Source organism: Bos indicus x Bos taurus, chromosome 5 (assembly GCF_003369695.1).
Source record: "Bos indicus x Bos taurus breed Angus x Brahman F1 hybrid chromosome 5, Bos_hybrid_MaternalHap_v2.0, whole genome shotgun sequence".
Classification (NCBI taxonomy): Eukaryota; Metazoa; Chordata; class Mammalia; order Artiodactyla; family Bovidae; genus Bos; species Bos indicus x Bos taurus.
In genome coordinates, this window is record NC_040080.1 from 10,255,971 (window position 1) to 10,396,362 (window position 140,392).

General features: G+C 51.9%; 5 protein-coding genes and 1 long non-coding RNA gene across 9 annotated transcripts in view; 2 read left to right on the forward strand and 4 right to left on the reverse strand.

The window, feature by feature from the left end:
• Positions 1-14,835: 14,835 nt before the first annotated feature.
• Positions 14,836-36,014, reverse strand: LOC113892242. Its single transcript, XR_003510999.1, has 3 exons — positions 35,784-36,014; positions 17,533-17,695; positions 14,836-16,766 (listed from the first exon to the last, which is right to left on the reverse strand). It is a non-coding gene; the product is annotated as an uncharacterized LOC113892242 (long non-coding RNA).
• Positions 36,015-37,444: 1,430 nt separating this feature from the next.
• SOX10 (SRY-box 10) lies at positions 37,445-48,335 on the forward strand. Its single transcript, XM_027540826.1, has 4 exons — positions 37,445-37,670; positions 38,184-38,704; positions 43,573-43,841; positions 46,382-48,335. The coding sequence occupies exons 2-4, from the start codon at positions 38,268-38,270 to the stop codon at positions 47,083-47,085; spliced, it is 1,410 nt and encodes a 469-aa protein (XP_027396627.1). The 5' UTR covers positions 37,445-37,670; positions 38,184-38,267; the 3' UTR covers positions 47,086-48,335.
• Positions 48,336-51,877: 3,542 nt separating this feature from the next.
• POLR2F (RNA polymerase II subunit F) lies at positions 51,878-60,141 on the reverse strand. Its single transcript, XM_027540828.1, has 5 exons — positions 60,023-60,141; positions 59,482-59,551; positions 56,593-56,723; positions 52,560-52,631; positions 51,878-52,069 (listed from the first exon to the last, which is right to left on the reverse strand). Exons 1-5 carry the CDS (start codon positions 60,040-60,042, stop codon positions 51,979-51,981), a joined length of 384 nt encoding a protein of 127 aa, XP_027396629.1. The 5' UTR covers positions 60,043-60,141; the 3' UTR covers positions 51,878-51,978.
• A 59-nt stretch (positions 60,142-60,200) lies between these two features.
• On the forward strand, positions 60,201-68,063 carry C5H22orf23 (chromosome 5 C22orf23 homolog). 2 transcript variants are annotated; one of them, XM_027540827.1, is made up of 7 exons: positions 60,201-60,397; positions 60,690-60,801; positions 61,907-61,969; positions 65,414-65,596; positions 66,767-66,898; positions 67,124-67,224; positions 67,373-68,063. In XM_027540827.1, the coding sequence occupies exons 2-7, from the start codon at positions 60,699-60,701 to the stop codon at positions 67,442-67,444; spliced, it is 654 nt and encodes a 217-aa protein (XP_027396628.1). In that variant the 5' UTR covers positions 60,201-60,397; positions 60,690-60,698; the 3' UTR covers positions 67,445-68,063. The 2 variants fall into 2 exon arrangements, 1 of the variants encoding a protein (XP_027396628.1); XR_003510998.1 differs by having other exon boundaries at positions 60,217-60,397; positions 67,063-67,224.
• An 890-nt stretch (positions 68,064-68,953) lies between these two features.
• On the reverse strand, positions 68,954-96,689 carry MICALL1 (MICAL like 1). 2 transcript variants are annotated; one of them, XM_027540825.1, is made up of 16 exons: positions 96,316-96,689; positions 92,093-92,141; positions 91,481-91,622; positions 87,171-87,259; positions 85,967-86,109; positions 84,073-84,518; positions 81,895-81,952; positions 80,845-81,206; positions 79,036-79,451; positions 75,753-75,887; positions 75,075-75,201; positions 74,842-74,932; positions 74,615-74,688; positions 72,067-72,181; positions 71,849-71,895; positions 68,954-70,766 (listed from the first exon to the last, which is right to left on the reverse strand). In XM_027540825.1, exons 1-16 carry the CDS (start codon positions 96,459-96,461, stop codon positions 70,645-70,647), a joined length of 2,562 nt encoding a protein of 853 aa, XP_027396626.1. In that variant the 5' UTR covers positions 96,462-96,689; the 3' UTR covers positions 68,954-70,644. The 2 variants fall into 2 exon arrangements, with proteins under 2 accessions (XP_027396626.1, XP_027396625.1); XM_027540824.1 differs by having other exon boundaries at positions 87,171-87,262.
• A 25,513-nt stretch (positions 96,690-122,202) lies between these two features.
• Positions 122,203-140,392, reverse strand: part of EIF3L (eukaryotic translation initiation factor 3 subunit L) — a 20,730-nt gene continuing 2,540 nt past the window's right edge. The window contains exons 2-13 of one of the 2 annotated variants that reach the window (XM_027540830.1): positions 140,339-140,387; positions 139,449-139,659; positions 138,151-138,230; positions 135,970-136,031; positions 134,772-134,841; positions 134,501-134,574; positions 131,739-131,910; positions 130,075-130,229; positions 129,178-129,348; positions 127,621-128,118; positions 123,264-123,344; positions 122,203-122,418 (exon numbers count right to left, since the gene is read on the reverse strand). In XM_027540830.1, the coding sequence (XP_027396631.1) occupies positions 122,380-122,418; positions 123,264-123,344; positions 127,621-128,118; positions 129,178-129,348; positions 130,075-130,229; positions 131,739-131,910; positions 134,501-134,574; positions 134,772-134,841; positions 135,970-136,031; positions 138,151-138,230; positions 139,449-139,659; positions 140,339-140,387 (1,662 nt within the window). In that variant the 3' untranslated portion in view covers positions 122,203-122,379. Of the gene's footprint in view, positions 122,419-123,263; positions 123,345-127,620; positions 128,119-129,177; positions 129,349-130,074; positions 130,230-131,738; positions 131,911-134,500; positions 134,575-134,771; positions 134,842-135,969; positions 136,032-138,150; positions 138,231-139,448; positions 139,660-140,338; positions 140,388-140,392 lie in introns of those variants that run through there. The other variant, XM_027540831.1, reaches the window with a different exon arrangement.

Here is a 140,392-nt window from a genome sequence, read left to right on the forward strand (position 1 = left end):
CGGGGCAGGGCCAGAGGGGCCTCGGTGGCGGTGGCGGCAGTGGGGGCAGGGGACTGGGGGAGGCTGGGAAAGTCCAGGCTCTCTCCTGGGGGGTGGTGGGCGGCGTGGCGAGGCGCTCGAAGGGATGAGGGAGGAGGGTCTCGGCCCGGTACAGCTGCGGTCCCCTCCCTAGCAGCCTGCACGGGTGCAGAAAGGCCTCTTTGTTCTCCGCCTTTAAAGGGTAAGAGAAACACTTATGCATGGCAAATTAGCCCAAAAATGTATTTCTCTAAAACACCCAATTGTCTCACCAGGCCTGCAGCTGCAGGGAAGTTCCAGGGAGCCGGGGAGGGGGTGTCTTTGGGGTGACCCTGAGGGACAGGGAGAGGTGGTGGGGAGAGGGGCCATCGCTCCTTCCCGCCTCTGCTCTCAGAATCTCACAGTCGCAGAAGGACACAGCTGGGGAGGGCCTGAGGGTCAGGGAACCCTCCCCCCTTCAGTGGTACAGAGACGGACACTGAGGCCCAGGGAGGTGGCTGGTGGCAGAGAAAGGGCTGATCCAGGACCCTGGACTCTCACATCTGTACCCACTGCTTGTCTGTGCTGGAAGAGAAGGGGCTTCAGGAATGGGACCCCAGGTCCCCAAGATCAACCAAGCCAGCTGCCCTAGGAATGAAAGAGAGAGAAAGAAACTGGTGGCTCTGCTAGTAAGCTGCCCACTTGGGGCTTCAGTGCCCAAGAGGATGGCCAAGGGCACCCACCGAGCCCACCTGTTCCCCATCCTGGTGCATCTGAAGGCAGCATGTGTGGGGCGACGGGAGATTCAGACAGTGGCACCAGTCGGGAGTCCTCCAGCAAAGCCTTCCCAGGAGCAGGCAGGAGACCTCGCTTCATTTGAACCAAATGCGCATTCAGAGAAGGTTTGGGATCCCGCATTGATATCCCACTCAAGGCACATTCTCCAGGAGTCGGCTCTGTGTGGACCCTGGGAGCATCTGGGCTCCCAAAGGTGAATCAGAGACAGCTCTGTCCCCAAGAAGCTCCTGGCCCCCCGGGGGAGACAGATGAGTAAACAACTAGCATGAAAGAGTCCCGTGGGGAGTGAGGTGCAAACAGAACCCTGTGAACACAGAGGACTGGGATCTTCAGGGCAGTCTCTTTTAAAAAATGGCCCAAGGGCTGGGCCCTGAGAGGCGAGTTTGAGCGTGAGATGGGTGAACATTCCAGGCAGCAGAGACAGCCCAAGGGCACAACAGAACTCCCAACACCACCGCTTGACCTCGGAGTCATTGATTTAAGAGAATTTATTGAGGACTTCCCTGGTGCTCTAGTGGCTAAGAATCCACCTGCCAGTGCAGGGGACATGGGTTCGATCCCTGGTCCAGGAAGATCCCACATGAGCCCACGCATCTTGGAGCCCGTGCTCCTCAACAAGAGAAGCCGCCGTAATGAGAAACTGCACACCACAGAGTAGCCCCAGCCTGCCGCAACTGGAGGAAGCCCAGCAGCAACGAAGGTCCTGCACAGCCAATAAAAAATTTTAAAAAAAGAGAGAGAGAATTTATTGAGCATCTCCAGAGTTCTAGCCCACGTAAGCGGCATAGAGGAGAGAACATGATTCTGACCCTGGGTTTGGGGATCTTACCAACTAGACAAAGTGAGTTTATGACAGAAGAAAAACCCTGAGCTGGCCATGAAAAGCGCATGAGGGTGCAGAGTTAGGGCTCAGCAGCTCCCGTGAGACTGCCAGCTCCCCAGCTGTTTGTGCATCTGTGGGATGCAGGGATGGTAACCACCCAGGACGACCGCCATGAGGACGTGGGGGAAGAGCTGAACCCAGTGACTGACACCCCAGAGTTTCTCAGAAAACGTTAGATCTGCTGCCCCACTCCACGCCACCCCCGAGGAGTCTGGAAATGAGAAAGATGGGAGCAAGTTGGGGAGGGGAGATTGTGTGTGTGAGAGTGTCGTGCTCACATGCGTGCTCATGTATGAATGAGTGCGTTGGTGTGCAAGTGTGCGAGTGTGTGTGTGACTGTGCACGTGTGCATGTAGGAGTGAGGGTGTTGTGAGTGTGCATGCACGTGAGAGGGTGAGCTGTGCGTGTGGGGGGGTGCTGTGGTTGTATGCAAGTGCACACATGAGTGAGAGCAGGAACAGGAGCGTGTGTGTGTGTGTGTGTGTGTGTGTGTGTGTGTGTGTGTACAGACACAGGATCATATCTAGGATGCTTCTTGGGGAAGGGGATGGAGCTAAGACTGAAAGGTCAGACGCCGGAAGTGGCCAAGCAGCTGGAAAACATTCTCTCATTGCGGCTTGAGGAACCAGAAAGGAGACCAGGCCCCTTGGATGAGCAAGAGGCCATGAGGCACCAAGAAGGGAGAGAGCAGCTCTGGGCTGAGGCCTCTTCTCCACCAGGCCTCCCTGGTTCAAGAAGGCACCAGCAATCCTGGGTGGAGCCGTCTTACCTAGACCCCCCACCATGCTTATGCAAGACTCTCCCTGGCTTCCTCTTCCCTCCAGTAGAAACCCAGGCTCTTCGGAGAGTCGACCACACCCTCCATGGTCTGGTCCCCACCCTGCTCTTCCCACTTTTCAGCCAGGTCAATTCACCTTTCCTGTGCCTCCAGCCACCCTCCCGCCACACTCTGAGCTCTGCCCTCCCCTGGCGATCTGACTGGAGAATCCTAGTCACTCAGCAGCCAAGAGCTGGTCCTCCCCTGAGTCATCCTTCTCCCTGCCTTCCTGCATCCCTATAACTCTGTCCTGTGCTCCCACATACATCTGAGACCATCCTCATGGCATGCCGTAGTTTACAAAACTGTGGTCCCTGGACTCAGAACCATGGAAAACTCATCCAAGAGTCCTCTCTGTAAAAGGCACCGGGAATTGAAAACAGGGATTCAAATAGGTATATGTACCCCTGTGTCCATAGCAGCATTTTTCACTATAGTCAAAAGATGGGAACAACCGAAGTGTCCATTGACAGATGAATGGATAAACAAATGTGGTCTATACATACAGTGGAGTATCATTCAGTCTTAAAAACGAAGGAAATTCTCAAATACTACAACATGGTGAACCTTGAGGATGGGGGGCTAAGTGAAAATGGAAAGCAGTGTTAGAGTCCACTCATATAAGATACATAGAGTAGTTAAACTCATAGAGATAGAAAATGGAACAGCTGTTATCAGGGGCTGAGGGGTGAGTGGAGAATGGGAAGTTATTTTCTAATGGGCAGAGTTTCTGTCTGGAAGATGAAAAAGTTCTGGAGGTGGGTGGTGGTGGTAACTGTACGACAATATAAACATATACAAACAATAGAAACGTCCTTCATGTACTTAAAGTGTACTTAAATATACTTAAAAATGATTAGTATGGTAAATTTTATGCCGTGTATAGTTTACCACGGAGGGGGAAAAGCACCAGGCAAAGAGTTTTTCAAGGAAGTTCTTTTTAGATTTTAAGTAATAGTTTTCTTAAAGGGAACACCCCTACGCTGTTGGTGGAAATGTAAATCGCTGCAGCCACTATGAAGAAGAGTATGGAGGTTTCTTTAAAAAGCAGAAAAAAAAATGTAAAAATAGAATACTGCAATCTGACTCCCGGGTTTATATCTGGAGAAAACCATAAGTTAAAAAGATACATGCACCCCGATGTTCATTGCAGCACTATTTACAGTAGCCAAGACATGGAATCAACCTAGATGTCCCTCGACAGATGAATGGGTAAAGAAGATGTGGTGTGTGTAGACAATGGAACATTACTCAGCCATAAAAAAGAAGGAAATATTGCCATTTGCAGCAACATGAATGGACCCAGAGATTATCATCATTACTAAGATTTCATCATTACTAGATGAAATAAGTCAGACAGAGAAAGACAAATATCATATGATACCACTCATATGTGGACTCTAAAAAAAAGATACAAATAAACTTGTTTACAGAATAGGAATAGGCTCACAGACATAGAAAACAAACTTACGGTTACCAAAGGGAAAGGTGGGAAGGAGGGGTAAAAGAGGAATTAGGGAGCAACAGATACACACTCCTATATGCCAAATAGGTAAATAACAAGGACCTACTGTGCAGTACAGGGAGCTATACACAATATTTTGTAATAACATATATGGGAAAAGAATCTGAAAAATAATACGTATATATGCATATATGTATCTGAATCACTTTGCTGACCTAAAACTAATACAACATTGTAAATCAACTATACTTCAATAAAAAAATAAATATATTTTTTTTAAATAGAAGGAAACAGTTTTCTTTTTGTAATCTGATAGGAATAATAGAAAAAGATGAACGGACATCACCCACTCCCTCCAGGCAGACGTGTCTCCTTGGCGTCTCCGGCCCAGCACAGGGCATAGGTGGCTCCGAGGCACAGCGAAGCGTGTTGGTGACCAATGGCTTCTCTGGCTACGTTCCCTCGACCCTCTGGGGGGACCACTCTGGATGCATCCTTCCCTCCCCACACCCCTCATTTCAGCCCAGGAATCTTCCGAGAGGGGTAGGGCACCCCTGGGAAACACAAAATAACCCAGTGGTGTGCAGAAAGGTTAGCATTTCTTTCCATTTATATGTTTACTCTTATTCTTTGGAAACTCCTGCTTTGTGTATATTTCTATAGTAGTTGTTGTATAGTCGCTAAGTTCTCTCCGACTCTTTGGAACCCCGTGGACTATAACCTGTCAGATTCCTCCGCCCGCGGGATCTTCCAGGCAAAAATACTGGAGTGGGTTGCCATTTTCTTCTTCAGGGGACCTTCCTGACCCAGGGATTGAACCCAGGTCTCCCGCATTGGCAGGCGGATTCTTTACCACTGAGCCACCACGGAAGCCTTTCTATAGTAGTACACGTGTGTAATTTGTAAATAAACAAACAAATGCCTTTAGATCTGACTCAGGAACTGAACACATTCTGAGAAATTCTTTGTGATGTCTTTCACACCCCAAACTCAGGAACCAATATATTTCAATGTATTTCAAATATATATTTGATATATTTGAATATATTCAAGTATATTTGAACCAATATATTTCAGACCAGTGTATTTCTACAATGTCCTCAGTAATCAAACTTGGCCTCTGATTTTTACCATTCAACTCAGGAGCCAAACAGATTCTGATAGTGAGGAATATTTGTACAAATTTGGGACATTGTGCCCCCACATTCTTACTGAAAAGGATACACAATCAAAAGCATCAGGAACATCCCTGGAGGCCCAGTGGCTAAGACTCCACACCCTCAAAGCAGGGGGCTCAGATTTCCACCCCTGGTCAGGGAACTAGATCCTACGTGCTACAACTGGGGGTTCAAATGCCGTAACTAAAAAAGATCCCACGGGCCACGGCTAAGACCTGGAGCAGCCAAACAAATAAATAATATTTTTAAAATATTTATTTATTTATTTTTAAATCAGAGAGAGAGCTGGTTATTTAAAAAAAATCAGAGAGAGCTGCTTGGACCATTGGAGGGGTGAAGTCTTATGGCCCCATTTAAAGGATGGAAGAGGTGAGACTATAATTTTCCCAGGAGACATCGAGCCCAGGAGACAGATGCCATGATGCCCTTTTATAGATAATCAGACTGAGGCTCAGAAAGGCACATTCTTCAAGATTACAAGGCTAGAAAACGTCAGAGTCGAGACTTAACCCACCTGGATCTAGTCCTCAGACTATACTATTCCGGTTGCAGAGTCACAACTGAGCAACTGAACAACATACTGTTCCAGAGCGCCTCCCAGAGAACCAGAAGAGGAGCTTGGCAAATGCAGCCCCGAAGCCAAGTTCCCTCTTTATCAGCAAGTTCTGGGCCACTCCCCCGCAACACACACCCACTGCCTGGCCCATGCCTCCTTATCCGCACACCTGAACAGGTTCAAGGCTGCCTTTCCCCAGGTGGGTCCTCCCCTAGCCTGGCCTTCCCGTTGCTGGCTGTAGTCCCCCGAGGTGGCAGTGGGCTGCCTGAGGACCCTCCACTGTGCCCTGGATGCTTGGCCGGGGGCCTGGCATGTCTGGTACATGATGGGGCTCAGTGAATAGTTGAGTGAAGGGGCAGGAGTGACGCACGCAGGCAGCCTTCTTACTCAGCCACACGTGCGGGTGTGGGACTTGGGTCCCTTCGGACAATGACACTCTGCAGTGACCCTGACCCAGAGGAAGGTCAATGTGCAGCTGACCTTCGGACCAGAAAGAAACCCCAGAGGAATGGGGGGAAGTAGAGGGAAAGAGCAGCTAAGAAAAGGAGAAAACGAGAATACGAGGGGGTAGAGACGTCCAGGGGCCACCTTCCGCTTGTTCTGCCCATGGACGTTGACAGCGAAACAGAACCAAGAAAACAGGAGGGCAGGGGGAGGGGCAAGCAGAAAACCTTCAAAACCACCCAACCTTCTCAAAAGGCACTGAAGGGACTTCCCTGATGGTCCAGTGGCTGAGACTCTGCACTCCCAATGAAGGGGGCCTGGGTTTGATCCCTGGTCAGCTAACTAGATCCCACACGCCACAACCTGACACAGTCAAATAAATAAATAATTTAAAAGAAAAGACCCTGACGGTAGTGGGCCACATCCATATAACACAGGAAGGCCATCCTGGTTCCTGACAATGGCCTGAGCTCAGCAGGTGCTCCCACTCTGTGCCCACCCCTGTCCTCTCATAGCAGCCCCTCTGCCTGCCTTGGACTGGTCTATTTCACTCAGCAGGTTCCTGTAAATGGAGCCAGTTTTAGGCTATTCCTGGGTGACCTGGGAGCTCTGTGGTCCACAGGGTGATAACCATGACCTAAGAGTCTCACTCCTCCACCATCTCCTGAGGATGTTCTTGGCAAGGTCATGACTGTGTCTGAGAGGGCTGCGCCCAGAGTATCTCCTGCTACCAGGCGGTGGTGGGTCACGGGCTCTCAGCTGATGGGTTGTCAAGGGCTCAGATGCCAGTCATGAGGGATGGCCAGGGCCCTCGGGGCATGCAGAAGTTGGGAGCTGAAAAAAGGGCACCAGCAACTTGGGGACAGGGAGGGTGGAGAGGATGGAGGACAGTGTCAACCTACTCTTCATGGACGCCACCCACAGCCATATGTGTGTGCTAAGGACTGATGCTGAAGCTGAAACTCCAATACTTTGGCCACCTGATGCGAAGAACTGACTCATTGGAAAAGACCCTGATCCTGGGGAAGATTGAAGGTGAGAGGAGAAGGGGACAACAGAGGATGAGATGGTTGGATGGCATCACCGACTCAATGGACATGAGTTTGAGTAAACTCTGGAAGTTGGTGAAGGACAGGGAGGCCTGGCATGCTGCAGTCTATGGGGTCGCAAAGAGTCGGACACAACTGAGTGACTGAACTGAACTGAAGTCACTTCAGTCATGTCTAGCTTTTTGCGACCCCATGGACTGTAGCCCATCAGGCTCCTCTGTCCATGAGGATGCTCCAGGCCAGAATATAATATTGGAGTGGGTTGCTATGCCTGCCTCCAAGGGATCTTCCTGACCCAGGGATTGAACCTGAGTCTCTTACATCTCCTGCATTGGCAGACAGGTTCTTTACCACTAGCACCACTTGGGAAGCCCCCACAGCCATACTTGTGCACCCAAACACACGTGCGTTGTCACCATCCCACTTTCAGACACAGGTACATCCACACACTCAGGCCTACAGGCTCAAGTGTTTCCTCATCAAAGCCTTCCCAGCCCACACACAGACACACAAGCCTACGCACACATTCACAATTCATCAAGCAAGCAAGAAGGGCCGGATGCCCCTGAAATCATTCTTTCTCTCCTGTTCCACCCTCTTTCATTTCCACCCTACCCTGGCCATTCTTCTCCACGTCAGCCAGGTGTCCCAACCACTATATCACCCCCAAGAATCTGTTGGAAATCCTGAGGGTTGTAGCCTGGTTCTCACACCCCTGGTGAGTCAGGACTTCACCTGCCCAGGCCATCTTGACCCTGACCCTGTATCTGACCCCCAGCCTCCTCTGCTCACATGCACCACACCCTGGGCTGCATGGAGAGATGTGTCTCCCTGCTGGGCTCTCGTGGCACACCCTGGTGCCTCCAGCTCTGGTGATGGCTCCTGGAGATTGGAATTTGCCATGAAAACCTTGGTGAGCCTAGCCATTAGGGAGTAAGATGCAAAAAATGTGTGTACAGGTGACTTCCCTGGTGGACTCGTGGTTAAGACTTCACCCTTCTACTGCAGGGAGTGTGGTTAGATCCCTGGTCAGAGAACTAAGATCCCATAAACTGTGCTGTGCAGCCCCCAAAAAATTAAATTAAAAAAAATGCATATTCCGGAGTTCAGACCCGAAGAATGTCACCCAGTAGTCAAAACACAGCCTCCAACCAAGTCCTGACCCATATCACAGCTGAGCCTTGACCGCAAACCAGCCACAGATGGAGCCTTGACTCCAGTTAGAGACTGTCCATCAAACCTGGCTGATACCCTGAACCTTGACCCTGGTCGTCTGTGCCTATGGCCTGACCCTGACCCTGACGACAACCTCAGGCCAGACCCTAAACCAAAAATGAATGCTAAAAAGCCTTGATCTTGGCCACAGTCTGGATCCTGATCCTGACACCCAACACGAACACTTTCCTAGTTCACAGCCTGAGCCCTGATGGCAGACTGAGCCATGACTCTAACTCTAAAATCAACTATTTCACTGTCTATAAACTGAGCACTGTTCCAAAGCACAATGACCCTGATCTTGACCCCAGTGAACCCTTATCTTGGCCCAAGGTTGAGTCCTGATCTTGACCCCAGACAGAGCCCTTAACCTCTCCCAAAATGAACTCTTACCCCAGTGACAGCCTGAGCCTTGACCCTGGCCCCAGACTGAGTGCTAACCCTGACTGTAGCCTAGCCCTGATCCTGACTGAAGCCTGAGGCCTCGTCCTGAGCCAGTCCTCTCAGAAAACTCTGCCTCTGTTCACAGAAGGACTGGCCCCACCTTCCTTTCCCAAGTTCAGGAAACTTTAGCTGAAGCCTAGGAAGACTTGCAGAACTTTCCACAAGAGCCACAGGACAGCCTTTGCCACGTGGCAGGAGGTGGGGTCTATCCTCATTTCACAGGTGAGGAAACCGATTCGCACGGAGGCTTAACTTGTTCTGCATGGTTCCAATGAATAGAACAGGAAGTGAAAGGCAGACACTATAGGGAGACATTTCAGAAAGCATTTCCCAAACTTCTGGGCTGGGCAAGGACAGAATGAGCCGCATGCAGAGGCCTGAGTGCCATGTCACTGGAGGCGTGCCAACAGAGGCGGGGGACTTGTCAGCTGGCGAGAGGCCTACAGGAAGTGGAGGGCCCCCCAGCCCCGAGACGTCAAGGAAGCTTCACGCCTCACTCAACAGCTTCCTCCCAACCCTGATGGCCACACCTGGAAGACCTCTAGGCCACCATCTCAGGAGGGAGAGACCCAGCCCCACCAGGTGGGACCAGAGCTCCACCCTTCCCTGCTCAACTCCTCTGACCAGCCCTTTAAGCTGTCTGGACCAGGCATAGACGGGAGACAAGGCCCACCTCGCCAAGCTGGCCATCGGGCAGTGTCACTCCGTCCCAGACAGGCTCTCTGTCCCAGTGTGAGTCCCCGCTCTGCCCCAGGCTCAGAAATACACATCCAGGACTGGCAGGACATTTGCCACCGTTTTCAAAATGCCCGAGCGGCCTCGCCCTCCCCTCATCCTCGTTTTGTTGACTCGGGACACAAAGACCAGAGAGGCTGAGCGGCCTGCCTAGGGTGGCACAGCCAGGCAGGGGCACGTCAGGATGCGGACCCCAGACCCTGGCACCTGCCCCACTCACACGGCCCCACAGCTGCCCCAGTGGGGTTGGAGGATGGTGGGGGGACCTGGTGCCAGGCGGCAGAGGCTGGGATGGGGGGCTGGATGGTCCCTTGTGCCGCCACCCCCCCAGGCATCCCGGCCTGGCTCCATCCACCGGCCGCCCAGCTGCCCGCACATCCGCCCAAGCCCAGACATCAATCCACACCAGGGCCCTCGCTCCCTCTTTCTTTTCTGCCCTCCTCTTCCCTCCCCAACTCACGTCTTTTTTTTTTTTTCCCCTCCTCTCTCTCTTCCAACATGTCATTACAGTAGAAACAAAAAGTGTCGGGACAATGCGGGCATTGACGAAGGCCCCCTCGCAGCCCCCTCCCCCCACGGTGCGTGCCAGCACTCTTTCCACCCGCCCAGGGCTGGAACCACTGCCAAAGGAGCCCTGCTAATAAACAAGAGGAACCAGATAAACCAGGAACACAATAGAGGGATTTGTTGCACTTAGAATGGTGGGAACAATGTCAACGTCGCGCGCAGCTGCTTCTAAGCCCCCACCCCACCAAGTCCTGCCAAGCAGCCCCCTTGTCCCCCATCCCCTCTGATTTATGAAAGGTCAGAGGGCATCATGGCTAAAGGGCCCCTTCCTCGCATCCCTCATTAACCCTTCGGACACAATGATCCCTTCTCTGGGAGGTGGTGAGTGGGGGGCGTGTGTCATGCACAACACTTCCTGGAGCTGCCTGGCCATGGTGCAGGGGGAGGAGGAGCAGGCTCCAAGATGCCTTCAGGCCACAGGCTTCATCTGGAGTCACAGCCTCACTGATGGAGGCCTTCTTCTTAGTGACCCCCAGAGGTGTGACCAGAGCCACAACTGGATCTGATGGCGACGCAGGCTGCTTCCTGAGCCGTGCTTTCAGGGCAAAAGATTTGTTCTCCAACGTCCTAGTGGGTGCTGAGTCCCTCCCTAGATGTTGGGGTGTGAGAATAAGCCAGACATAGTTCCTAATTTGGGAAAGCACAGGTTGATGGGTGTGGGGGAGCCCAGGGAAGTGGGGGAGCCCAGGGAAGGAAAATCTGGGGAGAGTTCTGGCAGGAGGTAATGTTTGAGCTGAGGAGGCAGCACCAGCAAGACAGTCCCCAAAAGTTGTCAGGAATTACATATCCTGCTCCACCACTTGACCACAACGTCTTCATCAGCAACTTGGAGACAAGAAAAATATCCACCTCAAAGGATACTTGGAAAGATGAACTGCTACAAATAAGATGCTTAGAAAAGAGCCTGGCATGTAGTTAAATTTCAATAGGTGTGACCATTATTATTACAGTTGATGGTGGTGATGGTATGGTGCTCACAGCCACCCTGAGCTTCATAACATGGTCGTATAGATGGGCAGATGAGGCTGGAACTCCCCTTGGATCATAGCTAGTGCTTACAGACCCAGGATTCCAACCCAAGTTTCCATACTCCAAACCCAGGAATCCTGCTTACTCAACTGGTTTGGGATGGACACTCAAATTAGGAATCTGGGGTTATGGGACAAAAAAGTGCTTAATGACCTTTTTGGGAGTTAATCTCAAAATGAACTTCAGCCTGTCTTCCCTCAAAAAAAAAAAAAAAAGTCGCATGGAATCCTCTTAGTCCCTTCACATTTAAGCCCAAACTGGAAGAAGGAAAATGCATAAGAAAGTCTCCTATTCACCCACCTCTCACCTCTGCTAAGCAGGGGTCTCTTGATAACACTCTGATCATTCCTGCCCCCCACAAACCATCCCCACCATCCCCGCTGGGGCCCCAGGCTCCTTATGTGGGCATTGACTATTCCTCCAGCAGAAGAAAGCCATGTTAATAATAATCACTAAACACCAATCCTTTAGGAAATAAGATTAGCTCTACCTTCAAAACATATTCAGAATGCCCAGTCTCACTTCTATTCTACATTGTACTGGAAGAGCTAGCCAGTGCAATAGAGCAAGAAAATGAAATAAAAAGCATATAGGTTGGAAGAAGCAACACTATCTTTATTCATAGGCAACAGAATCATCTCTATAGAAAATCCTAAATAATCTACAGAAAAAGCCTACTATAAAAAGTTAGTGAGTTTAGCAAGGTTGCAAAATACATCAATATACAAAACAAACCAACTATATTTTTATATACTCGTAAAACAGTAGAAGTTTTAAGATTTTCCATGTCATTTAAAATAAAAGTATAAAATGTGAAATAGGGATAAATTCATATATAAATTCATGATATAATAACGCTTAAGAAGTAGAGAAGACCTGACCTAGGGAACTTCATACAATGGTGTTTTTACTAGACACTGTAAAGCAAGAGACAAAAGCAACTGTTTACAAATACTATATATTAGTTGGTGAATTTATTTTTTACAAGGCATGGGTTAGCAATTCTAAGACTGTTTTATATGTTCACTGTTTGAACAAATAGGTAAATATGCTATAGATAATAAGAGCTCTATTTCTGTGTGTTAGAGAAACAAATTACAAATAAGTAATAGGAAAAGCCTAGAATAAGCCCTGTTGTGCTCGAAAGTGAAAGTGAAAGTCGCTCAGTCGTGTCCGATTCTTTGCAACCCCATAGACTATACAGTCCCTGGAATTCTCCAGGCCAGAATACTGGAGTGGGTAGCCTTTCCCTTCTCCAGAGGAAGAAGGGATCTCCAACCCAGGGATCGACCCCAGGTCTCCTGTCCAGGTTGTGCTGGAAGTAGAGCTTAATTTCCATCTCCTCAGCTGTCAGCCAGACTTGGTGACTCACTTCTAACAGATAGAGTAAGAAAATGGAAAACAGTATCCCTATAATGGAAGAGCCTGGCAAACACAACCTTAACCAAGGAGTCAAAGTTGACATTACCATTAACAAGCCATATCAATATCATGTTATTCCTAATGCAAGGGGCTTTCCAGATGGCGCTAGTGGGAAAGAAACTACCTGCCAGTGCAAGAGATATGAGACAAGGCTTTGATCACTGGCTCAGGAAGATCTTCTGGAGAAGGACATGGAAACCCACTCCAGTGTTCTTGCCTGGAGAATTCCATGGACAGAGGAGTCTGGGGGGCTACAGTCCGTAGGGTCACAAAGAGTCAGACACAACAGAAATGACTTAGCATGCACATACGCCTAATATGATGTGATGAGAAGGGGACCTCCCCATGTAGTGTTTTTCTCCAAAATTCATACTTTCAGATTAATAACGAGAAAATATCAGAAATAGCCAAATTGAGGGACATTCTACAGAACGTCTGACCAGTATTCTTCAAAAATGTTGAGGTCATGAAAGATTCCTGAGAAACTGTCACAGATGGGACAAGACTAAGGAGACACGACAATTAAATGCAATGTGGGATCCTGACTTGGATCTTGGAAAAAAAAACAGGCATTAGAGGAAACTGGATGAAGGATATACAGGGGCTCTTTGTACTGTCTTTACAACTGTTCTGTAAGTTTAAAATTATTTCAAACTAAAAAGTTTTTTAATCATATCATTTAATATAGCATAAAATACAAAATGCTTAGGGATAAATTGGACAAAATGTGAAATCTATAAAACATTGTTGAGAGACATTAGAGAAGACATAAATGGAGAAATATAACACATTAATGGATTAAAAGTCTCAATATTATTATAACATCAGTTCCCCCCCAAAATTGCTCTATAGATTTATTTAAATCCTAACAAAAATCCCAACAAGCTATTTTGGAGAAATTAACAAGATGATTCTAAAATTTATATGGAAATTCAAAAAGAACAAAGTCAGAAGAATTTTACAGCCTAATCTCAAGACTTATTATAAGGCTACAGTAGTCAAGACAGTGTGGTATTAGCATAAAGAAAAACATGAACGGGAAAAATAGAAAGCTCAAGAACAGACCCAAACATATGGTCAACTGGTTTTCAACAAAGTGCAAAAGACGAGTCATCAGGGAAGGGAGAGTCTTTTCCACAAATGGTACTCAAACAATTGAATAGCCGTTTGCAGAAGAAAAACAAAAGCCTCAATACCTCCGAACAGATCACTGTAAAACTTCTAGAAGAAAATATAGGAGAAAATCTTGAGGACCCTAGTCAGGCAAAGATTTCCTAGATACAGCGTTAAATATACAACCCATAAGAAAAAAATGGTAAATTGGATTTCTTCAAAATTTAAAAATGTTGCCCTTCTAAAGATACCTTTACAGGCCAAAAACTTGGAGAAAAATATTTGCAAGTTGTATAACTAACAAAGAACTGTAATTAGAATAAATGAAGAGCACTCCAAACTCAATAAAAAGAAAATAAACCCCATTTTTTAAATGGGCAAAAGATTTGAAGAGACACTTCACCAAAGAAGATATACAGATGGCAAATAAGTACATGAAAAGAAGTTCATGATTCATCACTAGGGAAATGCAAATTAAAGTCACTACACATTTATTAGATGGCTAAAATTATCGTTTGAAAAACTGACCAGGGGGACTTCCCTCCTTGGTGGTCTAGTAGCTAAGACTCCCATGCTCCCAGTGCAGGGAGCCCAGGTTCAATTCTTGGTCAAGGAACTAGATCTGAAATGCCTCAACTAAGACCTGGCGTGGCCAATAAATAATTTTTTCAAAAAACTGACCAGGGACTTCCCTGGTGGTCCAGTGGTTAAGAATCTGCCTTCCAAGGCAGGGGACACAGGTTTGATCTAATGCAGAGGACGCAAGTCAGGAAACTAAGATCCCACGTGCCTCAGGGCAACTAAGCTTCATGCCACTGCTATGGAGCCCAGGCACGCTAGAGCCTGTGGTCTGCAACTAGAGAAACCCCACGTGCATTGCAATGAAGACCCAGAGCAGCCAACTTTAAAAATTTTTTTAATTAAAAAAAAAAGACTGACCATACCAAGTCTGCGGAGGAAGTCGAACTCTCATACTCTGCCAGGGAGAATGTAAAACGGTACAACCACCTTGGAAAATGGTTTGATGGTTTCTTAAAAAGTTAAATATACACCTTGCACACAACCCAGACATTCCACTCCTAGTATTTACCTACTAGAAATGGAAACACATGTACACAAGGACTTTACATGAATGTTCACAGTAGCTTTATTTGTAATAGACAAAATCTGGAAACAGCTCAAACGTCCATCAACAGGTGAACGGATAAACAAACTGTGGTCTATCTATACAATGGAATATTCTTCAGTAATAAAAAGGATAAGCTGTCGATACACACAGTGACATGGATAAACTCAAAACAATTAAGTTGAGTGAATGAAGCCAAGCCAAAAAAAAAAAAAGAGAGTATATGACTCCATTTACATACAACTCTAAAAATACAAATTAATCTGCAGGGACAGAAGCAGATCATGGTTGCCTGGAGATAGGGTGGAAATGGAGGAAAGGATGACCAAGGGACAGAAAGAAAGTTTTGTGGGTGATGAATATATTATTTTCTTTCTTTAAAGGACCAGGACAAAATTTTATTTTGCTACATCAGGTCTTCACGGCACGAGGGCTCATCCCTGCAGCACTCGGCTTAGTTACCGGGCAGAAGGAGTAGGGCACAGGCCCTAAGGTGGGGAGAGCGCCTGAGCACTGGAGGGACAGGAGCAGCGAGTGAGGAGGTCTGAGACCGGCCTGAGGGGCCAGGCAGAAGCAGGGGGCCGGTGAGGAAGCCGCTGAGGGAAGCCAGAGGACAGGAGGTGGACCCAGTGAGGCTGACCAGGGACAGGACCTAGGCCCGCTGTGTTGGAAGGCGAGTCCCCAGGTATGCTATTTTCTTGACCGTGGTGATGGTTTCACACGTGTATACGGATGTGTCAAAACTCACCAACGTGCACATTTTAAACACGTGCAGTTTATTGTATGTTAGTGTTAGTCGCTCAGTCGTGTCCGACTCTTTGCAATCCCATAGACTGCAGCCCACCAGGCTCCTCTGACCATGAGATTCTCCAGGCAAGAATACCAGAGTGGGTTGCCATGCCCTCCTCCAGGGGATCTTCCCAACCCAGGGATCAAACCCAGGTCTTTCGCATTACAGGTGGATTCTTTACCCTCTGAGCCTGGGAAGCCCATTGTATGTTAGCTACACCTCAATAAAGATGTTAAAACACAGTGATTTTTAAAAAGGGAAAACAAACACAGCCAGGAATCTGCCTGTCCTCTGATTTACCTGTGCCCTGACTGCTCCTTCTGTCTGGAATGTTCTTTCCGGAGACCCCTATGTTCAACTACCCCGGAAACCTCAGGCCTTCACTCAGTGAGGCCCGCCTTAATGGCCCTGCTTAAAGCTATGGGCCACCCTTCCCCCTACTTGTGACACCCCTTTCGCCTTATCAAACTATATAGAAGTCACTTATTTGGGGCTTTGTTTGTTTCCCTCAATTGGAGTTTGTGCTTTTGGTATAGTTCCCTGATTTAATCTGAGGATCCCAAGTAGGTGTTCCATAGATGTTTGTTAAAGGAATGTTTATTACATTCCAGGAGTTCTAAGTGCTTTTCATAGATCATAGTGACCTCCAGAAGTGGTGCTATAATTCTCCCCACTTTACAGATGGGGAAACTGAGGCACAGGGAGGTGAAGCATGCCCAGAGTTACTCCAGAGCTTTGCTATTAAGCCAGTGCTCTGTCATCTCCTCCCCAGTGGCCGGCTCACCAGGTCACAGCTTCTGGTCACACCTGACAGCTACAACCTGATTCCTCCCAACCACGCCAGCGGCCCCGCCCCCACCCCAATTCCAGAGGTTGAACCAGATCTTACAACAACAACAACAACAATCAGAACCCTTCCTGGTTTCCTCTTGGTGTTCTCTCTGCCTTGGTCCAAGAGGAACGTGAGGGAGAGTAGAAGGGTCCAGAAAAATAAATGGCTTGGGACTTCCCTGGTGGTCTAGGAGGTAAGACTGTGCTTCTACTGCAGTGGGCGGGAGTTCGATCCCTGGTCGGGGAACGAAGATCCTGTATGCCTCGTGGTATGGCAAATAAATGAGCAAATAAATAACTGCAAGCTCTTCATAAGATTAAAAAAAACAAAACAAAACAAATGTCTTCATTAGAAAGGGGGCAGGGCCCTGCAGGTAAGTGGAGTGCACACAGACCACCCTCTGAGTGGGGCTCAATCCTGCCCACAGGTCACGGGGAGCCGACAGGGCTGTAATTCTCAAAGTCCTCAGGACAGAAATTGGCCTCGGCTAGAACTAGTCTCCCTCTGCCCCTCATTCAGGCAGTTGTGAGTTCACTATTCAGCAAGTATTTACAGGCCCTGTGTGCACGGTCTCTGGAAGGCGCAGAGGGCCTTGGGCCCACCTTCTTGGGAACCAGAGGACCCATGGCAGCAGCTCTGCCCTTTGCCCCCAACCAGGACCCCCGGGAGGCATCGCCCCCACCCTCCTCTTGCGGTTGTGGAAGCAGGGTTGGGAGGCACCGGGGCTGCCCCACAGTTTGAGCTGGGTCTGACCCCGCCCCCCCACTCTGACCACCGGGTTCTCCGGCTTCCTCCTTCTCTGCTACCCTGGCTCCTGCACCTCTCCCACCTCGTCTGAGCCCCGGGCCTTCCTCTTTTCCGCTCATCTTCACGAGTCAGTACTCCAGTCCCTGCAGCTGGGTGCCCCTCCTGCCCGGCAGCCACCCTGCCCGCTCTTCAGGGCCTGACCTGTCCCGCGCCTGCTCCCCTCCACCTGCCACCCCCTCAGGAGGTGCCCCCCACCCAGGTGCAGTCCAGCACAGGTGTTGTCAGGGGACCCTGTGAGGAAGGGGTCGGGGGGGGGGGCACCTACCGAAGACACAGTCCCTGCTGTGATATTGCTCCAGGTCCCGGGGTGCCTGGTGCTGGGTGCTGGACCTCAAGTCAGGATTCAGGTTCAAGGACCCAAGCTGCTGCTTCCCACTGGTGACCTCAGACGTATCCTTGGCCCTCTCCGAACCGCTCTGTTTAATTCACTGAAAAATGGAGCACTTGTGACTGGTAAAATCCAAGTTCCTTCCAGATTTTTCGAGCCCTCGGTCTTCCCCGAAGACTTTTAGGCTGCCTGTCTCCATCCTCTGCGCTCCAGCAGCCCTTCCCCTGGCCACTCCTGTAGAAACCGGGTGCCCCACCTGGCACTGTGATCAGTTCTGCATGTGAATATGCTCATGCCCCATGGGCCCTGGAAGTGGCTGCTTAGGAATTCCCGGACTGCCCTCAGCACAAGGCCCTGAGCCTGTGGGTGCCCACTCACAACAATCTTTTATTTTTAATGCCAGACTTTTCTCCTTCAGTCACAACAACCCTGTGTAGTTGTTATGAGTCTCTTTCATAAAAAATGAAGATTTGGGGACATCCCTCGTGGTCCAGTGGCTAAGGCTGTGCATTCTCAGTGCAGGTGGCCGGGTTCGATCCCTGGTCTGGGATCTAGATCCTGCATGCTGCAACTAAGACCCAGCTCAGCCAGGTAAGTAAATTACTTTAAAAAATTTTTTTAATGAAGATTTAGGAACTTCCCTGATAGTCCAGTGGTTAAGTATCTGCCTTCCAATGCAGGAGACACAGGTTCGATCCCTGGGCAGGGAGCTAAGATCCTACATGCCGAGGTGCAGCTAAACCTGCCCACCACAACTAGAGAGAAGCCCACGCTCTGCAGCTACTGAGCCCGTGCTCTACAGTGAAAGATCTTGAGTGATGCAACTATGAGTCAATGCAGTCAAATAAGTAAATTTTTTTTTTTAATTTTAAATGAAGACTTGAAATTTTAAGGGACTCAGTGGTCACACATCCAACAAGTGTCAGAATCAGGATTCCAACTCAGTTCTATTGGCCTCTGGAGTTCAAACGTTTAAATATCTATAGTGTATATTTGTTTGCTGATGGTGAAGGCATACCAAGAAAACACAGATGACCAAGGTTTGCAACCTTATGATCTGACAAAGTTAAATTTAGGTCAAAGACCATTAAAAATGATGAGAAAGTAGACTTTACAAAGCTAACACTAAACACAATAAAGATATAAAAATATAAATATTTATGTACCAAATAACATAGTGTCAACATCTGTAAAATGGAAACTATAGAAGATGCAAAGAGAAATTGAAGTATGCTAAGAATAAGGGGGACTTCCCTGGCAGGTCCAATTAAGACTCCACACTTCCATCACAATGGGCAGAGGTTTGACCCCTGGTAGGACGAAGCAGCCTGGTAGGCTGCTGTCCAGGAGGTCACTAAGAGTCGGGCACGACTGAGCGACTTCACTTTCACTTTTCACTTTCATGCATTGGAGAAGGAAATGGCAACCCACTCCAGTATTCTTGCCTGGAGAATCCCAGGGACAGAGGAGCCTAGTGGGCTGCTGTCTATGGGGTCGCACAGAGTTGGACACGACTGAAGCGACTTAGCAGCAGCAGCAGCAGGGGAATTAAAATCCCAAGTGCCATGCAGCCAAAAAATAATTTATAAATTAAATTTAAAAATAAAGTGAACGGGTAAATGTATATTAAAAAAAAAAAAAAAAACAAAGTATAGGGAACTTGATCCAGCTTCTCTCAGTCTCTGACAGATGCAGTGAGCAAGAAGTTGTTTTTCTAGAACAGCTTGCTGTCCGTGAAGTTGATGGAAACCCAAACACTCAGAGCCTCGTGGTACAGAGCTTAACCCCAAACATCAACCTTGTCCTCCACCTAGAGACGAGCCCATCTACTGTGCACTGAACTGCTCAGGCAGACAGACACACAGGAACATTCAGATGTACACTTAGTCGCACACATTTATACCAAACTGTTACCACTCTCTGAAGGATGGAATTAAGAGTGAGTTTTACTTTCTTATTTTTGCTTCTCTATATTTTCTGGTTTGTCTGTATATCATTTACATGTGGGCTTTTTTTTTCCTTTTTGACATTTTTTAAAATTCAGGGCACATAGGACTATGGTTAGTTGAAGGATCACACAATGCAGATTTCCGTTAAGAGAAGCCCGCCTCCTCTCATGGGGATTCAGCCAGGAGATACACCATGAAAATGTCAGACCCACAGAAGTCTGGGAGACTAGCAGGTGCTGGTATAACACCTGTTTCTAGCATCTTTCATTCCAATCACTGCCTGATTACTTCTTACATCTCTCCTCCTCTTCTCTCCCCATCTTGACCCTGCCCAGCAAAGTCCTCATCTTTCACCAGGATTAACACCTCAGCCTTCCAACTGGCCTTCCTGCCTCTATTCTCTTCTAGCACCTCCATCTCCTCCACACAGCATGCATCTTTCATGATGCTTTGAGAGTGAACTTTAAAAAACACTCTAGGGACTTCTCTGATGGTCCAGTGATTAGGAATCTGCCTGCCAATGTAGGGGACATGGGTTTGATCCCTGGTCCAGGAACTGAGATCCCATATGCTGCAGGGCAACTAAGCCCATGGGCCACAACTATTTAGCCCAAGCACTGCTACTACTGAGCCTGCGTCTGCCAACTACTGAAGCCCATGTGCCCTGGAGCCCGTGCTCTGTAACAGGAGAAGGCACCGCAGTCAGCAGCCCACGCACCATAACTAGAGAAGGCCTGTGCACAGCAACAAAGACCCAACACAGCCAAAAAAAAGAAGTCTGACCACGTCACCACCCCTCCTCCTTCCTAAACACTCTCCTTGGCTCCCATTGTCCTCCAGATAAAGTGTCCTGCCAACCTTCCTAGTGCCACTCTGGACCTCCGCTTGTCCACCGTACCCTAAAACCAAAACATCTCGGTCTTCTCCCAAATTCTTCACATGCTTTCCTTTGCACCTTTGCTCATGCAGCTCCTTCAGTTACCATTAGGCTGCTTTTCCCTCTGCTCAACCCCTCTTCTCTCTTTCAGGTTTGCCCCAAATATCAATACTCCCACTGAGAAGTCCTCCTTGATTGCCCCAGACAGTCAGACAGCTCCCTTTGCTGAGCACCCTCAAGGGCACATGGGCTTCAGTAGTTGGCATATGCAGGCTCAGTAGTGGCAGTGCTTGGGCTAAATAGTCGTGGCCCATGGGCTTAGTTGCCCTGCGGCATATAGGATCTCAGTTCCTGGACCAGGGATCAAACCCATGTCCCCTACATTGGCAGGCAGATTCTTAATCACTGGACCATCAGAGAAGTCCCCAGAGTGTTTTTTAAAGTTCACTCTCAATTCCTGGTGTGTAGAATCATTTCATCAGACCCTCGTCGGTACCAGACTGATCCCACAGCATAATCAAACACATTAAAATGTATTCATGTTACATACTAAATATAATCATTTGGCTTTAAACAAGTTTTTAAAGGATGTTTGTAATTCTTCATTTGAAATTTTGATTAATTTCCCCATTTTTTTTTGGTTCTTTACATAATTTGAAGCTGGTGGTTTTTTTCTTTAGCTCTCAAACATTTTATGGGTTGATAAAAAGCCTTCCGGGTCCTTCCCTGGCCATCCAGTGGTTAAGACTCCACACTGCCAATGCAGGGGGCGTGGGTTTGAGCCCTGGTCAGGGAACTAGGATGCCAATGCTGCAGAGTGCAGCAAAAAAAAAAACTAGAAAGAAAAAAAGCCTTTCCTCCCAATAGTTAAGATGATTCCCCGCCCAGTGCTACCCATGTATCGGGTGCAGTGAATTAGGTGTTCATCTACCTATGTCCTTCTCAGGACCATGAAGCTCAGTGTCAACACAGTGCCTAATTTCTCTCTATAAGGCCAGCAGCCAGAAGTACAGAGCAGGCACTCAGGCACTGTCCACAGAATGGGTAAATTTATGAACTCCCCTAAAAATCTATCTTTCGTCTCTATGAATCTAAGACAACGCAACCTGCATTTACTTCTGTACCTGTCAACTATAATTTTATAACATATTTCTGTAATTTATATCCATTCTCTCCAAAGACCTCTGTTCACATCACACCGTGTGAGTGTCCAGCATGCATGCCCTTGAGAGCCTGCACATGTTACCTCTCTGGATCCTCAGGACGACTCTGTGACATAGATCCTATTATCCCCATTTGACAGATAAAGACACTGAGGCTCAGAGCAGGGAGCTGGTTTGCAAGTAGGAGCTTGCAGAGTGAGGCCATGAACTCAGGACTGTCTGACTCACTGTCCTCAACATCCCTCCCCACCCCTCGCTTGCTGGCCACAGGGCCCACCATCGCTCCTTACTCACTCCACGTCCACCACTGTGCCTCCAGGCAAGCTGCAGACCTTGCCTCCAGCTATACACTTCATCCCGCCACTGGAGAGGTTGTCTCAACCATCACCCACTTCAATCCCATAGACCTTTCCTGAGTACATGAGCTGAGCACCAGGCTGAGAACTAGAACTAAAATAATGAATGCCATTAGTACTCAGCACCATGCCTAATACTCAGGAAAGGTCTATGGGATTGAATGAATGATGGTCAAGGAGCTGTGAGCTCCTCACAGGGACTGAGCCCAGAGCAGAGACAGTGGGACGTCATCTGCCTGCCCTTCCCTTTGAGGATGTTGGAGAATGTCACCTTCAAACACCGGGCCCACCTCCCAGGCTGGGCAGGGAACTCCTGGGTTGCCCCACCTGCCCTACCAGTCGAGTCTGTCCCTCTGGAAGGGGCCTCAGTGCAGCAGCCTCTGGACCCTAGACCACTACACAGGGTTTTCAGAAGAGCACAGGGACAGGCCTGGCCACTTGCTGCCCTCCTCCCTGGACCTCTAGGCCAGCGGGGCCCCAAGAGGCCCTCCTGAGAACCTCCCAAATATGGAGCACTTCACAGTTTGCAAAAGGCACCCCCTCCTTTCCTTCAGTTGACCCTCTCTCCATCCCAGCTAGGGGTAAGGAATTTTCCAGGCCCCCTTGGCTCCTCAAGGCAGAGTTGGGGCCAGGACCCAGAAGTCCAGACTCCAGCCCAACGCAGAGGGGCCTGGGAGCTCTGTTCAGCTCTCAGTCCCTCAGAAAGACCTCTTTCCTGAACCTCCATTTCCCACCTCTACCCTAAGAGGATCTGACTGGACAACTAAGATCCCTTCAGCTTCAACATGCCCAGAGGCTACCACGGTGAGGAGGCTGGCCCTGTTACAGAGGAGAGACAGAGGCCCAGAGCGTTCCAGAGTTCCCACAGCGGCCGCACACTCTGTCCCCGCACCTGGCTATCAGGCGGAGAGGCACCAAGTTCCAGCAGGACCCACAGGGTGAGTCACCAGGTGTGGAAATGATGCTGGCACCAGGAGGCTCGGGGGCTGGGAACCTCACCCCCACTGAAACCACAGCCCAGGAGCGGCGACCATGGGATTCCTAAGACTCACCCAAGAAGATGCACGCAGCCTGCCTGGAGTGGATTTCAGCCAAGGGCAGTGGATGTCACCAGACCGCCAAAAATAATGATAATCACAATACAAACAACAACAGCACTCAGCAGCCTCTATTGTGTCAGGCGCTGTACACCTGTTACCTTCTCTCACTTCACAACAGAGCTGTCAGGTGAGTGTTACAGGACCCCATTTACAGACGAGACCCCCCCAGGCTCAAGAGACTAAGGAGCTCCGCCCCCGTCACACAAGGAGGAAGCAGGTCCCCTGCTCTGATGCCCCGAACCTCACAACTGCTGCCTAGTGGCCTGGGAGGCGGAGTGGGGTCAGGGCACTGGACTGAGAGATACGTGACCCAGGGGGCAGGCAGGGGTCTGACCTGGACCTTCCCCAAGGCCCTTCCTCGGGCCATGACACTCAGGACGCCTCGGAGGCCTGCAGGCCCATGGGCCACGGGCTGAGGCTGGCAGAGAGCGGGAAGGCTGCAGCCTTGTGGTGACTTAAGTGCCCCGGTGCCCTCCACAAGCACGCGGCCAAAGGTGCCTGCTGTCACCAGGCAGGAATGTGTCCGAACGGGACCCGGAGCCAGGCCACAGGACCCCGGGACAGAGGGGACCACTCGGGAGCCCAGGCTGGCACTCCACGGCACCGGCCACGGGGCTGTTCCCAGATGGAAGGCCGCACCAGGGACCCTCAGGCAGATGCGGGCGTGACCGGGGCCGCCCGGAGAGCAGGCCCGAAGGCCCGCCCCGACAGGCCCACGGCCCGGGCTGAGCTCCAGGGCTCGAGGGAGACAGTCACGTGGGGGTACAGGGTACAGCCATTCTGGGAGAGGGAAGACAGAAGGAGCAGACGCTTGGCGAGGGAAGGTGGAGCAGCGTGTGTGGGGGAGGTCTCCAGGCTGAGGGGCACATCTGTGACGAAAAGCAGGACTTCATCTTAGGGCGGTGGACCCTCCCGCCAGGGCCGGCTCTGGTTCCCAGCCGGACCTTGCTGCCCTTCCTCTGACATCTCTGCCTCAGGCCTCATCTCCACCCCCCCCACCCACCCCAACTCCTTTACTCTCTCTCTCTCCCTTGCATTCCTCTGGGAGCCGATCAGGGCTTGAATGACACCCCAGATGACTCTTTGCTATTAATTCCCACACACAGAATGGGCCCCTTGTTCTCCTCTCCCGGAGGAATAGCCGTGGCCAAAGCCATCCCAAGAGTCTCTGACTTAACCCTTCTCCTGGCTGCTCCTCTGCATGTCCCCACACCCAGGGCCAGGGGGCCGGGAGGGGGTGGGGTGCAGAAAGGGTGTCGAGGAGAAACAAGGGCTCCTACAGCCCACAGCTCCTGGAAAGACATCCCCATGATGGGGGAGCAGGGCCACCTCAACCTTCCCGGGGGAGCTTGACCCCAGCCCCTCCCCTGAGGGCTCTTGCCAGACCCTGGTGGGCAGAAGGCCTTTCCACCGAAGTGTGGGAGGTCCAGGGTCTATGGCCTCCACTCTGGGGCCAGCCTGATGTCTCGGTCCCCAGAGAGGCTCCTTCAAGGGGCAGCTGGAAGGCATGCGCCCTTGGCCCCGCCCTGGCCTCGAGGGGGTTAACAGGACTAGAGGCCAGACGCCACCTGTCCTGGCAGGTCACTGAGGAGAGACAAGAGGTGCCCGTGGCCTCTTTTGATCCTCCAAGCCTGGAGGACAGGGAGGAACTGGTCTGTTGAGTCAAAACTCACCATCTCTTCCTTTCCTGTTCCTACCCTACCCCCACCCCTACCAGTTTAGTCAATGAGTGGGAAACACTGCGCCAGCCATCGAGGCCAGCCCTCACTGCCCAGATGGGGAAACTAAGGCCCAGAGGGAGGAGACCATGGTCCCATCCCTCTGCAAGTCCGTGGCACGGCCTTGTCCCCAAGTCTCTGGCTTCTGGACCAAGACACTGTTCCCTTCCCCATTCCCCTCCATTTCCACCTTCCACCATCCCACTGCCGCTGTCCCAATTCCATGGGCCTGCTGCGTGACCTTAAGCAAATCAGCTTGACTCTCTGAGCGCTGGAAAACTAACACACAAAGGGATCCAAACACCAGCTCTGCCACCAGTATCTGCAACCTTTGCCTCCTGCCCCAGGATCAGGTACAAATCCTTGGGTCTAACTCAATGAGGATGGCACCAGGAAGGCCCGAACTCATCAACTCATCCTCCAGCCCCATCTCCCACCAGTCCACCTCCCAGACTCGGTGCAGTGGGGGCAAGGGTGAAGGGCCCTAGAGGCAGCGGCGGTGACTCTGGAAACAAGAGGGAGACAGTCCTAGCACAGGCCTGAGGGAGCAGCAGGGGGCCCAGGGCACGGCGGTGGACCCGGCGAGGTGGTGTGGAGCCAGGTGCGGAGGACCCTGAAGGTCGGGACAGGAGGCCCTGCACCCTCAGCCTCAAGAGCTGCTCTGTACAAATCTCAGCCTCTCTAAGTTGCTTGTCCCCATCTTTCTCATTTTCCCAGGACCCTCCGACCCCTGGCAACAACACCCTCCCCACCCTACCCCCACACACACCTCCTGGTACAGGGACAGAGCAGGTGAGGGACGGTGGGGAGAGATGAGAAATAGAGAGAGAGAAAGATGAGCGTCTGAGAGCGGGGCCAGGCGCTAGAGAGAGAGAGCCGCCCAGCTGAGGACAGACAAGATGCCAGCGGGGCAGAGAGAGCCAGAAAGGCAAGGACACTGAGACACAACCACACCTTTGGGGTCAAAATGACGGAGCCTCCCAGAGAGGGGTCTGCAGATGGAAAGAGGAAAAACCAGAAGTAATGGAGAGAAGGTAATCCAGGCAGACTGTGGTGTTGGAGAAGACTCTGGAGAGTCCCTTGGACAGCTAGGAGATCCAACCAGTCCATCCTAAAGGAAATCAGTCCTGAATAGTCATTGGAAGGACTGATGCTGAAGCTGAAGCTCCAATACTTTGGCCACCTGATGTGAAGAACTGACTCCTTGGAAAAGGCCCCGATGCTGGGAAAGATTGAAGGCAGGAGGAGAAGGGGATGACAGAGGATGAGATGATTGGATGGCATCACCTACTCAATGGACATGAGTTTGAGTAAACTCCAGGAGTTGGTGATGGACAGGGAGGCCTAGTGTGCTGCAGTCCATCGGGTCGCAAGGAGTTGGACACGACTGAGCGACTGAACTGAACTGAAATGAATGGAGGGAGAGAAGGAAATCCAGGCAGACAGAAAAACAGGGCCATGGATGAGGCAGTAGAAGAGAAAAGGGGGAAAAGCGAAGGTCAGGAGAAAAAAGAGAGGCTGAGGGGGTGGGGACATGGGCTGCCCTGGCTGCACTGCTCAGGCCCCTCCCAGGTTCCTCTGCGTTTCCCGCAGGCCCACGAAGCCCCCTTGGGCCGCCGTAGCCTGCACACCTCCAGTGCTCCAGCGCCACACAGGAGGACTCGGCCCTTGGCTTCCAAGGGCCCAAGCCATGCCTGCTCAGGACACAGCAGGGAGGAGGGCACCATGGAAGTCCAGGGGCCCAGCCTGACCAAGAGGCAGGAGCTTTGAGGCTGAGGATGGGGGCCTCCGAGACCCTCTATTCTAATAGTTCCCCCACCAGCTACAGCATAATCACAGTGGAGCTTTGAAAAAGAAATCCCACCCAAATCTACGGCTCAAATTAGGACCTGGGAATCAGTATTTAGAACAAGCTTGCCGATGAGCTTTGGGCCACACTGACAGATGTGGGTGAGGCTGGTGGTCAGAGCTGGGCTGTGCCCCACCCAAGGTCACACCGCAGTTCCCTGCAGAGCCAGGCCTCACAGTGAGGCCTCTCAGGTCCCAGCCCAGGGGCCGGAGGGTGGTCCACACAGTGCCAGGCACACAGGAAGGGCTTAAAGCGGGCAGGGCCGTCTCCCTTTCCCTCTGTCCCACTACCCTCAGGGCCCCGGATCCAGCTCTCCAGGGGCAGCCAGGGCAGTCAAAGAGCCAGAAATCAAATGGGGAGGGGGAAGGAAGGCTTTGGGCCAGAATGGGGTTTCTCTCCCCCATTTCCCCACCCCCAGCCCCCTAGTGCCAAGGCCTGGGGCTGCCAGCTCCAGCCAGAGATGGGGGTGGAGGGTGGGGCAGGAGAGAGGAGGGGAAGACCCGGGGCTTCCTGTCCCCCCGCACACACACACACACCCCTGGTTTTTTCCCTCAGCCTCCTTGGGCTCAGGGCTGGGTCCCCTGGGGCGGTGGTGTCTGAAGCTGACAGAGCTGCCCTGTCCTTCCTGCCTGCTGGGGGAAGGGGTGGAGCTGGCGGGGGAGCTGGCTCAGATGCCCTGTTCCCTCCTCCCCTTCCCTAGGTCCTCAGGGGCTTGGTGTCCGACTATCCCTGATATCCCTGATAGATCTAGCCCTGATAGATAGGTGTCTAGACTATCCAGCCTATCCCTCCAGGTGCCCTGCATTCCGAAAGGAGGGAGAGCACTGGACTGGAATCAAGACACACGCTTGCATCACTCGAGAGACCCTGGGCAGGTCTCCCGCTCTGATCCTCGGCCTCCCTGCTCTCCTCTAATCCTCCCCCATTCCCGTCTTCTCCATGAGGCTGTGTGTGTTCATTCATTCATTCATTCATCAGGCCCCTCTGGCGTGCCTGGCGCTCAGCTGATCCCCAGAGGTTCGTGAAGCTGACATCCTTGTGGGAGGAGAAACAATACCAGGGATTTCCTGGAGATCTGGTGGTTAGGGCTCCTTGCTTTCACTGCAGAGGGTCCAGGTTCGACCCCTGGTCAGGGAACTAAAAATCCCACAAGCCACACAGGGCAGACAAAAAAAAAAGAATGACTAATCCCACAATAAATGTATAATCGTAAGTTGTCGTGAATAGTATAAAGGAAAAGGCTGAGGGGTTGTTAGAAAGAGTAGTGGACCCTGGAGGATTGGGGCAGGGACTCTGCAGACTTTAGGTTGAGCCCAAAGAAGAAGCCAGCAAGGTGACAGTGGAAGTGAGTTCAGGGAAGGAAGAGCATTTGTGGGGACTTGGAGGCCTGAGTTGAGGAAAGCAGAGGATGGACACTCTGGCTGGAGTCTCGGGGTGAAAGTGGGGCAGGTCATGCCAGACCAGGCTAAAGATTTGGGATTTTCTCAGAGGCGTAAGAAGAAAATACTCATTTGATCTGTCTGTAATCTAAGATTTTATTTCCCTGCGTGCATGTGTGTCTGTGGCATTTGTGTGTTTTAGAACCAATGAATGAGGAACTTCCCCAGTGGTCTGGTGGCTAAGACTCCACACTCCCAAATCAGGGGGCCCAGGTTCGATCCTTGATTCAGGAACTAGATCCCACATGCTGCAGGTAAGGATTCGAATGCTACCACTGAAGATCCCAAGGGCCGAAACTAAGACCCAGCACAGCCTAATAAATACATTAAAATAAATATTTTTTAAACCATTAGTCATAAAATAAAAATAAGTAAATTGGGATTCCTCAAAATTAAAAAAAAAAAAAATTAAGAAGAACAAATGAATGAACTGCTGACTGCGGAGAGTGAACCATGGGTCCTGCCCCCTAAGGGCTAACGAGATGCTGTGACTGGACCAGTGGACCGGTTCTCTGGGGAAAGGAGAAGCAGGGCAGGGCTCTCAATGGATTCTCTCCCTGGTCAATGAGATTCAACTAGCACACTCTGAGCACCCGCTGTGTGCTTACATGCCCAGCCCTTAGCAGATGCCTCAGGGAGAAAAAAAAAAAAAAACAGATGTGGGCATTTTCCTATACAACCTCCATATCCCCAAATCTGAAAGTCCCCCCAGAGATCTTAGAGGCCAGCTCTCTCATTGGACAGATGAAGTAATGAGAGAGCCCAGAGAGGGCGACTGACCTGCCCCAGGTCACACAGCAAGAGTCGAGACCGGGGCGGAATTGGGAGCAGCTTCTCCCACAGCCCGTGCTAAAGGTGCTGAGCTACTAAGACTTCTGCTCAGGGTTCTAGCCCAGAACAGGAGACTTTCAAAGTCTGACTTCTCAACCTGCCACCTGGATACAAAAATCCCCATGCCTGGCAGCCTTAAGGATATATTATACTTCCTGCTTGAATCAATGCACCCCAGGGCTGTGCCAAGTCCTTTGCTCTTATTGCAGTAAATGCAACTCTTGACCCTAGGAAGGGAAGAGATTTTCCTCGGTGCATTATATCCAAGGCATTATTCCACCCAACATGACTGTGAAACTTCTGGACATCAACTGACACTGGAGATAGGACTAGAGAAGGCCATGCCCACGCCAGCCTTCATTCTCAAGCACCATGCGAAACACCTGCCAGTCCTCGTCTCTCTCATTTTTGCATTCCCATGAGGTAGGCAGTGCTACGCTCATTTGGGGGCTTCCCTGGTGGCTCAGAGGGTAAAGAATCTGCCTGAAATGCAGGAGACCTGGGTTCGATCCCAGAGTTGGGAAGATCCCCTGGTTTACAGAAGTACAGATTGAGGCACAGGAAGATAATGTGACTGGCCTGATCCCACTGCTGGTTAGCAGTGGATTTGAACTCTGGTCTCTTTGGTTCTGAGTCTCAATCTTATTGGGCTTTCCTGGTGGCTCAGCAGTAAAGAATCCACCTGCAATTCAGGAGACACAGGAGACACGGGTTTGATCCCTGGGTCAAGAAGATCCCCTGGTTAGGAAATGGCAACCCATTCCAGTATTCTTGCCTGGGAAATCCCATGGACAGAGGAGCCTGGAGGGCTACAGTCCATGTAGTCTCAAAGAGTTGGACGCAACTGAGCGACTAAGCCCACACGCACACTCACGCTCATCATCACTCAGCTCCATTTCTCATTATAAAGTGACATCAACAAAGAAGGCATGATAAGAAGGCAATCTTATCATGGGGAGGCCCCGTAGAGTGCACACACGAACACTAAAATCCCACTGGCTCATCCATTTTCACTTTCAGGGGCCAGAGATAAACTCGCCAGATGAGAGATACACTCACAGCACAAACCTCCAATGGGCATCTGGCTCCATTCACACCCAGTCCAGTCTCCTGCTCTTTGGCAGCCACAGCCTGGGCCATTTCCTAGATGACAGAGTGAAATGACAGGGACTCCGGAATGGGAAGACCTAGTTATTCCAGTCACCTCCTAAACTGGGAAACCTGGATAAGCCCCTCCCCTCAAGCTGTCCAGAGCATCAACCCCCTCCAGGGACAACACCAAGGGGCCCACGTGATAAGGCCACCCTCCGTACCCCCCACCCATCCTTTCTTTCCTCCATCATCACCACTGTCTTCAGCCCATCACCTCTCTCTTCTAAAAGGTGTGTGAGCAAGTCTGCACGAGGGAAAAACTCCCAGCTTGTTCACAAGCTCCCTGAACACGAGCTGAGCACTCGCCCCACTTTATCACCCTACCGACAGCAGAGGGTGGGTCTTCAGGAAACCTGGGGCCAAAAGTCCTGACCAAGCGGTCGAGCTCCAAGACCAAATAGTTCTGTGATCTAGGCCAACCACTTCCCTTTCTGCTTTTGTCCAATGGGATGACGATCCTGCCGATGGGAGGACATCGGACAACTGCACTTGGGCAGGACAAGAAGCAGTGACTCCTGTCAAACCCAAGGTCAACCGACAGCCACCCTCTGAGGCAGAGCCTGAGATGCTAATAACAATAGCGGCCATTTACTGAGCCCCGTCATGTGCCAGGCACTGTCCTAAGTGTTTACATACATTAACTGGTTTTATCCTCACCCTGACCTGGAAGGAAACAGATTCAGAGACATTAGGTCATTTGCCAAGGACACACTGCTAGTAAGTGGGTGCAGGGAGGGGCAGGATTTGAACTCACAGCTGCCTGACTCAAGAGCACCACACCAGTGCTCCCGTGTCTGTTCATCAAGTCATCACTTGCCTCACTCTGCACCTCTGTGCACCAGGCGTCCTGGAGGAAGGTGAGAAAGCCTCAGCCCGCAGGTCTGCACCCCACAGGGATGATGTCCTGCTGGCAAGGTGACCAAGGCAGGACACAGGGGAGGCTCCAGGCCTTGGCCAACAGGCAAGGTGCTCTGTGGGCAGGACTTGGCCTGCTGGGTTCGGGTCACACAAGGGGATGGCGAGGGGGCGGAGAGTAGATACAGCTGCAGCTTAGGTCAAGTGCAGGGGCAGGGAGACAGCGGGTGGTGGAGCTCTGTGGGATTGAGGACTGTGCCCTAAGGTGCGCCCAGGCTCCTCATGGGGGCACCTGCACCTTCTTCTTGACTCTTAAGAGAAAGGAAGGAAGAGAGAAAAGGCCCAGAGTCAGAGGAAAGGACTTAGGAAAATGAATGAACGATTCAATCTCCATCTCATCCGCAAGGAGAAGGGTGAGGAGGAAGAGGAGTTGGGGTATGCATTTTAAACAAAGTTCCATCTCTTCATTATAGCAGTTAGAGCTTTTCACACCCTCAAAGGCCCTGCCTCTCTACAAAGAAAAAGTGGAAAGCAGTGTTTCCCAAACTCAGTTGCCCACAAAACTTGTCTTTTCAAGAGAAGCTGATCAATGCCTGGGGAACACAGAGCGCCCTGAGGCACCACCTTGGAAACGCTGGGTCAGGCACTGGCCTCTAATTTTGAAATATAATTCACGGGCTACTGAATCTGGAAATGGCCTTGGAGATAAGCTAGCTGCCCCCACATTCTATAGGTGGGGAAACTGAGGCCTAGAGAGGGTAGAAAGTGGCCGAGGCAACCCCATGGCCCACAGCTCTGCTGGGATTTGACTGCCCCAACCCTGCTTGGCCGCGGAGGACCGTGGCCATGCCAGGGTTCCGGGTTTCTATGCAGGTCTCTCATCAAACTCTGAGCTCCTCAAAGCCAGGTCTGGCCTCCACCACCACCTCCCTACCCCAGCTCCTGGCCCAACGCCCCACACAGAGGGTATGTTCACAAAAGTTCACCACAGCGTGAGCGGTTCGGGGAGACACCAGGAAGGGCTTTCCGGCAGCTGGGCTTGGATGGCAGGAACGAGCAGCTCTGAGGGCTTCTAAGAAGAGGGCAGAGGCCAGCTGCCCCGAGGCAGCCCTGGGCACTGGCCCCAGCTTCCTTGTTCCCGGAGTGGGCGGGCTTGGGAGGGCAAGGAGGACACAGGCCCCAGGAGCTGCCTTCCTGGCCCAGGTCCGCGACCCTCAGCTTGGACCAAAAACAAGGGCCGGCGAGAACCCTTGTCAGGACAGGCCTGGAATGCCGTCCTTCCCTCCGCCACCCCCACCCGCGCTCAGGCTTCCACCTCCAGGTAGCCGCTCCGGTCCACCCCAGCTTTCCCCATCTTTTGCTCCCAACTTGGGTGACATGTCCACTCAGGGAAGATTCCCTGAAGTTATGCTGGGGCCTGGAGGGGCCGAGACCAAGAGGAAGGCATGTCCCTGCCCTCAGGGGGGCCTCCCAGGAGGAGGTGGAGATCAGCCTGGATGCCAGGCTGTGCAGTGAGGGGGTGAGGCAGCCATGGAGCCATCACCCTCTCCTCCGCGGGAAAGGAATACAGGAAAAGAATTCCAAGCGAGGCGTGTCCCGAAGAGAGGGCCTCTGAGCTGGGCTGCCAACAGCGACGAGGGGGAGGGAAAGCACAGAGCCAGTGCAAAGGCCTCGGGGAGGGGTGGGGGGTGCAGGAGGCAGGAAGCTATGCCTGGGGTCTGGCGGCGGCAGAGCAGAGTGGTCAGAGGCTGGGCTGGAGGGGAAACTGTGGGTACCAGGCCGGGCCTTCCCATCATTAGCTGCGTGAGCTTGGGCTGATCACTGAACGTTTTTGAGCCTCAGTTTCCTTCCCAGAAGGAGAATAAGGATGGCACCTGAGTAGGGAGAACTGTTGAGGCTCCCAGGACAGGGGTGTCCACGGTGGGGCCGGTCCAGAGGGCTCTGGAAGTGTGGTCTTCACTGTCGAGGGGCCACCAGCAGGGGAGGCCCACCCATGAAGCACTTGTCACACTGCCCTGGTCTGACTCTGGGATTCAACAGGCAGATTACAAACTCCTGACTCTAATCCACAGTCACTGCTCTGTAAACACCTGTGCACCTGAATTGATGTCAACAGCACCCCCACCTCCCAGTCTCTAAACTATTTTTTCTAATTATCATTTACTGAGCACTTACTCTGCACCTTGGACAGCAAGGAGATCAAACCAGTCCATCCTAAAGGAAATCAACCCTGAATAGTCATCGGGAGGACTGATGCTGAAGCTGATGCGCCAATACTTTGGCCACCTGATGCGAAGAGCTGACTCCTTGGAAAAGACCCTGATGGTGGGAAAGATTGAAAGCAGGAGGAGAAGGGGACGACAGAAGATGAGATACTTGGATGGCCTCACCGACTTGATGGACATGAGTTTGAGCAAGCTCCAGGAGATGGTGATGGACAGGGAAGCCAGGCATTCATGGGGTCGCAAAGAGTCGGACACGACTCAGCAACTCAACAACAACTCTGCACCAAACATTCAGAGTGTGTGTATTCTTTTTGTTTTTTATTTTGGCCGCGCAGCATGTCTTGCGGGATCTTAGTTCCTCAAACAGGGTTCGAACCCAAGACTTCAACAGTGAAATAGCCACGTTCTAACCACTGGCCCGCCAGGGAATTCCTTGCATACTCTTTTTTTTTATAACACTTTTTCTATTTATTTAATTTTGTATCTATAAAAGATGATGAATATTCACAAAGCTTAACTGTAATAATCATTTCTTGATGTATGTAAGTCAAATCATTATGCTATCAACCTTAAACTTACACAGTACTGTATGTCAATTAGATTTCAGTGAAACTGGAAGAAAAACTTAAAAAAAAAATGAACATTTAACCTATTCAAAAAGCTCTGTGCCTGTGTATTCTTATTTAATTCTCCCATCCACTTGGGATATAGTGATATATAAAATGCTCAACATCTTATACAAGCAAAAACCAAGTGTGAGAGGTTAACAGCATAATCTGCCCAAGGCCATATGGATAGGAGTGGCAGGGTTTCGTGACTCCAAGACCAGTGTTCTTTCCACTGTACCTGAACCGCGAAGAACATGTCTGACCAGAGGTAGGGGACCTCCCACCGCCCGCCTCCCTCCCCACCATACACTCTCCCAGGCTAAGCTTCTGTCTGAGTATTGTACCCTTGACCCTGACCTGTGCCCCTCAGCCCTCCCCCTTCCCAATGCACAGTCCCTCCCCCGACACACCCCACAACTCCCCGAACACCTCAGGGTCACTGCACTCTGGCCTCCAGCTCAGGGGTCCAGAGCCCAGCCCCCTCCCTTCTCCGGGGAGATTTTGGGTTCTGCAGGGGGTAACCACAGCCTCAGGGTTCCAGAGACCCCAGTCAGGGAGAGCAAGTCCTCCCAGGGCACTGCAAAAAGCAAACACTTCTGGACCCCCATGCCCAGAAATTCAAAATTAGCCAGTCTGTAGGGGACCCAGGCTTCAGTGTTTCTTTAAGATGCCACAGTGACCCTAAAGTGCAGCAAGATTTAGAAGCAATGCTCGAGGCGATTGCTGGGAGCTGGTCAGAAAGTGGGAGCAGGGCTCAGGCCTGAAGAAGGAGTGAACGGACAAGCTGAACCATGCGGGTCTCATCCTCATGGTGCCTGGAGGTGCTAAAGGGCCTTCCTGCTTGGCCCCAGCTCAGCTGAACAGCAGATTTCCCATCACATCTCACCTGGGGATCTGGGAGGCGGGTGGGGGGACGTAACCAATGCCCCAGAGGACAGATGAGGGACTGGGACCTTCCACAAAGTTGGACCAGTGCCCCCCAGGAGAGGGCTCGGGAGCTAAGGGGTTAAGGGTCACGGCCGACCCAAAGCAGCTCCAACAGGCAGAGTCATCAGTGGGCTTTACATCTGATGGACAGAATTTCATTTGCTCTGTTCCTCTCAGGGGCCCATCTCAGGAGTAAATCTGGCACCAGCTCCACAGAACCCAGGTTGGATCCCAGAAAAACCCTGCCAGTCCCGAAAGGCCTCCGCCCAGGGAAGCCAGCCTGAACCTTACCATTATACCCTCCCTTCTGGGGAGAGAGAACAGGCTCCAGAGTTCCCCAGCACCACACCTCTCCCAGGATGGGTATACGTGGGACTGGGGGGCGAGGTGTGGTGAGGGGTCACCAGCATTCCTGGGGGAGGGTCAGGAATGAGAGGGCAAGGACCCCTCCCATCCCCAGCGGGGAAAAGAGCAGAAGGGGGCGCTGGCCACCAGGCTGGTTCTGCCAAGGACAGAGGCCCCGTGTCCTCATCGTCCTCCTCCAGGAACCCTCCCCCTCTCCAAACCCCCTGCTCTCCAGGGATGAATACGGGGCCTGCACCTTCCCCTGCTGGGGAAAGCTGGGCCCCAGGGGCCTGCAACAGATGGAGGGGATCAAGAGTTGCCAGCATGGTGGGCAGTGTGTTCACAGCACAGTGTACGCCCCCAGCCACAGCCCTGAGCATCTGACAGCACTCCCCCCCGCCCCGCACCCCTGCAGGCCCACCTTCCTCACCCAGCACCTCTCAGCAGAGAGCCCAGTACAGCTCTTGGAAACAGGAACAGAGGGAGAGAGACAGAGACAGAAACAGAGGGAGGGGAAGAGAGAAGACTCTTCTGTCCAGCCTGGCTTCTCTGCAGACCCAGAGCGCCCACCGCCACCCCCACCCCCATCCTGGCACAGCTGGGCCAAGGGGGTGGGGGTAAGGGAGGAGGCAGGCAGTCGAAAGGGGAGTCGTGGGACCCCACACCTGGCTTCTTACCCTCTGTAACCACCCCTCCCCACCCCAAGGGGGTCTCAGGCCAAGTCACGGATGCCACAGACACCACACCTCCTCAAGAGGAGGAACCAAGGGCTGGAAGGATGAGCAGGGACCCACCGGGATCGAGGGATGCCAGGCAGACGGGCAGCGGGCGGGCCGCAGCAGGTGTCGGAGACTGCTGCGGGCAGCCGGACACAACCGACTGGATGCTCGTCCCTCCGTCCCTCTGTCCATCCAGGGTGGCTCCTCTCTGGGCGGCTCTGAGGCCGGGCGGGCGCTGTTAAAAAGCTTTTTATGTGTGTGTGTGTTAATCACATGATTGCCGTTCACCTGTATTTCGAACAAAGACAGCTCACTGTTTCAAGGCCCCGAACAAGAGTCTGGGCACAGGGAAGAGAAGGGAGGCGGGGGGAGGAGGGTTGGCAGCGCCGGGGGTGGCGTCGAGGAAAACTGGGGGGAGATTGTCCAAGGCCGGCGAGCGAGAGAAAGAGAAAACCCTTATCAAACTCCTAATTCACTGGGCTCCGAGGCCCCAGACACACTGGCCCGATTGTCTGGCTGGTTGTGTGTGCGAGCATGTGTGTGTGTGTGTGTTCCAGTGTCCGCTCCCCCCACCCCCAACATGCCTTCGCCTCGTGTGACTACCTCATTGTGTCCCATTACCCACCCCCTCCAACCCCCTTGGCCTTTCCCAAGCACGAGGCCTTGCCTGGACCCCCTTTCCAGCCCCGCTCCAGACGCGACTCCCTTGGGCTGGGCCCGGGGCCTCGCCCAGCCGCTGAGGAGCTCAGAACCGTCCATGGTCATCATCGCGGCCCCAGCTCCATCTGTCCTCCTCACACACCCGCACCTCTGCCTCAGCACCCACCTTTTGAGAAGAGAGAGGGGCTGTGGTCTTAGAGGCCTGTGAAAGCCTTAGATGATGGGCAGGGCAAAAAAATGAAGGAGTCACCCCGCTGAGGGGAGTGGGGTTGAGTAGAGAAGTGGGCAGAGAGGAAGAAGACTCCTCACCCTTTCTCCGGGTGGGGGAGTGGGGGGTGGCTTGACAACCAGGACTGGGACTCCCCCTACCAGGGTGGAGGGAGTTGGGTCCCAGGAAATAGGGCCCCAGAAGCTTTTCAGACCTACTTGAAGAGGACCCCAGCCCAGTGCGGGCCCAGCCTCCCGCACACTTTAGCCTTTCTCTCTAGCCAGCCCAGGCCTTGCGGTGCTGGGTGTCCGGTGAGAGGAGACTGGGGGTGAAGCCGGGGCATCTGCACTGGGCAGGGGGTATCCAGCTGCACCCCGCTTCACCAGGTATGGACCTGTAATCTTCCTCTCCTGCTGTCTGAGAAAGAGGACAGCTGGGTGGGGGGTAGGAGGCGGGGTGAGACAGGCTGGCACGCAATAAGAGGTCTTAAGTGAAGCAACACCGGCCAGTGTCACCCCCCCACTGACAGAACCGTCACCTGCCTTCTCCTCTGCCAGCTGCCCATTCCGACACCTGAGACAGAGGTTGGGGGTCCCAGGTGGGCCCAGTTTTCGCCCAAGGGACACGTTGTGACCCTCCCCACCTACCTCCACTGGCTTTCCCGGCCTGACCACCCCCACTCCTACACCTTCCCAGGATGGGCCTGGGGGCAGCCAGCAGCGCAGGGAGCTGGGGTGGGGGGGCCTGGCAGAGGAGCCCAGAGTGTTGGGGATGAAGGAAAGCGCTGGAGGCTCCACCTTCTGCCCTTCCCTCCCTCCCCTCCCCCTCCCCCTCTCCCCCCTCCTTCCTTCCCCAGCCCTCGGCAGCAGCTCAGCGCTCAGTCAGTCTCAGGCTGTCCGGCCAGGGTGGTTGGTGGTGAGGATTCAGGCTCCGTCCTGACAAGGCCCGTGGCCTGAGGTTCGGGGGCCCCCAGCCCCTCCCAACCAGCCCACCAGCGTCCCCCACCCCCAGCTCCCGAGCTGGACCGCACACCTTGGGACACGGTTTTCCACTTCCTCAGGACGAGCCCTAGACTGGAGGAGAGGTCCGAGGAGGTGAGTGAGTGCGCAGCCCGCTCCTCCCTTCCCGGGGCCCAGGCCTGGGACCCTGCGGTGGGGCGTGGGGGGGCGTGGGGCTGAGAGAAGCTGACACCCGCGTCTGCCCCCAGCCCAGTTCCTCTTCTAGTCCCCCGTCGGGGGGCAGGCGGAAGGGAAGAAGGAAAGGTGAGCGAAAAGGTGGGAAATTCCAGGAGCCAGGATTAGAGCAGAAGAAAGAGTCCGTTTTTCTTCCTTTCCATCAACAAACCTCCACCCAAGAGGAGGTTTAAAAAAAAAAAAAAAAACCCGAACCCACCCACAGCAAGAGGCGGTTGGAACCAGGTGGGGGGAGACATGGAGGCGGGAGCTAAGAGGCCGAGCCCGGGTCTGGCATGTGCGCGGGCCCCAGGGCTGCGGTGGGTTTAGGGGCAGCCTGCCGGCCCCACCTTGGGACTGTGCCTGAGTCGCGTGCCGGGCCGCCGTCGGGGCTGCGCGCAGGCCGCCCATCGCGCCCTCCTTCCCGTCGTCCAGGTGAGCGTTGGACTCTTCGCCAGGAACCCGGCGGCGGGCCCCGGGGAGGCGGCCGAGGCGGCGGCGGCGGCGGCCGGGGGCGACATGGCAGAGGAGCAGGACCTGTCCGAGGTGGAGCTGAGCCCCGTGGGCTCCGAGGAGCCGCGCTGCCTGTCCCCGGGGAGCGCGCCCTCGCTGGGGCCCGACGGCGGCGGCGGCGGCGGCGGCGGCTCGGGCCTGCGAGCTAGCCCGGGGCCCGGCGAGCTGGGCAAGGTCAAGAAGGAACAGCAGGACGGCGAGGCAGACGATGATAAGTTCCCCGTGTGCATCCGCGAGGCCGTCAGCCAGGTGCTCAGCGGCTACGACTGGACTCTGGTGCCCATGCCGGTGCGCGTCAACGGCGCCAGCAAGAGCAAGCCGCACGTCAAGCGGCCCATGAACGCCTTCATGGTGTGGGCGCAGGCGGCGCGCAGGAAGCTGGCCGACCAGTACCCGCACCTGCACAACGCCGAGCTCAGCAAGACGCTGGGCAAGCTCTGGAGGTGAGCGCCCCCGACCCGCCTTCGGAGAGCTCCCGCAGGGCCCTCTACCCGGGCCCTCTACCTGCGGGTGGAATGGGGCGAGGCGCTCACGGCCTGGGCCCTTCTCCTGGGGCAGCCGCCTCCTCGATGGGACTGGACGGCCAGCTGAGGGCATCGGGCCCACCCTTCCCCCGTACCCCTTTGGGGTTGCGCTCGCGCCGGTCTCCAGCGGCCTAGGCCCCGCTCCCCAGCCCGGGCAGTGGGCTGGAAGGCGCCCCCTCGCGGTTGGAATTCTGCCGGTGACAGGAGCTGGGGCCTGGGCTTCTGGGCGGGGTGGGCGAGAGTGAAGGTGGAAGGGAGGGAAGGCTGGTGGAGGTATCCACACCATAGTCGTCCACTAACCCCATTTCCGCAGGTGCCACTCAAGGGTGCCGCTGCCCCAGGGTCAAGGGGGATGCGAGGGAAACGTCTGTGAAAGAACTGAAGGCCTGGCTGGAGAGGCAGGGAAACTGAGGCAGCCAGGTGGAGAACTGCAAGGCTGAGATGGGGGCAGACAAGGAATTCAGGTCCGGGTCTTTGAAAGGGTGAGGGATGGAGGCCAAGCCGACCGCTGCAGGTCCCTGTCCTACCCCAGCCTCCTCCTCTGCACCCTTCTGAGCACCCCTCCTTCAGACCCAGGGCTTCTTCATCCCCCCCAGGGAAGGGGACGCGTGGAGAGGAGACTCCCCCTCCCACCAGGTCCCAGAGCTGCCAGGCTGGTCTCTTCCCCTCCCTCCCTCTCCCAGTCCAGGCGCCATCTTCCTTTCCAGGGCCCCACCCAGGATTGAGTAACCTCCTACCCCTCCAGCCCTGGAGCTGAGAGCCCTGGCCAGGAGGAAAGGCTGGCCCCTTTCCTATCCAGGGTCCCTCAGAGTCCCATGTTCTCTGGAAGCAGCTCAAACTTTGGGGGAAAAACATACCCCTGAGAAGGAAGTCGGCCTCACCTCTGGTCTGGGGTTTAGGCTGCTCCCTTTTGAATATGTTGTTGACCAGGGCAACGGCACCCCCCACCCCCCAAGAAGTCCTGGGCAGCTCAGAAAGAGAACAGGGGCTCCAGAAGGTGAGAGTCTGCAGAGGTTACCTGATTCCCCACTAGACTGTCCATGAGATAGGCCCAGGAAGGCAGAGGGACCGCCCAGGCCATGTAACAGCTGGTGGCGGAGCCAGGGCCAGAACCAGGTCTCCTGACGCTTCGGCCAGTAGTCTTCCCACACACTATCCTTGGTGACAGAGGTGGGTCACCCCTCCCCTCTAAGACACGATCAGGAGGTTGTGGGATGAGGGCAGAGGAGAGCAGGAACGAGGAGCATCCAAGCTGCAGAAAGTGTCAGGGGAGCCTGCCACCCCTCCCCTTGCCAGCCCCAACACAGTGGAGCTTGGCCTAGAAGGCCAAAGGCTTAAGGTGGTGGAAGGGGCAGGAAAGCCCCCAAGAGACCGAGAGGAATTCGCACCCAGTCCCCTGGGCCTGCTAAAGGCCTGGTGCTTCTTCCCCTCCCCCCTCAGCACTCAGCTCACCCCAGCAGGCCCTGGGCTCAGTGGTCAAACTGCTGCATGGACTCAGAGGGGCTAGCCTTGCCCAGGATCAGAGGTTGAAGCCAGCTCCTCTGCCCAAGGTCCATCCACATCGTGGCAGGGTTTAGCCCAAGCCAGGACCCTTGGTGCCATGGGACAGAGACGAGCAAGTGAGAGACAGAGAACCAGGAGGGAGGCAGACAGGCAGACGGAACAGGCCTTAGGGACCATGAGCAGACCACAGTGTAAGCCCAGTAAGAGCATCAAAGCGAGGATGGACCCCCCCCCCGACCTTTCCCCCACGCTGTTGCCAAGGATTTAAGGTTAGAGCCTCTGTTGTCCCTGTCTGTCCCTGTTCCCCCAGCCCAGAACCCCACGTTGGGCTCCCTCAAAGGGACTTGTTCCTGACCACCCCTCACCTCAGGCTGTGTGCACAGGGGCCCGAGGTGATCCCCAGGGGCCAACCTGAGGGGGGGGGGCACAACCAGGAAAGCAGGCACTGCTTACTCAGGACCCAACCCAGCAGTGGGAGGGTGACCAGACAGTGACAAGGATCAAAGGCTGTGCCAACAGGGAGTGGGCTACATGGATCCTGGGTGGGGACCCTGGAGACCTCTGGACTGGGTTAAGCTAGCCTGCCTCTCCAGGGGCTTCTCCTGAAATCTGTGCGCCCCGCCCCTCCACTGTCTCATGAATCTCAGGCTATCAAGAAGGGGGATGGCTAGCTGGGCAGAACTGGCAATCAGAGGCCCTATACCTGAAAAGAGAAAGACATGCAGATTGTGTGGGACACTGGAAGGGGGTCAGTCAGACGCACCAGCATCCAGACCCTGGCTCGCAAGTGGCTAGGGGAGTGTGCCAACTGCTAACCTTCAACTGCTGACCTTCAGTGCCTGGCCAGGAAAGGCCTGTTAGATGTTGATCTCATGGTGCTGGGGGGGTGGTGTATTGATTGACCCGCCTGGGGAGAATAATTAGAGCCAAGAGACAGGAAAGGTGGGGTCACAGGCTGGAACCTCCCCAGACCTTTAGGTGAGCCCCCACGGGAGCAGGTGGAGTGGAGCCAGTGTGCCCTACTGTGGAAGCCCCCCCCCCCACCAACTGGGGATTCCAGTTTGGGTGGGGAGCCAGCCCACCCCTTACTCCTCCCTGTTCCAGACCTTGGAGACCCAGAGGTGAAGACCAAACAAGGTTTATAGTTAGAGCTGTGGTGACCGAGGGCTAGCGCTGGAGTCAAGCTGAAATTTGGGATTGGGTTTCTGTGGTGGGGGAGGACGGGTTTGGGGTCAGGAAAGAGCCTGAACAGAGCTGAAGCTGAAGGTCTGGGTGCGGCTAGGGTTGGGTTTGGGGGTGAGGTTGGCGTTGGGCTTAAGTTAGGACTGGGGTTGGGGCTGGCAGACCCCACCCCCACCCCCCAGGTAGGTTTCTCTCCAAGTTAGGGTGCTGCTGGGAACTAGCGCTGGGAGGTGCCGACGGGTGCAAGTTGGAGTCTTCCCTCTCGTCTAGCCTGTGCCCCGGCTCGCGCTCCGTGCCCCCTGCCATTTTCTTTCGGATTCACATCCGCTTGCCAGTGGGCAGAGGGCACAGGGAAGGTTTGGGGTGGGAGAGGGAGTGCAGGGTCCCCTGCCATCCTAGGAGCCTCTGTGCCAGGGCCATGGCTGGTTGAGGCACCCCCACGTGCCACCTCCCCTCCTCACCAGGCACCCACCTATGGGCCTGCCCCACCTATGCTGGGCTGGCTAGGGGCGGGAGAGAGGGCGCAGCTTGGGTAAGAAGGGCTGCATCCCACTCCCAGCCCCTGGTGGTCTGGGGTCCCCATCCCATCACTCAGCTAGAGGGGCCCTTGGAGAGAGCTGGGCTGGGCTGGGCTGGGCCGTGGCCCGGGGGGGAGGGCAGCCGAGCAGGCTAAGCTGGAGAGGAATGCCGCTGCCCGCTAGGAGGTGCCTGGTATGACCACCCCCTCCCATCCTGGGCAGGGAGGGCCCTGCCTTCTCCTGACTGGGTGAAGAGGGCGCCCACGGGAGAGGGGGGTGTAGGGGGCAGCTGGAGAGAGAAGCCCTTTGGGCTAAAGGACAGAGCTGCTTCTGGAGAGGCCCTTATGTCTGGGGATCTGGGAATCTGTTTCTTCCCCCTGAGGCCCTCTTCGAGGCATCCTTCCTGCCTTCCTCACCAGGGGCAGCCCAGCTCTGAACTTCCCTGCGGCCCCAGCCCTGGCTGGAGTCGGGTGGGTGGGCGTATGGTCTGCAGGGGCTGCGTTCCACTGGCTGGGCTCAGACTGGAAGAGGGTCTGAATGCCCCCATCTAGGGTCTCGGAAGACAGGAGCTTCCTTTACCTTCTTTCACTCCCTCAACAAGGAGATACGATCTCCCCTTGAGGTGGGGGTCCGTACGTAGTGAGGGGCACACGCATCCTGCCCCCCCTCAGCCCCACCATGCTGGAATTCACAAAAATGACTCCAGAGTTGAGGGGTTCCACTGCAGGTCCTCTTGCCCACCACCTCACAGGCAGCATTAGAATTGTACCTGTTTCTCGAGGTGCTGCCCCCCACCTCCCCCAATCCCCAGGTCCCATGCACAGGGCTTCACAGCCATTATCCTGGCCACTCCCACACCTGGAAGTAGGTATTATCCTCGTTCTATAGGTGAAGAAACTAAAGCTCAGAGAAGTGACTTGCCCACGGTCACACAGCTAGGAAGTAACAGACACTGGGCTCTTCCACCTCACCTTGCCGCTTCTGTTTGCCCATCTTCAGTCCCAGGGAGCTCACCCGCTAACGAGGCATCCAGCTCCACTTGCAGACAGCTTTGAAGAAAGAGTTTTTGGTGGCTCAGACGGTAAAGTGTCTGCCTACAATGCGGGAGACCCAGGTTCAATCCCTGGTTCAATCCCTGGGTCGGGAAGATCTCCTGGAGAAGGCAATGGCAACCCACTCCAGTACTCTTGCCTGGAAAATCCCGTGGACGGAGGAACCTGGTAGGCTACAGCCCATGGGGTTGCAAAGAGTCGGACACGACTGAGCGACTTCACTTTCACTTTTCAAACTGAAGGAAGCTCTATTGTAAGCTCTATTCTAACCCCATCCTCAGGGACTGCCCGGAGCGGCAGGCTGGTTCTTCTCTCACACCCCAGCCCCTGAGAGGTTTGGGGGCAGAGATGGCTGCCCTCGGAGGCTGTGGTGCCTTAAGCTCACATCCTCCAGTCCCTAGACCAGGCAGCACAACTCCCACCCGGGACCCTGCCCGCCAGGCTCCCCCAGCCCCGAGGCCTCGTTTCTTCCAGGGCAGGCGCTCACAGTGGCCCCTCTGCTGTCTCCCTCACCCCAACCACCCCACCCCAGGCTGCTGAACGAGAGCGACAAGCGCCCCTTCATTGAGGAGGCCGAGCGGCTGCGGATGCAGCACAAGAAGGACCACCCAGATTACAAGTACCAGCCGCGGAGACGGAAGAACGGGAAGGCGGCCCAGGGAGAGTCGGAGTGCCCAGGCGGGGAGGCTGAGCAGGGCGGCGCGGCCGCCATTCAGGCCCACTACAAGAGCGCCCACCTGGACCACCGGCACCCGGGCGAGGGCTCCCCGATGTCAGACGGAAACCCTGAGCACCCCTCAGGTGAGCCTGGGGCTGGGAGCTCGGGTGGGAGGAGGCTGTGGGCAGCGGGGAGAGGCAAAGGGTGGGAGGACCTGAGACCCGAGGCTAAGGGAAGGGCTGGCCGGGCTGAGTCGTGGCCCAGCTGGGCTGCAGGGGCCCAGTGGCAGTTCAGAGGGGGTTCAGGGGTCAGGGGAGGCGGCTGGGCAAGAGGGCTGTGGCCAGGACTGCTTAGAGGGGCACTGGTTCGGGGTGAAGAGACCCGTGAAGGAGGCCAGTGGGTCAGTTACACCAGAGAAAGGTGGGACAGGACGATTCTGAGAAACAGGAGGGCAGACGGAGGACAGCGCCTTGCCTTTCCCCCAGTCTGACGGGGGAGACACGGCATGTGACATTGAGCACATGGCCTGGAGGAGCCAGACGCGGGGCATCCTGTTTCGTTCTTATTGGTGATGAGCGCTGCTGCTGCTGCTAAGTCACTTCAGTCGTGTCCGACTCTGTGTGACCCCATAGACGTCAGCCCACCAGGCTCCTCCATCCATGGGATTTTCCAGGCAAGAGTACTGGAGTGGGGTGCCATTGCCTTCTCCGGGTGATGAGCGCAGCTACCGTTAATTGAGCACTTACCGTGTGCCGGGCTCTGGGCTACTTGCTTGGTGTGCGTTAGTGCATTCAATCTGTCTCAACTGTGATGCAGCAGCCGCACTGCCTGCACTCAGACCTCAGCTGTGTGGCAGATCACCCTCATGCTACAGAGCAGACTCTACAGAAAACTGAGGGTAACTTGCCACGTAGCTGAGGGCTCCAGGGCCTCCGCTGGCGCCATAGCTACATCCCTTGTGCTTTAGCATACAGGACACCGTGCCTGGGGCCAGGCATATGGCCCGTGTCAGTGAGCAGAGCTCTGCCTTCAGAAGACACACTCCAAGTCCTTAGTGCCAGACCTGGAAGCAGACACCAGGCGTCCAAACGAGACGCCACGGTCCCTGGAGCCTCCTGTCGCCTCCCATGGTCCCTGGTCCCTCAGGAGCCCACATTCTATAGAGGGATGAGCAGTGATGAAAACATGTGAATTAAGTACAGGAAGAATCAAGGGCATGACCTCTGGGGAGGAGTCACCCCCCTGTCCCCCCAGTCAGTCTCCAAAAATATCCAGCTGCCCACCAGACTCTGGTCAAGGAAAGCTTCCAGAAGGAGGCCATGTCCTCAACTGCTTGGTATCATCTCTATTTTACTGATAAGGAAACTGATAAGGGAAGATAGGGGGTCTGCCCAGGGTCACACAGTGACAGAGCGAGAATTACTCAAAGTCCAGACGCCTTGGCCAGCACAGGACTCAGCACTGCCTCTGGTCTGATGGAGGCGGCACAGGCCTGCCCTCAAGGAGCACCTGGCTTGCTAGACCATGAACACGTTCTTTGTCCGACGGGATCCCCCGTCCAGCCATCCCTCCCTAACACTGCTTCGGAGACTCGGGGGTATACACACACAAGACCCTGGACAGTGCACAGAACCAGCTCACTCTATTACTGTGGGCCTGGCTTTCTCTTCCCCATAAACAGCCCCGCTGCTCCTCCTCCCCAAGCCCTTCCCCACGTCCCCAGGGCAGGGCGAGCGCTTCCTCCGCTGGTCTCCTGAGCCCTTCACCCATCCCTCACCACAGCACCTGTGATACTGCCCCCAGCCCTGGGTGGATCCCTGGACCCCCCACCCCAAGACCAGGAGCTTGTGCAGACAGGAACCATGTGACTTGTTTGTATTCCCCTATGCTTGGCAACCGTGTCTGGCACTTAGCGGTGCCCCCTAAGTGTTTGCTGAATGGACCTGGGAAAGGGCAAACGGGCAGACGAAGGAACGGGGTAGCACAGGTCACTCGTGTCTGTACTTTCCTGGAAGGGCAGGGAGAAGGCAACTGGAGGAGAGTGGGCCGCGCCGTGCGTGATGGGAGCTGAGAGCGTGGTCGGGGGCGCCGGGTGGGAGGGAAGGTTTCCTTGAATAAAGGGCACTTGAGGTGGCCTTGGGCGGAGGGATGGGGTGGGAGGTGACACATCGCCATTCGGGGCCCGGGGTGGCGGAGGTGTTCAGATGAGCCAGCCAAAGTGATAAGGGCTTGAGAGGTGAGCAAGGCGGGCAACCAGCAGAGGCCGAGTGTGCTTAAGAGAGAGCGGGCAAGCCGGGGCCTATGGGCCAGACCCCATCGGGCTGCACAGCTGAGGAGCGCAGGAAGGGCAGCCGACTTCAGCTGGTATGAGGAAGAACCTTCCAATGGGGACAATGGAAACTGTGGGAGGGGGCGGGGGTGAGAGAGGGGAGTCCTATCCTGGTAGGAGAAAAGACTCATTCCTAGGACTGAGGAATTTTGTAAATGACTGGACATCAACCCAAGATCATTACATAGCCAAACACCACCGCAGGCCACCCCGAACACATTAAAACATACAAGGCCATGCCGTGATGGATCCTCAGCCTCCCAGAGGCATTGCATCTGAAAAGTGAACCATCAGCCGCTGACCTCGGTTCCTGCTTCCTCTCTCTCTCTCTCTGTGTCTCCCTTCGCCCTCTAGGCCAGAGCCATGGCCCACCCACCCCTCCGACCACCCCAAAGACAGAGCTGCAGTCGGGCAAGGCAGACCCCAAACGGGATGGGCGCTCCCTGGGGGAGGGCGGGAAGCCTCACATCGACTTCGGCAACGTGGACATCGGCGAGATCAGCCATGAGGTAATGTCCAACATGGAGACCTTCGACGTGGCCGAGTTGGACCAGTACCTGCCGCCCAACGGGCACCCGGGCCACGTGGGCGGCTACTCGGCAGCCGGCTACGGGCTGGGCAGCGCCCTGGCTGTGGCCAGCGGACACTCTGCCTGGATCTCCAAGCCTCCAGGCGTGGCTCTGCCCACGGTCTCGCCGCCTGGCGTGGACGCCAAAGCCCAGGTGAAGACGGAGACGGCGGGGCCCCAGGGGCCCCCGCACTACACCGACCAGCCGTCCACCTCGCAGATCGCCTACACCTCCCTCAGTCTGCCCCACTACGGCTCCGCCTTCCCCTCCATCTCCCGCCCCCAGTTTGACTACTCTGACCATCAGCCCTCAGGACCCTATTACGGCCACTCGGGCCAGACCTCCGGCCTCTACTCGGCCTTCTCCTACATGGGGCCCTCGCAGCGGCCCCTCTACACGGCCATCTCTGACCCCAGCCCCTCAGGGCCCCAGTCCCATAGCCCCACACACTGGGAGCAGCCGGTATATACGACGCTGTCCCGGCCATAGAGGGGGGCCCCCCACCCCCGTCAGCACCCATCTTGCCCTGCCCCTTCCCCCAGCCCTCGCGCCCTGTTCCTCGCCCATCTCAGGCCCGGTGGCGGCAGAGGAGGAGGCTGCAGAGGCTGACAGCTGAGGGGAAGGCCTTCTGTCTGGCTCACTGCCTTTGATGACCCCACCCCGTCCTACCCAGGCTCCGGCCCAGGCACAGGCCTGGGCTACTCGGCTGGGCAGAGGAGAAGGAGGTAGCTTGTTGCCCCTAAACCGAAAAATGAGGGGCTGTACCTTCCCCCCCAGGAATGACCCTCGATCCCAGGATCTGAGCAGGCCCCGCCTACCCTCCTCTGGGAGGGTGAAGCACCCAGGGTCGGTGGGATGGGAATCGGAGGCCTGGCCACCCCTGTGCCTGTGTTTCCTCTTCCGCGAGGAATAGGGGGTCTGACCTAACCTGTGCACCCAGGCCACGTGTCTTAAGAGCGCGGCAACCAGAAACCTGCGTCAGGGACTACTGGGGCTCCATCTGCCCCTGGGTGCGGGGCGCTGAGGACAGCTTTGAACCTCCTCAAGGGAGTGAGGGTGGGATGGGAGCTCAGAGGGAGGTCTCCTCAACCCTTCAGTGCCCCCTGCCCTCCTGAACACAGGAAGGAATTGGCACAGAGGTCCTCAGATCCATTTCGGTGCCAATAACCTCGTTCTTTGTCTAATGGAGCAAAAGGGCCCAGGTCCCACTCCAGGACAACCTCCCTACTTTGAGGCACACCCAGGACGTGAGGAGGCCGGGACCCCAGGAAAGGATTCGGAGACAATTCACAGAGCCTTCCTCCCGGCTCCCACCAGCCCCTGCCCCCCAACCTCCCCAGGCTCTGTGGTCCTTGCGCTCTCAGCCCCAGCTCCTTGGGCTTCCCAGGGAGTTAGAGCTGCTCAGGCCCAAACCCTCGGCTCCAGGGGGGACCCAGGGCCCAGCACCCTGGTTGCTGGCAGCAGGCTGAAGACACTAAACTCCTGACATGTACATGCTGCCCTGGCCTTTCGCCCTTTGCCTCCCAGTGGTATTTGAATAAAGTATGTAGCTCTCTTCTGCCCCCATTTTCCTATTCTGCAGCCCTCCGCCCCCAAGTCCACATGTAACTCATTACTGCCCCCCTCTTATTTATCTCAGTAGCTCCCTCTGCCCCCCTCCCCTCTGCTAGGTACTCCAGCCCCTATTAACTCTGCATTAAGCATTCCACATAATAAAATTAAAGGTTCCGGTTACCTGCTTGGTGGGCCTGACCTGGTCTCTTATCCCTGCACCTCTGCTTCCTCAAATGCTTTCTGGAAGTAGCTAGAGGGTAGAATGCAAAGGACAGATAATCCACGGTCCCCTATCTCACCCAGTGCAGTAGCTCAGGACAGCCGGCATCACAGTGGGGTCAGCGGGTGCTCAGAACTGAGGCCTCAGGCCGGAGCTGTGCCCCCAGCCCAGCTGTGTCCACACTGCAGGTGGGCCACTTGCTGACTCAGGTGGGACTCCGCCTGAGTGCCTTCCAAGCAGCCCATTCTCGCCCAGCAGAGAAGGGGCCTTGCAAAGACTTCAAGGAGCAAGTATGTGAAAGGTAGATCAGGTCTGTCTTGCTGTCTGCAGTCAGTAGGCCTGGTCCTTTAGGACGGGTGGGTGGGCCTTCTCTCTTGCCACCTCCCCCAGCAACACACACACAACACAGGTCCACACCAGGATCTAGCAGCTGCCCATGTCTAAGTATAAACTAGGATGGCAGACATAACCATCTAATCCTTTGGGGCTTCCTCCCCAAAAGCTCTTTGCTCAGCAGAATTCCAACCTGCACTCTGGGACCTGGGGCTCCTCCACCTCAGGGACAGGGGAAACTTCTTCTCCACGCTCCATCGATGGACAGCTCTGATGGCTGAAGTCTCCCCTTCCACCCAGTTCATAGTGACATTAATAGCTCCCATGTACTGAGTGCTCCCTGGGTGAGTGCTTTACATCCTTCTGGCCAATGAGGGAGTGAGTCCAATTGTTATCCCCATTTCCCAGATGGAGACTTGACGCTTTGAGAGGTGGGTGCTAAGAAGTGCTGGTACAGAATCTGAAACCAGCTGACTCCAAACCTTGCACCCTTAACCATCGTCTCTTCCACCTGCCCGATTTCCAATTGTAATCTGAGGCTTTGCTTCCGTCATGGCTCCAGACTGGCATCCCTAGATCCAGTATCCATTTCTTCTATCTGTGGGCCCCAGCCCCTCACCTCCTAGTCAGGACCTCGGGTAGGGAAGGGGGCACCAAGAACTAGCCCAGTCCTCCAGGGTGGCCAGACTGCCACCCGGAAGCTGTGTCATGCAAGCTCCTCCGGCCACTTCGCCAAAACTGCTGGCTCCCATGAAGCGTAGCGGTAACTACAAATCCTTCCTCTTGGAGATTAAAACCTGCAGCCAAGTTGGGCCACCCTGAACTACATACAAGCGGTTTTCTGCTGCTTGGCTGATGTCGTTGTGTTGTAGATAAATGCAGGATTTTTTTACTGGTCTTGAACAGATTTCATCTTTTTGCACTTGACCACTTCCCCACCTATATTAGATCCTTTGGAATTCTGAATCCAATCTATAGCTCTCCTGAGCTTCATGTTTGAAACTTGAATATCCTCATTCAGGTTACTAATGAAAAAAGATTGGAATGAGAGAGACAGACCCTGTGTCCACCACCAAAAACCTCTCCATCCATTCTATCGTCTATACTCGTAAAGCTGTCAATTCTGAATCTAATTGTCACCCTGCAGTACCTGCTTCTCCATCACAGCCACACAGACTGCCTAATGCCTTGTTCAAATCAAGGTTCCCTGTATCTGTGGCATTCCTCCAACCTACCAGGCCGGTAACCATTGGAAAAAAGAAAATTCGGTTCACTTGGTGATATTCTTAGAAACCCTATGCAAGCTTCAGAGTCTTATTATCCAAGTGCTCTCAAATATGCAATAGCCTATTCTAGAATTTCGTCAGGGGGTCAATCAGTTCTGCACTCCTACTTCTTACAACCTCCCTTTTCCTCTATTGAGAAGCAGGACATCAGTCCATTTCTAGCCTGTCCAGTGTTTCCTATGTGCTCCGTGGTCACTGGGATTGTGGTCGTGGAGCGGGCAGGGCAGGTGGGAGGGGCTACATCAAGATGAAATCACCACCTGCATGACCTCAACGAGACTGGAGAGTCACTGGGGATACAGGAGGAGAGGGAATGGTCCACAGAAGTCAGAAGACCGGGCTTGTGCTCATGCCTTAAACCTGAGATTCCCGAGGAGCTCGGGCCTCAGTCAAGTAGTGGCTCCACAGTAAACAGAGAAGGGACAGGTGTATCTGGAGAGGGTCAAGGAGATGGTGCCCTGGCCGGGCCAGCTGAGTAGCGAGGGCCTGACTCCGTGAAAGCGGAGCAGAATGGAGGGGGCAGGTGGGAGGGTAAACACCCCTTTCTGCATCTCCTCTGCACCCTATCCCCTAAGGGTTAACCCTCTCCCTCCCCCAGTCCCTCTCTCCTCTGCCACCCCAGCCCCATCTCCCTTTAATCACATCTGATACTGAGCGGCCCAGCAGGAACAAAGAGACCATTTAGAGAAACGGGGCCGAGAAAGTGACCCCCGCACTCTGGGGCGGCCGCCTGGATGCCAGCACAAAGGCGGCATTTCAGAGCTGAAATTTCAGCACCCAACTTGATTAAAGGATTCCACAGGCTTGGAGGAGGGTGGAAGGGGGTGCGAAGTCCACTGCTCCCTGAATTAACCCTTCTCCAGAGCAGCGAACACCCCTCCCACTCCTGGGGATGCTCGTCACTTCCACCCTGTCCAGGGTGCACCCACCCCGGGGGCCTCGCTTCTTGTAGAGGTCAGGCAGGCCTGGCTCTTCCTCTTCCTGGGAGCAAGGGCTGGCAGCAGACTGAAGGTCAAGGCTGAAATATTCAGGGAGATGGGTTTCCTTCCCATCCCTATTGGTGCCAGCATACACCCTCTCCTTGTCGTCTGACCCTGCACCCCAAGGGAGGGAAGAACCAGTGTGATTGACTGGATTTAATTTCACGCCTTGAACCCAGAAGCCCTGCTGCCCTGCTCACCATCACCCCAGCACCCATCCTAGTGGCCTTAGAGGGATCAGGGGCTCCACACAGAAGGGAAAGGACACCGTCCAGAGCCTGGGGAAGGAGAGGGTATGGGTGTGGCAGACCAGACGGGTGGGTCGTGGAGAACAGACTGGCGTATGGGGAGTGGTCTGACAGGTGGGGAATGGGAGGGGTTGTGCGGCTGGGATGGGCAGGTGTTCGGCCCTTGCTCCAGCTGCAGACTTGCCCAGCAGGGCTCTCTCGGGGAGGGCAGGAGATCACTGCGTCCCCAAGCTTCCTGCTGGGGGCACTTGCTCCTGAAAGGGGATCCCAGCCCACGATAAGAGGCTCGAGGCAGGTCCTTAGGAAAACAATGGATGGCTTGATGAGACCTGCTCTGTGATACTCCTGAGAAGGGAGAAGCCCCTGCAGCCAGTCCCCACTGGAAAGGAAATTGGGGGTTTCCGTGGCAACCAGCTCCCTGGGCACAAAGGCTGGTCTGTCTGCTGGGAAGGCAGCCGAGGTGTCTCCTACAGCAGCCTCTGCTCTGGTGGACTGTGAGATGGGTGGGGGGGGGCACGCGGGGGAGCCCAGGGGGTCAGGGCCCTGGTGCTTCTTAAAGAGCTGACGGTCCCAGGGCCACTGGGATGCGCACAGCCTCCAGGCAGCAGGACGGTAACAGTGAAGACACAGGTGGGCCTCACAAGCAGCAGGAGGCAGAGGGAGTTGAAAGGTTGAAGGATTTACTATTTACACGTATCAAGACTATAAAAAGACTAGGAGACGAGCCAGGGCGGAGGCCCAGTCCACAGGCTGACTCCGGCTCAGTCGGTGATGATGAGCTCGTCGACGCCCCAGTCTTCGTAGCTCCCATCGGGCAGGTAGCGGCGAATGATGATGGGGATCTTCCGGGCCCTGTGACCGGGGAGAGATCGAGGTACATGAGGGTGGTGACCCTGGCTCTGCAGCAGAGGGATAGCAGGTGCAGAAGGCAAGGGAGGAGAAGCCTTAGGAGCATCCTAAGACCACGGATGTACTTTGTAGGTAAGGAATTTCAGCCAAAAAAAAAAAAAAAGTCCCTGCTTCTCTGAGTGTGGAACCAAAATCTACAAATGGCCTGCCATCCCACGGCGAAGGGCAAGGCGGAAAGCAGAGGGATGTTGGTAAGGCCAACTGCAGCAGGAAAAAGGGACGTTGGGACTGGGACCGTCCATGTCTCGTCAGTGTCCTCCCCTCCCCCTTTGCCTGTCCCCTCCTCCCCCGTGAAGGACTGACTCCCAAACTAAGGATCTACAGGAACAAGACCACCCGTCCCCAGCAGGGAAGTGCGGGAAGGCTCGCAGCAGAGCACCCAAGGGATGCCCCCAGGGCTCTGGAGCCGCAAACCAGGACCTGGATGACTTACTTGAGCTCCTTCATGGCGATCAGTAAGGGATCTGTCTCCCCCTCCAGCTCCACCATCACGGGGGCACACATCCTGCAGGTGTAAGGACAGGTGTGGGGAGAGATGACACACACAGGGAGAGGGCCCAGCATGAAGCTCGGCAGAGTTTCACAAACAGGATGAGATCAGCACCCCAGAGCTCACCTAGAAAGGGCCCCGAGAAAGGACACCTCCCCAAAGTGGCAGGTGCAGAGTAGCGGTCCCGGGGCGCTGACAGTGAGGGTGCTCGAGTGGCAGCCAGTAGACTAGGCTTAAACTGGGCCTGGAGGACCCTCAATTCTCCCCAGATCTCAGCATCCTCACTGGAAAATGAAGACAAAAAGCCCTGCCACGCCTACACAGCAATAAGGCTAAAGCACTACTGCTACAGGCAAAGGCTCACGAGGTGCCACAGCCGCTCTCCACCCCACGTAGCTTGTTTCATTTGTAGGAAGTACTACTGCTACTTCCGTTTCACTGCGGAGGAAACTGAGGCAAGGGGAAGTCAGGAATTTCCCCAAGGTCACATAGCCAGTGAGTAGTAGAACCAAGATTTGAACCCTGAAGACTCCTCTACTATGCTGTAACACCTCCCATTAGAAAGCTGGTGATCCACAAACTGAAACCAGGTACTGTGAAAGGGACAAGCGTGAGCTTTCATTACTGGGTCGTGTGACATTCATCACATCCACTCCCCCGGCCAAGGACCTTCCCAGGGCCCGTCACAGACTCCTGAGCCCACGGCCACAGCAGAATATTCCCACACAAAGGACCCACAAGTGCAAGAGCTCACCCTCTGACCACTCTACTCAACCCCAAGCCCTGCCTCAGGGCCTAGCTCGCCTCGTTTTCCTCCTCTGTCTTGGCAACACCCCCTGCAGGGGTCCTGCTCCTCTAGCCCCTACACAAGGCCTGTGGTCAGGCTCTCCCCTGCTTACCTCTCTTCCTCGATACCCCATGGCCATCAGGCAGGCAGAACCTCCTCTGGCCCCACTTACCTCTGCAGTACTTTCTCATGCTACCTGCCTCTATTCACCCCACATCCCAGCCACACCAAACCCCTGCAGCTTCCTATGCGGGCCCTGTTGTTTCCCTTCTGCATCCTCACACGAGCTCTTCCTCTTCTTACAGGCCTGTGAGAGGCTCAGAAATCTCCACCCTGGAAAGCACGTGCTGAAGCCTCAGGGCCCTGACTCATTTCACACAAACTTCTCTCAACACCACCGTCACTCAACTGTGACTTCCCGTTTGAAGTTTTCCAAACAAGACCTGGTGGTCCAGGACCCCAAGTTCTATTCTAGTGCAACACCTGGCCCACAGCAGAGGGTCTAAAAACAGACAGACCAGTTCCAGGCCCATCTCTTCTAGGAAGTCACCCTTATTGATTCCAACTCAAGTTCACACTAATGGACCCCAAACCTGATGATGATCCAGGAGAGCATGCTAAAAATACGGGTTCCCAGGTCCTTCCCCAGGCCCGCTGAACAGATTCTCTAGTGAAGGAGCCTGAGAACCTACATTAGCAAAGCTCCCCTGCTGGTTCGGATAACCAGCCAGTCTGAGAAACACCAGTTTACACTAAATGATCTACTAATTTTATTGCTAAATATTCTGATGTCTGTTACTCCCCAAAGCGTGAAAATTCCCCAGGGGCAGAAACCAAGTATTTAACTTTCTCTACATCTTCTCTCAATAATTATTTAAGCTCCCCCTAATATTTAATGTTTTAAAGAATGTGGCAAACTGCTTTCCCTGATATGCATATGCCTTATTTCTTTCAAGACATGAATAATTCAAGAGCAGTCATTCATCCAGCCCTGCTACATGCACAGGAAATGTGAGAGTGTGCCCTCAATGTCTCCACCAGGGGTTCCAAGGGGCAACCTTCCTTGGGAAGCAGCCATGGGGTCGCAGTCAGCCACGACTCAGAGGCTGAGCAAAGCACAGCACAGCTGCAACCATTCAGCCACCAGATGGGGCTAATGAGCTGGAGTGAGACTTCATCCACAAATACCCAAGAAAACACTGTTCAGCTTCTACTACCAAGTGCAGATCACAGGCCCATAACTCAAGACAAGCTCCAGCCCTGACTGTCCAAGGGCTTACAGCAGCTGGAAAACCACCAGACAGCCTCTGAGCTCTTAATCTGAAGGAGTGCTACAGCCAAAAAAGGTTGGACAAGAGTCTTACCTCCAAAGGAAAGCAGGACCCTGGGCCTTGTTTGGAATGCCTGCTCCAGACTGTCCACCAAATGCATGCCCATCTTCTAAACTGGTCACTCAAGGGACCAGTGACACCTTTTCCAGTCTTGTGCCCCAGGCTGCTTGCCATTCCCCCACCACAATCCACCCACGTCTGCCTTCACTTTCCTAGTGCTATTTCTGGCGCCTAGGAGACCTTCAAAACCACGTCCCTTTATTCCCTTCTCTTATAAAGCATCAATCTCGTCTGCCTTGGGTTCTGAGTATTTAGAACAGGTTCCCTTTCTCTACTAGACAGTAAACATCTAGATGACTAGCGAACTGTGTCTTTAATCCTCTTTACACCTCCAAAAGGCACAAGCACAATATCTTATTTGATGCTGAAAGACTTGAACTTGCATACAGTTTATTTGTTTAAAAAACAGTTTACGAATTCTTCTTCCTGCTGGGTCGTGTTCGGCAGATGTGAATACCACCCATCTAGCACTCTACAAGGATGGAAATGTCCTCTATCTGTGCTACCTATCACGGCGGCCACAGAGGCTACTGGGCACGTGAAATGTGACTAAGGAGATAGAAACACTGAACTCCTATCTAGTTTTACTTAGTTTAAATGGCCAAACGTAGGCAGCAGTGACCTGTGGTGCAGGCCTAGAGGATCCTGACCCCAGCAACCCTGAAATCATCATACGGGGTGCGGCTCTCAACTCACCCAGACCAGCAAGGGGTGCAACCAGGCTGGCAGGGGGCCTCCTGCTGCCAAGAGAGTGAAGAACAGTTTTCCGCCCCAATAAGACCCTCCACCGAGTGGTCGCTGTCACTCCACAGATAAAGTCCAACACAGACTGAGCATCATCGCTCCCCTAGCATATTTACCACCCACAACTCTGGCCCCAGCTTTTCTTTCGAGCCTGTTTCCCACTCCTCTCTTCTGAAGCACCCCTCCTCCAGGTGTCCACCATTTCCCGGGCAGCTGGTAAGAAGTCTGAGATAGGGCTCCTTTCCGCAGCCTCCTGTCTCCCTGGGGAGGACCTGCCATGAGAGCAACAGTAACACGTCTGCCCTGTGTCCTCCCAGTTAACTCTGGCCAGAACAGAGGAGGAGCTCATCTGACAGGGGAGCCTGGCAGGGAAAGCCAGCACCTGTGGCCCAGCCTCTTCAAGGGCCCCTGCTTCCTCAAAGCCACCTGCCCTCAGGGGGGCTGCTTTTGGCCCCTGCAGACACGGCCTCTGACGCCTGCAATGCCTGTGGCTAACGGGTAGACATGTGAGCATCGCATATTTTGACCTGACCTGAGTTGGCTACTGGCTGGCTCCTGAATTATGTTGTTCTTCAACAAGTTCCCAACTTGGGAGAGAAAGGAAGGGTTGCTAATTTCAAACCCCACACCCCCAACCACTGCTCTGTGCTTCCACATTCCTAGCGCGGCCTCAACGTGGAAGGCTCTCTCACTCCCCTGGGCTGGCCCCATAGAACCACCTTAAGCCCAGCGGGAGCTGCTGCGGCACCCCCAACAACCCAGCCCACAAGGGTCTAGGTCTGGTCTTATTGCATTTATTTTCGCTTCCCCACCTGACAGGCGGTCCTCACGCTCTGTACTCTCACTGTTACTCTCTACTGTTTGTGTCCTTTTCCCCCAACAGTCTCCCCGAGGACAGGGATCTAGCACAGCGCCTGGCACATGGGGACGGTGCTGCCTGTGTTTAGCCTGTGAGAAAGGGAAGGGTCTGCTGCCAGGGCGGGCCATGATCAACAGCTCGGAGGCTCCTTGTGGCCTGATCAAAGGACACGATGGTGAGGGGGCTCATACTCACGCAATCTGAAGAGCTCGGGTGCCCAGCACGCGGGCTCGCTCATACTTGGTCATATATGGTGTGGTGATTCGTTTCTGGTTGGCCTGCGGTCGCTCTCCAGAAGGGAGAATCTCAACGTTCTCCTGGCCCTCCTGGACACAAAGGCAGAAAAGAGGGAAAAATCTCAGGCTGCGTTATTGGGGGTGAGGGGCAGGACGACGACAACAGTGATTGTAAGCGCCTCCACACTACTGCTTGTTACGTGCCCGTGACCACGCAACTGCCTCATTAACACCTCACTTAATCCTCAAAAAAACCTTATGAAGCGGGGACTGCAATGCTCATTTTAAAGGGTTGGACAGTTAGCTAACTTGGCCAAAGTCTCAGAGCTAGTGAAAGAGGACTTGTGATCAGGGGTCCAAAGCCAGCCGCCTCATCCAGGAGAGCTGGCCCCATACAAAGAAGACCTTGAGCACAGACAACCTCACCCGAAGCAGGAAGAGGAAGAAGCACCCCATCTTTACATATGCATATATTTAATAATCACTTATTAAGCATCTGTCACGTGCCAGACATGTTAAAGGTGCTGAGACGGAAAGAGTCTCTGCTCTCAAAGAATTCACAGTCCAGGGAAAAGACAAGAGTAAACAAAACATCAAGTGCTATGAAAGTGTGCCAGTGTGCCACAAACTACACAAGAAAGTGAGGGGCATCTACCTCATCCTGAGGGTTAGGAATACAGTCCAGAGATGAGACTTGGGCTAGTCTACAAGGATGAGTGAGAGCTGCCAAGCTAACAAGGAAAGGAAGAAAGGGCATTCCAGGCAGGCTGAACTGCATGTGTGCAAAGACACAGGAGGGAAGACAGCGTACTCAGCCTGGAAGCCTAACTGTGGGGTATGATAAGCACAAAAGGTGCAAACTGCAAACGGGGTTACAGATAGGAGAATAAATTCTGTAATATGAAATTAAGTCAACAAATATTTACTGAGTGCTTACTCTATGTCAGATAACATTCTAAGAGCTTGACACAGAGCAGTAAGACAGATAAAAGTTCTTTCTCCCATAGAGCTTTACATTATAATACAGTGAAAGTGAAAGTCACTCAGTCCTGTACGACTCCTTGTGACCCCATGGACTATACAGTCCGTGGAATTCTCCAGACCAGAATACTGGAGTGGGCAGCCATTCCATTCTCCAGGGGATCTTCCCAACCCAGGGATCGAACCCAGGCAGGTCTCCTGCATTGCAGGTGGATTCTTTACCAGCTGAGCCACCAGGGAAGCCCAAGAATACTGGAGTGGGTAGCCTATCCCTTCTCCAGGGGATCTTCCCAACCCAGGAATACAGTGAGATGAACAATAAATTAAATTAGTAGTAAAACGTGCAGTATAAAAACAGAGAGAAAAGACAGGGAGTGTCCGAGTGGTGATGTTGGAGGAAGGAGCAAATGCAGTGATTTGAAACAGAATGGTCAGGGAAGGCCTCATTGAAGTGACATGTGACACAGACCTGAAGGAGGCTGAGGAGCAGGTTGTGTGCATATCTAAGGGAAAAGGAAGACGGAACAGCACAGTCAAAGGTCCTGAGCTGGAATTCCCTGGCATGACAGGGATACCAAGAAGAGATAAGGTCACAGAGGGAGCAGTTGGTCAGATCATGGGGGACCTTGTGCATGTTCTTGGCTTTTATTCGGAATGAGATGAAAAGTAACCAGACGCAGGTTCTGAGCAGAGGAGAGAGAGAGTGACTGAAGATTTAAAAGGATCACTCTGGATACCCTGCTGAGAATATTCTGTAGAGGGTAAGGGCCGAAGCAGAGAGAACACTGAGCAAGACCAATAGTAACCAATCATGTGGGTAGGAGAAAAAGTTGACTCTGGCAGCAGAAAGGCAAACAGCACACTCAAGGCAGGAAAACCCGTAACAAGTTTCTGCAGTAATGCGGATGAAAACCAATAAAGATCTAAACCAGGTTGAGGCACTAGGAATAGAAAAACGGGAACAGGACTGAACTACATGGAGGCAGAATCAAGAGGAGAGAGATGGAAAGGCATCAGAAGAACAGAGAAGAAGGCTTCTGACTCAGTGAACAGATAACCTCAGAGTGTCAGGCAGACAGGACAACCCACACAAAAGAGGGCCTTCACCTTACCAACCTAAAAAAAATCAAGGGATCCCTCTCTCCAGAAGACATAAAGCACTTCTTCCTCCACCAGTCACACAGCACAGAAAACCCTATTTTATCTATGACGCCAGTAACTCATCCACCAAGCTGCTCAAGCCAGAGACATGGGAGTCATTCCTGTTATCTCCCACTTTCTCAGCCCCACATCCAATCCACCAAAATCTCTCATCTGTTTTCTCATCACAAACACTACCAGCACCCAAGTGCAAGCTACAGATGTCACCTGGATTGCACCCTAATTGGGCTCTCTTTGACTCTTGGTCCACCCAACTCATTCCTCACTGGATCATGCCACTCCCCAGCTCCCCAAAACTTATCAGCAGCTTCCCACTACCCCTAGGCTACAAAATCTTGCCTGATCTTGGCCCTCACCTCTCCAGCCTTATCCCAGGTCACTCTCCCCCTTGCTCTTTATTTAGCCCCACCCTGCTGAGCTCCTGGTACATAATAAACATTCAGCACATGTCTGCACAATGAATGAAGGGGCTATTTCAACTCTGAGTAAACTAACTGCCCCAGAAGCCATGCTCTGGTCCAAGAGGACAAAAGCCTTTGGGCCAACCCTGTAGGACTCCTCCACTACCCAGGGCTAGGTCTCCCCTCATTGTAACCGGCAGTACCCTGACCACAAACGGGAGGCAGAGGCATGCAGTCGACCATCACTGGCCGGGCTATCTGGCAGCTTGGGCTGCAGAGAGGGGAGCCCAAGGCTCAGTACTGACCTCCTCGGCATTCTCCAAGTCATCGAGCCCTTCATCCTCCTCCACGTCATCAAAGTCGTCTCCATCAAAACTGCACAAGTGTAAGAAGCCCGTTAGTTAGAGCATCACTTACTAGAATCAAAGTGGGCAAAAATCTGAGTCTCATGTGATACGTAGGAGGCTCTCAATAAATATCCACCTAGCCAGTGAATCATTCAATAAATCAGTCATCTGACGTCCTCATCTTAACTACGGGCCTCTTCTAGAAAGAGACCCCAGCTGAATCAACATTTGGTACTGACACAGAGCCCGACTCAGTGGAAGTTTGCTGAAAGATACTTTTTCACTGATCCTCTCTGGACCCTCGAGCCGGAGCCTTTTCCGCGCCCAGCCTCTGGCCGGGTCTATGCTCCCAGTTCCCAGCCTTTTCCTTCTCCGGCTCTGCGGACCCCCTCAGCACTCCCAGTCCTCTAAACCCCTGGCTCAACTTCCTTCGATCCTGGCTCCCGCTTCATCCGCCCTTTCTGAGTCTTCGGAAAAGTCACTTCGCTCCCTCACTCACTTGTCCTCGTTGTCTGACATGACGCCCGCACAGCAGCCACCGGGTTCCGCGACCCAGACCCGCGCGGAGACCGGCTAACAGCGTACCTCCGCCTTGCGCGATGCCAAGCGTACTCTGCGCCTGCGCCGTGACCTAGCGGTAATCACTTCCGGGAGGCAGGCGGAGCGATAAATACGCACATGCGCGGAGCAGTTTGTCTGCGTTACCATGGTAGCTGGAGCCGCTAGCTGCAGGCTCTAGTGGCTGAGATCTCAAAAAGTATTTCTGCGAGAGACCAGGCGCGGCTGCTGCTTCAGAGCCTTGGTTACGATCTCCGGAGCCCAGCCGCCGCTGTCTGTGGAGAGAGAGGCCACCCAGCCGGGATCTTACTTTAGGGTGAGGTTTCCCGTTTGGGCGTATCACACAACGGGCACGGCTGCCCTCACGCCCCTTTCCTCCCGAGGGGGCTTCCCTGCCACAGGCACAGGTCAGGATGAGGTCTCTGTTCGCATGTGTTTATCTGCCAGTGGATCTGTTCGAGGTGGGAGGATCGGGCACTGTCGCGATGTTGACAGGCGGCATCACGATTCTCTTGCGACCCGACACCCGCTCCCAAACTTTGGGTGGTGTTGAGGGTGTGAGAAGAGATTGGATCTGGGAATGTTTCGTTGGGTTTTTTCCTCTTCAGAGCCCTCCCATGGCTTCCCAGGAGAGGGTGGAGACGGTGACCAAAGGAACAGGGTTCTGGCGCTGTCCCAAGCCGACCACTTACACCCCAGGGACCTGCGAGCTGCTCAGAGGTCAGTGCATTAAGGGCAGAAGAAGAGCGGTGGTCAGTTACCCTCTGTTTCTCAGTTCTCCCCTACATGACTTATGGCTTAGTAATCGTATTTTCAGTTTACAGATAAGAAGCCTGGAGTTCAGAAAGGTTCAGGGGTCTGGGTCCTACAACTTGGAAGTGACCCAAAGTCAAAGAACTAAGAATTTCAGAGTGGTTAACTCCCATGAACCCCTTAGATCACACTTTCAGTTTCCCCAGGGAAGACTTATTTCCTCTCCACCCATCATCACCACAGTGGAACCAACTATTACGTGTCTGCTGCTGCTGCTCTGCTGCTAAGTCGCTTCAGTCGTGTCCGACTCTGTGCGACCCCATAGATGGCAGCCCACCAGGCTCCCCCGTCCCTGGGATTCTCCAGGCAAGAACACTGGAGCGGGTTGCCATTTCCTTCTCCAATGCATGAAAGTGAAGAGTGAAAGTGAAGTCGCTCAGTCGTGTCCGACTCTTAGGGACACTACCAAATATCTTTTCCTTCACTGTGCTTAGTGCAACCTGTAATCAGATACCTCGCGTGTTCCACTGAATTAATGTTGAATTAACATTCAGTTCATGAACTCCATCAGGGCATGATGCCTGTTTTGGCTCACATTTGTAGCTCCAGCCCCTGGCACATGCTTAATGAATACTTGTTCATTCACTCATTCATTCACTCAACAAAGAAGTTTTAAAGCCCACTGTGTGCTTTAGACATTATCCCAGGTGCTGAAAAAACAGCGGTAAAGAAAAGAAATAAGCAAAAATGATTGTTCCCTTGGAGCTAATATTCTAGTAGGAAAGTAACAATAATAAGTAAGTATGTAGAGCTTAGATGGTGATGAGTGGTGTAGGGGAAAAAAAAATGTAGAAAAGGAAGGGAATTCCCTTGTGGTCCAGTGGTTAGGACTCTATTTTCACTGCAGGGAGGCCCAGATTCAATCCCTGTTCAAGGAACTCAAATCCCGCAAGCCAAGTACTCAGGTGCCCAGAATGGGAGCAGGAGGCGATACAGTATTAAATTTCAGTGGGTTGAGATGAGGCATCTGCTTGCAGCCCAGGAAGCTTCACTGAAGTGCTTTGTCTTGCAGTGATGATGAAGGAATCCAAACTGACGAACTTCCAACAGCGCCACATCACGGACACCATGAAACGTAAGAGGCTGCCCACCGAGGCTTCCGGGGGAGACGAGTTCTGGGTCACATCTTAATGCTTTCTCCATGTTGAGGAGTAGGGGACCTCATTTTAAACACACATACACAAACAAAAGTTGAATAGTATTTCTGACCCTTGCTCTTGGGGAATTGACCTTGCAGGGTCTTGATCTTTGCTTCTTCACAAGACATGGGTCCCAGCCCATGAGCCTCTTCTGCAGTCCAGCTCTAGCCAGCCTTCTCAACAGGGAACCAGCCCATTTGAGACTTCCTGCCAGTCAGACAGTCTGAACGCTGTCAAGTCTGAAATCTCTCCCACCCTCTTACACACATAACATATGAGCTCTCCAGACTAGAGGCCTGTGTGTGTCTTATGCATAGTTTTATTCATTCATAGCTTAGCTGGCAGAAACATGATTACTGGAAGGCTTCCAACTTAGGAAAACTATGCAAAACCTTTCCACATTTTACCTCTGACCACACACTGTATTATTTATTTTTAATGAAAAAAAGAAAAAAAACTGAATGTTCATGGGCACGGTAACAAGGTGCCCTCTAAGATCTTGAAAACAGCCTTGCTTTCTGAGATTTAACTGAATCAGCTTTTAGGGGATCAGAACAGAGATCTGTAAAGTTACCTTTAAGAGGATACCAGAAGGTTCAAGCCTGCCAGGTTTCACTCAAATCTAACAATAGCTATTGCCTTCTTTCGAGAAAGAAGGTGCCTATCAGGAGGCATCTGGTCAACCACAGAAACTGGGATGGAAGAGTCAGAGAGACAAATACTGACTGCCCAGCACTGGCTGGGGGAGTGAGGCTCCATCAGGTCAGTTCAGAAATCAGATCTCCTTCCTTTTTGTGGACAAGGACAATTCAGGCTGCCAGAGCCTAACACCACAACACAGCTGAGTCACATAACTCAATCTCCAAACTCAAGTCATCTACTAATCATTTGATGTCCCTTACAGATCCTCTGGAGAAGGGAATGGCAACCCACTCCAGTATTCTTGCCTGGAGAATCCCATGAACAGAGGATCCTGGCAGGCTATAGTCCATGGGTCGCATAGAGTCAGACATGACAGAGCAACCAACCCTTCCTTCCTTCCTTCCAACATGACCATAAAGAGAATGTGCTAGAAATTCCATTAAAAGTAAACACCAGGAGACCAAGGATTGAGCCTGCCTTGTTCACCATTGTACCTTGACTCCTAGTGAAAGTGCAGTTGCTCAGTCATGTCTGACTCTTTGCGACCCCATGGACTGTAGCCTATCAGGCTCCTCCATCCATGGGATTTTCCCGGCAAGAAAATCTTGCCTTGCTATTTCCTTCTTCAGGAGATCTTCCCGACCCAGGTATTGAACCCGGGTCTCCCGCCTTGTAGGCAGACGTTTTATCATCTGAGCCAGCAGGGAAGTCCTTGACTCCGAGGTGCTCAATATTTATTGAAAAACTAATTTGATTAGTGGTTAGGTCAACACAAGTCACCAGTTTGCCAGTTTTTTTCTCCTTAGATGTTTTCTCTTTAAAATATTGCCTCCAAGCATTGGTGTTGAGTCTACTTTCTTCTCCCAGATTCCCCTCTCTACTCTCTTCTTAACCAAGTCCTACTTCTTTGAGGCTTAAATTCTTTTGCAAGCCACAAATTCCTCTCCTTCACCTGAACTCCCAGGATTGCTTGGGCTCTAACTATTTGCTGAGACTGAGCCAAAAGAAAAGGTGGCATTTGGCATTGGACAAGTAGAAATAGCAGGCAGAGTAAGAGGAACATTCTAGGAAGCATAGCATCTCTTGAGAGAAGAGAGAGAAAAACCATGGCTGGCCCTACATAGAGGGCACGAGAAAGGAAAGGCAGCGGGAAACAATGGCAGCTCCATCCTTCTGGTTCTTCTGGGCAGACACATCAGAGTCATCCTGTCCCCTTTCCCTTTCTCCTAGACCTCACATCCAACCCACCAGCAGTCCTGTCTGCTTGACCTTCAAACCATTTCCTGACTGTGACTACCTCTGCCCTTGACCCCCGTGCGTGCGTGCTCAGTCGCTTCAATCGTGTCTGACTTTTTGTGACACCATGGACTGTAGCCTGCCAGGCTCCTCTGTCCATGGGATTCTCCAGGCAAGAATACTGGAGTGGGTAGCTGTGCTCTCCTCCCTGGGATCGAACCCGCATCATTTATGTCTCCTGAACTGGCAGGCAGGTTCTTTACCAGTAGCGCCGCCTGGGAAGCCCTTGACCCCCAACTCTATATTTTCTATCTTTTTTTTTTTTGCTTGCACATCTTGAGGGATCTTAGTTCCCAGTCCAGGGATCGAACCTGTGGTCCCTGCAGTGGAAGCAGGGACCACCAGGAAATTCCCAGCACTGTATTTTCAATGGCAGCTAAAGGGGTGACTCCTCTGCTCAGAAGCCTCGATGGCTTCCCACCTCACACACAGTAAAAGCCAGTCTTTCCAGAGGCCTATGAGGCCAAGTCTGTCTCTTGCCCTCCCTGACCTCTGACCTCTACTCCCACTCCACCCCACCCCTGGCTCAGTCCATTCCTGGCACCCTAGTCTGCTGTCTGTTCTCAGATGCTCTGGGCACATTCCCACCTCAGGACCTTCACTTGAGCCATCCTCTGTCTAGAATGCTCTTCCCTAAAATATCACCTTGGCTAGCCTCTTACCACTTATGGGTCTTTTCTCAAATGTCACCGTGTCCGTGAGGCCTTCGCTGGCTACCCTATTTGTAACCGTAAATCCTGCTCTGACACACCCTGTGGCCCTTTCTGTACTGTCAACATCAGCGCTGTTATCATCATCTAAACCCCAGATGTAAGTACCGTGAGGGCAGGGCTTTGTTGACCACTTTACCCCCCGAGTCCCGGGCCTGGCCATAGGGTACATGCTCAATACTACCTGCTGGGTGATGACAGAGACGGCTGGAAAGGTACGGGAGGTAGACAGGAGCCAACTCAAAACAGTGGTTGGGGGGCATTCCCTGGCAGTCCAGTGGTTAGGACTCTGAGCTTTCACTGCCGAGGGCGCAGTTTCAATCCCTGGTCAGGGAGCTAAGATCCACATGGCACGGCCAAAAAAATAAAGACGTTATAGATAAATGGAGTGATCTGGAAAGACGTTCATGGTAGATTGTTAGTTCAGTTCAGTTCAGTCGCTCAGTTGTGTCTGACTCTGCGACCCCATGGAAGATTGTTAGTCTATTACTGAATAGAATGCAGTGTGATCCAGGCTTTGAAAAAGGAATCTTACACATGCCCATATATCTTTGAACATGTTTAGGTAAGCATCGAAAAGAAGGGGCTGAGACCACCAAATTGCTACCATGGCTCACTGTAGAGGGGAGGGTGTGGAGGGGAGAAGGGAAGACTCTTCCGTACCGTTTGACTTGTTTTAACAGGTAGGGACCACTTAGGTGGGCCCCCTGACCCTGACCCTTCCCTCCCCAGGAGGAGACACTCTCCCCCTGCAGTGCAACCCAACTTCCAGCCAGAGAGTCTTGCCTTCCAAGCAGCCAAGCTCAGCCATCTACCTGCCTCCCATCCTGGCAGCCCGGTCCCACCTCCGGCCTGCCTGGAGATGCCAAGCCAACGGGGCCTACAGCCGGGAGCAGTTCAAGCCTCAAGCCACCCGTGAGTAAGGAGCCTCAACCGCAGCTCCTCTTTTACTCTCTGAGGGGGGTTAAGGGGGGCAGGGAGACAAACAGCCCACAGGGTGCTGAGTAGGCGGCTAATCAAATTCCCAGGCCATTTATACCAGTGCTCTCGAACTTCGGCACGTGTTAGCTTGGAGGCATTCAGGGTGCGTGGGAAAACAGTTAGCTGGTTCCTTTTTATACATTTTCCCAGAATTCTCTTTAACAGTTAACTGGTTTCCCCCCCCACCTCTGATGAATGTTTGGAGGTCAGGTATCACAGCTGTTGCTCTAACTCATATGGTGCCTGGAACCCCGGGTTCCTCTGTGCCCCAGCCTGTTTCAGAGAGCCATTACATCCCCTGCTTTCCACTTGGCACCTGACGTGACTCTTGGCCCCTCCACACAGCCTCCCCATCCAGGCTATACTGCACAGTCATTGAGTTTCCTTAGCCTTACTCTGCACCCAGGCAGTCTGTGCATTTTTTTTTTTTTTTGATAATTTTATTTATTTTTGGCTGTACTGGGTCTTTGTGCTGGCTTTTCTCTAGTTGAGCAAGCAGCGGCTAATCTCCAGTAGCAGCAGGCAGGCTTCTCATTGTGGTGGCTTTTCTTGAGGAGCACCTGGGCTTCAGGAGTTGCAGCTCCCAGGCTCTGAAGCACAGGCTCAGTTGTTGTGGTGCATGGGCTTAATTGCTCCGTGGCATGTGGGAGCTTCCCAGATCAGGAATCGAACCCCATGGCTCCTGCATTTAAGAATCTGCCTGCAATGCAGGAGACCTGGGTTCGATTCCTGGGTTGGGAAGATCCCCTGGAGAAGGAAATGGCAATCCACTCCAGTACTATTGCCTGGAAAATCCCATGGACAGAGGAGCCTGGCGGGCTACAGTCCATGGGGTCACAAGTCGGACAGGACTTAGTGACTAAACCACCACATTTACCACTGAGCACTGGGGAAGCCCAGTGTGTGGATTTTGATGACGCTCTCTTCTGGGTTCTTTCAACACCTTCCGGCCTACTGTGACTTGACCAGTGCAGAAGCGGCCCAGGGTAGGAGGTGCTAGGTTTGCAGAAGCCCTACCATGTTCCCAGGCCCCCTGCAGCAAGCATGCTCCAGGAATTGAGGGTGCCCTGCCCACCTTAACTAGGCCACGTCTGGGCCCGACAGGGGATCTGGAGATGGAGAAGCGAAGACTCCAGAATATCTTTGCCACCGGGAAGGAGCCGGAGGAACGGAAAAGAAAGCCCCATCCCCTGCGACAGGAGGACCCAGCCCCTAAGCTGGACCGCTTTGAAGAATGTGAGCCCCTGAGGGGCCAGTTATGCTGGGGAGGGGAAGGCAGAGTGTGTGTGGAAGGGCCCCGGGGAGCAGGGGAAGGGGGGAATCCCTGAGGGCCATCGAGTGAGAAACGGACCGCAGAACTGCTTCCCGTTCCCAAGAGAGGCAACCTGCTGCCCCACCAGCCCTCCCAGGAGCGCGGGGGCCCCTGCTGTCCTGTACACGGATGGCCCTCTCCCTGTCCAGTGGTGAAGGAAATTCAGGAGAGGAAAGAATTCCTGGCTGACATGGAGGCCCTCGGGCAGGGCCGACAGTACCGCGGGATCATCCTTACTGAAATCTCCCAGGTAGGAGAAGCTCCAGGGAAGGCGGACGGGACGTGAGTGCGGGGGACAAGACGCGAGCTGAAGTGAGGGTTCACTGGGGCCGTTGCGGGGGTCCCACTCTAGCCTCACATCCGCGCTGACACCCAGCTTTCCCCAATGCCATTTGCAGAAACTGCAGGAAATGGAAGACATTGACCACAAGAGGAGTGAGGAACTTAGGAAGGCTCTTGCCACCACTTAATCTACCACCCGCCCCCCACCCCCCAGAGGGTGGGGGAGCCCACCCCCTTGCCGAGCAGGGCCACCCCCAGGTCAGCCCACCCACCCTGCCCTTCAGCCATGGAAATGGTTGTATAGCATTGCCCCCACCTACGGTACCCTGGACACAGCACCCTAGAAAATGGACCACATCTCAGAAAATGAGCTGATTCTCCTCCAGGCTCTGCCCAGGGATCTGGGGTCAGCTGAGCCTCTGAGACCAGTCACAGATCCAGACACCCACACACACACTTTCCCAGTCTTTTCTCGGGGAAAGTCACACACACACACACACACACACACACACACGGTGAAAGCAAGTCCAGACACACACACACAGAGACATGCACACACAGTGAAACCAAGTCCAGGTCTTAACCATCTTGGGTGTGTGTCTAAGGGTGTCCACCAGGGCCTCTTCCCAACACCTCGCCCACTGTGTGTCCCTGTGTCCCACACATTAGGTTTTCTGAACTTATTAATGAATATGATTCCTTTCTTCCTACCCGTCTTAGGACCTACTTATTTGACTTCTTACAGCCTTGGACAAATATTTAACCACTATGATTAACTGGCTAATAAAACACATTTACCGTAGGTCATTACACACACCATTTTGTTTTCAGAGGGATAAGGCTTATTTGTTCAAGGAGTTAGAATTTTTCAAGCCCAGTTGGTTTTTAGCTGTTTTTTTTCCAGTAAAAATGGAACCAAGGCTCCCGGAGCAGCCCATGGGCGGGTGCTGTGCTAGGCAGCCGTGTCACTCCTGGCTGACTCCCTCAGTAAACACCCACGATGGTTCATCATCCCTGGTGAAAACCAGGGCTCACCCAGAGACTCCGACCAGAGGCATTTAACCAGCAAGTGGCCTCCCCGGGATTCAGAGTTAGCTTTCAGTCTTTCCACCACCAAACCCACAACCCACAGAAAGAAACCCAAAGGGGTGGGAGGGATCCAGACCGAAGGAGCCCTGCTTCAGAGATCCACCCCCAGCCCGTGCGTCTGAGCCCGCCCACCTCATCTCCAGCAGCTTGCCTGTGAGGCCTGGGTGGCTGAGATGTCCACCCACAGGAGTTGCGTTCCGGGCCTGGCACACAGCACGCAGCAGTCCCCACAACTCTGACAACCACAGGCCTCACGCTCTCCAGTATCCTGTCATTTTCCCATCCCCGTAAATCAAAGTATTTCAGAAATTTCAACCAAGCCTCCCACTTGGAGGGATTCATATAATCCTCTCAGGCCACATGACCCCAGTTGGGGTTTGCAGAATAAACATGGTCCTGCAGCCACAAACAAATAAAACAGAGAGGACCAGCTCAAGGGCTGGGGCTCCGGAACATTCCACGGGAAGCCTGCGTCCACACTCCCTCAAGAAGCCAAGGGCTCAGGGTGCAACCTGAGGAGGACAGACGTCCTCTATCTTGAAGGACATGGTAGCACGTACCCTTGATTTCAGTTCAAGTCAGTTTTACAAAGTACACACACGCTCCACTGGATTTCCAGTTTCTTTTGAAAAATGCAAAGATCTGGCCCCACTGGGCCCACATCCCACAGGCTACAGTTGACTTGGGTGAGGGACAACCTCCCCCTCTGGTTGCAGTGTATCCACCCCAGTTCACCCCAGTCCCCACCACCCAGGTGTCCTGACACCAAGGCAGCCTGACGGGGCCGCCCCGCAGGACGCATCCAGCCTGGATTTGCCTGTGTCACCTGCCTGGCCCCCGAAAGGCGCTGGAGCTGGTGACTCCAGCGGCAGGTCAACAGGCCCATCAGGAAGGAGACGGTCAGAGGCGTCCGTCTGGTCCCTCTGGGAAGGAGGGAGAGACTGGTCCCTGCAGAAGAAGGCGTCCTGCCCGGGGGCAGGGAGAGAGGGGCCAGGGCCCCCGGCAGTGGACAGCCCCTCCACGCCCTCCTGGGTCAGCGGAGATGCCAGCCAAGAGGCACAGCGGAGGCAGGGAAGAAGGTAGGCCTGGCAAGGGGAGGGTGGCCCAGGGCTGCAAGGCACTGGCAGCTGAGGTGGTCTCTGTTTATTGTCAGTGAGGAAAACCCTCTCAAGTTAATACAGTGTGATCTTTCCCCAGAGGCGTGCCGAGGGAAGGGCCCTAAAGGCACCCCGGAAATAGCTTATGGCAACAGTGCTTTGCCCCAAGAGCTGCTGGGCACGTCCCCTGGGGCGAAGGTGCTGGTCCCCATCGGCTCCTCCTCTCCCACAGCCGTCTCGGGGTAAGCGGCCATTAGTCCTTCTGGAGGCGACAAAGTCGGGAGGGAGCAGACAACAGGCGCATGTGAGGAGACAGGCTGGCGCTGACCACCCAGGGGCGGGTCCGCCGCACCCCAGCCCTGGGGTGGCGGGGAGAGCCTACAGGAGGGGCCGGGGGCCACGGTGTGGGGTGAAGGGCCAGGGTTAGCACCTACAGGCAGCATGCCCGCCTGCTGCTGGTCTGGGGCCCGCCCGCCTCCCCCGAGGCCCTCCCTTGGGGGGCTCAGCTCTCAGGCACCCCACCCACCCAGCACCCTGTCTCGGGCAGGGACACTTCCTGCGGAATGAGGGGAGGTGAGGGATGCACCTCCTAAGACTTCAAGGAACAAAGGGAGGGGTCTGTCCATCAGGCCCCTTCGGGTCTTGAGGACACAGTAACTACCTCCAACTTTAATTAAGCGACTTCATAAATAGAGCTCCTGAGCGCGGAGAAAGAGAGGCAAGGCCGCCTGCCCTGACAGGACGACAGGGACTCAGACCCAGGACGGGGGGGAGCGGGAAGGGGCCAGTGTGGCCGAGCCTGGCTTGCTGACCTGCCCAGAGGGCAGGAGACCCAGGCCAGAGGGTCCACCACGGGCAGACCCCCATGGGCAGACAGACCCTCCGCTCCCCTCTGCACGTGGTACAGGAGCCAAGCAGGACCAAGGGCAGGGGCTCGTGGGATGAGACTCTGCTCGCTCCTGGGGTCAGTCACAGCATCTGGAGTCAGGGGAGCCAGGCAGGGGGCTCAGAGGAGAGGGAAGAAAAACTCTTTGGCCCAGACCAGCCAGAGGACCCTGAGGAAGGAGAGGCCATCACCCAGAGGCTCCCTCCCCTAAGTCATCTTTCCTCTCGACTGATCCTGAAGGGACACAGGAGCCCCACCCCCGCCCCGCAGAGCGCAGCCAGTGGAGGGTGGTATCCCCGGCTGGCAGCCCGAGACGTTAGCTCCTGTCTCCGGGGCACTTGCTCTTGGTATCACGCTTGTTTCCTAGCAGCTTCAGCACCTTCATGGTCTTGAACTTGCCCTTCTTCTTGCCCTCGGGCTCAGTCTCCTTCTGGAACTCTGCAGAAGGGAAAGCGCAGTCAATTGGGGCGGGAAAGGGCAGTCGATTGGGGTGGGAAAGGGCAGTCGACTGGAGCGGGCCAGGGAGTGGTAGTGATGGCCAGGGAGTGGCAGCCAACAGTCTCAGCCCACCACCACCACCACCACGTCGCCTGAAACCGTGGACATGTCCCTTCATCCTTTTGCGTCTCCAGTTCTTCACCTCTAGGACGGGACCCCACCCCTTCCCAGAATTTCGGCAGGGATCGGGAGATGAGCACTCATGAAGGCATTTGGGGAGCCCTAGAGCACGGCTGATGTTTTATCTCTAAAAGCCTCTATTCCCCTACAGCTCTGTGGCTCACAACACAAACACTGACTGTCAGAGCTAGAAGAAACCGCAGAAATCATCTGGCCCAGTCCCTCACTTATTATGGACAAGGAAAATGTGAGTTTGAAACAGATTACCACCAACCAAGCTCTTTGTGGGTGCCAGGCCATGGCTAAGTGGTTTATACAGGTTATCTCAGTCATCCTCAGCACCCACCCAGGAGGTGGGTGCCTCTGTCACCCCCATCCTGCAGACAAGGATAGTGAGGCCTGGAGGGGTGAAGCGCTGGCACAAAGCCACCAAGCTGGGACGTGTCAGAGCTGGGACCAGAATCCAGTCTAACTGGAGCCCAGACGGAACCACAAGGCCGCAAAATGAGTCACTGGGGGAACCAAGATAAGGCCCAGGCCTCCTGACTCCCAGTCCAGTGCTCTCTCAACAATTCTGGGCACTATCTTCTCCAAGGGCTGGGGGGGCAGGGGGGGTGACTGCTCTTTGAACCCACAGACCCCTCCTGAACCAGCTATGGATCTCAAGGAGGAATGCACAGCTCAAGGCAGACATGCCCTGGGAAATGGCCCTATAAGCCACCACCCTCCTTGTTGGTACCGTGGCATCCCACACCCATCTTCCTGGCCAAAGATGGCCTTCTTGGCAAAAGAAAGGCTTGCACACACTGTCCCTATGGGTGCCCCTTCCAACTCTGTGTTCAACCGGCTCCCCCCTACCCTGCAAGAGTTCAAACAGGCCAGAGCCCCAGGAGGGGCCTCACCTTTCTTCTTGATCATGGCTTCCAACATCTTATCTTCCTCTTCCTCCCTGAAATGAGACAGGGAAGCTGAGTGTCCCACAGGAGGAAGGGCCAGATAATCTCTCAGGCCCCTCCAGACTCTGAGTCCACACAGGTTGAGCAAGGGGGAGCTGGGATGGTTGGCAGTGAAGGTTTCATCCCCAAAGAAGCCCCGGGAACCCCGCCCCCAGCCAAGTCACCTCTGCCGGTCCTCATCCAGGCAGTTGACGATGGCGTTGCGCTGCTCGATGAGGGTCACGAGCTCTTGCATCAGCACCTTCTCTCGGCCCCGGTCCTCCTCTGTCCAGTCCTTTTCTGCTCAAGGAGAAAAGCCGGGGACATGAGGCCCAGGGAGCGAGGAACCTACGCCTAAGTGCTAAGGTGGCTGCAGACCAGCCCCACACTGGACATCATGAGGACAAGGAGGAGCCCAGATGAGTGGAGATTACAGTTTTTGGAGAAATAGAGGTTGTTGCAGAAGAGACAAAGAATACCAGTCTGCCTACCAAAGAAACTCTCCCAGGGGGGCTCCAAGAGGACCAGTACAATACAGGCTCTGAGAACAGAGACCAGCACAGGCCCAAGAGTTTCCCATTTATGTTCATGCGTTCATGCAACCAGTGTTCACCAAGTCGTTTCTTGGGGGAGGCAGGATTCAGGCTGGGCCTGCTGAGAGTTTCCGATGGCGGGCTGGCTGGAGTGGGGAGATATCAGGGAACCCCAGGGAGAACACATAGGAGAAGCAGTGTGACCCAAGAGGCATCCTCGGACATCCATCTAATGCCAGGAAGGAGGGTGGACTAGAACGGACCCTGGGGGTTGGGAGACCTGCCAGGAAGTGTCTCTGATATCTCAGACACCTGCTGCCCTCCCCGCCAGTCTCCTGATTTCAAGAACCCAGGCCATCCCATAGAACAAGAGCCTCAGAGACCCACCTGCTCCTTGGTATTCCTCTGACCCAGCCTGCAGACTTCTGGGGGACGGATGCCCCCACATATGACCTTCCTTCTACAACATCTGCCACTACAGGCCTCCTCACCCCTCAGCCATGCCCCAAACCCACACCGCCTCCTCTTGCCAAAACAGACCAATGGCGCAGCATAGTTCTGGGGACAATGTGGGTTTCAGAGTCATCACTCCAGTTCAAAACCTACTCTGCTGTTTCTCAAATCTGGGTAAGTTATGTCTGCAACCTACATGGGGGAAAACTGAGGCTCAGGGAAGCTAAGTCCTTGACCAGTGTCACACTGCAAGGGTGGAGCCAGTGCCTATTTCCGGGCAGCCCCATATCCCCAAGCTACAGCCCTTACAGTGTCTTACGGATCTCCAGCCCACCTGGGGCCTTTAAACCAGTATCACCCTCCAAAGGCGACAACCAGGACAGGAAGACAAGCCCAGGATGCACTGCCGTCTCACACAGGACTGCAGTAGTAACACACACACAAAAAGCCCAGGGCCAGGCTGGCCTGGAGAACAGAGGTGCGGGCCCCTCTCTGGCCACAAGGTGTCGCTGCGGCTCCCTCGGCATGGTGGCCACGCCCCAGCCTCCGGAGATTTGGGAATGACTCACAGAGGGCAGTGGAGGGCTGGGACATTCTGTGACTTCCCCAGGGGCATTCCTGACTCTGGGTCTCATCCAGCCTCCAGAGCTGCCCAGTCAATGGGAAAGCAGGGCTACCATCCCAGCCAGGAGGAGGGACTGCGTGTGTGCAGGCACACGGCCAAGTCAGACTCGGAAAGAAGCCCGGCTCCCCCACCAAGGGGATAGACTCAAACTCTCTGGCTCTCCATTTCCTCATCTGTTCAATGGGAAACAATGATTCCTAACCACCTGGGCCAGAGGAAGTGGTCAAAAGCCCTGGCTCCTGCCTCTGAACGTGCCAGAGTCCTGCGGTCTCTCTCAGCCCACATCTGTGCTTCACACCATGTCGTGGCCAGACCCCAACTTGGTCACGTAGTAAGCATCAGCCCCTCTGAGGGCGCAGTGCATTTCTACATCCCATCTTCTGGTCCTGAGAACACCCTCCCAGGTGGGCACCTCTGCTCCTGTGTCACACGTGGAGCCACTGAGACTGCGTGCCAAGCCTGGGATGTGCAGCCAACACACATCGTACGGGCACCGGCAAGTCCCCGCAGCGCACAGGACGGTGGGCTCCACGCCCGGCCCCTCCCCCACCCTCCCTGTCCCCGCAGCGCACAGGACGGTGGGCTCCACGCCCGGCCCCGCCCCCACCCTCCCTCCCAGAGCCGCTCTGAGCCACGCTGTGCAGGGGGCCCTCCCACTGGCCCTCCCTGCACCAGCAGAGTCCTGCCACGCTCTGACCTGACGGCCATGAGCCCAGAGCTGCCCCAGGACAGACACACGCTCTCCCTCACCCATTGAGGCAGCCCAGGGCCCTGGAGGCTGACCGCCCCCAACCCTACACCCCCAGGACCTACCCACCCACACCTTCGGGGGGGGAGGGGGCCAAAAAAGGTCAGTCTGCTCCTGGCCTTGGAGAGCTCCCTGCAGGCCTGTCATCCGACACACAGATGTCACAGCCCCATGCGGGTCCCCTCTCCCGTCTTGGCTTGAGTCTATTAACCCCCTATTAGGACCCAGACAGCACCTTCCGCCATGTCCTCTGGCCCTCTCCCACAGTCTGCCCAGGCCTCCCCATCAGGGCTCTGTCCATCCTTCCCAGCCCACGCCTCCGTGTCACCAGGCCCCAGGGCAGGTGACCGGGGTCGGGGAGTGGCCGCCATCACCTGGCTTGTTGAGAAGGCACCGGAGCTCGTACTCCACGTCGGCCTGCCGCTGCTCCAGGTTCTGCTGCTTGAAGCTGGAAGGTGGGAAGAAGGTGACTGTTAGTTCTGCCCTGGCTGCCTGCCCTGCCCTGAGCTGATGCGGCAAGAAAGCGAAGATTCTCAGTCCTGAGCTCTGTGGATTCAGGGTCAGGAGAGCCAGGCGGGGACGGAGGGGAGGCAGGACTCACACGTAGATGAGCTCGGACTCCCGCCGAACCAGCAGGTGCTTCTCGTGGATGAGCTTGAACCAGTCCACCAGCATGTCATCTTCACGGCCCTCTGCAAGCCAGGTGCTCACTGAGGCCAGGGCTGGCAATCGTCCCCATCCTCGAAGGAGCCATGGAGGCTCCCACCCTGGGGAAGAGGCTTCCCCCACCTGAGTGCCCCCCACCCCCTGCCAAGCCCCCCACAGCCCCCACACCGTTCACTCCACCACGCAGCTTCTCCTCCAGCAGGACCCCACGGTGTTCCAGGGCATCCAGCTGGCGCTCGATGGTGTCTATCTCTCCATGGATATCCTCCTCGGGGATGTACTGGTCGGACTGGACCTGCCCAACAGTGCCCAGTCACCTGCGATCAGCCCGCCCTCCCACCTGTCTGCCACCAGGAGCCTCCCTCTGGCCAGTGCTGGCCTCCCAGGCTCTGTCCCACACCCCATGCCCTGGATCCCAGTGCCATCAGGCATGCCCAGAGGGTGACACAACTTTCTGCCTCTCTTGGCAATTTCCTCCCCTCCTCTGCCACTCCAGAAAGGACATCATAATATGAGAAAGTGACCCAAAGGAGAGAGAAACCAAGAACACTCTTAAGCTGTTTAAGTAGAAGTATGTCATGTGAACGCTTTGATCCTTGCACTATTATTAGTAACCATTTAAATGGATCACCCAGTGCTTTTGGTCAGAGCAGCTGATGTGCTCAAAATTCTCCCTGGCTGCAAGTCAGATCTCCCACCTGGGCCTCCCAGGCACGCCCCCTCCCACCTCTCAGGGAAGCTGCCCAGACGGACCACCCTGTCACAGGGTCCCACAGGAAGCCTGAGGCCGCCAAGGCACGGGGCCAGAGCCCAGGCAGACAGGTATCTGGGGCTCCCAGCAGATACCTTGCGTTTGATGAGTGGGAAGCCATGTCCTGGGGCAGGTGGTCTCGCTGGCTTTGAGCCCTTGGTGGCCTTCTTTACACTTGGGGATGCTGTAGGTGACGGTTTCCGGTTAAAAGGATTCTCCTTGCAAGAAGACTAAAGGCAGGGAAACATGACAGAAGATATTAATAAGTCAGGAAGGAGCAGTAGGACCCTGGGGGCTTGATCACGTGGGACCACGGAAAGCAGGGCGGGTGGGAATCAGGCAGAATCTCCCAGCATCCACTCTGAGGCTCCCCGTCATTCAACAAAGACTTCCACTTCCCAGCACCTCTCACGTGCAGCTGCCACACTGGGTACTTTTCTCCATGCCTGTCTAATTCCCACAACCACTCCACAAAGTGGGTCGTGTCTGCCCATCTTACAGGTGAGGAAACTCAAGTTTGGAGGGGTTAAGTAATTGGCCCATGGTCATGTTCTTCCCAAGGGCCCAAGCTGGAGTGTGACTTGGTCTGTTTCAGGCCAGGCAGCCCTCCGGCGCTGAGGGCAGTGGTCAGGACGTGCAATTTAGGGCAGGACGAAGCAACAGTAGCTCACCCAGGCCTCACAAACACCCCTTTCCCAGCAGGGATTACGGGGCTCAGCGCCTTGCCCAGGGTCGCCCAGCCAGGAAGTACAAAAGTGGGATCCCGCTTTCAGTAGAGGGAGGCAGCCTCTGCCCTACCCAGGAAAGGCCCCCATCCTACACTGCTCCTCCCCAGGGAGATCTCTGTCCCTTTCTGAGGCCAGCAGAGCGGGCAGGCCCAGCACAGAAACAGGCCCTGCCTGCCATGAGGGCAGTGCCAGCATCTTCCCACCACTTCCCCCAGCTCATCAGAAACAGGCGTCCCTGAGGCCACGGAGTGCTCCCAGGAGTGCGGACCTGGCCTTCCAAGAGCTGGGGGAGGAGGGGGGAGGGGAGAGCTGCTCACCTCACCTATGCCAGCCGCTCAGGTGGGGGACGGGGAGTTCTTTGAGGCTGGAAGTTGCTCTGGGAGCTGACGCAGGAGTCCAGGTGCGGCTGGGAGGAGACAGTCTGGTCCCCACAGGGTAGCACCCACCCAAGGGCCTTGTCTCCTGCCCTCACTGTCTCAGATTCCCTCCGAGTCCTACGGTGAGGGTAAGGGATGGGGCACCCCAGAAGGAAGCCCCCCTGGGGCTCTGCCCTCACCCTCCACAATCGAACCTGGAGCAGCTCAGCAAGGTCAGACAGCCCGAAGGCCCCAAGTCCCTCAAAGGTTCTCGGCCACAGAACTTCAAACCAACCCCTTCACACACCCCAGGGCAGGAAATGGGCAGCTGCCTGTAGGGGGGATGGGGGGATTCAAAATCAGCTCTCTCCTCCACCCCCTGACCAAAGAACCCTGGGACCCCTAAGAGCATATGGAGGCCCAGAGAAAAGGCGGGACCTTGTCCAAGTCACACAGCAGGTGGTGACAGTTGGGCTGGGGGTGGTCACCCAGACCAAAGAAGGGTAAATGACATTTGAAAGGTGCACAAACCAACAGCTCAGGCTCCTCTGCAGACTTATCCCGTCAGGCTGGTCAGATCAGGACTACAGCCGGCCTGGAGCCACCCTCCATCCAGGGCGGGTGAGCCCCGGGCCCTCAGAGGACTGCAGAGTGCGGGAGAAAGTGCAGGATCAGAACCTGCTGGTGGACTTCCCCGGTGGTCCAGTGGTTAAGAATCCGTTTACCAATGCAGGGGACTCGGGTTCGATCCCTGGTCCAGGAAGATTCCACATGCCTCGGAGCAGCCGAGCCTGTGCACCACAACTACCGAAGCCCACACTCTCGGGCCCGCGTTCTGCAACACCTGAAGCCCATGCGCCTAGAGCCTATGCTCGGCCACAAGAGAAGCCACCGCACTGAGAAGCCGGCACATCGCAACAGAGTAGCCCCCGCGCCTGCAACTGGAGAAAGCCCGGGCGCGGCAAAAAAGACCCAATACAACCAAAAATAATTAATAGTTTTTTAAAAAAGAACCTGGTGGCTCCGGGACTTCCCTATTGGTTCAGTGGCTAAGACTCTGCAGGGGGGCCCAGGCGCAATCTCTGGTCAGAGAACTCGATCCCACATGAAGCAACGAAGAGTTTGCATGGCGCAACTAAAGACCCCACGTGTCGCAGCTAAGACCTGGCACAGCCAAATAAATAAATATTAAAAAAAAAAAAAAAAAAAGACCCTGGTGGCACAAAGGGACTCTGGTCCTTTAATAAATATTAAAAAAAAAAAAAAGAGAGAAAAGACCCTGATGGCGCAAAGAGAGACCTCTTGGTAAACTAGGTGCCCAGAGGAATGTCCTGCCCCCGGTGACCCCTGGTTCTTGGCAGGGCCCTGAGAAACAGGTGCTCCACCAGTCACAAAGGTCATCTGGAAAACGAGCTGCCTGGGGTGGGTGCCCACTGCAGCCCCCAGAGGGGACAGAGTGTGGGGCCAGCCTGGGAGGGGGCCTGGGAAGGGAGCGGCAGCAGGGGTCGTCTGTACCCCCGCAGTAGCCACCGCAGAAGCTCCCAGTAAAGCCATTTCCTGGGCCCTCTGCCTGTTGAGAGCTGACCCCTCCTCTACAAGTCCATCCCACTACAAACTCCATACAAGGCACAGTCGTCTCGGTACCCCACCCCCAACTTGGCTGTGAGCACCTGCAGACAAGGACCACCACAGCCATCACCCCGGGAGCCCAGGCCAGCCCATGCACACAGGAGCCACTCAATGAACACCATCAGCCCCGTTCTATAGGAGGGGAGACTGAGGTCTCTGGAGAAGGAACACCACCCCAAGAAGAGCATCATCCCCTCCCCTCTGTGCTCTCTACCCCAGGTGGATGGACAATCGTCTAGGCCTGTCTCCCTGAGCAGAGGGTGAGCCCCTGGAGGGCAAGGACAGGGTCTCAATGATGCTGTGCCAGGTTCTGGCACAAATAGGGCTTCAGTGAATGGAAAGCAGACAGAGGATGTGTGGGTGAGTGGAGGCTGGTGTGCGTGTCTCCAACGGGCACGTGCATGGGCTCGGCAGGTAAATTAGAGCTGGATGCCTCAAGACACGGAAGGTCGGGCCAGTGGACAGCTGAACAGATGAACAGGAGGTCTGGCCAGCAGATGAAAGGATGTTGAGAGGGAGCTGTGCCTCAATGCATGGAGTGATGAATGGCCAGATGGCAGAGCCAAGGTCACCCCACACGTCAGGGCCAGCGACGATGGCCAGCCCTGGACATTCCTGCCCCGAGACCAGGCCCACATCCACCAGACAGGACAGCAGACACTCACCTTCACCTGCAGCTGCGGGGATGAGGTTCCAGGGGAAGGTGCAGGGCTCTTGTCTCCAACCAGCACGAGGGGGGTGGGGGCAGTGCCACTGCAGGGCTTGGCTGGCGGGGGACCCGGGCTGCCCCTGCTATTGGGGGCAAGCCCAGGGCTGGCTTGAGGCGTCCGGTCCATGCTGGGCTGCACCAGCTCCCCAGAAGAGGACAGGGAGGAGTTGGCAGAGAGGCTGGCAGAGGTCCCAGGGGTGCCAGGGGCATGGACAGCAGGCTCTGAGGAGCTCTTGGGCACGACGGGCGGTTCCAGGAGCTCCTCACTGGGGGCCTGGCTGGAGCTCTCGGACGACAGGCTCTCTACGCTGAGGGCTGGCGACGGGGTAGCCGAGGGCGGCTCCGAGCGGGACAGGCGGGAGGCGTGGAGAGCTGCACAAACCAAACCGCAAGTGGGTGCCGAGCGAGGGGCCAGAGACAGGCCCTCTGGCCTCACCTGACACTTCGCTCTCGACGTGAAGTGAGAGGTGGCCCAGGAAACCCAAGTCCTCCACATCCAGGCAGGCAGGCCGGAGCCTCAAGGATAGCAGAGGTGGGACAGGACCAAGGTCACTGGCAGGCAGATCACCCAAATTCATCCCGCACACTCTGGGCTCTGGCCTGTGCCTCGTGGTGCAGCTGTAGCCCTGGTTTCCTTATGGCTCTTGCTTCCTCCTCTAGCGTGGCTGCAGCCTCCGCTTCCCCTCCCACGTCTGATCTGACCCAAAGAAAGCCGAATTGAAAAGGCAAAAAGGCCTCGCACTGAGCAGAGGTGGAGGGAAAGCAACAGGGGAGGAGGAGCAGGCGGCTCCCGGCCAGGCACTGCCCTGCGCCACTTTCAGCCTCAAGGATGACGGATGCCACACTTCAAAGTATCATCTGTGCTTTCCAGGTGAGAGGACAGACTTGGAGAGAAAGGCTGGGATTGGACCCAGCTGTGTCTGACTCAGAGCTCATCCCATTGGCTGCCTCCACCATCTGCCCACCACCTCCAATCAGCCAACCCACCAGGCTCAGCTGGAGGGTCCCAGGGCCCTAGCAGGGGTTGGGGGGGGCCTGGACCACTTGAGCACCGGCCTCCTGTCATCTCTAGAGTGCTCTCGGCCTCACTGTCTGAGGGACTCCCACTGAGGTCTCCAAGGCAGCTGGAGCCCCGCCGTGATGGAAGGGGACCGGCACTGGGCCCGAGAAGACTGCAGGATGGTGAGAGGGAGGGCCAGGCGGAGGGAGGCACAGCGCCCGGGACCTGGCCCACCACCTCCATCTTCCGGGGAGGCTGAGGACACACACAGGGGACGAACCGCTCAGAGTCACTAGCGCCCGAGTCCCACAGCCAGGTCAGAGCCTCAGGCGCCTGGAACTGGAGGGCAGAGACTGGACGGGCAGGACTGGAGCTAACCCTGTCGCGCACCTTCCCCAAGCCTGACTCTGTGTTAATAAGCACATCAATGGCTAACACATTTAATTCTCACAACCATCCTACAAGGTGGGTTATGAAGGGTTGAGAGTAGAGTTGAGAGCCTGGGTTCAAATTCTGCCTCCACTGCTTAAGTGCTGTGCGGCTTTGAGCAAGTCACTCACCCTCTCTGTGCCTCAGTTTCCTCACCTGCAAAACAGAGTACGCTACCTACCCCACGGGTTTGCTCTGATTAACTGAGGGCACACACGGCGCCTGACCTGGACGGGGTGTCCCACCACACCCCTGCCCTTCCCGGGCCCTGCACTCACCCAGGTGCCCAACCCCAGGGTCCCAGCTCTCCGGGGAGCTCCCAGGAATGGCACTCACTGAGGGGGGACGTGCTGGGTGCTCGCGGGGCAGGGCGCTTCTTCGTCTTGGGGCTGCTCGTGGGGGTGATGCCATACCAGGGGTGCAGCGACTTGGGTGTGGACTCCGGGGGGGTCGGGGCAGGGCCGGGGGCCGGGCTGGGTGCAGCAGGGGGCTCTTCCTCCTCTTCCTCAAAGGGGTTGTAGGGCTTGGGCTCCGGGCCCCGTGGGGCTGCTTTGTCCACACCCCCGTTCTCCACCTGCCTGCCTTCCTGGCCCGGCGGCGGCCCGGGGCTGCTGCTCGGGGGCAGGGGGGCTGGCTTCTTCTTTGGCTCTGCCTGCACCAGTGTGATCCACGGCGGGTCTTTCCTGGGGGCTGGCGTCCTGGACGGAGGCCAAGAAGAGGTAGAACCGATGAGCAGGCAAGGAGGGGCAGCGTCCTTCTCTCCCCGGACAGTGCATCCCACAGCGGGTGGGTCAGACACGGCACCCTTCCCCTCTCCCACCCCAGCCTGGTGGGGCCTGTCTGGGCCCAAAGCCCAAATGGAAAGAGTGGGGGTCCCTCTCTCTTCCCCTCCCTCTGCCTCTCTTTGTCTCTCTCCACCCCCTGCCCTCTTGTCCAGGGACCATTCAGGGAAAGCACAGCTCCCAAAGAAGAACTGGAAATCGAGGTTCCTCGCCTGTGACATGGGGTTCCAGGGGGTGGAGGCTCTGAGTCTGGCATACAATGGAGCTTTGCTGGGTCTTTCTATACTCTGCTACTGACTCTTAAAACTACTCTAGGAGGCCTAGGCCTCCCACACTCCAGACGCAGTGCAGGCTTGGGGAGATTAAGGGACCCCCGAGGCAGCCTGCTACCAGGCCTTGCCGCCCACGGGGAGAGGGGTCCCGGGGGAGCCACACAGGAAGGGGGTGTGGCCACAGGCTCCTGCCCACCAGAGAGGAGCACCCCCCCCTTTGCGGGAGGGGGCGCTGGTGGGTCACATGGCCTTATTGCCGACCCAGACCCCCAAGGGGTATTCCCACCCCCCCTACCCCACCAGGGCCCTGAAAGCCCTCGGAGCCAGCGTACCTCTCTGACAGCTTGGGGGTCCCTCTGGGCTTGGGGATGGGGGGTTCTTGCAGCTTCCCTAGGTGGGAGAGGAGAGTGAGACAGGCCTTCATGGGCGGCTGTGAGCCAAGTGGTAGAGTGGAACAGTCAGGGAGCCAACCTCAGTGCCTGCCTCAGCTAGGAGTGCCCTTCCATCCCACCCGGCAGGTAGTGGACTCCAGGTGGCCATGGCAACTTCCCCTGCACCCTTGCGCCTCCCCAGCCCAGCGCTCGGGGAGATTAGATAAAACACCAGAGGTAACAGGTAGAGAAGGTCAGAGCCACAAGGCCAGGACACCTGGAGAGTGTATTTCAGTTAAGGAAGGGGAACCCAAGTGCCCCTCTGACACTTCTCCAAAGTGGACAGGAAATACTGTCTCAACTCAGCGCGAGGTCACCTCCTCCCGAAAGCCTCCCCTGACTCCCCAGTGTCCTCCGTGAATTCCACAGTAGCCTCTGCTCCTCTGTTTTTTTCCCCCCTTAGGAATGTTTGACTCTCTATTCCTTCATGTAATACAATTTAGAATCAACTTCAATTTCCTCAAAAAAAAAACGTCTACCAAAAACCTCACAGTTAAACAAAAGGGTAAAATAAATATAACATGAAGTAGAACAGGATTCCACAGCGCATGTAACTTTTTAAATAAAGTACACAATTCTGTGACATTGAGTACATTCATCTTATACTTGTGTGATTCTTTTAATATTTTCTCATTAGACAATTTTATTACCTGAAAATAACGTTTTCTTTCTTTCTCATTCTTTATTCTGGTGTTTTGCAGCTGACTAGGGCCTCCAGTACAACAAGGAGCAGAACCACTGACACTGGGCACTGTCGTCCAGGCCCCAGACATTCCTTACTCCTGTCTCCTACTCCTTCCTAGTCCCTGGACCCTTCATCAGTGAAATAAATCACTGGTATCCTGAATGCTCCCTTCACAGTCTGGTGCTAGCAACCTGACTGTCCCCTGAAGACACAGTTTTCCCTGCAACCGCTCAAGTCAGGCTGTGTCTTCTCCCATGGCCCTAGTGCCACTGAGTGTGGGGATGGGGCAGGGTCCTCCTTGCCCCCCACTGCTTCTTTCTGTGCACCCCCTTTTCTCCCCTCAAGTTTCAGCTCTGAATCTCCTTTCATCAGATCATACCACCACCCACTACCCCTCATTATTGCTGTTGCTTAGTCACTAAGTCGTGTCCGACTCTTTGCGACACCATGGACTGTAGCCTGCCAGGCTCCTCTGCCCATGGGATTTCCCAGGCGAGAGTACTGGAGTGGGTTGCCATTTCCTTCTCCATGCTCCTCCATCTAAAAAGACTTCTTACATTCTACCGAAATCCTTGTGTGTGTGTGTGTGTGTGTGTCTGTCTGTCTGTCTGTCTGTCTTTCCCTTGAGACCGGCAGCGCCTCCGAGGCACAAATAGGTCTGAACGCCCAGCTCAGGAACCAGTCTCCATGAGCGTGGAACAGAACAAGCCCCAGAGGGAGGAAACCAGGGAGCCTCCCTCCCCCAGGCCTCTACAGATAAGAGTTGCCCAGCATGTCTCGGGTTGCAAAGAACCTTGTTCCTATGAGCTCATGAAGCCCAGGGAGGTCACGTGGGAAGATTCTATGGGGCGGGGTGGTGAGGCAGAGATCTCTACTGCAGGGCAGGAGGTCAGGCTGGGGAGCACCCCAGGGTACACCTGACCAGGGGACACAGCTTCCCCCGCCCCCCAGCCCCTGAGCAGCCCCTGCCAGACACCCAGATGTAGACAAACACACAGGCTGGGCATGGGGGGAGGTCACCTGAGTGTGGACACACAGAGTCCCAGACACACTGGGGACACAGGCACTGTGGTGTGCACTCGCTACACGCCCCGAAACTGAAGCTCACAAGACAGACACAAAAGAACACACGCCTGGGGCACACAGAAGGGGGCGGTCCAGGCCGGAGGCGGGGTTCTACGTCCCATCCCCCAGCACGGAGAACAGAGCGTGCAGAGGGGCCTCGGTGACAACTTGCTGCATGAATTAGTAACCTCAGTGCCACAGCCGCCCCCGGCATATCCATCACACACAGGCACAGACAGTGTGGCCCCACGGATACTCCCCGGCACAGGGACATTTAAACAGCAGCCACACCGCAGGGAGCACCCAGCCCCAACGGGATCCCCGCTCACCGTTCACCAGGCCGCTGCCGCCTCCCTGCTCCACCAAGTTCTCCTGCTGCAGACTGGACCGGGGCCGGGGGGTGGGGGGCGTCGGGGCTGTGCTCTCGGAGGCCTTCCTGGGGGCGGGTGTGGGGCGGCTGGCCGGGGGGCTGGCCAGCTCCTGTGGTCTGCCGGGAACCCGGGGCTTGGTGGGGACCTGGGGTCGGCCCTCGGGGCTGGCCTTGGGCACATCCGCCTCGGCTCCTGCAGTCGCCTTAGGGCTGGGGCTGCCGCCCTCCACCTCCTTGGCTTCTTCTGTAAGTTGCTGCTGCTTTGGCTGTGGCGGGGTTCCAGGCCTGGCCCCTGACCGCCCACTGGGGCCCAGTCTGGCACAGTGCTCTGCACACACGAAGGTGCCCTCCTCTGGCCCATTCCTGTAAGCTCCGGGGAGCAGGGTGCTGGAACACCGCCGACACCTGCCAGCGAGAAGAGGGGTGGCGGGGGGGTCAACATAACCAGCCCAGGGTGCTGGCTACCCCTTCTCCAGCAGCCAAAGCTGTACCTTCTCCTCCTCCCGGCTGCCAGCCGGATCCTGTCTCAGTACTCATAACTTGCCCGCGGAAAAGGAAAAAGGTAACTGTCAGAATCAGAGCAGAACAATAAAACCACGTGAAAGCAACACCATAGTTGTGAAACATGCCTTCAGTTTCTGCTGCAAGAGGAAGCAAAGGTTCCCCCCTCGAGGTTCCATCCAGTATGCAAGCCACCGCTCATTAGTGCCTCAAAAAATCACTTTAGTGGTTTGCAACCAACCATTTGTTTTGTTTTTCTATGAAACAGAATAAAGTACCATGTAACAGAGTGCATCACACTTGTTTTATGAACCTAATTCCGGTTGTGTATCTATTTACGCAAATTTGATTTCACGGATGTACCTACGACTGGTCACGGTGTCAAACGTGCCTTACTGATGGTTACCATAGAAAGATTTTAAAACACTGTCCTGACAGCCAGACATGACAGCGTCAATGCAGTGGTTCCTTCTCTCAAGATTTTGGCCCTCATGACACCTCAGTTCTGCAATCAGGTGCCTGGGTTTCAGGTCCAGCCACTACACCTGAACGTACGGGCACGCACACACACACACACACACACCCATAGCTGAATACATGCTATAACTCCCGTTCACTGGTTTTCATTGAATACATGCTATAACTCCCGTTCACTGGTTTTCACTGAATACATGCTATAACTCCCGTTCACTGTTTTTCACTGAATACATGCTATAACTCCCGTTCACTGGTTTTCACTGAATACATGCTATAACTCCCGTTCACTGGTTTTCACTGAATACATGCTATAACTCCCGTTCACTGGTTTTCACTGAATACATGCTATAACTCCCGTTCACTGGTTTTCATTGAATACATGCTATAACTCCCGTTCACTGGTTTTCATTGACTATTCAGCTGTAACACGGTTTCCATACATTCTCCAAGCTATTTATATATTCCCTGCCTCTTACTCAAGTTTCTTTAAACTGTCACTTCCCCCGGGAACCACACATTCAAAGCAAGTTGTTACTATGATTTTTTTAACTGCTTTCTTTTTAGAAAACACAAAAGCAAAATAAAACAGAAGAGAAAACTACAAGTAAAATGAAAATTTTAAAAGTGCTTTCTTTTCTCCAGGCTTTTAAAGCCTATTCTGTACCTTGATCAGCATCAGGTACTTAGTCTCGAAGAGCTCTGGCCCCGTTTCTGTCTCTACTTCTGGGACTGAGCCAATAATGTTCTCCCTTCACCAGTTTGTTTGTTCATCAGTAAAATGGCGATAAGAAAGATGCTCCAGCACGAAGAGCGTGGCGAGGGGCCTGGCAGCCCGCGGTGCTGACTCTCGGGGCGCCCCCGCCCCGCCCGCTCACCGGAAGCAGTGCCGGTGGTACAGCTTGCCGTCGGCCAGGTAACGCTGCACCAGGTGCACGTGCTGCTGGCAGGCAGCGCACGTGCTGCTGGGGGTCCGGTGGGAGCCCTGCTTCGACAGGCTGCCCGAGGAGCACTCCTCACCCTGCAGGGAATGGGGTGCGGTTAGGGTCGCCAGCCCTTTCAAGAACACACCCTGTTTCCCCGCTCTAATGGTGGCCGTCCCCCGAGTGTGCACGGTGCTATCCGCTCCACTAGAGCCCCGGAGGGGCAGAGGGTGGGAGACTGTCAATGTTTCACCCCTGAGGAAGCCCAGAAAGGGAAAGACTTGCTCAAGCTCACTGAGTCAGGATGGAAACAAAAAAAGCTTGGCTTCCAGTTTCTGGGGCTCTCTCTGCAGGAAGGCAGCTTCTGGCTGTATGAGCCTTTCTCCTGTCCCTGCAGGTGAACCTTCCCTGACAGATGACTGTCCTCCGAGGCCCACCTTGACTGCCTCTGTCTCCCCAACCAGAGCCAAGTAGATTTAAATCTGTTTCTCAGCTTCTAAGCACCGTGACCTTGAGCAAGCTGCTTCCATCTCTGGGCCTTGGGTCCGCACCTGCCCAGTGGAATTCTATAACCCCGCCTGTCTCAGCCCCGCACATGCTCACTGGGCACCTACCCTGGGCCAGGCTCCCTGCCCCTTAGGAGCTCCTCCAGCAAGCACTAGATGGGAGCAGGTGGGGAAAGCCCTTTGCATGCTGGGAAGTGCTGTCCAGATGTGAAAGTCTGGGATCACCCCATGAGATGTCGGAACTGACAGCGTGACCCGCACTTCCCAGCTGAGAGATCTTGGACAAGAGGCCAAACCTCTTGGGGCTTCAGTGTCCTTCTCGGTACATCAGACACAATACCCGCCTCCCAGGGTTGTTGGGAGGAGTAAGCGGAATCAGGTTAGGAGGTTGACAGTTCAGTCTCCTGAGAATCAAGGGAAGACTCTGCTGTATGGTATGTGTCAGTCTTGCCAGTCCCATGATGGAGGGTCAGTGCCCTGGATGCTCTGTGCCCCTCCCGGGTCTGCCGTCTCCTGCCCCTGCCCTCTGCCCTGACCTATGAACCTCTACTTCCAAAGCCAGCGGGAAAGGGCCTGAGAACACCCACTGAACCCGGCAGTGGCAGCTGTCCCCGCCCCCACCCTCACTTCCCCAGCCCCCAGAAACTGCCTACCTGAGCCCTGTCTCCTGGGTCCGCGGGAGTAGATGCCTCGGATGGCGGGGAGGACAGCACCAGGCCCTTTCTGGGTGATGAGACACCGGCTGCTGAGAGACCAGAGAGGGGGGCCTTGAGGCAGCTGGAGACTCTGGAGGCCCAACCTGGCCTGAGCTTTGGGCTCCCCGGCCACCACTTGAGGGTGAACCACCCGAGGCAGTGGGACCAGGCTCCCATTTCACACAGACACATGGGACGCCTCTGCTGCCAAGCTAAGTGCGGAGGGCAAGGTACCCAACCTCGCCGAGCCTCCACAGAGTGGGACGTGCATCCCACCAGCCAGAGCAGTGTGAACAGTAAGCCATGAGGACAGCACAGGACCAACGGTGCCCAGTATGTGAAAGGACAGGTGGCTTCCTTCCCACCAGGCTTAGCGGGTGAAGGAAAGGAGAGGGGAGGAACCACACAGTGCCAGCCTGAAGCTTCAGGAAGATGGGTTGGCTCCCTGGGAGCTCCTGAGGAGCTGCCCTGCCCCTGCCCAGGTGGCCAGTTGCAGCCCTGAACCCTGCCTGCATGCCCTCCAGCTGGAAGAAACCTAGCCCTTACCCCACCCGCCTCCTCCAAGACTGCCCCGTCATTACTTCGGCAAATCTCCACTGAGCACCTACTCTGTACCCAGGGATTAAAATAATGCCCACAAATTCAGAGAACTGTATACAAAAAGAAAACAAAGTCAATGCTGCTATATGATAATTCTTAAAAATAAAATCCAGGGAGTTTTCTGGTGGTCCAGTGCGCTTTAGGACTCTGTGCTTCCACTGCACAGGGCACAAGATCCACCCCCGGTTGGGGAGCTAAGATCCCGCAAGCTGTCAACCAAAAAAAAAAAAAATCCAACTTCCTTACTGGGGTCATAATCCATTAACAGACCCTGAAATCAACTGAGTGGACTGTAACCAGCATATTGTAAAGATGAATTAGAAGAAAATATCCGCAGGTATCTCGTATTGTAAGGGGAGAATGTGTACATCAACATGGATTCTAATGGGAAACACATTGCTCACCATGAGTCATGGTCAAAAATTTGCGGCCCACTCTATCTCCCACCGTACCCCCTACCGTCCTCACCTCCTCCTTCCCCCTCACTCCCCTGGAGCACACAGGCCCCTTGCTTCCCCCTTGCCTGGAATATTCCTCTCCAGATCTTCACACGACTTCCTTCTCCTCCTTATTCAAAGTTGAGCTCAACTGTCACCTCCTCAGAGAGGCCCTCCCTGACTACTCACCAAAAATAGCCACTTCCTCCTCTCATTGCTTTCTATACCATTACCTTATTTTGTTTCCTTATCCGGCTCATCTGAAACTACATTCACTCCTTTGTTCTCTCTCCCTCGCCCATCCTTTAGACCGCAAGCTCTGAGTCTGTGTCATTCTCAGCTCTCTCCCTAGCACCTCACACGGTGCCGGGCACACAGTAGAAGTGAAAGAAATATTTGTTAAATGAATGAGTAAGTGCCAGGTGCTGGAGTCAGGCAGCTGTGGACTCAACAGAGATGGTCTACAGGGGAAAGAAGAGTAATCGAGATACTGTGACCAGAGTCTTATGCGTTCACCATGCGGTATGGAGCTACAAGAGCACCTGGAGTACCTCAGGACAGGCTGCTTGGAGGAGGCAAAATGTGGAGATGAGAGGATGAGTAGGAAAGAATGTGCCAGGGCACAGGAGGCAGGGGACAGGGACCAGAGGATCACCATGATGAAAGACTTGAGCAGTAAAGGAATGTGATATATTCAGAGCAGCACAGGAAATTCAGTGTGACTACAACCCGGGGCAATGAGTGGCTTAAGCTAAGTGGGGAGAGGCCCTCAGGAGCCTGGCTAAGAAACTGGGCTTCATCCTGATAATACCGCCCTTGTCACCCTAGGGTGGGGCAGGTGGGGGGTACCCCTCCTCTGATTCCCTCAGCCACTGGGCTTCCTTCCCTCACACACTGGTTCTAGATTCCACGGCGGCTCCTGGAGGTCAGGGGTCAGCTGATGTGCCCAAGATCACCAGCAACCACAGAGCTCTGGCATGAGATGAACAGGCAGCACGGCACGGTGGTATCTCAGCTACGGCCAGCTTCCCAAGGTACCCAGTGCAGAGACAGTCAAGCCTGGGCAAATTTACCCTTGAAGTCCCTTCCCTGGCCCAGAGAGTACAGAACACGACCATCTGGTGCAGGCTAAATGCCAGCTTCGCCTCCAGGGCTGGAACACCTCCCTGCACCTCCTCTGGTTGAGCAGCAGGTGGGATAAAAATGTTCTGCATTTAGGGACCAATTTGCATGGAAAGCACAAGCTGTGCCTTTAGTGACAAGAAATCTCCGCAGGCCCACAGGGTGCTCTCACCCAGGCACAGCTGGGGGAACTGGGTCACCTCAGTGACCTCACCCCCAGGATGCCTGGTGAGGCATACTATTACCAAGGGTCCTCGCCACCCACCCACCCACCCACAGGGTCCCAGGAGGTGGCCCTCCAAAGAAGAGCTTAGTAGAGGGAGACTGGGGTTCGGCCACCAGGAACACTCCAGAAGAAAAGACTGAACTGTGATTCTAGGTGAGCAAGCTAAACTCTAACCAGTGGATAAAAATAATAATAATAATAGTAACCCTGGGTCCTAAAGAAGGGCCAGGCACAGGTTCACGCTTCCTCACTTACTCTCATCAACCCTGTGAGGTGGGCGCTGTTCTTTCCTCTTTTTTAAATTTATTATTTACTTATCTGTCTGTGCCAGGTCCCAGGTGGCTCAGTGGGTAAAGAATCTACCTGCAACGCAGGAGATGCAAGTTTGATCCCTGGATCGGGAAGATTCCCTGGAGGAGGAAATGGCAACCCATTCCAATATTCGTGTCTGGAGGATTCCATGGACAGAGGAGCCTGGTAGGCTACAGTTCATGGGGTCGCAAAGAACTGGACACGACTGAAGCGACTGAGCACCTGGATTTTAGCTGTGGTACACGGGATCTTTAGCTGGTGACATGCAAACTCTTAGCTGTGGGAGCGTAGCCACTGAATCACCAGGGAAGTCCCCTGGGCGCTATTCTGTCCTCACTGCAAAGGGAACCCTAAGCTGAGAGGTGACCACGTGACCCACTGTCACCCAGACAGTAAAAGGCACCAGGCTGCCTCTCATCAAAGACTCAGCAGTTGAGAAATACTTTCATTTTGATTTCTAGTCAAATACACAGAATGTTATTTGTTCAATTATAATATTAATCCCTAGCATTATGGGAAAGATGGGGAGTAACAGAGTATTTTAATTTTCAAATTGTTACGCTTTTTTCTATGTTCCAAATTTTCTACAGTAAGCATGTGTTACTCCAAACAAACCAAAAACACCCTGACTTTTTTTTTTAAGAGATGGGATAAGACTGTCCACATGGAGAGCAGAGGCAGGAGGAAGGAATGACATGGCAGGGCCCACAGGACCCATGACAGCCGTGACACAGTGCAGGAGTTAGGACACCCGGATTTGGTTTTCCAGCTGTGTGACCTTGAGCTCCTCGCTTCCCCTCTCTGAGCCCATGTCCTCTCCACGGAAGGTTAGGGTCTAAGAGAGATTCTTGCATGGGGACGCTCCATGCAGAAGATTCAGTAGCCACCTGACTCAGGGCAGAGAAATACCCTTGTATCCCCCACCCCCATTCCTTTACCCCACCTCCCACAATTCCCCAGCTTCTCAGTTCTCAGCCCGTGAAGGTCACTGCTGGGAAAGATGAAGCCAAATAGCCCCACAGGATCACTGCCTGGCTGGAGAGAAAAAAACCCAGGGAAGTGTCTGTAAACAGGAAGTGAGGGTAGGAGCCAGCGAGGTGAACTCCCAGACAGCGGATAAACTTGCCCTGCTTTGTCTCCTCTGACACTATTGTTTTGTTTTGCTTTTTACTTTTTTGCCAAGACCACATGGCTTGCAGGATCCTAATTCCCTGACCCAGGATGGAACCCAAGCCCCCAGCAGTGGAAACTAGGGGTCCTAGCCACACGCCCGCCAAGGGAAGTCCCTCTTCTGCCATTATTTTGCTCAGTGACTAGCTCACTTGTTTGTGGTCTGTCTCTCCCACCAGACTGTGAGCTCCTTGAGGGCAGTGATCTCCTTCACAGCTGTAATCCCTGGGGGCCCAGCCCAGTGTTATTTTACTCATAAATATTTCAGTGAGTGGATGAATGATGGTGAATGAATGATGGGCTGCCTGCCTGCACCCTGTCTTCAGCTCAGAAAACAGATGATACACTCCCAGGGCCCCGCCCCTAAGGAGGGTACCCTCTCACCTGGGGCACCCTCTCACCTGGGCCGGAGCCAGCGAAGTGGTTGTAATACTGGGACACGTAGGTCATGATGCTGAGGCAATCGGGGACACTCATGGAGACCATGTCATTGGGATCCAGGAGGGCAGGGATGCCCAGCTCCTTCTCGGCCACTTCAAAGGCCTGGGGTGGGGGCAGATGTCAGGGTCAGGGAAGGTTTGGGGTAGGGGAGAGGGGTGGGGATGGGGGCAGGTGTAGGGGAGGGAGAAGTTGGGCAGGGTGGGAATCAGAAGCAGCCACAGCAGTAAGAGGAAGAGGAGGCAGGGTCAGGGGGTGCCACCCTGCATAGGCCCAGCCTCATTCCAAGGGATGAGGGGGCCAGGGCAGGGGTGACTGGGCTCCCCGCAGCTCTGGCCCCACACTGTGACCTGGAGTGGGGAAGGGCTGGTGTTCCAGGCACAAGCCAGACAGAAGGGAGCAGGGGCTGGGGAGAAGAGCAGCCAGGGCCCCAGGGCAGGACAGCTGCTCCAGGAGCCCCTTGATCGGCTCCTGTTCCGCAAGACCCCTGCCCTCCAATAAACACCCCCCGCCCCGCCCCTGCCCCGCACAACACACAGCCTCATCGTGGGCTTCTATCTGCCTGGGGGACTCACCAAACGGTTATTCTCGAAGACATTGTCCTTGGAAAGTGAATCAAAATCTCTGCAAGAGAAAAGGGGTCGGGGGGGAGGAGCACTGAGCAGGGGGCAGGGCCATGGGTGTAGAGTGACCAGGGGAGGTGACCTTATCCCAACTAGCCTGGGCTTCAGCAGGGTTCGGGGAGGCATCCGTGGGCTGTCGAGGAGGAAACTGAGGCAACAAGCACAGGCTAAAAGAGTAGGGGTGGCCAGGTGGGAGAGAGGAAGAGCTCATTGTCCCAGGAGGCCTCCAGGTAGAGGCTGGAAATCCACGCGGAAGGGGTGGGGCTGAAAAAGTCCCAGCTTCAAGTTTATCCCCCAAGAAGCCATGTCCTGACTCGGTGGCAAACATAAACAGTAAGACCAAGTCCAAGGCTGGTCACGAGAGGGACAGCCATGGATTGCTGACCTCACTCTGGGCACTGGGCTGAGCGCCTGCCTTCAATTTGTCTTCAGCTCTACTTGGCAGGTATTCACCCCACTTTACAGATGGGGACACTGAGGTCCAGAGAGAGGAAGCCACTGTGGGGAGAGGTAGCCACTGTGGGAATCTGCATTTCTCGTCCTTCCACTGCATGCCACAAACCTGGAGAAGCCACCCCAGCTTCCTGAACCCCTAACCCAGCCCAAAGAGGAATGTTGTTTTAATGGGGCCAGGAATAGAACAAGTCTGAACCAGCCTGGAAATGGTATATTCTCCAGAGCTGCCGGCACTAAATGGCTGGCTGACCCAGCTGGGCCGCTCCTGGGGGAACCCTCCGTGGGGGAACAGCGAAGGGTGTCCCAGTTTCTTAGCTGGGACAGGTGAGAAGTGGCAGGGCCTGCCAGGGGACCCTAGCTGTGGGTATCCCCACTCCCCACCTGCCCGCTCCAGCTGCTGGAGCGGCTGAAACCGGTGGAGGAGGCCCAGCCTGCTTGCTCAGCAGCCTCCTGGGTCTTGTCCTTCTATGGCTGAAAACTGCAGCCTGACTGCTTGAGAGACGTGGGCCCAGAGGCCGCAGCCGGCCAGCGCGGCCTCCCAAGTCTGGGTCCTAGGCCCTGCTCTTCCAGGCCAGGCCTCGTGACCTGGGGCGAGTCAACAGTCCTTGCGGCCTTTGTGTTCCCATCTGCAAACTGGGGGAAGCCTCGTACCACCTCCCAGGTTGGTGGGGAGGACCGGGATGGGTGGAGGCAGGCCTTGCAGATGCAAGAGAGCCCTCGTCCTCCTGCTCACCTACAGGCAGAGTCCAAGGTGCCGTGAACCCTGGGCCGAGATAGGAGGGGGTCGCTTGCAAGCTGTCCCAAGGCCCAGGGTCGGGTGGGCTGGGAGGCGGAGGGGGCTGTGTATGCACTTCAGCTCCATTTTCCACCTCTGGCCAGGCTGCTTCCTCCTCCCCTCAACTGGGTCCCTAACTCCTCCCCCTGCTTCGCCACTGCCTCAGAGTGTGACCCTGAGCAAGCTACACACAACCTCTCTAAACCTTGGGGTGAGGGTTAGGGTTGTGATACCACCCCAGCTCCCAACAAAAGCCTGTTCTGAGGCCAAATGAGACAAAAGCAACTTGTCAGGGCCCTGGACTGCAGTCGCCCCAGCAGTGTTCCTTCAAGGCTGGGGTCACATTTTTGTTCACCCCATGCACCCAACACTCTCCACACTGCCTGGTACTCAGTAGGCGCTCCATGAATGTCTACTGAATGCGTACATGATGGCAACAGCGTGAAAACTGTAAAGGTCCCCAGGATGCTACAATTTTTCCTCTGCTTCTTCTCCCTCCCCCACCTTGGCCCCTAATCAACACCTGGGGTTGGGAAGCCTATTTCCTGAGAGTTTTCAAAGGCCTGGGAAGTTCTATTTGGCCATGGGGGAGATGAGGAGCACAAAAATGAAACCCACCTGGTCCTGCCCGCAAGGGAGCTTAAAGATGCCTCAACTGGGAAAGGGCGGATGGGCCAGCCACCCCCCACCCCCAGCAGAGGCCTGGGCCCACCACTCCAGCAGCCTGAACCACTTAAGAAGATAGTGCTTGTCCGCACCCCTACCCCAGCCCTATTCTCACAGAGATCTTCCCCTACCCATCACTGAGGTCCTCTCTGTGCCTCACGTAGGACCTGGGCCTCAAGTTTTTATCCTGTGCAATGGGCTGGCAGCCCAGATGCTGGCCTGCCTTGCAAATGAATGATTGGACCTGATTCCGGATCTCTTCTCAAGAGGGAAGCCCCCCTCTGCTCCACACTAATGCCACGTCCCTCCCTGTGGCCCCACCCACCCTCCTTGGCCTGCAGGAGGCCCTAAGCACTCTGGCCCAGCCACATGTCCTGGTTTTCCCCGCCCTGTGCTACGGCCTCCAACAGCGCTGCCTGTATCTCTGCTCAGGATATCCTCTCTGCCTGGGAGGCCCTTCCCTGGCCCGGCTCCTGCGATCTCCTTGAAGGTGAGGTGACCAGGCCACCCCAGCCTGGCCCTCTGACACAGCACTTCCCACGTGGACTTCTCAGCACTGCTTATATGTCTATCACCCCCACAGGCCATAGGAGACTGTGTAGGGTTTGTCTCTTGGTTGATTGGAAACTATTTCCATTACCAGGTTCAGTGCCCAGCACAGAGTATAACTCTGCAGACACTTCTGGGAATAAGTGAAAGAATAAGACACTTGCATCATCCCTTCCTGCCTAATAACACTACTTACAATCACTAATGTTAACTGAACGTTCATCCTCACAACAATCCTGGGAGGTTAGGTCTTATTGCCAAACCCACTTTACAGGTGAGGAAACTGATGCCCGATGGGATCTACTAGTTTTGCCACACCTAGGACACGGAGGAGCTGACCACAAACCAAGCAGCCTGCATTCTGTGGCTGGCAGGCTCAAGTCCATGATGTAGCTTAGCTTGACACTTGAGTCGTTTCACACACTGGCCCTGCCTCACCACCTGCCCTCCAGCCAAAACAGAAGACCCCTGCAGGCCTCCACTCTAATTTGTGGGTCCAGTCTGGGTGCCCTTCTTCTCCATCTTCAAGCCCTGGCTCCTAAGCCCCCTTACCCCATGTCACATACCCCACGGCAGACAGTGGCCCACCTACATCTCCATCTCACTTCTACACCCACACCCTCTCCTCCAGGGCCCACCCCAGGGCCTGATCCACCACCCGCAGACACGGTACCACGTGGTACAGAATACACTAAGGGCACCTGCGCTATCGAACCTTGAGGTCATCCTTCCCTTCCTTCTCTCCTTCATCAAAGCCTCCCAGGTGCTGTCTTTGGGGAGCACAGGTCTGAAGGTGGAACAGACACACAAAAGGTTCCAGACCCTGCCAGGGAAGCCCCATCCGAGGGGCTGTAAGCAAGACAGGCAAGGACCATGACTCTTGTCCCCAGTTTGCAGATGAGACCAGAAGTACAAGGAACAGCAAGTGCCAGATAAGCATGTAGTGTTTTATGAATGAATGAGTGGAAGAGGTTCCAGGGCCCCAGGTAGAGGGAGCAGAAACCCCAAGTCAACTTCTCCAATGGAGCCTGGGAACTGGGCAACTGAGGGCAAGAAGGGGCCATTTCACACCCTGGAGCAGCCCTTTAGGGGTTGCTCATTCAGCCTCCCTGCCCCATGGAGGACAGCTGGGTCACGAGGCACACGCCTGGGAGGCAGGGCTGTGTCCTGGGGGGAGGGGTTTTCCATCCATTCATCTGACCTCTGCTAACGTAGGGACTCCTCTGTGCCAGGCACTGTGCTAGTGCCCTGGAGAAGAGATGGCCCAGGGGAATCAAAGCAAGGGGGCCCCACAAAGAGAACGGGAACCTCAATGCCGAACGGGTAGGGGGCTGCTCAGAGCTCCTGTTTAGTGTAAGAAAGGCCCAGGGTCCCGGAGGAGGGCGCGGGTGCCTTTTCAAAGAGTCAATGCCTGGGGGGCTTCGGTGTCCCTTTGGCGGAAATCAGTGCCCTGTGGGCGGGGCCAGGCCTCCGGTAGAGGGACCAGCACGCGGGGCGGGTTCAGTGTTCCAGTGGGCGGGGTCAGGGGCCAAGTGGGGGAGGGGTGCCCTGGATCGGAGGGTCTCGGCGTCCCGCAAGTCGCCGGGGGCCCGCCGAAGGGTGGGCGTCTCGGCCTCTGGGGGCGGCGTCTGCCACCGCCCCGGCTCCGCGTCACTGAGGGGGGCGGGGGGTCCCCAGCAACGAGCCCGCGCCGCCCTGCGCCCCGGCCGCCCGCCCTCCCGGCACTCACAGCAGGTCGGGCCGGTGCCGGTGCAGAATGGCGCAGAAGGCCAGGCCGTCCCGGAAGGAGCTGCTAAGGTCGCGGATGTCCACGCCGCGGTAGCCCTCGCACTGGCGGCGGCACCAGGCCAGAAGCGCGCCCCGCGGCCCCGCCATGAGCTGCGCGGGGCTCGGGCCCGGGGACTTCACCCGCAGACTCGGCTCGGGCCGGTTTCCGGCTGCGGCTGCAGCTGGGCTCTGCCCCGGCGCCGCTAGGAGCTCGGGGCGCGACCCGCGGGCGGCGGGCTCTAAGGCGGGGAGGAGGCGGGGCCGCGGCCTGGGAGTCCTCGCTCGGGCTCCCGGCGCAGGGTCCTGGCTCGGCTGCCGGCTGCCCGCCCGGACCTGCCCAAGCGGCCGCCGCCCGCGTGGCCCGGCCCGGCCGGCCGCCGCCGCCTACTCACCGCCGCCCGCTCCCCTCGCTGTGGGCCGGCCCCGGGCGTCCTGATCTCGGTCCCGCCTGCCGCCGCCCGGGAGCGGGGAGGGGGCGGTGGCCTGGCGCCCCACCCAGCGGCGGCTCCGCCCCCCAGACGCGGACCCCCCCGCCAGACCCCCCCTCCCGCACACACAGGCCAGCACCCCGCCGCCCCTCTCCTTGGAGATCCCGGTCACCCACCCCCCCACCGTAGGTCCCCCCTCTTAAAGAGCTGAGATGGCCCCTGAACCCATCACCCACCGCAAACTAGCCCTTCCCCACAATGACTTCTTCCACCTCCACCACGCTGCCCACTGGGAACTCTTTCTCCCATCCTGAGTGCTTCCCACTCTTTGGCCTAAGAATCTGCAAATCCTTCACATTCCCCTGGCCTGAAGTTTGAGAGGAGGCATTCCCCCCACCTCAAGTCAATCAGGCAGTTCCTCTGCAGACCCCAAAGCACCCCCGGATGACCACTAGCTTTGTTCTCACCACTCCAAAGCACCCTTGACTTCGAGGTAGTTCTACCACCTCCCCCTCTTCCCCAGAGCCTGAGGCGTAGACTCCATCCCCCCCACCCCACCCATCACCAACCCTGGCATCGAACCCATCACCCATCACCCCCCATCACCACTGTCAGTCCCGTTGTCTACTCAGTGATGTTCTGAGCCTCACAATGGGTCCTGCAGAGTTTTCCTTGCCCCCTGTGTAGGCTCCAGGATCTCACCCCTCCCCACTGGGGCATCCTGATTGGAGTGGTGGAGGATTGGGGTCCCATGGGAAGGACCTATGGGAAGCAGGCCCTTGTCTGGTGGGGCCTTGGGTGTCTGGCCTTGGAACCTCTGAAGCCTCATTCTCCTGCTCCCCCATCAAGACCTGGGTCCACCCTCCCCAGAAGCCTCTAATGACCTCCAGGAGAGATGAATCAGCTTCCACTAGGCTGCCGTGGCGGTGACATCACTTTGAAGCCAGGATGAGTCTGTCTCACCACTCCCCAAAGGAAGGAGCAGGGCCCTAATCATTTCTGTCAGCCATCAGCCCTGGGAAGAATGGAGAGAATGGGCTTGGGAGTCATATCCACTCGGGCTTGAATCCTGGCTTTTCCTGCTCACTCAGCCATGTGATTTTGTGTCTCCATGAACCTTAGCTTCCATATCTTAAAAATGGGGTAATTCCTACTTTACACAGTGGCTGAGAGGAGTAAGAGGTGCCTCACCATTAGTCATCACTCATAAATTCTAACTTGATACCCAGTGCCTGATAACAATGCAGTAAAATGGATTGTAAACGTTTTGTTACCCAGCTTGTCTCCTGGACTTTTTGAGTAAACTATGGAGGAAAGACACTGATTTGGGGAATCCTTCCTCCTCAGGACTTCCCTGGTGGCTCAGACAGTAAAGCGTCTGTCTACAATGTGAGAGACCTGGGTTCGATCCCTGGTCTGGGAAGATTCCCTGGAGAAGGAAATGACAACCCTCTCCAGTACTCCGTCCAGAAAATCCCATGGACGGAGGAGCTTGGTGCAGGCTACTATCCATGGGGTCGCAAAGAGTTTGGCATGACTGAGCAACTTCACTTTCTTTCACTTTCTTCCTCAAAGGTTCACTGAGTTCCAGCCCAGAATACAATTATGACTCAGGGTGGGGCACCCCAGGTGGCCCACCTGGGGGAACCTCACACCCTAGATCTGTAACAAGACTGGAAGGCCACCATCTTTGCCCAGAACACAGACTCTTAGGTTACCTAGGAAAGGGCCGCTGTGCGCCAGGCTGCCTGGCCAGCCCTCTTGGCCCCTCACCAGCCTTTCCCTGCCACCTCCGGCCCTGTCGCTGTGGGAAAGCAACTCTAAGAAAGGAGGGTTTCAGGTATTCTCACTAAATCAGAGACCTGGGCTCAGGACTCTGATACCAGCACCCTCCTTGGCCTTCAAAGACCACCAGTATTCTTCATTAAAACCCAGGAGGGATTATATCCTGTCCTCACCGGCCTAAAGGGCTCCCTTCAAGTCCCTGAAGACAGCTTCAGATCTAACCTTGATCCCATTGCCATGATAATAGCTCACCCAGCCCAGACTCTGGGTCCTAATTAGCCTTTGTAGGGTTTATAAACTCATTATCTGAGTCAGCTCACCATGATAGGAAGTAAGGGCCTGCATGACCACAGCCCAGACAACTCACCCCTCTGAACCCCAATTTCTTACCCTATAAAATTGACATAATAATCTTTGCCGTGCCTGCATCCCAGGGTTGTGGGTAATCAGGTGAGATAATGAATGTAAAAATGCTATGCAGACTGTCAATCCAGGATTCGGGTGAGAGATGGGACTGTGCTTACAGGTGAGGTCAGAAGCCACAGATAGTTACACAAGTCAGGTCATGGGCCCAAATCATGCCACAATTTCAGGATTAGGACTGAGGGATTTGGGCCCTTCATCTGGTGTATTTATTTTTTTAACTATCCATTAAGTAAATACATTCTCCTTATCAAAAACTTTAAAACAAAATAAAGCTAGAGTTCCTATTTGACTGACTCCCTCAACCCCAGTCCCCTCCTATGATGCAGTCACGGTTGTCAGTTTGAAGCCAAGCCTTCCAAACCTTGTGCATGCTTTTATATTCAAACATGGATCCTACAGATTTTGACCAAGCACCTGCTTCTTGGCTGGGGAGCTCAAGGGGAGGTGGGGTGTTAACAGATCAGGATCCCTGTCCTCATGGAACTAACGTTCTAGAGGGCCAGCCAGGCAGGGAACAAGTAAATCAGCGAAGATCATTTCAGATGGTGAAAGGGGCTTAGAAGAAAATAAAGCAACCATGGGAACAGTCAGGGCAGCCAGGGAAGTCCTCCATGTGGTGGGGACATTTGAGCTGAGTGATACCCATCCCCCTAAGAAAGCAAGTCAAATGCAAGCCAGTGAGAGATGTCACTGCAGGTAGTTTGACTTCTTCTAAAAATTCCCAATAACAGTGCCGGGCAGGATCTAGGCAGGGAAGCGCTGACTGGTGTGATGAGTGAGACAGACTAGTGAATACTCTTTGTCCAGCATAAGGGGCAAGGGAAAAGGAAGCCCTCAGGAAGAACAGGCGTCTAAGGAGAACCCTGACTAGTCTGGGAAAGGGTGCAATGCTTTTCAAGGGAAAAGGAAGCCCTAAGGAAGAACAGGCGTCTAAGGAGAACCCTGACTAGTCTGGGATAGGGTGCAATGCTTTTTACTTCCCATTCTTCCTTCCAGCCTGCTTTGCAGGAGGGCTGTGAAGGAGGAAGTGTAAAGGGAGGATGAAAAAAAGCCCAAGGGGTAGGGAGCTAATGTAGACTGAGCACGGATGGGAATGGCTGTGTGAATGCATGACCAGGACCTATAGTTTACATTTAAAATATATATATATTTATTTCATGTATTTGTTTATTTGGCTGCTCTGGGTCTTAGTTGCAGCACTCAGGATCTTCCCAGCGGCGTGCGGACTCTTTAATTGTGGCAGATGAACTCTTGGTTGTGGCATGTGGGATCTAATTCCCTGACAAGGAATCAAACTCAGCCCCCCTGCGTTGGGAAGTTGAAATCTTAGCCACCAGGATCACCAGGGAAGTCCCCTAGCTTACATTTATTTTCACATGCAAATCTCAGGGTAAATTTCAGAAAGATGAAGGGGAGAGGAACGGCCATAGAGGGGACCTGGAGCAGCTGAGGGGAAAAGAATATCATTGCCTCTGGGGAACCTCTTGTGCTGTGCTTAGTCACTCAGTCATGTCCGAGACTTTGTGACCCCATGGACTTTAGCCCACTAGCCTCCTCTTGTCCACCAGGATTCTCCAGGCAAGAATACTGGAATGGGTTGCCTTGCCCTCCTCCAGGGGATCTTCCCAACCCAGGGATCGAACCCAGGTCTCCCGCATTGGAGGCGGATTCTTTACCGACTGAGCCACCAGGGAAGCCCATATAATATATATATATATCATATATATTTATGTATATAAATGTATATGTATCTGCATATTTATATATGCAGATACATGGAATTTTAAAACATCAAGAAGAAAGGGAAAAAATCTAACCAAATGCTGTCAGTGGTTCATTCTGGGAGTGAGATAGGAGTGTGGTAGACTCACTTTTTACAAGTCATTATGGTTTGAATTTGTAACAACAGCAGGCGTAACTTCAAAATGACAGCTTAGAGATATAATTCGCATACCATAAAATTCACTCTTGTGAACTGTACAATTCAGCGAGTTTAAGTATATTCACAGAGTTGTGCAACCATTATCATTATTTTATTTAGAATATTTTCATCACCCCAAAACTTGGTACCCATTTAGTACTGACTCCCACTGCCCTTCCCCCAGACCCTGCCCAGCCCCTGGCGACCAATATTTACTTTCTATGTATTCACCTCCTCCTTGTTGTTGTTCAGTCGCTAAGTCGGGTCTGACTCTTTTTGCAACCCCATGGCATGGACCGCCAGGTCTGCCAGGCTCCTTCTGTCCATGGGATTTCCAAGGCAAGCATACTGGAGTAGGTTTTCATTTCCTTTCCTAAGGAATCTTCCCAATCCAGGAACTGAACTCGAGTCACCTGCGTTGACAGGCAGCTTCTTTACCACTGAGCCACCAGGGAAGCCCTCAAATCCTCTGAAAATGAAAGTGAAGTCGCTCAGTCATGTTCGGCTCTTTGTGACCCCATGGACTATACAGTCCATGGAATTCTCCAGGCCAGAATACTGGAGTGGGTAGCCTTTCCCTTCTCCAGGGGATCCTCCCAACCCAGAGATCGAACCCAGGTCTCCCACATTGCAGGCTCATTCTTTAGCAGCTGAGCCACAAGGGAAGCCTTCAACTCCTCTAGGTACGTCCTATAAGTGGAATCATTCAATATTTGTTGTTGAGTAATGTTTAGATTCTTGCTCTGGTCATAATCTTAACCAGTCACTTGAAAAAACAAGAGAACTTTCCCATACCAACACAACATTATTTGCAGTTTAATTGATGGTGCTAGAAACAAATGGGGCTCGAATTTTAAAATAAAATCAGCCCCAAATGAGCAAGAGGAAATTTGTTCACACAGCACCAGGGCCGCAGAAGATCACTGGAAGACGAGAAATCCAGGTAAGTCAGGTAGAACAAGCATAACTTCATCATGAAAAAGTGAACTGATGACAGAGCAGGACTTTAGGAACTGGGCCATCCCTCCAGTCTAGGCAGCCCAGAGCCCCGGCACCTGTGAGCTTCCAATTCCAGGATTTCATTTTTCTAAGCTTCTCTGACTCCAAGATCCATGTGGGTCTGACCACACTGTACCCCAGTCCAGACTGTACCCCAGGCATCAGGGCCCTCCCTGCCCAGGCCCTTGGCTCTGAGCTGCTCTCCAGGGGGCAGCCTGGCAGAGCTGCGGACAATAGGAGCATTGTGGGACCTTGGAAGCCGGGGCCTGGGGGCAGCGAGAGGCGTGTGGGAAGCTCTGGAGACAGGAGTGGCAGCCGCTTCATAGCTCTCCTCATCCTCAGTGGGCCAGAGGCATGCCCTGATCATGTCAGGACAGCACCCTGCATCCCCGCCCCAGCCAACCTGGGATGAGTCGAGTCCCATAGATTCCCAGCAATGTCTAGGATAGGCAGTTATTCCAAGCCATTCTCCACAGGCCCTACTGCTCCCCACATAGACACATTCTGGAAAATCTGTCTGGGATTGCGCAAGTGAGTTTGCATCCTTACTCCAAAATGAAGCAACTCTGCAGCTGAACCTTCCAGAGTAGAGAGAACCAGAACTGCCCATCACTGGGAGGGTTCTCTCTGAGCCGGGAAATACTTTGCCTTCTGAGTCTGTCCCAGGAAGGGAGACAGGTCAAAGCAGCCACTGAAATATCCAGGCTGGAAAGGACCCCTAGGGAGTATCTAGCAAAGCCCTTCCAAGTATAGGAGACTGGAGCCAAGGAGGGAAGGTGTTCATCTAAGGTGGTAGAGGCCATTGAGGAGAGGCTGGGGCTGAACCCCATCCCCCTGACCGTTGCTCTCCAAGTTACAGACTGCCTGTGAGGTCTCAGCCTGCCACACTGTCCCTCGCCCCTTTTGGCTTCCCCTGAAATGCCTGTTGCTGCTTTTCCAAATCCTACACAGCCATCAAGGTCCAACCTAGATGTCACCTCCTCCCTGAAGGCTTCCCTGATAGACCCAGATAGAAGCCACAACTCCAGGTCTTCTTACAGAATCCCACCCTTGAATTGGCGTGCTGCGATTCACAGGGTTGCAAAGAGTCGGACACAACTGAGTGACTGAACTGCACTGAAAGGGGATATCCTTGCCAGTATCAGAAAGGACTTCCCACAGGCCTACCCTGGAGACACTGGCAGGCCAGTGTGGGAGACAGAATGTAAATAATCACAATAAACAGTCACAGAACGACAAGACAAGGGAGGTGATATAGAAATGGACAAAGCGCCACAGTACTTCCACAAGGAGCCTCTCCTCTCCTGTCCGGGGGTTGAGGGTACATCCTTGAAGGCTGCATGGAGAACGTGGCATTTGAACAGTGGCTCCCGTTATGTGGCATTTATTTGTGTATGTGTGTCTCTCCCCATTGGACTGTGAGATCCTTGAGAATATTGATAGCTAATCTTTATTGAGCACGAACCTTATGCTAGACATTGTGTGTGTGTGTGTGTGTGTGTGTGTGTTGTTGGGGGGGATGTTTTCTTATTGATGTACATCCCCTCTTTGATTTCTCACAACTCTGTGAGCGTCACGTGATCCCCATTTACAATGAGGGTAAGACTCTGAGAAGTAAATTCTGCTCGAAGCCACACAGCTGTCAAAAGGTGGTCAGGACTCTGGCTCTGACTTCAAAAAAAACTTTCACCACAAGGATGTGCTGCTGGTGGACTGAGGCCTGCCTTGTGTCAGGTTCGCCTCTGCACACGTTCTTTTCACTGAAGGTTCGTTCACTGCTATGTACCAGTGAGCTTTTTGAGCAAGAACCCTCCCAGGGACCCCAGGTCCACAGCCCCCAGCAGCTGTTCCAACTCACTTCTGACAGCAATAAACGGGACTGGTACTGGGGTTCTTCCTGAAGGCTAATAAGTTTGGTGCTTGGATGCAAATGGAATGTTCTAGGCCCTAAAAGTTGGGCTCCTGTGGCTCTGCAGTGGGGCTTGGGGACAGAAATTTGGCAGGAAGGAGGGGGTGGGAGATCAGAGGGCCTGACTTATAGTTGGGTCTGCAAAGCCAGTCCCCGTTTAGGTTTGGACTCTTTAGGGGTGACTGGGGGTTACAGTAGAGGTCATGGGTGCTGGAACCCTCTCAACTATCCCTCAGAATCAACCCGGCCAGCTTTGCTAGTGAAAAGCAGGCAGGGTGGGAAATGGTTTCTGAGACTTCCTGACCTTGGAAGGTCATCTCCCCTCTGAGGACCGAGTGACAAGGAAGGGGCTATCAGGCTGGAGAGATTTCAGTCAGCCAGAAGGTCAGATCCCCTGCCAAGGCTGTCAGACACTAGAAAAGGACGGTTTGTCTCCTGCTTACCTGACTGTCTACACCAAACTGTGAGAAAGGCAGCTCTTCCCGTCTGAAACAGAAAGTGAGACTTTTCTGCAGAAGCTCTGAGCAACTTGTTTTTCCTGTAAGTAGAACAGATGTGAGCGAGAGCACACCTCATCTCCAGATGACGCAACACAGCAGAGGTGGGACGGACGAGAGAAACAGCCAACACGGGTGTTGGCTCCAGCTCCATGTGCTGAGACTTAGCCTCCCGGGGAGGCAGGTGGGGGGAACTATTCTCTCCATTGACGGATGAGGAAGCAGAGGCCCAGAGAAGTTAAGCAACCTGCCTGAAATCTCCCGGCTTCTAAGAGGGCAGTGTCAGGACAAGTTCAGCTGGGCCCCCTGCCTGACCAGACAGTGGAGAAGTCCACCCTCTAGGTCCACTAGCCCCAGGGAGAGATATAGGAGTGGGGGTGGGAACAGCAGGGAGGTATCCTAATCAAGGGCGAGGCCGGAAATACAGAAAGCTGGGTTTTTCAGCTGCAGATTTGACAGGAATGTGAAGCCGTAGGAACCGGGCGGACTTGCTGCTTTCCTAATCCACCGCCTTCTGGAAAAGTCGGGAAAGTTGCTGGTCAGACTTTGGATTCTTGACTAAAAAGAACATACAACTTCAGAGTTGTGAGTTAAGTTTTATTTGGGGCAAAATGAGCACTGCATCCCAGGAGACAGCACCTCAGATAGCTCTGAGAGTCTGCTCCAAAGAGGTAGCGGGGCAAGGTCAATATATAAGATTTTGGTGAGGGTGGAGTTCAGTGCAATCAAGTGCTTGTTTCACAAGGGGTTTTCCGCCAGTCACCATTCTGCTGATGTCGTCATGAAGGGATTTAATGCTTTTCTAGGTATGAAGAGATGTAAGGATTGGGATCATGAAATCAGTTCCTGAAAATATCTGTCCACCTGAAAATGTCTCACTCCACCCTGAACTCCCTCAGGGGATCTTGAAGGTCAGCAGCTTGCAGCAGCAAAAGGTTCAGTCTCTGCAGAGGCAGATGGCAAATGCTCTTGTTGTGGTTCAGTTGCTGGAAAATTCTCTTGGCCAGTGCCAATTTGTAGTTGATAGGGCCCCCTCATGGTCATAAATCCAACTATACTTTAGGAGGCATTTCATGACTATTTTGTCCCACGTTGCTGGGAAGGCCCATTCCTAGTTCTGGAGAAGATTTTGCTGATGGACTACTCAATGTGTTATTACTGGACTAGGTCATAATAGTCAAAGATCTCTGGCCACCTGTCTTCTAGTTACGGTTCAGGAAAGTATTCCCTCTCAATGCATCTTCCCATATCCAGAGTTACACTATTACCATTGATCACATATCAAGCTATGCATTTGTCTAGTTATCATTATTTTCATCGGAGGCTCAGTTATACACTTGATAAAACAGGAAACAATAATCTTGTAAATCAGGCAAAATACAAACAGTTTAGCTAATAACATTAGTGGCCTTATAAGTAAATATTTCAGCTATGAGCCTCCCATACCAAGCCAGTTTTTTTGTTTTTTTGTTTGTTTTTAAAGATCTTCAAGACTAGGGAATGGGTCACTTAAGGCAGAAATCTGATTTTTCATATGGTTCATCAAATGTGTTATATCAGAGGACTCATCAGGTATGAAAACACCGCATTCAGTTTGAATTATGGCACAGGTACCTCCCTGAGATGTTGTAAGGTGTCAAGGGCCTTGTGCTTCTGTAGCACCACCTTCCTTACCATAGAGACCTCAGAGTTCAATAAGCTAATAGCCTGGTTACTATCATGTAAAGCTTGTTGAGTGAAAGTTTTTAAGACTTCAATATGGCCAATTATATCCTCTAATCCTATTGAAGGCACAAAAATAGCTGTTAAATGGTCATACCAATAGAATACAGATCTCTTGACTCATCAAGCTCACATTAATGTTAGATTGGCTGGAGTTGCCTCTAATTTGTTGCGTATACAACCTTGAGTTCATGGGATTCCCAGGCTATGCCTTCCTATCCACCCCAGTAGAAGCCAAGGCCAGAAATTAGTGCCACAAATGTACTGAGTTCCATTAGATACAATCCAGTGAATCTCTGGTCATCTGACCTAGTCAGTTCCATACCAATCACTGTCTCTAAGGGTAATAATATGCATAGTTCATAAGGCACCTAGCTTCGTTTCCTAATGTAACTAGGTTGATCGTCCTTAGTATGATTTAATTGTTCCCAACATACAGGAGCTTTTAAACTTAAATGATCATAGCCTGGTGTTAACGATATAGATCCATCCCATAATTGTGGAACTTTTCCTTTTAATAGATGACAGGTTACAGTATTGATTGAGACTTAGTTCATTGCTCTGACTGAGTCTGAGTGATCCTAAGAGAAAACTTAAATTTGTGGCCAGTGTCAGAGCAGATGTTGTTAATTTGCCAGATGACAGCATCCCATCTAATAATATCATGAGTACACAGAACAGGACCTAACTCTCTTCTAAAATAAATTTCCTAGGGGGCATCCAATCAGAGCCTTAGAGGGCATAACTCCACCAAGCCTTGGGTAGTTCTAGTACCCAGAAGAAATCAGTTCAGTTCAGTTCAGTCACTCAGTTGAGTCCAACTCTTTGCGACCCCATGGACTGCAGCATGCCAGGCTTCCCTGTCCATCACAAATTCCCGGAGCTTACTCAAACTCATGTCCATCAAATCGGTGATGGAGTCAAACCATCTCATCCTCTGTCAGCCCCTTCTCCTCCCACCTTCAATCTTTCCCAGCATTAGGATCTTTTCCAATGATTCGGTTCTTCGCATAAAGTGGCCAAGGTATTGGAGCTTCAGCTTCAGCATCAGTCCTTCCAATGAATTTTCAGGGTTGATTTCCTCTAGGATTGACTGGTTTGATCTCCTTGCTGTCCAAGGGACTCTCAAGAGTCTTCTCCAACACCACGATTCAAAAGTATCAATTCTTTGGTGCGCAGCCTTCTTTATGGTCCAACTCTCACATCCATACATGACCACTGGAAAAACTTTGACTATACAGACTTTTGTTGGCAAACTAATGTCTCTGCTTTTTAATATGCTGTCTAGGTTGGTCATAACTTTCCTTCCAAGGAGCAAGTGTCTTTTAATTTCATAGGTACAGTCACCATCTGCAGTGATTTTGGAGGCCAAGAAAATAAAGTCTGTCACAGTTTCTATTGTTTCCCCATCTATTTGCCATGAAGTGATGGGACCAGATGCCATGATCTTCGTTTTTTGAATGTTGAGTTTTAGGTCAGTTTTTTCACTCTCCTCTTTCACTTTCATCAAGAGGCTTTTTAGTTTCTCTTCCCTTTCTGCCATAAGGGTAGTATTATCTGCGTATCTGAGATTATTGATATTTCTCCTGGCAATCTTGATTCCAGCTTGTGCTTCATCCAGCCTGGCATTTTGCATAATGCATTCTGCATATAAGTTAAATGAGCAGGGTGACAATTTACAGCCTTGACATACTCCTTTCCCAATTTTGAACCAGTCTGCTGTTCCATGTCCAGTTCTAACTGTTGCTTTTTGACCTACATACAGGTTTCTCAAAAGGCAAGTAAAGTGGTCTGGTATTCCCGTCTCTTTAAGAATTTGTTGATTCACACAGTTGAAGGCTTTAAGATTCACACAGTTGAAAGCTTTAGCGTAGTCAGTGAAGCAGAAGTGGATGTTTTTCTAGAATTCTCTTGCTTTTTCTATGATCCCACAGATGTTGGCAATTTGATCTCTGGTTCCTCTGCCTTTTCTAAATCCAGCTTGAACATCTGGAAGTTCTCAGTTCGTGTACTGCTGAAGCCTAGCTTGGAAGATTTTGAGTATGACCTTGCTAGCATGTGAAATGAGGGCAATTGTGCACCAGTTTGAACATTCTTTGGCATTGCCCTTCTTTGGGATTGTAATGAAAACTGACCTTGTCTAGGTGGGATTATAGGTCACTGTGAAACAATAGCTTATTCACTTAGCCAAAGTAACAAAAAAGGATTTCAAAGGCAAATATAGAATAGATCACTTAAGAGGTAAAGAAACTTAAATCTATTATCAAAAGAAGTCCAGCATCTGAAGAAAGTGTGTTCCCTTAACAAGAGAAAAGCCAAATTCAAGTTTTAAATTCATTTAAAAGTAAGCTTAAGTAAATTTATATTCAATTTAGTCAGTCCTGACCATGCACAAAACTCTTTTTGCAGGGTCCACTTTCCACAAAACTTATTACTTTCTGTACCCATTACTTTGTTTTCCCATCCTGAAACAGCCATCTGTAAGTCAGACCTACTTCCTTTTCCCTTCATAAAATGCAATTCCATTCCTCATACCTTCTTTACTGAAAACACACATCCTACTTTTCCTTAAGCAGCGAAGAACTGACCTTTATATTAGCATTCTATAGATTGGTGGGTGTAAATACCAGGGATAATTTCTAAAAAACCTTTGCTTTCTTAAAGAAAGCATCTCAGGATGGCACCAAACCTTATTTGTTAATAGTCAAAAATCTCTTTCATTTCTCTTTAAGGGGAAATTAGTTTTCAGTAATCAGTGTTTCAGAATCTTATTTCATTTGGAAATGACCTAGCTATTCAATAAACTTCCATCACTTCATTTAGCACAATGCTAGAGATTCAGGTTACCAAAATCTGGAGAGACTATCTTAGACATTCCTAAAGTATAACCATTTTTAATAGAGTTTTTCTAAAGGCTTCATATACATTTTCTTTCCTTAAAAATTTCTTCACTTGAGTTTACTTTCCTTGCTGACAAACTTGTAACAGATATAATAATATTTAACTTACATTAAACCTAGGCACAATGAAAATATTATGCTTAATGTTAATAACTCTTAAACTTGTCTATATTATATCACAAAGATTAACACCAGGTGTTTAACACTGAGTATTTCCCAGTTCTCGTGAACCTGAAATTCATTTAGGTTGATTTCTCTTGTATTTAGAATTGTTTGATTTGTAAGCACTTTTCTTTCTAATGACAGAGTTCCTCTTCTTGGGCTCCAAAATCTCTGCGGATGGCAACTGCAGCCATGAACATGGAAGACAACTGCTTCTTGGCAGGAAAGCAGAGTCAGACAGGACTGGGCAACTGAACAGCAACTTTTCTTTAGGCCAATTAGATCAGAGCTCATTTACAAACTAATCTCAGCAATCAGCAATATTATCCAAAGACAAAGACATATACCGAGACATACATGTATTCAAATAGACACAAGAGATCTCAGCTTTGCTTTCCTAACTTAGTTATGAATCAGATTTCACAATATAAAGTTCACTAATTGTAAATAACAGTTGGAATAAGAAATTTTTTAAAAGGCTTCTTTCCCTTTTTTCCCCTCTTCAGTTTCAGGAATTAGAGATAGTCTAAATAAGTGATTCAGAGAGCTCTGGTCTCAAGGCCAAGGCATAAGAGGAGCTATTCCCACAGGGCAAGAATTCTAAAGAGATCAGTTCTTTCAAAATTTAGACCAGATAGTGCTCAATGCAGAGTTCCACAGAATAGCAAGGAGAGATAAGAAAGCCTTCCTCAGGGATCAATGCAAAGAAATAGAGGAAAACAATAGAATGGGAAAGACTAGAGATCTTCAAGAAAATTAGAGATACCAAGGGAACATTTCACGAAAGATGGGCTCAATAAAGGACAGAAATGGTATGGACCTAACAGAAGCAGAAGATATTAAGAAGAGGTGGCAAGAAAACACAGAAGAACTATACGAAAAAGATCTTCAAGACCTAGATAATCACGATAGTGTGATCACCCACCTAGAGCAAGACATCCTGGAATGCAAAGTCAAGTGGGCCTTAGGAAGGATCACTAGGAACAAAGCTAGTGGAGGTGATGGAATTCCAGTTGAGCTATTTCAAATCCTAAAAGATGATGCTGTGAAAGTGCTGCACTCAATATGTCAGCAAATTTGGAAAACTCAGCAGTGGCCACAGGACTGGAAAAGGTCAGTTTTCATTCCAATCCCAAAGAAAGGCAATGCCAAAGAATGCTCAAACTACCACACAATTGCACTTATCTTACACGCTAGTAAAGTAATGCTTAAAATTCTCCAAGCCAGGCTTCAGCAATACGTGAACTTCCAGATGTTCAAGCTGGTTTTATTTATTTATTTTGTGTGTGTGTGTGTGTGTGTAATAAAGTTTTATTAAAGTAAAAAGGAGATAGAGAAAGCTTCTGACATAGGCATCAGAAGGGGGTAGAAAGAGTACCCCCAAGCTGGTTTTAGAAAAGGCAGAGGAACCAGAGATCAAATTCCCAACATCCACCGGATCATCAAAAAAGCTAGAGAATTCCAGAAAAACATCTATTTCTGCTTTATTGACTATGCCAAAGCCTTTGACTGTGTGGATCACAATAAATGGTGGAAAATTCTGAAAGAGATGGGAATACCAGACCACCTGACCTGCCTCTTGAGAAACCTGTATGCAGGTCAGGAAGCAACCGTTAGAACTGTACATGGAACAACAGACTGGTTCCAAATAGGAAAAGGAGTACGTCAAGGCTGTATATTGTCACCCTGCTTATTTAACTTACATGCAAAGTACATGATGAGAAATGCTGGACTGGAAGAAGCACAAGCTGGAATCAAGATTGCCAGGAGAAGTATCAATAACCTCAGATATGCAGATGACACCACCATTATGGCAGAAAGTGAAGAAGAACTAAAGAGCCTCTTGATGAAAGTGAAAGAGGAGAGTGAAAAAGTTGGCTTAAAGCTCAACATTCAGAAAACTAAGATCATGGCATCTGGTCCCATCATTTCATGGTAAATAGATGGGGAAACAGTGGAAACAGTGCCAGACTTCATTTTTCTGGGCTCCAAAATCACTGCAGATGGTGACTGCAGCCATGCAATTAAAAGACGCTTACTCCTTGGAAGGAAAGTTATGACCAACCTAGACAGCATATTAAAAAGCAGAGACATTACTTTGCCAACAAAGGTCTGTCTAGTCAAGGCTATGTTTTTTCCAGTGTTCATGTATGAATGTGAGAGTTGGACTATAAAGAAAGCTGAGCACCGAAGAATTGATGCTTTTGAACTATGGTGTTAGAGAAGACTCTTGAGAGTCCCTTGGACTGCAAGGAGATCAGTCCTGGGTATTCATTGGAAGGACTGATGTTGAAGCTGAAACTCCAATACTTTGGCCATCTGGTGTGAAGAGCTGACTCATTTGAAAAGACCCTGATGCTGGGAAAGATTGAGGGCAGAAGGAGAAGAAGGCGACAGAGGATGGATGGTTGGATGGCATCACCAACTCAATGGACATGGGTTTGGGTGAAATCCGGGAGTTGGTGATGGACAGGGAGGCCTGGCATGCTGTAGTTCATGGGGTTGCAAAGAGTTGGATATGACTGAGCAACTGAACTGAACTGAACTGAGTGCTCAAATTGGCCCTGATAACCAGGGTAGATTAGACCCAGCAGGTATTGTCCCTCTGGGGAAATGGGGGTCTTAGTTTGATCAGCCCCAAGCTGTTGATTATAGGAGAAAAGTCCTGGACATCAGGGAACTTCAGTTCATTTTTCCATCCTGTGGCAATAGAGATCTAATATTTTTAGGCCATTTTCCTTTGTCATTGGCTCATAGCTATAGGTTGACCAGTCATTTAAAAATTTGTTGCAAGGGATTCCCAGGTGTGGTGTGGAACCTTAGAAGAAGCGCTTCCCATTTTAACTTGAGCAGTTTGTACCAGATGTCTGTGCACTCAAACCAAACCAGAATCTCACCAGCCAGAAGTCACATTCCAAATAAAACAAAAGGCAGAGAGATATCCAGAAATCAAAAGCCAAATGGCAAAAATGTCAAACGTGACTTCCCAATCCCACTAGACCTATAACCTGGCAGAGTCGGTGCTAGCAGCCTTTTTTGGTTCTGATATACTTCAAGCAATTTCTTGTTGGCTTCCTGCAAAGAAGTTACCCTATTGCTTCCTCTTTTAGAAACTTCTAGGTACCAAAGTAAGCATTCCATTCAGTCTGCTTGATCTTACACGTGGCTTTATCTAATGGTGCATGCAAAAATATCAATTTTGGAATATCAAAAGAACTCCAATTTGGACACTTTTGTTAAGATCTTCTTTAGTGTAATTTCCCCAATTAACTAAGTACTTGCAAATATGAACTCCGTACATACTGTACATGAATCTGGCTAGAGTGTTAGTTAGAGGTTGGCTTTCTGACACCCCTCGTTTCTGTTTTTGAGATGCTTCCCATTTTAAGCTGAATCTGTCAGGGATAAAAATCACTAGTGAAATTGTGTGATGGGCCTGTGTGCTGTTTGTGATCTTAACTCCTCCAGGAGTCACCCCAGAGTCATTTCAGCTCCTCTTATGTGTCTCAGATTCTGCCTCCAGCAATCTAAGACCACCATGGCTACTCAGGTCACTGAATGGCCGATACTTATTGTGACCCCGGACAAGCAAGTATTTTAATTAATGAGTGAGACTTCCCTGGTGGCTCAGACGGTAAAGCGTCTGCCTACAATGAGGGAAACCTGGGTTTGATTCCTGGATTGGGAGGATCCCCTGGAGAAGGAAATGCCAACCCACTCCAGTACTCTTGCCTGGAAAATCCCATGAACTGAGGATCCTGGTAGGCTACAGTCCATGGGGTCGCAAAGAGTCGAACACGACTGAGTGATTTAACTAACTTCCCTAGGGGTAGAGAAGGAAATGGCAACCAACTCCAGTATTCTTTCCTGGAAAATCCCATGGACAGAGGAGCCTAGCAGGCTATAGTTCGTGGGGTCACAAACAGTAGGACATGACTTAAGCAACTTAGCATGCGTGCATTCTCTATGGGACCACTGCATTGTGTAAGGACTTTGCCTCCACCACTCCTGTAAACCACTCCTGAGAAAACCATAACTGGCTGGGAGGAATCATCCCTTTTCTTTGGAGCAAGGCTCTCATGTAATCTCCTCGCTTTTATCCTGACAAAGTCTACAAAGAATTGAGGGAAAGTGTCAGATCAGCTCTTACCTAACCACTCAGCCAAGACCACTCAGTCCCCTACAACAGAGCAACCTCGGTATCTTCCAGCCAAGCCCCGGGTATTCCAGGATTTCTTTCAGTCGAGCCCCGCCCACCCAGTACCTTTCCACTGGGTGGGTGTTGTTGCCCTGCTATCTTTTAGCTGAGCCCCACTCAGTGTCTAGTGCGTGGGGTATGCCCCAGCTTATTTCAATCGCCCCCCTATCCCAGTATCACATCTTTCAACTGGGAATGGGCAAGTAACCTGCTCCACCACCAAATAAAACCCACAATCACAGCCAATACAGGAGATCCGAGAACCAGGACCAACTTACCCAAATTCATCTGCACTCCCCAAGGAGGCGGATGGGCGCACCACTGCTGGTATCAAAGCTCTGGTTCCTCATGGAGTTCAGGCGAAAGAGGGAAGTCCACTGGGTCACTTCGTCAATCGCCGTAAGTGTCTAAACTGACAAAAATGATGCACAACTTGAGAGTTGCAAATTAAATTTTATTTGGGGCAAAATGAGGACTGCATCCCAGGAGACAGCACCTCAGATAGCTCTGAGAGACTGCTCCAAAGAGGCAGTAGGGGAAGGTCAGTATAAAAGGTTTTGGTAAAGGAGTTCAATGCAGTCAAGCACTTACTTTACAAGAGGTTTTCTGCTAGTCACCAGGAGCTGATATCATCATGCCGGGATTTAGTGCTTTTCTAGATATGAAGGTACTGACTGTGGGGCAAACTGAGTCTTGCTCTGGTGGGCAGGGCTGTGCTCAGTAAATCTTTATCCAATTTTCTGTTGATGGGTGGGGCTGTCTTCCCTCCCTGAAGTTCCCTCCCTAAGGCCAAACTATGATCAGGGTAATGGTGACCTCCTTCAAAAGGACTTAAGGCAGCACACTGGGGCTCCCAGGACTGTTGTATTCAGTGCCCCTGACCCTGTGGCAGGCCACTGTTGACCCACGCCTCTGCCAGAGACACTGGGACCCTCACGGGCAAGTCTGGCTCAGCCTCTTGTGGGGACCTTGCTCCTTTCTCCTGGGTCCTGGTGCACACAAGGTTTTGTTTGTGCCCTCCAAGAATCTGTTTCCCCCGTCTTGTGGAAATTCTGTAATCAAATCCCACTGGCCTTCAAAGTCAAATTCCCTGGAGGTTCTCATTCCCTTTGCTTGATCCTCAGGCTGGGGAATCTGTTGTGGACCCTAGAAGTTTTGCAACGGTGGGAGAGCTTCTTTGGTATAATTGTTCTGCAGTTTGTGGGTCGTCTGCTCAGCAGCTCTATGATGGGGCTGATGATGACCTCCTCCAAGAGGGCTTATGCCACACACTGTGCCTCCCAGGTCTGCTGCAGCCAGAGCCCCTGCCGACCCATGCCTCCATAGGAGACACTCAACACAGGTCTGGCTCAGTGTCTTGTGGGGTCCCTGGGTCCTGGTGCACACAAGGCTTTGTGCACTCCGAGTGTCTCTGGCAGGTAAGAAGTTTGATTCTAAATGTGATTTCTGTGTGGATCACAACAAACTGTGGAAAATTCTTAAAGAAATGGAACTACCAGACCACCTTACCTGCCTCCTGAGAAACCTGTGTGCAGGTCAAAAAGCAACAGTTAGAACTGGACATGGAACAATGGACTTGTTCCAAATTGGGACAGAAGTACATCAAGGCTGTATATTGTCACTCTGCTTATTTAACTTATATGCAGAGTATATCATGAGAAATGCTGGGTTGGATGAAGGACAAGCTGAAATCAAGATTGCCAGGAGAAATATCAATAACCTCAGATATGCAGGTGATACCACCTTTATGGCAGAAAGTGAAGAGGAACTGAAGAGCCTCTTGATGAAAGTGAAAGAGGAGAGTGAAAAAGTTGGCTTAAAGCTCAACATTCAAAAAACGAAGATCATGGCATCTGATCCCATCACTTCATAGCAAATAGATGAGGAAACAGTGGAAACAGTGGCTGACTTTATTTTCTTGGGCTCCAAAATCACTGCAGATGGTGATTGCAGCCATGAATTTAAAAGACGCTTACTCCTTGGAAGGAAAGTTATGACCAACCTAGACAGCATATTAAAAAGCAGAGACATTACTTTGCCAACAAAGGTCCATCTAATCAAGGCTATGGTTTTTCCACTAGTCATGTATGGATGTGAGAGTTGGACTGTGAAGAAAGCTGAGTGCCGAAAAATTGATGCTTTTGAACTGTGGTGTTGGAGAAGACTCTTGAGAGTCCCTTGGACAGCAAGGATATCAAACCAGTCAATCCTAAAGGAAATCAATCCTGAAAATTCACTGGAAGGACTGATGCTGAAACTGAAGCTGAAGTTCTAGTACTTTGACCACCTGATGCACAGAGATGATTCATTAGAAAAGACCCGAATGCTAGGAAAGATTGAAGGCAGGGGGAGAAGGGGACGACAAAGGATGAGATGGTTGGATGGCATCACCAACTCAATGGGCATGAGTTTGAGCAAACTCCGAGAATTGGTGAAGAACAGGGAAGCCTGGCGTGCTGCAATCCATGGGGTCACAAAGAGTCGGACACGACTTAGTGACTGAACAACAACAATAGATACGAAGAAATGCAAAGATTGGGATCATGAAATCAGTTCCTGAAAATATCTATCTAAAGACCTGTCCCACCAGATTCCCTGGAACACAGAGGGCCTCCCTCCACCCTGAACTCCCTCAGGCGGTATTGAAAGCCATCAGCTGCAGCAACACAGGGTTCAATCTCCTCTAGGCAGACGGCAAATGCCCTTATTGTTCTTGTTCAGTTACTGGCAAATTCTCTTGGCCAGTGTCAATTTGTAGTTGACAGAATCTTCAAATTGGCCGCCCCCTGCCTCCCTCACAGCTTCTTCCTGATGCCCTTCTGCCCTCCCAAAGCCTGGCTCCTGACTCCAAGCAACAGCCTATGCCAGCCCCTCTCCAGTGCGCAGGGCAGGTGGGGGTGGGGCGGAAATGCCACACAGAGAAGGAGACAGCGCAGGCCCACCCACACTCTCCGTTTGCTGAAGAGAGTGAATACATTCAGCATTTATTCATCCTATGCCTCTGCCTTCTAGAAAGGATTTAAAGCACTCCACTTATTGACACACTCATATTGTTTCGTTTGATAAGCCTCATTCACTCGCATCCTTGTGTATTCATCATTAGTTCATTCATCCAACTATTTCTCTTTACTGCAAAGCCCATTGCTGCCCCCTTTTCTCTGGTATTCAGGGGAGGTCTTGGCCCATTAGATGCCACAGTCTTACCCAGAATTCTAAAACTGTAGGGCTGCAGCCTTTGGACAACAGCCGGTCCCACTGACTTTGCAGATGAGGAAATGGTCAGCATCCACCCGAGGTCAAGGCCATTCCGTGAAGAGCAGCCCCATCTCAGGCTTGTGGTCCAGTCCACGCTGTGGACAGGGAGCCAAGGCCACCAGAGGCTGGTCTGTGTGGCGAGGAACCAGCTGCAACCTTGGGATCTGACCATCAGGGTTCCGGCCCCAGCTGTTCACGGCCAGTGCCCAGCTTCTTATGCCCTGGGCATGTCCACCTGAACGTCTCACAGGGCCTTGAGCACATGTCTGAACCCAGTTCTCTACCCACCTGCACATGCTTCCTGTTTCAAGCTGCCCCATCCGCCCGCATCTCAAGGGAGGTTCCACTGTCTCCCCAGCTGCAAAAGCCAGAGGACTGGGCGTCTCCTTCCCTTCCCCTGCCAGCACCCTGCAAGAGGTCTTCTATGGCTGGGCTACTCTAGACAAGCACCTCAGCCTCTCTGTGAACTGGCCTCTACACTGTCTCAACACAGACTTGCCTTGAGTCCATCCAGGAATAGGGAGTAGAGAAAGCCCTTGGGTGAGTCAGTAGGCCCTGAGTCTGAGCTCCACCAGGAAACAGCCTTGCTTATCCATATAATCTATGACTCTGAATTCCAAGGTCATGGCCAGCTAACAACAATGGACTTCATTCGTTCATTGCACATGATGGCCAGGTGCTGTGCTAAGTACTTCATATAATTTAATTAAGGGAAATGCTACTACCCCCCCGTTTTATAGATGAGCAAATAAAGCATTGAGAAGCTAAGTAACTTGGCCCACGGTTACACAGCTAGTGTGTGGAGTCGGGATTCAAACCCAGGTCTGACCAAGCCCGAGCCCACACACCTTGCTGGGCTGCTTTGTTTCCAGCACAGGAAGGTTTGGTAAGTGGCACCACCCAGAGCTCCCCATTCCCAGCTAATAAAACCATAAAACTGGACCATCAGGACTTCCCTGGTGGTCCGGTGGCTAAGACTCCACGCTCCCAATGCAGGGGGCCAGGGTTCAATCCCGGGTTGGGGAACTAGATCCCACATGTCCACAACAGCAACAAAAAGATTGTGTGCGCTACAAGTAAGACCCGGTGGAGTCAATTAAACCTAAAAACAAACTCAAAAATCCTCACTCCCATTACACGTGGGAGGATTATGAAGCTGCTGCTTCCACTCCAGACAAGCTGGAATAAAGGTCTTGCTAGCTGACTGCAGCTGCTTGGTGCCCTGCATTCCTCAAGCGGTACCAGGCGGAGTTCAGCTGTGCCTGCCCCCTCACTAGGCCTGCCGGCTGGACATGGGCCAAGACACTGGGAAGCAGCCCAAGCCAGGCGCTTACACAGTGGCTCTGTGTGACCTTGGGCTCCTGAAATGGCCTGTCTCCTGGTAAGAAGAGTGCTGAGGGGCTGGGTCAGACACGGCACACCTTGAGCTGGCATAATTTCAGTGGTGGAGACAGGAGACTCCAACATGAACCGTGCATCTCTGGTGGTGAATTCAAAACAAGTTAACGCCAGGGCCGCCCAGGTGGGTCTGTATCCTGTGAGCCACCATTGCCCAGTGTCAGGACGGGTGGTGGGCACAGGAGAGATGACACTGCATGAGCCCTCCTTAGGAAGGCCAGGGAACCAGAGAATGGACAGGCCCCGGGGAGGGGCTGCTAAGCAGGCCTGGCTGGCACTGGACCCCAACTCTGCCACTTGTTAGAAGCCAGCAAGCTAACAGATGAAGTGTTTGGAAAACTACCAAGGGCTCTCTGAATGTTGGGACTTATTACATATTAACAAAGAGCCTGCCTTTGGTTTTCTTTGCGTCTCAGAGACAGCACAGGCTTTCGGACTGGGCTGACCTGCATTCTGTCCTCGGTCCTCTTTAGCTCCTGGAACTTGGACAAGTCATGTAACTTCCCTGGTGGAGAAAGGCCTCCCAGCTCGGACTCAGTCACAGCCATAAGTCTCCACAAGGCGTATATATGACCCAGAACCTCTTCCTCCCTCCCGCTTGCTAGCTCTGCTCCAACTGGCCTTCTCACTACGTTCTCTCAACATACAAAACATGCTCTGGCCTCAGAGCCTTTGGACTTGCAAGTTTTCTCTTCCTAACACTTTCTCTATCTCCAACATTGCCTTCTTGCCCCCTGGGTCTCTGCCCAAATGATCCCAATTAGGGTGATGACCATCCAGTTCAAAACAGTAACTTCTATCCTTGATTTTTCTCTGTAAGATACATTACCATCCAACATGCTGTGCATGGTTTATAACCTGCCTCCACCCATTAGAATCTAAGATGAGGACAGGGACTTTATTTTTTTCTTTTTAATTCAAAGTAATTATTTGTCTTTTATGGGTTTTGCTTTTTTACCCACTTCCTTTCCTTCATGCCTAGCAACACCTGGCTGGCTCACTTGTAGGAAAAAGGATCCAATCTTCTGTGCATGAAATCCTACAACGGGCCTGATACACAGCAGGCATTGTGTTAGACTCCTAGAGCTGCTGTAACAAATTACCACAAAGTTGGTGGTTAGAACAGAAACGTATTCTCCCAGTTTTGGAGGCTGAAAATCCAAAATCAAGGTACCAGCTTTAGTGGAGAGCGCTTCCTCGCCTCTTGCAATTAACAAAGAGCCTGCCTTTGGTTTTCTTTGCGTCTCAGAGACAGCACAGGCTTTCGAACTGGGCTGACCTGAATTCTGTCCTCGGTCCTCTTTAGCTCCAGGTGTCCCTTAGCTTGTGGCTGCCTTTCTCTAATTTCTACCTTTCTGTGGCCCCCTTCCTCCCTGTCTCTGAGTCTAAGGACACATGTCACTGGAATTAAGGGCCACTTGGATAATCCAGGATAAGTCATCTTGAGATACTTAACTCACATCTGTGAAGACCTTTTTCCAAACATCACACTGATAGGTTCCAGGGGTTAGGACATGGGCATATCTTTTTGGGGACCAGCATTCAGTAACTACCGAATGAACTACCAGCATTCATATCAATAGGAAACAAGGACACAGAAGAGTTTATGAATTAAGTGTGTGTGGGGGGAAATAACAGCATCTCATTTAGTCCTGCTGCTGTTAAGTCGCTTCAGTCGTGTCCGACTGTGTGACCCCATGGACCGCAGCCCACCAGGCTCCACCGTCCCTGGGATTCTCCAGGCAAGAACACTGGAGTGGGTTGCTATTTCCTTCTCCACATTTAGTCCTGACTCCCCTCTAAAGCAGAGTCTATCCTCATTTACTTCACTGGTGACTCAGATGGTAAAGTATCTGCCTGCAATGCAGGAGACTCAGGTTCAATCCCTGGGTCAGGAAAATCCCCTGGAGAAGGAAATGGCAACACATTCCAGTATTCGTGCCTGGAGAATCCATGGACAGAGGAGCCTGGTGGGCTACAACCCTAGGCCATGGGGTTGCAAAGAGTCAGACACGACTGAGCGACTAACACACAACATCCTCATTTACAGGCAAGGAACAGTGTGCAGTGATGAACTGATCTGCGAGCAGGAGCTTCCACCCCAAGAGCCATACAGGTATCCACCCCAGGGTGACAGGTGACATCCCAGATAAGGAAGCCAGTTGACCAGTTCCAGCTACCGCTGTCCCAACACCAAGGCCATGGAACAGGCCCAGATCTGCCCAGCTGCAGACTCTAGGGATCCTCAGGTGGGCTGCACAGCAGGGAGCAACACAGCCCAATCATTCTCATTTCATCTCTCAACAGAGAGATGGCAGATGCTCTCTCAACAGAGGGCAGGCGGAGCTTAATTTTCCGCTAAGTCTACCAGCTAAGAGGTTGCACAGTAGTGACACAATTCAGACTTGAATCCAGGTGTGATGCCTTCAAAACAGTGGCTCTTCCATGTTCTCTAGCCTCCTTATAGCCAGAAAACTCAGAAGAAACCAGCCATGTACCCAGTGAGCACAGAGCCTAGCCTCAGAATTCACCAGCACCTTGTCGCTGGGTGGCAGCCGGGAGCCTCACCAGCCACCCCCTCCCAAGTTCCAGGAAATTGCTTTGGAGGGGATATATAGACCCTGCAGATCTTGATGGTATAGCTACTGCTATTTAACCTCTTGCTACCAGTCTTTTTTTAAAAAGGATATGATGCTCTATAATTAATTTATTGTTGGTGGTGCTGGGTCTTCGTTGCTGCACAGGCTTTTCTCTAGCCGCGGTGAGTAGGGGCTGTTCTCCAGTTGCAATGCCAGGGCTTCTCATTGCAGCAGCCTCTCGTTGCAGAGCACAAGCTCTAGGTTGCTCGGGCTTCCGCAGTTGTGGCTCCCGGGCTCTAGAGCACAGGCTCAGTAGTTGTGGGGCACAGCCTTAGTTGCTCTGTGGCATGTGGGATCTTCCTGGACCAAGGATCAAACCCGTGTCTCCTGCGTTGGCAGGCAGACTACCACTGAGCCACCAGTGAAGCTCTTCTTGCTACCAGTCTTAGGGTAGGACTTTCTAAGATAAAAACACAAGTTTGGGAAATGAAAGACCAGTCTTCATCTACCTACCATCTTTGACTTGGGCAAGCTACTTAATTAAGCCTCCTTCCTTGAGTTTCCCTGGTGGCTCAGACAGCAAAGAATCTGCCTGTAGCACAGGAGACCTGGGTTTGATCCCTGAGTTGGGAAGATTCCCTGGAGGGCATGGCAACCCACCAGTATTCTTGCCTGGAGAATCCCCATGGACAAAGGAGCCTCATCAGGATTCCACATGTTTGGGTGAGATAATGCATAAATGGTGTACAGACCATTCTGAGGGCTTACCCCTGAATACAAGATTTCTACAGGTCCAGGAACACTTGATCTTTGTTGTAGGTTAGGTGAGCTACCTGAGACAACTTCAGTGACGTTTTCAACTATCACAGATCTATATGATCTGTGCTTTAACTCTTAGAAAAGATAAGATTAGAAATCGGCTCTGATAATAGTGTAGGCTGCTAGGTTTTGAGGTGAAGATGCCATCTGAAAGAAGTCTCCAAGATAGCAGATCCCATATGGTCGTTTACAGGAGGGATGGGAAAGAATGTGAAAAGCAGACACGGCTTCGTAGTGACTGGCCGTGATGGTTCTGGCAGACAAGCAGTAGTTCCAAACTCACTGAGGGTGGGAGAAGCTGCCTACTGCACAAGTTTGTTGGTTTTTTTTAACATAAGTTTTCAGTGTGAAGAATCACAAGACCTTAGCAGCATAACACAGTAGAATTTGGAGCCATCTTATAGAAAAACCCAAACTTTTTGCTCAACACAATATAACTGCATGACCTTGATTAAGTCACTTAACTCCCCAGGTCTGTTTCCTCTTCAACAAAATGGGGCCCCTACTACTGAACCCGAGCTGTACAGCACAGGCAGTGTACCTGGACTCGTCAGCACAGTCCTGGCATTACGTGCTCAGCAGTTCCTTCCAAAAACCCAGCACTTGCACAAATATGCATGCAAATTTCGGCAGGTCATCAATGCTCACAGGATTCCTTTGAGATGCAGGTAAGATACTAAATATGGCACTGTCCTGTATATTGTATTATGCTTTATGAATACAGGAATTAAGTAATTCAATTTAAACATCAATAACTAAGGCATCAGGAAGTAGTATCTCATGACACATGGGAAATTACATATAGTATTGTTGTTCACAGACGCTCCCCAACAAGAATAAGAAGACAAATCTGACTCCAAAGAAGATCCTTTATTAAGAACTACTTAAAACATTTCAGTCTTTGATTCAAAAAACTTCAACCCAGGTGACTGGCCAATGGCTGAGCTGGGTAAAGGCTTCATGGTGGAGGAACACCCCCTACAATGACATCAAAATAAGCTCCTGAGTAGTGTCAAGTGTGAATATACTCAGGGTCTCTGGCCCATCTTTTTCAGGGTTCGGTTAAGCTGGAAGGGAAGGAAAAGCAAAGTCAGATATTGGCTTTTTCACCAAACCTTTTCCTACGGTGTGCATGATCACCAGGCCACACTCCCAAGTAGACCCGTCACAGTGTCTACTATCACGGCATCACTACTAACAGTGTCTATTATCACAGTGGTGAGCCCTCCACCCCACACTCTCATAGTGCTGCACAGTTCATGCAGCTTGTTCTATCTGCCTTTCACACTGAACACACACCTTATACTGCTCTAATCATTTTATAGATAAGCAAGGGCCTCAGGGTGGCTAGACTTGCCAGGACTGTGTTACTGTCCTGCAGGAGTCCAGCAGCATGGCCCACAGCACAGCAGTGACCTCTGCTGGAGGACTCAAAGCACCAGGACGCTGTGGCTCTAGCTATGGGCACAAAGAGTGACCCACAAGGCCTCTCTGAGGGCAGGACGTGGAATGCACCAGGTCTGTCAAAACAGAGCTTCAGGGTATCTGCCTGCAAAGACTGGCCAGACCTGTCTAAGTTGAAGAGTAACTAACTGCCAGATGGGGAGGGACGGGTAAGAGCAGGCAGTGAATCCACCCATATTAGGAAATAACAGGGAGGGAGGCAAGAGCCGGCCACCCGCAGAGAGAGATCTTGGGAAGAGATGCTCCAGAGAAGGCTGACGCAGCAACTCCTACAGGCCCAGCCCCACCCCTCCGACCCCAAGGAGCCAGCCAGTCTAGCTCAGAAACTTCAAAGGCCAATTTCAGGCTTTCTTGAAAATAGAAATGAGAAATAAAACACTTAAAAAAACTCCCCATTCCATCCCCAACTCCTGTCTCCAGCCCCCACACCACTCTCCACACCTCTCACCTCTTCAAATTTGTGAATCTGCCGAATGAAGAAATCCCCATAGCGCCGGGCGACCTTGGTGTCTGCGATGTGGATCATGTCCTGTGGGAACAGCAACCAGAGGAGCAGTGAGGAGGAGTCACTGACGGACTCTGCAGATACCAGTGGTGCTAAGTGCCAGATAAACCCCTATCTATGGGGGAGCATTAACAGCTAGGAGCCGCTCTTTATAGATGCTGAGTTTTACTTTCTTCATGTTAACTCATTTATTTTCTGGTCTTTTTAATGACCATGAATCTGTTGGCAATAGTAACATTTAAAACATAACATTTTATTCTCATATACTGTTTTTAAGTTCCAAATTAGTTTAGATTTTAAATGATTTTTTAGCTCAAAATATTTTGTTGAGCACTGTTTATTTGTAAATTCCTACATAATCTAGGTTAGGACCCAAGAACTTCCTGAATCTCTTGATTTTTTTCAAGTCAAGAATGGAAAAAAAAATGAACTTGCTAACTCTTGGAAGAAGACAATCCAGAGATGGCTGGGACTAGTTCGTCTGCTCACTAAAAGGAATGTAGCAGGTGACTGATATGGCCCAAGAGTGTCAGGCATTGGGAATAAATTCAAACAGAATTTTAGGTAGCTGATACAACACTGCAGGAGGTAGGTGGTTTTGATTTTTAAAAACATGACTTGGGAACTAAGATCCATCAAGCTGCATGGCAAAAAGCACAAACAAAAAACCCCCAAAATTTCCCACCACCACCACCAACAAAAAACAAAACCCACACAACTTAAAACTTTCACTACTGACACATCTCTACTTTTGGTGATTCCGTTCATGGCAGGGATAGCCAAGTTCTGCTGAACACCAATCCTCCCAAAAGCCATGAAGTCTAAAATGAGAGGATCTGGTTTAGCAAGGTAAGTTTCCAAAAGCAAACTACCCAAACTGTCCAAGCAATTCTAGAACTAGGTACATAAACCCAAGAGAACAGGTTCACAAAAATTCATAGCAGTGTTACCCATAATGACCAAAATGTGAAAACAGCTCAACTGCCCACGAACTAATGAATGGATAAACAGTGTGGTGTGTGCAAAATGTGAGATACTATTCAGCCATAAAAAGGAATAAAGCACTGATACCTGGTACAACCTGGATGAAACTTGAAAAGATGCTCAATAAAAGAAGTTAAACACAAAAATCCACACATTTCATGATTCTAGTTTTCAGACAATATTAAGAACAGACCAATCCAGAGAGAGAAAGAAAGCAAATTACTGATCTGCCAGGGGCTGCGGGGGCAGGAGAACTGGGGATGCTGCTAATGGACAGGGATTCCTTTTCAGGATGAGATGGCTGCCCAACGTGGGAATATACTAATTAATCATGGAATTTTACCCAGTAAAGTTTGTTATTAATTTTAGCTTTAAAAACTGCCAGCAAAAAGTAGTATGTTTAGACCACCACACTTTCTTCCCTTTTCACCCCTCAAGCCCCGCCTCAGCTGTGCCAAGCTGATTTTCTGCCTTTTATAAGGATGAGTATCACAATATCCACAAAGGTGAATGGGTCAAACGACATACTAGTTTTCTGAACATGATTACTTTTTTAATCTGACAGTTTCAAAGTAAGTTTTGTGTTGTGTATTTTTGTTGGAACACGGGTCTAAGAGTTAATTCTAAAAAGCAGTTGTTATATTCACAGATACAGAAAACAGACTCGTGGTTGCCAAGGGAGAGGGGGGTGTGGGAGGGATGGATGGGGAGTTTAGAATTAGCAGATATAAACTATTATATCCAGGATGGATAAACAACAAGGTCCTACTGGGCAGCACAGGGAACTATAGTCAACATTCCGCGATAAACCATAATGGAAAAGAACATGAAGAACAATATATACATATGCGTAACAGAATCAACACAACATCACAACACTGGAAATCAACTCTACTTAAATACATTATACTTTCTGAAAGCAACCAAAAATGTAGGATATTTTTTAAAAAATTGCCTCATAGCAGCAAAGAGCTGACAAGAGAATGAAGAATCATTTAAGAGAAAACAAACCATTCTTCGAGCAAAACACAGAAGCCCCTTCTGCACTGAGGGGATTTGTTAATCCTAGAAAACCTGGGCAGAAGGCCAGTCTAACAGAAGACCATCCTTGTAATGCTGAGATCCTAAAGAGCTGCATCCTCAGCTACAGGTGATCCAGAAGTGAACTGCCATCCCACTCCTGACACCAAGCAAAGCCTGCCAAGGGTGGGGGAAGAAGCATAAAAGAGACTCCTCTCTGAGACATATTCTTCTGACAGTCTACCGCCTGGCCTCGTCACGCAGCTGGTCCCAGGAACCTCAGTCTGGTGAGTTCAGTCTACGGTGGTCCCAGACCAAGAATATTCCCAGGCACCTCGTGGAGGCAAAAACAAATCCCCTTCACAGGAACAGATGTTCATCCTTGGCTTCAAAGAATATCAACAAATATTTTTTCAAGGGCAATGAACCATATGTAGTAAAATAATAATAATAATAACCAAGCACATATGGAAACACTGCACCATTATTTTTTTTTTTTTTCAGAGAAAACTAGAAACAGAGCTGGAAAGATAGATGAACAGGTACAGAATGTTCTTAATCAAACGTATCCAGAAGAGAGGAGACAAAAAGATGGAAGAAAGGTTTAAGAAACATGGACAGAGGTCTAACATGGATTAAAGAATTCCAGAAGAAGAGAACAGAAACAATATCTAAGACTTACTGGCTAAGAATATTCCAGAAGAGATGAGAGATACTGATCCACTAACTTTTAACAGATTCTTTAAGTCTTTATGAGGGTCCCAAACATGTCTGAATACAACGTTTCCTTGGGAGTTCCCTGGTGGCCTACCGGTTAGGATTCTGGGTTTTCACTGTCATGACCCAGGTTCAATCCCTGGTTGGAGAACTGAGATACCATGAGCCCAAAAAGAAAAGAGGAGGGGAAAAAAGAACGTTCCATTCATTTTTGAGTATTATGTACACGGTGCAAACAAACAGGGGGAAGGTGGTATTTCATGCAAAGAACAATTTGAGAAGTCCGGAATATTTTAAGTCTGAAAAACTCACTTAAAACAACTTAGGGGGAAAAAAAAAACCTCACAAGTACATTAAAATGTTCAACTTGAAGGTAAACTCTAACAGGGAGGGACTACCCTGGTGTCCAGTGGTTAAGAATGTGCCTTGCAGGGCCGGGCACACAGGTTTGATTCCTGGTCTGGGAACCAAGATCCCGCGACCCGCAGAGCAGCTGGGCCCACACACCACAACTACTGAGCCTGTGTGCTCCAGAGCGCCCCACACCACAGCTAGAAAGCAGCCCTCGAGCCACAACAGAAGATCCTGCATGAGGCAAGGAAGGTCCCACAGTCTGCAACTAAGACCTGCCGTAGCCAAATAAATTACTATTAAAAAACAAACACTAACAATATTCCTCAAACTGCCTTTCTTTATGCACTATATTGCTTGTGCATCTTTCCAGAAATGACTCTTTGCATATACAAGCATATATATCATTAAAAAAAAAAACCTTAAACGGACAATTGACAGCCACTCTATAAAATCACATGTGTACCGTTCAACTGCCAAAACCACCCAAATGTCCGCCAGCAGAAGAATGGAAACGCTGCAGTCAATAACTGCAGTAGACGTTAGACCACCACAGAACAGGCATGACTGAAATGCTGCTGCATATGACACCGCTGGACGGTGATTTCTCTCAAATATAACGTTGAGCCAAAGAAGTCAGACAGAAAAGAGCACGTTCCGCGTAATTCCCCTAAAAGAAGTTCAAAATCAGCTAGCACCAAGCTAGGGTGGTACAAGTCAGGACAATGGCTTCCTATCCAGTGAGGTACTTCCAACAGTTTACAAAGCACCATCCCCCTTTCTTCTCCCACCCCATGTCCCACCACAGCCTCCTCTCAGCCTACTCCAAGCGCACTGCAGCTGTCTGGGCTCACTCTGGCCTCAGGGCTTTTGCTCTAATTGCTCCCTCTGCCTGGAATGCTCTTCCTCCAGGTATCTGCTTGCTAATTTCTGCACCTCCTTCAAAGGCTCAGCTGCCAAGTTCACTTTCCCAACCGTCTATCCTGGTCATATTTAATACTGCAACCTGCGGCTTCTACTGCCACCAACCTGACTTACTCCACATCAAGGGGCAACATCTGAACTATTACACGGTTTGCTTATGGATGATGTTTACCACCTACTTTTTAAACATTAGAATACCAGCACAAGGGCAGAAATCTTTGTTGATCTGGTTCAATGATATGTCCCAGATGCACAGAACAGGGAGCATCCTGAGAACCTAGCCTGGGGGGGTGGCCGGCCATACCTTATCAATGTAGAAGTCAACCTCGGAGGCTGACTGAAATTCTCCATCCAGGGCGGAGATGCCACTGGTCCACACCAGGTTCTTCATTTTGTGTTTGAAGACAAGAAGCTGGATTCGGAACTCCTGCTCGGTGAGGTCCAGGAAGCCGGCCAGCTTGGCCACGGGCATGGTGGTGTAGAGCTTGAGGAAGCTGCGGATGGTCGAGAGCTGGGCCTGCTGCTGCACCTCGTCAGAAAACACCTTCAGCTGCTGCAGGAAGGGCTCCTTGTGGTAATTGGGGTGCACGTTGTCATAGTTGGGCACTACTGGCGACAGGAATTTGGGGCAGGAGTAGCTGAAAAGTTCCTCGTAGACCTGCGGGTCACCTTTCTGCATGCGCAGCATCTTGTCCCCGTATTTCTCGCGCAGCTGGAGGTGAATGCTCTCGTCGATACGCATGGGGTACATGGTGAGGGCAATGGCCAGCAGCGCGTGCATCTGCTCATTCTGCTTGTTGATCTGGGGGTGGGGGGAGAGACTGCTGCAGGGTCCCGTGAAAAGGACCCTGTACCCTCCCAAATGCTCTCTGTTCAGACCTCCTGACTTCTCCCTTTGTCTTACACCCAGCAGCTGAGTTTCCCAATGTCTCTCCCAATCCTCCCTCTAGCTCCAACGAACTTCCGGTCCGGTTCCAAGTCCTCCCTGTCTCCTGGATTCTTTATTGGTACCTCTGTCTCTGTCTCACAGTCCACCCTATGTACCAGTGGCAGGTCAATCCTCCTACACCAATTATGATCAAGTCACCTAGAAATCTTTTTTTTTTTTGAAAAATATTTTAATTGTTTCTTATAATATCTAGAAATCTCTGATGGTACTTAACGCCTGTAGAATATAGACTAAATACTTTAGCTGACTAGTAAAGGTTACGGTTACTCCTCTGCCTTTCAGTCCAACTGGTTTCCTGGGCTGCTACATGATCATACTTCCAAGTCTCGACACCTCTGCTTTATTTAGAAACCTCCCCCCAATTCTGGCTTCCCAGGTGGCTCAGCATCAAGAATCTGCCTGCCAACGTGGGTTTGATCCCTGGATCGGGAAGATCCTCTGGAGAAGGAAATGGCAACCCGCTCCAATACTCTTGCCTGGAAAATCCCATGGACGGAAGAGCCTGGCAGGCTACACTCCACGGGGTCTCAGAGAATCGGCCATGACTGAGTGACTGGGCACACACGCCTGTGTTTCAATCACTCACATCATCGTTCCAATTCTAGGCATGTTTTGGATCCATCGTCCTCCAGGCAAACTGCTTGAGTGCAGTACCCGTATCTAACTGATTTTAAGTACCCACAGCCCAGTGAACATCCTAAGTACTGCTGGGGGATAAACGTAAAAGAAAAGACACTACTGTCCTGATCATCAAGGTGTTAATGATCCAAAGTAATGTGTGTAACAAAAGAAACTCAGAATAGGCTAGCCATTAAGAAATCATTCTATTGAAAAAGCAGGCAAAATAGCACAATTTTGGTTTACCCAAAAACTGTTGGCACTGCTGTGTCAGCTGGTCAGAGGCCTCCTTACCATCTCATATTTGTACGTGGTCCTCTGGAACATGCTCTTGGTCCTCTGGATGTAGAGGAGGATGTTGGCAAAGACCCGGATGGCATCCTGGTAGCGACGCATCATCAAATATGCAAAACCGACATAATAGTATGTGGTAACCTGGCACTCGGGCACACGGGAATACATGCTCTGTGGAAGGAGGCAGAAGCAGCATCCATGAGTCTTAAGACCAATTTCATCCCAGCTAGGATGTAAAAATCGGCAGGGCCTAGTGTCAGGCAAAGCAGAAGCATCAAGAGATCCTTGCAGAGGCCCTGAACTACTCAGAGGAAGCCCTGGCTCTGGAGTTGGAGGCTCCGAGTAGATTGTATCACTAACTGATTATGTGACCTGAAGACTCCATTTCCTTGGCTGTAAGAGAAAAAGACTGGACGAGGTGACCCTAAAATTTCTTTCAACTCTAAAATCCTCTACACCTCACTTTTACATTCTTTCTTGCTTTTCCAAATAAGCCCTATAAAAGAACAGACTGATAAGATACATACATCAAACAAAAAAGGTATCCTGTTTCTACGGCGTGGCAAACCACCACTGCTAACAGACCATTATCTCTACCACCTCAGAACTTTAAAGTATTTTGTTAATTCTTTGGTGAAAGCTGAAAGGTAAAAATCTGCCTAATCATTCTGATTTGAAAATAGGATCAATAGGAATGGTGAATATCTGAGACGTTACTAAGCATCAAAGCGAAAACCACCCTGTCCAGATTCAGGTTTTCCCTGCAGTAGTTTTCCAATTCTTGTCTCAATGTTCCCTGGAGAGGATTCCTCATTTTTTCTCCTTGAAATCTGTCCTAATAGATCAGATATTCTCTTAAGGCCCTGCAAATGTGGGCCTGAGGAAACAGGGAATTACCTTCTTGTTCAGTTCGATGTTCTCTAGCACCTTGATGGCCTGGTAGTAATCCCCCAACAGGGAGTGCAGTCGCAGCAGGCCCACCAGGCTGAAGTAGCCGAGCATCTTGTAGAGGGAGTGCCGTCCGTACTCCCCGGCCACACTCTCTGGGTCGCCTGAGTACAGACAGACAGTGTACACTTCAGGGGAGGCCAGGAACAAGGGTAGGCCTGAACCTTCAATGTCACTCAGTAAACTCTTAACCTACTGCCAGCCTCCAAAGCTCTCTGCTCTGCCTCTGAATGAATAGGAAGCAGCAGCACGCCTGCCTCATGCTAATCTTATATTCACCAGTTAAGTCACCTGGTGGTGGGGGGGCGGGTGCCAGTCCCCGCACACACCTGAGAACACAAGAGGACCCCTCTCATCAATAAGAGCTCCTCACTAAGCCCCTCCTTTCAGGATGTCCATGAGATCAAAGCTATCTTCCTAACAACACTGAGATACCATGTGCCTTTCTCACTGAGTTGACATTTGCACTGATGGTGCAGAAACAATTTGAGTAAAACTACGGACAACTTAGCATCAATCAGACAGTGGCACCGAACTCCACTATCATCATTGTATTCTTTACCACCACTCACCTGCAATGAAAGAACCAGCCACTCTTTTTTCACAAAACCCCATTGTTACTTAAAAGAATAACTAATATACAAACTATGACTATTCAGAAATGGGTATTTAGCATTTTCTCAAAAATGAGTGCAGCGAACTTGTTAAGATACCAATGTCTGTTAAGTGTCAATGAACTTATCAACTTTTAAGTAAAAATTAGAATTTCATAAAACTTCTATCTACTAGTCGTTAATAAAACTACTATGAACAACAGCTTCCCAAAATAAGGACTTATCTGATGAGGTTGATGGTCAAAGAAACAGATGTGGTTTCAAAAAACTGTATAATAAAATGTGTCAACTTTCAGAAAATCTTGCTAGCTCATTTTACAACATCATGCATGGATAAAAAAAATTCACTCAGGCTGCAGGAGAGACTAGTAAACCTTAACATAACAAAGAAAAAGTTGACTGATAAGGTTTCAGATTCCATGCTGCAACTAACCTACAGAAACTACCATGGTCAAGTTCTGGTGTAGAATCAGAGAAGAGCTGGGCTATGCGAAAGGCTGTTAAACAAAGTTTCTCTTCCCTGTCCCAATTAAATATCTGTGTGAGGCCAGACTCCCCTCAGATACATCAACCACAGCAGCGTCTTGCCACAAACTGAAGGAAGAGGCAGAAGACCCCTCCAGCACTCTTCCACAAAGCCACATTTAAAGAGCTTTGCAAAACCACCACTCTTCTCACTGGAACAAAATGCTTATAGAGATAAACTTTGGGATTCTTAATCTTTTAGAGTGTCAAGTGGTCCTCACACCAAAATGTTTGAGAAGTGCTTATCTAAACAAAGGTCCTGGAGAGGCAGCAGAAGTGTTTATAAACACAGCTCTTAGGAAGTACTGGTTCATTCTATCAGCCAACAGATGGCCAAGCCCAGCAGCCTCCAAATCAGCACTCAGCTCCTATTCATCCCCAGACACCAGAGGAGCAGCCCGTCACCCGAGAGAGACGGCGGCTCCTCCAACCCACGCCGCTATGCCTGGGGAACCGACGGCGGGCAGCGCTCACCTCCGCTCGTGTACACCTCCAGCTGCCGGTTGATGTTGGACTTGTCCACTAGGGAGTGAAGGACATTGAGGACGCTGTGAACATTCCAGATTTTGGGATTGGAGCGAAGGAAGTCGATCTCTTCCTCTGACTTCTTGGCGGTCTTACAGCGGTACTGACTAAATGACTGAAACTGTTGAGGAAGAATGGAACGATGTGGCAGGGGCGTAAAACCCAAAGGGACACAAAAGCGCACAGCGCTGTGGCTGTCACTTCTGCTACAGCAATCTGCGCGCTCACTACTGCTTCTTTGAAAGCCATCTTTGACTAAGCTGTGAATTTTGTTCATTACTATATTACTTATTCCACAGCAAAGTAAATATCTCTAAAATGACAAGTAGTGGGAAAAAGAAAACATTCAATTTGGAGTCAAACACAGCCTAAAGTTACTTAATGTCTCTGGGCATCACAGCGCTGGCCACTAGAACCTGGTTTCCAAACACAGGTTCCAGTGACCTAGAAGCTAAGTTCTAGATGACCTAAGGTCACTCTTCAACTTTAAAATATCATCTTCCTCTAAGAAGGCAGGAGAAAACGTTTCTAAATTTACAATAAACAAAGAATAGTATCCAGAGTGTAGAAGGAATTCTCATTAAGCCAAAAAGACGAAGATCAGCCAACAGAAAAACAGGCGAAGAATACTGATAATTACTTTGAACAGGCCTGGTCAGTTAGTAGACAAAATGCTCAATCTTTTCAGAGAAACGTAAATTAAAATGATTACCATTTCTTTCCTATCAAATTGACAAAAATTAGACCAATAACATCCAATACAGAAAACTTGCTTTCTAATAATGCTGATAGTAGTAGTATATCTGACACAGCCTTTTGAGGGCAATAATTACTATTTATTAAAATTCGAAGTGACAAAAATGTTTTATATCTTGATTGTGGTTATACTGGAGTGAGTTGCCATTTCCTCCTCCAATATATTTGTCAGATCTCAACTATATTCTTAAAATTGGTATATTTTATTTGTGCAATTTATGACTCTATAAACCTGATTTAAAACAATTTAAGAAGCAAACATCCTTCAGCCAACAACTCTACTTCCAGTCATCTCCAGAAACAGACTTATGTGTAGCACATAGACCAGAAGAGTGGTACATCAGGTGGATGGCACAAAAGAATAAGGCAGGCCTTTATACGCTGATTATCTTTGCAGATACTAATTGATATCTCTGCAAAGGCAAGGCAGGAAGACACTTTCACTTTATCTGCACTTAAAAAAAAACTCAGTAATAACAAATTCATATATCACTATATCAATACAAATAAATGAAAGTGGTGGGGAATAAAGAGGAAAAAAAGACTTCTTTTTAAATTTTTTTTAAAGAAAAAAGGAACAAGTGGTGGGGAGGAGCCACTCACCCCATGAGGTATAGCTGGCGTTTTCTTAAGAGGCTTATAGCACTCTCACTTCTCATAAAGACTGGCTGGAGGAATCACACCTAGCCCATAGTGGGAGTCTTTGTTAGAAGTGAGAGCACTTAAACCCATTAACAGAGCACCAGTTAAGCCAGGGAATTAGGATTATCTTTAGTCGGATGAAGAAACTTAACACAGACTCTGACTTGCTGTGAGCCAACAGGATGGCCAACCTTCTAAAATTATGCCAAGTAACAAGCCAAGGGACGGACTTCCCTCGGGGCCCAGTGGCTAAGACTCCAGCTCCCAAAGCAGGGGCCTGGATTTGGTCCTTGTCAGAGAACTAGATCCCACATGCCTCAACTAAGAGTTTACATGCCACAGTGGAGATGCCATGAACTGCAACTAACAGCAGGTAAAGCCAAATAAATAAAGTACAAACAACCGAACAAGCCAAGGAGCCAGAGAAGGCAAACAAGGCCGGTGTGCTTTGTGGTCTTCACTGCCCAAAGGCACTGAAGCCTATCTTGAGCAAGAAGCCTCTTTCTCAAAGGGCCTAGGAAGGTTTCCTCAGCTCTCCAATTACAACGCGTCAGCACTTTGTATTTAGAGTCTCTTTGATCCATGGAGTTCAAATAAGAGCTTTATTAACAAACCGATTTTTCCTGAAATACCCAGTAAGAGCTATGTTATCTTAGTAAAACACAAGAAAAAAAATTTTCCCCAAGTTCAACTTCCTTTTTTTAGTAACAGTACTCTTAGGTAATATTTCCCCTTTGATAAAAATGTCCCGTTTTACTCTAATCCAGAATATACTCACATCACCACCACCACAATCAAGATATAAAAACTTCCTGACCCGTAGGTGACGCAAGTGAGGCTCAGAAAGCTGAAAAAACATGTCACTGCTACAGAGCCACCAGCTGGCCACAACCCACAAGACCCCACTTCTAGCTGACTCCAAAGCCTAGGAAACCTGTATTCTTCCTATCAGACCACCTCTCAAGGTCAGGCAACAAAGTGTTGGAAGTCTGGAGCTCAACTTCCAAGTTCAGAATGGAGCTCTCAGACCTCAATGAATTCTTCAGAAAACCACGACATGGAGTTCAATGTGACAGGGTTATTTCTCACTATGCTGAGACGGTTTTATATTATGTATCTTTTTCTGTGTGTGTGTGTGTGTAGCAGAGTTTTATTAAAGTGAAAAAGGATAGAAAAAGCTTCTGACACAGACATCAGAAGGGGGATGGAGAATGCCCCTGTATCTTTTTAATAACACGAACAACAGTTAACAGCTGTTCTTTGTTTGGACCAGTTATTGAATACTTCAAATTAACCCAAGGCTGACCAGCTACCTGGTAGATGAACTCATCGATGATGTCCCAGAGCCACTGGTTGGGGAGTTCAAGGGGAGCAGGACCATCAGCATCTGTGCAGAAGACCACAGAAAAGTCAGACTGAAGTCAATGACTACACCCATTCAGCAAGGTTGCAGAACACAATTTTTAATTTCTCTCTTAAAAGGACTATGAATCTCAAGACCTCCCCTCTTCCCACCTGCATGTTAAAATCCTGTTAAAAAGAGATGAAGACAAATATTAGGTTTCATCATAACCTCAGACTCACTAAGAATGTAGTTGAAGAGATTGCAGTAGTTGTAATACGATTCAAACCTCTGCTCCAAGGAGGGTCCTCCCTGTAAAGAAAGCAGAAGACAGGAGGACACATTTAACCTAACGGACTCTATTCACGGCCTGCCACTGAGAGCTGAAGACAAATACAGCTGACCTTTGTAAACATGCAGGTCAGGGGTGCCAACCCTCCGGTCAAAAATCTATGTATAACACAGAGTCGGCCCTCCATACACTTGGTTTTTCCATTATCTGCAGAGTCAACTCTGTAGTATATTTACTGAAAATATCTGCATGTAAGTGGACCCACACAGTTCCAACTTATGTTGTTCAAGGGTCAAACATACATGAGAACTGATGTCTGCTCCCCGCTTCTTAGCATGTAAAGAGCACTCCAGTGATAGGGAAGACAGTAAGTGCTACAGCAGTTCAAAGCGATCCTGAGTATCTGACCCTAAGGGCCAACTTTTATGCCAAAAACCTTAACTGACCTTTAGACACCAGGTACGCACATCTGGCAAGCAGAGGAGCAAGGGGAACGTGCTTCAGGAAAAACAGGACTAACAGAGGCAAAGAGATGTGTATGGTGCTTGAAGGCTGGGGAGTAAGGCAGACAATGCTACAGTGGGCTTCAATGGGCCAGAAGTGCAGAGGTCTTTTAGGGCCAAACAAGAATTAAGCCAGGGGTTCAGCAAATGCACCATCACCTGTTTTGGTAAATAAAAAGCTCACCTGGAACACAGCTATGTGTACTCACTGTCCATGGCTACTACAGAGGTGAACAGAGTGTGAAAGAGGCCCAGAATACTTACTAACTACCTCTGTACATAGAAGGCTGCTGACCCCGGAGCTAGACTGCATGCTGCTGGTAAATGAGAACCACTGAAGATGTCTGAGCTGGGGAACAACATGATGAACGGTGTATTTTTGATAGACTAGAAAGAACACTGCCTTGGAGTCTTAGTCCCACAGTTTACTAACCATGGGGTCTGACAAGGTATTTAATCTGTCTGAAAAATGAGATTATGAAGGTAAAGTGCCTAATACAGTAAATGCTCTTCCAGTGAAACTACCACCTGCCCAAGCCCAGTCAAGGAGAACTATTCGAGGTGGAGAAATTAAACTAGCAATTGTGTTTCAGGGTCAAAAATGGCACAGAGTTTAAAAACTGCCAGCAACATTTAGATACTCACACTGACTTTGGCATATATGTGCCTGTAGTATAATTCTTTGTATAAAATCAGGAAGACAGCATCTGAAAGAGATGGCAGAGGGGTGCTTTAGGAATCCACTGAACAACTAGTCAGTTTTAGCTCTTGGTGGGATGTAACAGGGTAAATGTGATTTCAGAGATTAAACAACATCAAACATCTAACACTCACACTCCAAGAATACATGCAACGAGAAAATTCATTTCCCATTTTACTCTTTCAAATTCATCTTAACCTCATTCAGGCCCATATCCCTTCACCGTTTAGTTATTGCTGCCATCCAGTTGCTTAACCAGGACATAATAATAGCTCCTAGGAAGATAACGTGACATTTAACTATTGAAATTGCACGTGCAAGGGGATCTTTGACTTAGACATCCTATTTTAAGGAATTTATCCTATTGATACGATGCAACCACAAAAAAGAGAGATGTGCGGAAGCTCTTCAGATACTGATGCTGTGCAGAGTTCACATACAGGTCTGAGACTATTATCCTTAGGCCTGCTAGTAAAGCTGCTCCTTGACCAGCATCTGGGAACCCAGGTTTCAGAAGGGTTCCCACTAACCTGATAGGGTTGGTGTCCTTAAACTGTTTGTGCAAACAACATGTTTTATACTGAATACCTGCTTTCCTTCTGAGAGTCTGGAATTTCAGTACATGTTGAGTTTGTAATGAGCTGCTATGGTAGACAACTATGGTCACACATGGTATCACAACTCCTTGCTCAAGGAATGAAGTACAATCCATGTGACTCCACTGGAGAGGAATGTTAGAATCTCAAACTGAGGTTCTCTCAAACTGATACTCAGATACAACACAATCTCTAACAAAATCCAAGCTGATCCCAAAACTGACAAGCTGATCCTAAAATTAATATGGAAATTCAAGGGACACAGAAGACCCAAAGCAATTTTGAAAAACAACAAAGTTGGAGGACTTATACTTCCCAATTTCAAAACTGTCCAAAGCCACAATCATTAAGACAGTGTGGTTGGTACAGTCATAAAAGATCAATGGAATCAAGATGAGAGTCCAAAAATAAACCTTACATGATCACTAATTTCCAAAAAGGTTGTCAGGGCAATTTAACGGAAAAAAAGTCTTCCCAAAAACTGGTACTGGAACAACTGGGTATCCACATGCAAAAGAATGAGGTTGGCTCTTCCTACTTTCAGTTCAGTTCAGTTCGGTCGCTCAGTCGTGTTCAACTCTGCGACCCCATGAATTGCAGCACGCCAGGCCTCCTTGTCCATCACCAACTCCCGGAGTTCATGCAAACTCATGTCCATCGAGTCGGTGATGCCATCCAGCCATCTCATCCTCTGTCGTCCTCTTTTCCTCTGGCCCCCAATCCCTCCTGGCATCAGGGTCTTTTCCAACGAGTCAACTCTTCGAATGAGGTGGCCAAAGTACTGGAGTTTCAGCTTTAGCATCGGTCCTTCCCAAGAAATCCCAGGGCTGATCTCCTTCAGAATGGACTGGTTGGATCTCCTTGCAGTCCAAGGGACTCTCAAGAGTCTTCTCCAACACCACAGTTCAAAAGCATCAATTCTTTGGCGCTCAGCTTTCTTCACAGTCCAACTCTCACATCCATACATGACTACTAGAAAAACCATAGCCTTGACTAGACGGACCTTTGTTGGCAAAATAATGTCTCTGCTTTTGAATATGCTATCTAGGTTGGTCATAACTTTCCTTACAAGGAGTAAGCGTCTTTTAATTTCATGGCTGCAATCACCATCTGCAGTGATTTTGGAGCCCAAAAAAATAAAGTCTGACACTGTTTCCACTGTTTCCCCATCTATTTCCCACGAAGTGATGGGACCAGATGCCATGATCTTAATACTTTACACCATATATAAAAGACTCCATCAGAAAGTGAAATGTGAGGAGGTCAGAAAGCCCACTCTGGAGCAACTGTAATGACCCCAAAAATTACACAGGGAAAAAGAAATCAGTAAGACAAAAATCTCACTTTCAGCATTCACCACATATGAAAAATCTGTCCTCTTTTCATTTATTCAGCTTTCATTCAACAAGTCACATCTACTATGCACCAAACTCTGGGGAAATAAAATGAAGAACAAAACAGATACAGACCATTCTGAACTTTCTAATGACTTCCAATCATAGGATCCCATCCAGCACCCAGGACACCTACCGTTGCCAACCTGCGGAGCAATGGTTTCAGCCTCAGGCCAAGGTGTATTCTTGAAGAATCTTTCAGTCAACTTGGTCCAGCTGAAAACCAAACAGAAATACTCTGTAAGTCCAAAACAGGAAGGGTCTGAACAGAAAGGATCTGTTTTAGAGATCTGTCACATTTTATAGATAAGTACCCAAGCTCAGTAAAGGGAAGAAGTCACAGAACCAGAGCCAGGGCCACAGCCTCCAACTCTGTAACTTTCCTCAACCCAACTCTGTACCCCAACCTTTCTTAATACAGTGAAACATTTCTTTTACATCAATTAGGCAACCACCAAGCTCTTCAAGATCATCTCCTGCTCTTGTATCATGAACTCTGGAGCTGTATTTCGCTGCTCACTGTTCCCTGACTTGAGAACTACCTTTCAGACACCCCCACACACCTCCCTCAGCTTCCCCTCTTTCCACTTCCAAGAGTGCTCTTCTTCAAACATGGCAGCAACAGTATTTGCTGCAGTTTGATGCCGCAACAGCCCTAGAGCATCCAACCCAAACACTGATGCCCAAGATGCTTCACAACCCTATTTCCTCCTGAAGTCTTTGCGGACTATTCAGCTCTGACTGACCTGTCTCACTTCTAAAGCCCTTTACACAAGGGCAGTGCCCTCAAAACTAGGGTGCAATCAGGAATTCCCTGGTGGTCCAGTGGTTATGACTCGACACTTTCACTGCCATGGCCTGGGTTTGATCCCTGGTCAGGGAACTAAGATCCCACAAGTCACACGGCATGAACAAAGTGGGGAGAAGGATGACTAAGACAAAAAAACTGAGAAGCAACCACTCAAGAGCTCTGTTCATCCTATTATGCATTGAGAAGTTGTACAGCACAATTTAGAAATTAGGCTCTGGTGACAGACTGTGCAGGTTCAAAACTCAGAACATCCACTATGTGACTTGATCCTTCTGTGCTTTGTTTACTCAACTATAAAATGAGGAAAACAATGGTACCTACTTCACAAGGTTGCTGTGAAGAGTACATGAGTAAATACAAGAAAAGCACTCATGACACTGTCTAATTTATACTGATCATATATGTAATTACTATTATAATTAATACTGATGGTATTATTTTAGGCCTTGTACAAGTTCTGGATATAGAGTCCAATAAAATAATGTCTGTAACCCCCAAAGAATCACAGAAAACCCTAGCGCACTCTCTTTACAGAATCATGATTAAATATCACCCCCTTCTACAGACTGCATTACTCAGCCAGTCTCACCCAGTAGGAGATTATTTCAGCCAATGGCCCATACCTGTTCTCATAGATGTCCTGAATCTCATACACCTTCTGGTCAATGACATCGCTGGAGACACGACTGGCCTGTAGCTCATACACCTTCTGGTCAATTAAGTCTGAGACAGTTTTGTGGAAGTACTGGATGAAGTTTTTGATCACTTCAGGGATCACTTGATAGGTTTGCTGTTCATACTGACGTTCATAAGCCAGATCCTGCTTTGGATCTCCTAGAGATTGGATATGATAAACACTTCAAATTCGTATGCATGACATAACAAGAGGGCAAGGTCACTCGTGAAACTAAACTCATGTCTATAAAACTAGGTGTAATGCCTTTTTAAACACTCTCCATGTCACTCCCAATCCCCACTGGTCTCTTTCTTCACATTTTCCACTAGTCATTTTCTTATTAAAGTAATTTATTTGCTTACTGATTCCCCCACCAGAATCTAAAGTCTATGACAGCAAGAACCTTATTTGTCTTGTACCCAGGTCTACCCTCAGAACTTGGGATGGTTATCGGGAAGGGGGTGGAACTGTGGTTAAGAGGAAGTAAGCAGTAGGCACTTAGTATTTTTTAAATAACCAACTGCCATTCTCTATCAATATGACAGTGCAAGCAACTAAACTTTAATTTTTCACAAGATTTTCTTCTTCAGGTAATAGCCTAACAAGGAAAACCACAGCCAGGACAACCATCCTTCCTTTGTAAGACTCTGAGGTGGACCATGAAAAAAGCCTGGTTTAATAGGCTCTGTACCACCCTTTGGCTGAGAGCTAATAACTGACTCCAAACCTGGATCATCAACACCTAGTTTTAAACAGGTGCCCGTCAAGGCAGCTGTGAGACATTCAAAAAGGTGCCAATCCTCAGAAGCACCCAGCTAGCCAAACCCGCAGACTCACCTGTGTGCATATCATAGTCGCCGGGATAGGCATAGGGATCATAAGCAGCCTATT

Coding starts and splice junctions, on each gene's coding strand:
- MICALL1 (XM_027540824.1), bottom strand. CDS start 96,461: ATGGCGGGGCCGCGGGGCGCGCTTCTGGCCTGGTGCCGCCGCCAGTGC. Junction 87,263..91,480: donor CTTCGCTGGCTCCGGCCCAG/GTGAGAGGGTGC, acceptor CTGGTCTCTCAG/CAGCCGGTGTCTCATCACCC. Junction 81,207..81,894: donor ACCCCCAAGCTGTCAGAGAG/GTACGCTGGCTC, acceptor GCCTCCGTCCAG/GACGCCAGCCCCCAGGAAAG.
- C5H22orf23 (XM_027540827.1), top strand. CDS start 60,699: ATGGCTTCCCAGGAGAGGGTGGAGACGGTGACCAAAGGAACAGGGTTC. Junction 61,970..65,413: donor CATCACGGACACCATGAAAC/GTAAGAGGCTGC, acceptor TTCCCTCCCCAG/GAGGAGACACTCTCCCCCTG. Junction 66,899..67,123: donor GCTGGACCGCTTTGAAGAAT/GTGAGCCCCTGA, acceptor CTCCCTGTCCAG/TGGTGAAGGAAATTCAGGAG.
- SOX10 (XM_027540826.1), top strand. CDS start 38,268: ATGGCAGAGGAGCAGGACCTGTCCGAGGTGGAGCTGAGCCCCGTGGGC. Junction 38,705..43,572: donor ACGCTGGGCAAGCTCTGGAG/GTGAGCGCCCCC, acceptor ACCCCACCCCAG/GCTGCTGAACGAGAGCGACA. Junction 43,842..46,381: donor AAACCCTGAGCACCCCTCAG/GTGAGCCTGGGG, acceptor TTCGCCCTCTAG/GCCAGAGCCATGGCCCACCC.
- POLR2F (XM_027540828.1), bottom strand. CDS start 60,042: ATGTCAGACAACGAGGACAA. Junction 56,724..59,481: donor ACTTGGAGAATGCCGAGGAG/GTCAGTACTGAG, acceptor CTTTGTGTCCAG/GAGGGCCAGGAGAACGTTGA. Junction 52,070..52,559: donor ATCGCCATGAAGGAGCTCAA/GTAAGTCATCCA, acceptor CCCCGGTCACAG/GGCCCGGAAGATCCCCATCA.